This window comes from Ambystoma mexicanum, chromosome 1p (assembly GCF_040938575.1).
Source record: "Ambystoma mexicanum isolate Mex_15411 chromosome 1p, UKY_AmexF1_1, whole genome shotgun sequence".
Classification (NCBI taxonomy): domain Eukaryota; kingdom Metazoa; phylum Chordata; class Amphibia; order Caudata; family Ambystomatidae; genus Ambystoma; species Ambystoma mexicanum.
This window is the reverse complement of record NC_090921.1, coordinates 147,135,059-147,279,237: the sequence shown is the minus strand read 5'-3', so window position 1 is coordinate 147,279,237 and position 144,179 is coordinate 147,135,059. Positions and strand designations below refer to the sequence as shown.

General features: G+C 47.2%; 1 protein-coding gene across 1 annotated transcript; it reads left to right on the top strand.

Annotated features, from left to right (window-relative positions):
• The first annotated feature begins 68,956 nt into the window (after positions 1 to 68,956).
• LOC138567288 (C-type mannose receptor 2-like) lies at positions 68,957 to 143,027 on the top strand. Its single transcript, XM_069645344.1, has 6 exons — positions 68,957 to 69,012; positions 108,209 to 108,348; positions 109,279 to 109,504; positions 136,631 to 136,806; positions 136,998 to 137,178; positions 142,099 to 143,027. The coding sequence occupies exons 1-6, from the start codon at positions 68,976 to 68,978 to the stop codon at positions 142,488 to 142,490; spliced, it is 1,152 nt and encodes a 383-aa protein (XP_069501445.1). The 5' UTR covers positions 68,957 to 68,975; the 3' UTR covers positions 142,491 to 143,027.
• Positions 143,028 to 144,179: the final 1,152 nt, after the last annotated feature.

The window sequence follows — 144,179 nt, the reverse complement described above, 5'->3', positions numbered from 1 at the left end:
CACCATCCTCCGTAAAAGGTGTGCAAAGCATGTTAGGCTTCGCTAACTTTTACCGCAGGTTTATCCCCGAGTTCTCTCGAATAGTCCAGCCCATCACTGCCTTGTTAAAGAAAAACAAACGTTTTGAATGGTCTACCGAGGCGGAACAAGCTTTCCAGGATTTGAAGACTAAATTTATCTCTGCACCAATCTTAAAACACCCTCGCCCCGAACTCCCCTACATCGTGGAAACTGATGCTTCAAGCCTTGCCATGGGGGCAGTTCTATCACAAAAGGACCCGGTAACCAATCAGTTGCATCCCGTGGCATTTTGGTCCCGCAAATTCTCGCCTCCTGAAGTCAATTACACGATTACTGACAAGGAACTTCTGGCTATCAAGTCTGCCTTTAAGGCTTGGCGGCATTATCTGCTGGGGGCCCGACACACCGTTACTGTGATTACGGATCACCGAAACCTGCAATATTTGAAAACCGCAAAAGCCCAATCCTCTAGACAACTCCGTTGGGCATTATTCTTTGCCGAGTTTGACTTCATAATTACCTATCGACCAGGTACAAAGAACGGTAAAGCCGATGCCCTTTCTCGGATGGGAGTGGAAGAACACTTGATCAACCCTAAACCTGTACCAATCATTCCCGAACAAAGAATTCTGGGTGTAATCGCCACAGAATCCATAGAGGAAGTTAAGGATAAAGCCAGGCAACTTGTAACTCCAGCAGATATACAGAATTGGCATCTGCAGGGAAAGGACTTTGCAGTAAAGGACAACTTATTGTATTTCCAAGAACGATTATACCTACCCAGCACAGATTTACAGAAAAAAGTAATCTCTTGTTATCACGACTCTTTAATGGAAGGTCATCCCGGTATAGCCAAGACCTCAGAAAAGATCAAGCGCTACTTCTGGTGGCCGTCTTGGAAAAAAGATATCAGAGACTTTATAATGTCCTGTGGAGTATGCGCCCAAAACAAGAGTCAAAAGGAAAGACCAGCAGGCCTCTTACGCCCTATTGACATCCCACCTCGCCCTTGGCATACGCTTTCTATGGACTTCATCACCGATCTACCTCCATGCTCCGGATACAATACGATTCTAGTAATCGTGGACTTATTCTCCAAGATGGCGCATTTCATTCCGCTCAAAGGCTTGCCAACAGCAGCAACTCTGGCCCGAGAATTTCTCGAAAACATCGTCCGACTGCACGGTTTTCCTTCGGTTCTAATTTCGGATCGAGGTAGTCAATTTATTTCTCATTTTTGGCGAAGTTGCTGTCGGTCGGCTCAAATTGATGTGAGACTATCGACCAGTCACCACCCTCAGACCGACGGACAAACCGAGAGGACCAATCAAACTCTGGAACAGTATTTACGCTGCATGCTGCAACAAACTGAAAAAACTTGGAAAGATATCCTTTGGATAGCCGAGTATGCCTACAATAACTCTGTCCACTCGGGAACTGGGAAAACCCCGTTTTTTCTTTTGTATGGCAGTCACCCTCGAACCTCGGAGTTGGATCCCCTCCAAGATCTTGAAACACCAGCAGTAGACTACCTGCATTCTACAATCACCCAAGCCTTTAAGGAAGCTGTTTCTCACCTTCAAAGGGCTAAAGAACAATACAAGAAAGGAGCAGATCAACATCGGAAGGAAGCCCCTCACTATCAAGTAGGGGATCAAGTCTGGTTATCCACCAAATATCTATCTCTAAAAGGGCCACGCACATTCAACCCAAGATACCTTGGTCCCTATTCCATCACTACCATAGTAAACCCAGTAGCGGTCAAGTTGGACTTGCCCCCGCACATGAAGATACATCCGGTCTTCCACGTCTCTCTATTAAAACCCGTGCAACCTCAAACCCGACTAACCAAATCTCCAAAACCTATCCTAGTGGATGGAGAACTCGAGTTTGAAGTCAAAAGCATTCTGGACTCCAAGATCTCCAAATCTAAACTATTCTACCTAATTGACTGGAAAGGCTACGGCCCCCAAGAGAGATCCTGGGAACCTGCTGAATATGTCCACGCTCCTCGCCTAATCAAAAGATTTCACCGAACATTTCCTGACAAGCCAAAACCCCCGGAGAAGCGCGGTTTGGGAGGGGCCTTGAGGGGGGGTACTGTCATGATCTCTGCTTCCAAAAGGTCAGGGTTTTCCCAACTCCCTTGGAAGCAGATCCATAACCCAGGTTCCGAGTGCCAACCAGTCCCAATTGGGACCTTTTGGACCCAGTCCTGGCGCAAGTGGCACCAGGCTCATAAATATGCCCAGTCCCAGCGCTGGAAGCGCCGGGCTCATAATGCTTGGGTGGACTTACCTGCAGCAGACCATGCTGCTTACTTGCCTGCCAGTTGAGCCTCTGATCCTCTTCTGTTTGGAACTACTTTTCCTGTTGGGTGGGGCTGGAGCCACTCCCTAGATTTAGAACACTGGAACTCTTCTGGAAGGCAGGAACTCTTTTCTTACCAGGAACTCTTTTCTTACTTAGGCGTGGCTGTGGAAGGAGACACCTAAGCACTACAGGAGGCTATTTAAACCACACCCGGTGGATGAATCTTGCTTTGCGTTACTCTGCACTCTCTGCAGCAAGACGCTCATCGTGTCTTCTGCATCCAGTCCTGGGCCTAAGGAAAAAGGCTTACCATCCTGAATCCAGTCTTCAGCAACACCTATAAAGACAAGAAAGAACAGGTTAGCATTCCGGCATCTGAAAGGCAAAGGCTTACCATCCAGAATCCAGTCTTCAGCAACACCTATAAAGACAAGAAAGAACAGGTTAGCATTCCGGCATCGGAAAGGCAAAGGCTTACCAACTCTTTGCACGCTCCGGAGGCCTTCGGCGCTGCATCCGCATCTGAAAGACAAAACAAGGTGCGTTTAAAGACATTGGGGAACTTTAATACTCACGTGCCATTACTCCTTTCCACATCTAATCCAGTGGGTATTCCGGCACCCTGCAGCCGCTCCGAACTCGTACCTGCAAAATAAAAAGACAGTTAGAGTGCATCGTGAAGCAGGCAACAAGCGCTTACTCACGTGCTTCCAGGCGCTTCTATTCATCACACGGGCTCCATCTTCAACTCACTTCAGCCCGTCATCCGCCATCGCCGGAAACCTGCAAAACAAGAGACATCAATACTAAAGACTTTAAAAAGACATTTGGATGACTCGAAACTTACCGTTCGTGCAGTAAACGACGGACAGCAGTCCTCTGAAGTCAAGAGGCCTGCGCTACCTATCCAGTGAAGAAACTGGCTACAGCACCCTGCCCCGAGGCAGATGGAGAGCTCGGCATTCACTTACCTAAGGTGAGAGCGTTAACCTTTGGGGTCTACAGGAGAGCAGAAGAGGAAAGAGATAGGGACACCCCCAATAACCCCAGTTCATTAACCCCATATTTTCTATCTGCAGACATCTTACTCTACACGTCAGGCATACAGTGCACAGAGGTCCAGCCCAAAGAGCCAACCGGGTGCTACACATCACCTTTGAAGATACGGTAGTCGCCCAGTCAAGACCGGCGCCTCTGCGAGAATCAGGTGAGCGTTACATTAGGTGTCTCTCCCGCTTTATCGCCTTGTTGGGCAGGCGCATGTCCACACAGATTCTCACTGAATCAGGCTGCTTGGGCTTCCGGGCAATCACAATAGGAGAGACCCATGGGGTAGGGCCCTCCACTTTTTCGATGATGTCCAGCTTGACAAGGTTATCTAGTTCCTGATCCACCAGGTCTCTGAGGTGGAAGGGCACTCGTCGATGGTTGAGCGCCACCGGCTGGATGGACTCATCTATATGTAGCCGGACAGGTTCACCAGCCATCTGTCCTATGCCCTCAAACAGAGGTGAGTGTTTGCCTAATAACACCTTGATGTTGTCTAGTTACACTGAGTACGCAAAGGTTACGATGCCAAGAGCCTCTGCCGCAGCACAGCACAGTAGGGTGTTCTTACTCACTGGTGTGACGTAGAACCTGGGCCGGATTGTCATCTCGCCATACTTCACATTTGTGACGAATGCACCATCCAATGGGATTGGCTGTTCCCCCTCGAATGTGAAGATGCGCGCCTTCGGTGCAGACAGGCCAGGTGGGGATTGCATAGTATCTTAATGTTCCCTGGACATTACGTTAACTGATGCCCCAGTGTCCACCAGCATCGGTATCGAATCCCCATTCACCAGGACATTACACCTGGGCTGTCGCTTGGAGTTGGATTTCAGGATGCCCACGCTGGACACAAAGAATACATTTTCTTCTTCCTCTTCACCCTCGGGACCATTGCTGTCATCCCCTTGGTCCACCGGAGCCACGTTTGATGATTGCTGTTGGCAGAAGAAGCTCACCCGGACTGGCCCTCTGGGAACAAATGTCGGTGGTACAGCCCTCCACATGTGGGCGTAGTGATCAGCCCCGCCACAACGCCCACATGACTTTCCTATGGCCGGGCACTCCGCCAGATGTCGGAGGTTGAACCCACACTTCAGACATGAGTTGATTACTGATTGCCCTCTTATTCCTTGGGTGCCAGCTGGGCGCCTAGACCCTCGGCCCCTGCCGATGGCACAGATGTCTTCTCCTTTGCTGGGGCGCACTTCTGCCTCTATTCTGTTCGTCCACAACTCAGAAACCTCATGGCACCTCCCCACTTCTGGGATGCAGGGAAGGGTGATGCCCGGCTCCCTCAGGATCTGATGGTGCAACTTGCCAGACACACACCCTTGGATGAGTTGATTTCTTATCATTGTGTCAGGATAATTCAAGCACAGGGGACTGCCAGTCTGCGCAGCCTCCCATAAAAGTGTCTCAGCGTCCTTTTGGCGTGCCGCACCCATGAGGAATCGTTTGTAATCTGCATTTGCCATGGCCAGAAAATGATTGTGGAGAGCATCCTTGGCCGCCGCATACGACCCATTTGCTGGTTGTATGGACAGGAACACCTCATGTACCACAGGGCCAGCACAGTACAGAAGGGTGGTCAACTTACTGTTGTGGTTTGGGCAGTGGTCTTGGTGGCAGTACTGGTGGTGGCGGTTGGCCCACTACTGGAGCGGCCTGCTGTTGGTCAGCGGCTGCAGCTTGTCCTTGGCTCATGATGGCGAGTGCACAGGCAGCCCAGATGCAAGAGAATAATAGGGGCCGCAACTCACCACCACCCCTTTTTGAAGGTAGTCCTTCAGCAGTAGACAGGCACCAGATGTGGCCAATGGCAACCCCACAGTCACAACGTTCCTCAATGTTGCAGAGCAGATGCCAGGCAGTGTAGAGGTCCCACAAATTGAGCAAGGTGGGCCCAGGGTGTACACAAAGCAGCAGGCCTGCCCTGGTTCCACACCCAAAAACAGTGAAAGTGTGCACAATGCACTTCCAAGATGCAGTCACTGTATCCTGTGGTTGTCTACCCAAAGAGTGTCCAAATATTTAGCCTGGATGGCTTACCATTGCTTCGTACGAAGCCACGACCTCCCAGGGCCTATTGATCAAAATGGCCGCGACCGCATGGATCAGCCCCCTCTCCGCGGCATGTTTCGTGAAGTGTGCTTCACAATAGATCGTTTGCGCACACATGAAAGTTACTGCCTTTCCCGGGTGATGATCTGCAGCTTGTCGCCACTGTTAGCTGTCTCTGAGAACTGCCACCCCGTGAGCCCCCCACTCCCTGGACACAGACACACAGATGCAGTGTTGGTAGTGCGGGCTCCCCAGTGGTTCTGATGCCACCGGGAACGCCCCATTTATTTATAGAGGCACGCGACAGAGTGAGACATCACTCTGTCGCGTGCGCGCCCTTAAAGGGCCAGCGCCACAAGCACAGTCCGCCCCACCAGCAGGTATGGGCTTAGCCACAGCACCAGATATGGAGCAAGGGGAGGCGAAAGGGGAGGGATACATGCCAAGGGCGTACCTGTACCAGTTGTCACCCTCCCTACACCCCCCAAACTGACAGACCAGCAGATCCTCTCCATCTATTACCGGACCATGCCCACCATCCTCTCCCACCTGGCATGAATAGAGGATGGCCCAGTGCCACGGTGACAAGAGATGACAAACTGGCTGCCCTCCTGAGGCCCTCCTTGCTCTTCCTGGACCAGGGCAGTGGAGTAACAACAGCCTCCTGGCATGCCACCAGGACTCCCATGCCCCCAACATTGTGTCTCTCAGAAGATTGGCAGCCATCATCTCCTGCTGCGTGAGCTCCAGAGACTGAAGCTTCTGCACGAGGACCCTCCTAATCAACCCACAGGTGGCCAGCAGTGCCCTCACGTTCTTCTACACCCATGCCAGCCCTGCCTCCATGATGGCACACAGGATTTTGTCAACCTGGGAAGCAGCCAGGAGGGATAGAGTAGGTGGGAGGTGTACTGAGGCTGCTTATGCCTCATTGTCACCACCTCACACTACGGCTGTAACAGGAGGACCGATGTGAACCTAGGACATTGGAGATTATAACGAGGGTGGGTGTAATTCGGCATTAAATCAGAGGTGCAGCGCCTCGTTCCCATTATCTTTCATTAGGACCTTCAGCTAATCGTCCAAGAACTTTGTCCTATGGCCCTCAAGCACATGGTCGTCATGGAGTGGGGTGATGAAGCAGCAGGCCACAGGACCTTGCAGCGGAAGCAGGGAGTTGGATTACTGAAGATGCCAGGGCCGGACACAGAAGGGAGAGGAGGACAGAAGGAGACCAGCAGGCCAGGGAAGGTTGACAGCAGCAGGAGCCAAATCATGCATCCAGGAGCAGGGAGCGAGAGTGCGGCATCGGCTAGGGCAGCAGATCAGAGAATACGCAGAAGTGCATGCAGTGTAGCACCGCAGGTGCCGGTGCTCTCATGCTCTCTGGGGACTTCCAGGGGCACTTGTAGACTTATTGTGCCCGTTTCTGGGATCGGGGAGGGGAGGTGACCTTCACAAACAAACAGCCCATCATACCACATACAGGTGGCGACATATAGGCAAACAAGAGGAATTCAGAAATAAGGTGTCCTGATCAGATGAGATACCCTAGCGATAAGCCCAACTCCTTAGGATGTGGCAATCCAGTCCTCCTATCCAATAAAGTGTTTTGCACCTCCAGAGGGAAAACATGCTCAAAGTGCAATAGAAAATGGCACTACAGCAGATTCTGCAAAACACAGACGCACAAAATGATCGAAGCAGTGGACAACTCTTGGGACCGTGAAGGCTTGAATGATGCAGATGTGGTGTCAGCAGCAAATAACCTTCAAGATTGGAAAAGGTCTCAACCGTATTGCAACATGAAGGCTCAGGACTATAAAGTCATAATCAACTTAATTCAAACAAAAACCCACACAACCACCTCTCTCACAGCAAACAGCATAGACTTCATCACACCGCAACAACAAACCATCAACGCATAGATTGCAATAACAGCACGCGGGCACCCGCTTCCATCCTTATGCACTCCCAAGCTCAGCGCATGGTGAAAACCGAACTGAAGCTGGCAACGGCACACCACCTCTCACTTTCCTACGCCCTCTTCACCCACTAACCCACCCCCCACCTTTTTGTTTACAGATCTGCCTGAGTGCCTGGAGACCAACTCTGTTGGTGACGGTGCGCTATATAAACACCTTTAACATTAACATTAACATTGACAACTCAGGCTCTGACTCAACAATATTGCCGATCAGTATTTTGAAAACATCTTTGAATCAGGGCACATTACCTTCACACAAGCCTGGTGTGTGGCCTGGGGCATATGGCGGGAAGGAAACACCCTTCCTGGGCCTTATGACTCCATTAGCGTACAGGAGAGGGTATGCGGCTGAGAAAGGAGCCTTACTAGCGGACTGCCATGAAAAAAGGCTACTCAAAATGGAGGGAGACTCCTGCGTAATGAGCCGGTGAACTCGGTAGAGTGGGAAGATTGGGAGAGCATCCTCAAGAAGATCGAAGATAGCTTTGGGCAAGAAACAGGATGTGTAAAAGGTCACTCACGCTTCATAAAGCTGAAATGCAACACTGTAGCTGTTGGAGACAAGGTGACATCCGTGGCGATCACACGAGATGGTCGTGGACAGGGGTGTTGCTAGGTCTGGAAAAGATCTGGGGCTACACTAATGTCGGGACTGTCAGGACTCGGGGCTAGCTATAGCCTTTTGGTTGTAGCCCCTGAGCTTCTATCCAGGACTACAACCAAAAGACCTGGGGCTATAGCCTCCTCAGTCCCTCCCCTAGCAACACCTCTGGTCGCAAATGACACCATTGAGTGAGATGAAGCCACCGAATGGCTTGACAAATGAGGACTACTATCTCTTTCCGAAAAATATCCAAACCGGTCTTGAGAAAGTGACGCTATTTCACCAAGTCAGATAGGTGCAATGGATACCTCCAGATACATGGGAACTCCAGACACTTGACAGCCTTCGTAACACCAACGGCTGTGTACCAATTATTATCTGCTGCATCTGTGCTTCAAAGAACGACCCACCACTTCTTGTATGACCTAAACAAGGTGACAGACTTAGAAGATTACATGCTTGAATACAGAGAAAGTGTGCAGAGCCATAATCAACAGTTTGACCAAGAATCATGTGCGAAAACAACATCGGCTTGAAACAGCACAAGGTAAAAGGCCAATTCTTCAAGAACAAGTAGATGATCTTAGATACACAACCTCTGGGACCAGCATGAAAACCAAACATGACTTAGGAGCATCATTAATGATGCACCAGAACTAAAAAATAGGGGTCCGCTCAAATCGCTCTAAGGATTGCCGGAATACTACGTCAAGTTTTTCAAAACCATTTCCAAATGGACGGAACAAAGGAGAAGTTTACGGAAGAGGGGTCGACCCTCTGTATGGACTCAGGACATGCAAGTAGCTTGAGAGATATTGAGCAAGCGATATCCAGTGCACCATGCGTAAATCCCTTCGATTCAGAGAGGTGCACCTGCGGCAGTGTTGACGTCAGCACTAATGCCTACGAGCCACCTTTACCCAAACCTTTAAGGCAGAGGAACAGATAGAATCATATTACTTATATACTCTGACCTCCCCCTAGTTGAACTACTCAGTCATCGGAAACGAGATGTTCAGCGGCCTACTTTCGCTCCTACCTGCGATTCGGGGAATGTAAGCTCCTGTCCAATCCAAAACACCTCATACACATTCAGGCAGCAATTCCAGACCGGTCAGATTGGCAGCTAAAATACAGATTCTATCTATCTATCTATCTATCTATCTATCTATCTATCTATCTATCTATCTATCTATCTATCTATCTATCTATCTATCTATCTATCTATCTGAGTTCTTATATTGCGCCACTAACCCGCAGGCCTCAGGGCACTCAGGGCTTCTATTTTTCAAGTTGAGCATTTGCCAGGAAGGAAGAACAAGCGGGCATTCTGCCTGCCGAGGCTCTGCATGAGACTCCATCGAGTAAAGGACTTCCTAGAAAACTGCCCTTGAATCATCTCGCCCAGCTCTGATTTTGAGGCAAAGCCGCAACGGAAGACACCCGAGTCTACGGGGAGCAGGGGCGGCTTCAGAGATCTTGCCTCCTCAGGTGGATTGGGCCTGGTGATCTGAGGCGCAGCCCATCCCCCAACACTTTCAGCAACAGCGAGGCCCGGGCGCGGGGCCGGGTGAGGTCGAGGTCCCAGTGGTGGCTCGGGTGGGCTCGGGTGTCGCCTGGACTGGTGCAGTTGGTCCCGGCCCCGGCCCTGAAGAGTGGACAGCTGCAGCTCCGGGGGAACCGGATCGGCGGGGCTCGCCGCCGGGAGGAGTACAATAACGGGAGGCCCCGAAAATCTGGTGGGAGCCTGGAGGGGGGTTCTGGACTGAGGCAGTGTTTTACCTCCCGTGGTCCCCCATTCGACAGCTCCCAGACGCGGCTTTCCCTCTCCTGCAGGAGGGTGGCCCTGGTGGGCCTCACATGGCGCGACCCAGCTGAGGAGCCCGAGACCCGGTGGAGGAGGACTCTGACAGCCCGCCCGGACCGGGTGACCCCCCCCCCTCGACTATCCACAACAGGAGGCAAAACGACAGGAGCGGAGAGGCCACATAGCGACCTACGAACAGAAGCAGAGAGCGGGCCTGCAGCAGCCAAAGCGCAGGGAGAAGCGGCGGACGGGCTGCGGGCCCTGCTGACCATCCACCGGACAAGTGGAGGGTCTCAGTGGGGCTGCCCAAGACCCGGCGGGTGACGGCCCGGCAGCCTACACAGACCGGGAAAACCCTCCAAACCCCCGCGCAGAGGAGTGGAAGCCTACTGGAAAAAAGGCACAACACGGTGAGGGGAAAACGCAGCCCCACAACAATCAGGACAGAAGAAGCGGAACAGGCACCAAGAGGCCTATAGCTGATGCAGAAAACACTAGCCCAGCCGTGGAAAACAAAGCCAGCAGCAGCCACGGACACCAGGGCTGTAAGGGAGGAATCTCGCCCCTACCCCCTCTCATGATACCAATGGTGGGAGAGCCAACACCAGGAAGTCAGCGGGAACGGCCCATAGGAAGGTGAACAGGAGTGAGTCAAAGACTCGGCAGACACTCCCTTGGAGCCATTCGGGCCCAGGGGGACAGCGGACAACCTCCCGGCAGCAATATAAAAGACAGTAACCCAAGAATAAAAGTGCGAGCAGAGCGATCGCACCCAGCCCCCCCTCTCAACCCCTGCCAGAGGGAGAAAACAGCCAGACCCCTGAGGGCGAACAGACGACCCCAGACTATACAATCAGCCAATACCCACTCCGATTGTCACAGCGTCAGCACAGACCTGGCGGAAAACATAAGATAGGAAAGAAACCAACGATCAGTCTAGATGCCTGGCTCCAGGACGAAAAGCGCACCTCCAAAAGTGAAATGGTCCCCCAAAAACCAAGAAAACCAAATGGCTAGGTGTTGGAGTCGACAGCAACAGCAAGACAAACACACCGCAGCCACCACAATACTCTACGGAAACAATGTCAGATACAACCCCAAGCGCAACAGACCCAGACAAGGAGGACCTGCTGACATGCCTGAAAGGCATGGAGACCTGAATGACAAAGGCATTCCAGACCCAAATTGGTCAGCTAAGGGACGACCTAAAAACCTCACTAGAAGAAGTGCGGAAAGAGATCAATGAGCTGGGAGAGAGAGTGGACACAATGGAAGGTGGACTCACCAACTTATCGGAAGAATCCAAATAAGCCAGCCAGCTGCTGGACCAATTAGCACTGGCTACGAATAACCTTGAACTCCAAGCAGAGGATCTTGAAAACAGATCACGTCGATCCACAATTCGCATTAATGGCCTCTCCGAGTCGGTCCCAGACGGGGATCTACGTGACACGCTACAACAAACCTTCAGCAACATGCTACTAGACACCATGCTGGAGACAATAGGGTTTGACAGGATCCACAGTGTCGGGCCCCGAAGAACAGAACCTGGAGCTCGCCCCAGAGATGTGCTGGTGGCGCTAACATCTTACGCCATGAAGGAAAATATCCTGAAAGCAGCCAGATCTACCCACGATCTGACAATTAACGGGAGCCCGATCCAGCTGTTCCAGGATCTGGCGCTCTCTACCCTACACAAACAACGCCTAATGCGCCCAGTAACGAGAATACTGCGTGACAAACAGATCCCCTACGGCTGGTCGTACCCTTTTGGCCTTACATTTAGTTGGCATGGACGACAGAGGAAAATCAGCACGTGTGACGAGGGCCTTGCACTGATGGGGGTGGAGGAGCACCAAAATCGAGAAGAAAATGGCCGGGTCCATAACAAACAGCCCACCAAGGTCAACCCATGGGAGTGGTCCACAACATGTAGGAGCAGACCCAGGAGAGAACCACACCTTAGAGGACCAATTAATACTTCAGCCCAACGATGATCGCCCAGGACACACTCAAGACTCCTGCCGAAGAAACCTACAACAACACTCTAAAAAGAACACACGCATATTTACAGGCCTGCACAGGCAGAGCTAGGAGGTACCGAATCTTGGAATCCAAATCGAGTCAAGGCTCACTGAGACTGCTCGGAAGTAATGCCCTATACAGTGACCCTAAGCCCCAATTTACATGAGGGGGGAACCTGGGAAATCCTGGTCACAGGGGCCACAAAAGGGGGTGGGAAGGGGAAGAAGGGAGGGGTCGAAGGGAAGGGGACAGAGGGAGCAGAGAAGCGAAAGGCAGAACAAACTATGGCCGAAAGAACCAGAGTAGAATAAAACGGCCCAAAGTAGATGTGGGTGACAGCAAGGCAACCCAGACGAGGACCACATGGGGGGACAATCCTTCACAGATAAAAGATGTCGGAATCTAACGTAATTTCCCTAAACACACAGGGGCTGAACTCCCCGACAAAGCGTAGAGTCATACTGGAAAGGTTAAGAGCTATGAACGCATCAGTCGGGATCCTACAGAAGACCCACCTCTTTCCGAGAGATGAGTAGAGGATGGCCCACCGATCCTTCCCTCAACAATTTTATGCCTCTAGCGGGGCGAAAAAGAGGGGAGTAGCTATCCTGATAGGGCGAGACCTATAATTAAAAAAACTACAACTCTGCAGGGACAGCGGGGGAAGATACCTCGGGGTTAAAGGGACGATAAAGAGCCGAGTGTACACAATCCTAGCCATCTATGCCCCCAACAAAGAGCAGGATGTATTCCTCTCGGACATGCTAAACCAACTGGGCAGCTGGTGCGAGGGCCAATTGATAATAGGCGGGGACTTTAATTGTGTCTTGGACCCAGCGTTAGATAAACCCCCACCCCCCCACAGCAGCGGACCAAAAGAATAGGCAGGGACTAGGGTGTCTCTTTAGAGAGCTGGGGGTCATAGAAACTTGGCAATTCTTCCACGAGGGAATCAAAGAGTACACCCATTACTTGGCAGTTCACCTACGTTATTCCAGGATAGATATGATCCTGGTATTGGCAATGCTAATCCCTCAGATAAGGAAGGTAGAAATAGGGGTGGAATATTGTTTGGACCACGCCCCAGTTATGGTGGGGGCGGACTGGGGCACAGGAGCGCGGAAGCAAAAGCCACCCTGGAAACTAAACAAACTCCTCCTGAAAGACATAGGCCCTCATTACAAGTCAGGCGTTAAGGGTTTAACGGCGCCGTCGGCGCCGTTAACCATTAACGCCTGATTACAAGTGTCCCTTTGCGGGTTGGTGTTTAACGCCTGCTTTTAGCAGGGGTTAAAAATCCAACCTGCAAAGGGACTTTGGAGCTAATTACGGCACCGTAATTTACGGTGCCGTAATTAGCACCTTCCCCATTCCCATTATGCCCTATGGGGGCAAAGATGGGAATGGGGAAGGGCAAATGGTGAATGGGGAATTACCGCCCCACTCACCTTGGAATGAGGCGGTAATTCCGCCATCCACCATGGCGGAATCGTAACCTTATCAGCATGGACCATGGTGCTAGTAGCACCATGGTCCTCCGCCAAGATTGTAATGAGGGCCTAGCGTTAAGAGCCCATATGGAAAGCACCATTAATAATTATTTTAAAGAAAATGATAATGGGTAAGTGAGCTGGGGGGAATATGGGATGCAGAGATGGCAGTGATTAGAGGGGAGTTTATGTCTCAAGCAGCAACATATTACAGGAACAGAGCCCTCGTAACACAACAACTAGAAAAAGAGGTGAAAAAAGTCGAAGCCCAGCATAAGGTCCAGCAAACAAGGAAGTCCCCACGTGAACTCAGGAAGATCCAAGCTCAACTCGAGAACCACATGGCAGAGCGAGTGGCCCAGACACTTTTAAACGCAAAACAGTCCAATTTCACACACGGGGGAAAGGCAAATAGATTCCTTGCTGCTAAACTAAGAAAACGGAAGGCCCAAAACTACATCACACAACTCCATGACAAGCCCCACACAGCGGAACAAAAGAAGTTGGAAGTAGTGTTGTAATTCCACGGGGCCCTCCTATGCAGAGAGAACCTGGATCGGGAGCAACAACTTTCCTATATCCACTCAACCCCCTTGCCACAGATCGCGGAACAAGAAAGGCTAAACCTTGGAAGCCCGATCACAGCACAACAGATCAGCGACGCAATTTCAGCACTACCGACTAGGAAAGCTCCCGTCCCAGACGGATTCAGCAACGTCTACTATAAAACTTTCCGTACGCAACTTTTAGCCCCACTGACAAGGCTCTTCAACAGAATCAGAGAAGAGGGGCTAGTGACGCCAGACATGAGGTGGTCCACGACCATACTTCCTCTTAAACCAGGGAAAGCCCCCCACGAATGCTCCAGCTATCGGCCTATCGCATTACTAAACACTGACACGAAATTATATACAAAAATCTTGGCAACAAGACTGATGAAGGTCCTCCCAAGCATAATCCATGACGACCAAGCAGGGTTTATCTCAGGCCGACACACCCAGGACAATATAAGAATAGCAATAGATGTAATAAATGCAGGGAGACGGACACAACAAGCGATCGCGGTGGCCGCCCTGGACGCAAGACGAGCATTCGACAGCATGGACTGGCATTATCTGGAAATGGTGTTGGAGTGCTACGCTGTGGACCAGAATTTACAAAAATGGTACTAGCAAACTACCAAATCCTGTCGACCAGCTTCACGATCAATCGCCAAAGCACAGAGTATGTTAAAGTTTGCAGAGATACGCGACAAGGATGCCCACTCTCTACACTGATATTCGTGATGGCAATGGGGCCATGCACCATGCGGTTCAGACAAGATGCGGAAATCAGGGGACCAATATTCGGTCAGATGACCCATAAAATCGCACTATATGCCGATGACATCATGCTCTTCATGAGAGACCCAGAAGTAACGATGCCCCGAGCAATGTTACAACTACAAGAATTCCGAGAGGTCTCCGGGTTTGCCATCAACTTCACAAAATTCAAGGCAATGAATATCACGGAGAAAAGGGAAGTGATTAAGAACCTAGAGAAGAACTCCCCTGTGCCATGGGTAAAGGACTCGGAGTATCTGGGGATACGCCTAATGCGCGATCCAAACAAACTACACAAAATAAACATAACCCCCCTATAAAAACAGTTGCAGGAGGATATGCACAGATGGGAAACTCAGGAACTCTTGTGGTTCGCCCGAATCACAGCAGTAAAAATGACTTTCCTCCCCCGACTCCTCTATGTGGTGGGAACCATCCCATTGACTATTACCCCGGCCAAGATCAAAGAACTACAAAACACGATACTCAAGTTCATTTGGCAAGGGAAGATACCAAGGAACCAGAAACGCATTATGCTGCGCCCACCACTTCTTGGAGGCTTAGGAGTACCGGACGTGAACGGATATATACTTGCAGCTCAGCTAGCCCCTATGTTAAGGTGGGCAAACCCCAAAAACCACAAAGGCTGGTGTCAAATCGAGCAAGCGGCTTTGTCAAATCCCCTAAAAGCGTTTATAAACCTGAAAACTGGTGACACAGAGAAAGGGGGCCCACTACTGGAAGCGACCAAATGGTCCCTGCTCAACTGGGACAAAGCCCGGAAAAAGAAGGGTATCTCACCAGGGCTCGGCCCAAACACCTCACTAATGCATAATCCGGACTTCTCACCGGCCCTTCAAGAGATGTTCTGGGAAGGATGGGCAGGAGCAGATAATTGACCCTGCAAGACTTATACAATAACGGCACCCCACTGCATTTCACAGAATGCAGCAGAAATTCGGCCTAGCAGAAAAAGAACGATACAGATACACACAGATTAGGCATTGGATAACTCACCCAACAGTGAAGCAGGCGGGCACAAGGACACCATCAGGCCTGGAACTGAGTCTACATGAGGGACAAACGTCAAAGGGAGTGACCAGATGTTACAAATTACTCTCCAATGCACAACCGGAAGACGTGCTCTCATATAAAGAAAGCTGGAACAAAGACTTAGACGAACCCATAGCCAAGCAAGAATGGAACCAAATCTGGGAACGAGCACATGGTACCTCCAGATGCACTACGATTAAAGAATCGGTATATAAATTATGCTTCAGGTGGTACTTGACCCCCTACCGGATACACAAAATTAACAAGTCCTACTCATCCAACTGTTGGAGGAAATGCGGAGAGAGAGGCGACCTAATCCACACGTGGTGGACATGCCCCAAAGCGAATACATTTTGGAAGGAAATATTAGGCCATATCAAAGACATCACAGGGGTCGAACTATCAATGTCCCCAAAAACTATACTGCTGGGAGTGCCCAAAGAAGGGATATACCCAATGTCAGGGCCCAGAGTCTCCTTAATCAGTCATCTACTATCGGCTGCAAGAATGTCCCTAGCACAGAACTGGAAGAACGAGTCAGGCCCACAAACTGCCTGGTGGTGGATCAAAATCTGGAATGTAATGGCCATTGAGAAGATATACACCCTCAACTCTAGAAAATACCTAAAGTTCCTAACGATATGGTCACCCTTCCATGACCTAGTAAAGGACAGAGAAGCCCATTACTTCAAGCCACGCCTACTCAGGAATTGCACGTTATATGAACCACTACCTTGTAACAACCAAGCGTCAAACGCCTACGAAAATGTTACTCAATTAGATCTCTACATCCCAAGTTTGTGTTTGAACGTTGGAGAAATAGAGGGTATAGCGGGGGGAGGAGGGAGGGAAGGGGGGAAAACCTGAAAACACTCGAAGGTTGGCGGACGAATCTCACCCTGAAGAGCAAGAATGCAGGGGATGCGCAATACCCAGCCAGTCAATAAGGTTCCATCAGTGAATAATGTACCGCTGCATTGTTTTTGTATGCCTTTGAATAATAAATAAAGTTGTTTAAAAAAAACATGCACGGTAACCATGTTACACGGAGGGGAATGCTTAAATCTACACTTATGTGGTTCACTCAGTGCAATATACAGGTCCAAGCAGCGATGGTGCACAAGACTAAACATCTTCCGAAGGCATTTTAAGTGGGTGGCTTTCTGAAAGGAATTTCTCACCACACCTGCAACCATACTGGAAGGTGGCTAACAAGCTTTCCCTGCAACGAGAGTGCCGCAGGTTGGCCTCGGGAATGCCTTGGTATGCAGGCTCATCAGGTACACCTGACCAACACATTAACAAATACAACGTTGAAAAACGTATATCGAGGGCCAGCATGGTCAAGGAGGTGCAAGTAAGAATTACAAACTCCTCAGCATGTGCACAAAGTGGCAAAAGATTACGCACCAGAGCATCACCTATGAATCTAATAACCATGATGGATCAAGCATGAACCAACGTAGGGCTGGTCTTGACAGGCACACTTGACAAAATGAGTGATGATGACAAGTAGGAAATAGGACTCATGGATAACCTCACCATTTCCATTGAGTTGCACTTTGTTGGCAATGGCACAACCTCAACCACCGTTGATGTATTAGAAAGTATCTTTTAGAGTAAAGGATTTTTGGCGGTACCTACCACAGACAATGCTGTCCATTTAACTTCAGAAGAAATGATGCAGTACCTCAAAGGAAAAGGTGTACAAGGTAACTGATTGGCTTCCTTTTGTCATGCCCGCGCCGCTGGCACCCGCATTGGCAACCATCATGGACTACTTGGTACTCATATATCCTCTCAATATTCTTTGAACAACTCCTACTCACGCCTTGGTCTTTAATTTCCATTTGCTCGACTTGGGTGCTTTCTTATTTTATTCAACTAACTACATTTACCACAATGCACCTTGCTACAGTCCTCAAATCCTGGCTATTCTCATTCATCGTTATTGGGACCACAATCCCCAGAAGCCCTAGCGGCCAGTGCTGCTTCCACCTGCTCAGGACCAGAGAGGGTGGAGGCAGATTGTCTTCAGGTGTGCTGCTCCAGGTGCTGTCAATTAGCCTGCCTCAGAACAGGACAGGGCTGTATATAAGCAGCTGCCTGCAGGAGCACAGTGTCTTGCATCTTGAGATCTCCCCGCTCCTGTTTGCCTTGACCCTCTACTTTGTTTGCTGTTCCTGTTGATGCATTTCCCTGTTTTGGATCCAGTGCCGTGCCGGGCTCTCTACTTTGCAGCTGATCACGCGCTGCTACCTTCCAGCCTCTGCCCTTGCCCTGCCGGGCTCTCTACATTGCATCTGATCACGCTCTGCTGCCTTCCAGCCTCCGCCCTTGCCCTGCTGGGCTCTCTACATTGCAGCTGATCCCGCTCTGCTGTTTTCCAGCCCCCGCCTGTGCCCATCGGGGTTTCCTACCTTGCAGCCGATCACGCTCCGCTACTTGCTACCTACCTTTTTCCGCTGGGTTCTCTGCCTGGCAGCCTACTACAGTCCTCTGCAGCCCTCTACATTCAGTGACCCTGCTCCTCTGGGCTCACTCCCTGCTGCCCTGCTCTTCTGGGCTCCCTGCCTTGCAGCCGATCACGCTCCGCTGCCTTCTACCTACAGCCCTTGTCCTCTGGGCTTCCTGCCTTGCAGCCTACTACAGTCCTCTGCAGCCCTCTACAGTTGGCGGCCCTGCTCCTCTGGGCTCACTCCCTGCTGCCCTGCTCTTCTGGGCTCCTTGTCTTGCAGCCTACCCCACTCCGGCGGCCTACAGTCGTTGTCCTCTGGGCTCCCTGCCCTGCAGCCTGAACCTCTTCGCAGCCTACAGCCCTTGTCCTCTGGGCTCCTTCATTGCAACCTGCTCCCTCCGCTGCCTACAGCCCTTGTCCTCTGGGCTCCCTACCTTGCTGCTTGCTACACTCCTCTGCCTTATAGCCTGATTTACACTTAGCTGTCTACAGCCCTGCTCCTCTGGGCTCCCTACCTCGCTGCCCTATTCTTTTGGGCTCTCTGTCTGTTGCCTACTACTAATCTCTCTGTCCTGTTCTTCTGGACTCCCTGCCTTGCAGCCTACTACAGTCCTCCGCAGGCCACTACAGTTTGCCTGTACCTAGGCCCACTCTTGACTGCAAACCTGCTTCCTACTTTGCAGCCCTTCTGTTTTCCTGACTGCTGCTCCCTTGTTCTCTTCCTTGAGTCCTCTGTACTCCGCCTTAGGTTATCTACTTCAGTCTAACTGCCGTTCCTTCATTTCCTTCTGCTAGATTGCTAATTGACTTCCTTTTCCCTGGATATTTCTGTTCTTGTCTTCTTATGTGTCTTATGTAATCCCTTTGTACAGAGCTTGCCCGTTGGTTTCCGGCAGGCAACCTCTGCCCCTTCCTTTGTCACGTTTTCAGTGTTACAGACACCAAATGCTGTTGTTCCCAGTCATGAGCATACAGCACGGGCCTCTGTTATAGCAATCTGTGCAGAAGGCTGGAGTTTCCTAAGGTTCGTGGAACACTCTTTCCCATTTCAGCATACACCCCAAGAGGGAATCCAGTTTGTTTGTACCTTTGTATCTTTTGCCCCTTTTGGCTCCCAGCTACAGTTTCCTACTCTTCTTTCGTGTTGAACTTCCTGCTGTGTGTGCTTATCTGCTACCTTACTTCAGCACAGCCACCCAAAACCCTACCGGGGTGCCCTGTGCCACTCTTGACAGAGTGCCATTCCTGACAGAATGCAAGACCCAAAAGATTCCTGTTCCATAGGCAGGAAAAGCACACACAGACCAAAGATGTCTTCTTTTCGGTTCAAGAAACCTCTACAAAGATCTAAAGTTTTTCTAAGGACAGCAAACAAGAACCCTAGTTTAAAAGACAGACTTGTCTTAGTAAACAAAGGTTTACAAGCACAGTACTACACTCACTGGCTCTCTGACGCTTCTATGCATAACTACTATGACATTTGCAACTATGATCCACAGTCTCTATCTGTAGAAGAACTACAGCAAGATAATGAACTCTTGCAGATTTTGTTAGCCCAAGTGGAAGACACTCATGCGTTTTCTGGCATTTCTTTTGACACTGCTTCAACCAAAGATGTTGCACTCATTGTGGCAAACTCTCAACCAGAGTACGTTATTGCCAAAGTGACATCCTCAAGATCAGCTTGGCAAGCTACACAATCTCCCCAGACTACCGATACCACTCATTTAACAGGACGAGACATTCAGTATCCTGAAGTTAGAGCTGATAGTCCTGGGTACAAAAGACCAATACTGACCATCGGTTGTCCTAATGCTTCCCCTGTAACTACTAACCACGATAACTCTAAGGTCAGTCTTCAGATGGTAACACCTGGCTTTTCTGCTACACCAGATTCCGAAGTTGTAGAACTGGCTAATGGAACATACCAGTTTCAAGAACAGCTCTTGCGTCTTAAAAGACAAACCCAAGACCTCTATGATGAATTTGTCTATCTGCATTATAAGAATCTAGCAAAGGGACACAATTTACCCGACCATCTGACATTATGTCCAACACCCGACATTCTGTCTTTAGAGTTTAACAGATTAAGGCCTGTACTGGTAACACAGAAGAGGATACAGACTTATACAGAGCAGATGGAAGACCTGAACTTGGCATACACATACCAGTTACAGCTTGACACCGCTCATTCACTTACTAGCCACAGTAACTCAGGCTGTCGTTCAGATGGTGAAGAATTGACTCCTCCAGTGGGCCAGATCGCTCACACGGCCATTACGCCAGAAATCAGGTATAATCACCTGACTGAAGATTCCGCTGAGTCAAAGGATTGTTCCGTTCTTGCCCTTGACGTCGGCCCTTTACTCCCACTTACAGCATCTACTGAAGTGACCAGATCTGAGATGTACTCTGCTTCTATGAACATTGGCACTCCTGAAAATGAGTCAGATCCTGAAACATACCCAGTACCTGTCTGGAATCCAACTTTGCCTACTGTCAATACCCCAGATCCATGTATCAACTTGGGCACACAAGACTTTACAGGCCAGCCTTCGGAAGGCTTACCCTTTCCTGGTCCTACATCCACCATGCTACTTGTTACAAGATCTGCAAACCCAATCTCTGCTGCTCCTCCTGCTAGTACTCCTGAATCTACTACTGATGACGCATCTCAAATCATTCCTACTGCAGTCGAAGCACCCCCTTCCTCTCTGCCTGTAAGGACAGTACCTGTTGCAAAGCCAGTTAAAAGCTCTCCTATTAAGGCTACAACTCCGGTAGATCCTGTTGGTGCCTCTGCAGCACCTAAACTACCAGTCATGACGCCATCAGTCTCAGTTGCGTCCCTGTCCGCTTCTGCTCCTGTGACACATATACTTCCAGTTGTTACAGCATCTGAACTTCTTACTGCCATTCCTGGTCTCCCTACAACTCATGGAGTTCCTGCAACATTTGTTACTCCTTAAGTCTCTGTCGCAAATCTTAAGGTTGCCATGGCTGCTTCTGACTATTTGGACGACCGTCCTAGAGCAACCACTTCAGCTGAATCTCTGGTTCCACCTTTCAGCACTGTACCATTGCCAGTCCTAAGGAAGACCACTTCTTTCAAAGCAATATATGCCATGGAGCCTGCAGCACATCTCCATAGTTCCTCAGTTCATGAACGCACTGTTGGGTTTTGGGTCCCTAAGAAGTTGTCTTTTCTGAATTCTACCTCAAAGGTTCGAAACATTGGTAATGTCTCCTCCCTTCAAGACTCTCACCTTGCAGCATTAAACAGTTTTTGGCGCTTCATGATGTGCCTTTTTGGTATAAGACTCTCTCGCGGTGTGACAGGCCTTGGACGTGCTCTTCTTGTTGGTCAGTCTTCAGGGGGCACGGAGAGGGGCATGGAGAGGGGCATACTGTCATGCCCGCGCCGCTGGCACACACATTGGCAACCATCATGGACTACCTGGTACTCATTTATCCTCGCAATACTCTTTGAACAACTCCTATTCACGCCTTGGTCTTTAATTTCCATTTGCTCGACTTGGGTTCTTTCTTATTTTATTCAACTAACTACATTTACCACAATGCACCTTGCTACAGTCCTCAATTCCTGGCTATTCTCATTCATCGTTATTGGGACCACAATCCCCAGAAGCCCTAGCGGCCAGTGCTGCTTCCACCTGCTCAGGACCAGAGAGGGTGGAGGCAGAGTGTCTTCAGGTGTGCTGCTCCAGGTGCTGTCAATTAGCCGGCCTCAGAACGGGGCAGGGCTGTATATAAGTAGCTGCCTGCAGGAGCACAGTGTCTTGCATCTTGAGATCTCCCCGCCCCTGTTTGCCTTAACCCTCTACTTTGTTTGCTGTTCCTGTTGCTGCATTTCCCTGTTTTGGATCCAGTGCCCTGCCGGGCTCTCTACTTTGCAGCTGATCACGCTCTGCTGCCTTCCAGCCTCCGCCCTTGCCCTGCCGGGCTCTCTACATTGCAGCTGATCACGCTCTGCTGCCTTCCAGCCTCCGCCCTTGCCCTGCCGGGCTCTCTACATTGCAGCTGATCCCGCTCTGCTGTTTTCCAGCCCCCGCCTGTGCCCATTGGGGTTTCCTACCTTGCAGCCGATCACGCTCCGCTGCTTGCTACCTACCTTTTTCCGCTGGGTTCTCTGCCTGGCAGCCTACTACAGTCCTCTGCAGCCCTCTACAGTCAGTGGCCTTGCTCCTCTGGGCTCACTCCCTGCTGCCCTGCTCTTCTGGGCTCCCTGCCTTGCAGCAGATCACGCTCCGCTGCCTTCTACCTACAGCCCTTGTCCTCTGGGCTTCCTGCCTTGCAGCCTACTACAGTCCTCTGCAGCCCTCTACAGTCAGTGGCCTTGCTCCTCTGGGCTCACTCCCTGCTGCCCTGCTCTTCTGGGCTCCCTGCCTTGCAGCAGATCACGCTCCGCTGCCTTCTACCTACAGCCCTTGTCCTCTGGGCTTCCTGCCTTGCAGCCTACTACAGTCCTCTGCAGCCCTCTACAGTCGGCGGCCCTGCTCCTCTGGGCTCACTCCCTGCTGCCCTGCTCTTCTGGGCTCCTTGTCTTGCAGCCTGCCTCACTCCGGCTGCCTACAGTCGTTGTCCTCTGGGCTCCCTGCCCTGCAGCCTGCACCTCTTCGCAGCCTACAGCCCTTGTCCTCTGGGCTCCTTCATTGCAGCCTGCTCCCTCCGCTGCCTACAGCCCTTGTCCTCTGGGCTCCCTACCTTGCTGCTTGCTACACTCCTCTGCCTTATAGCCTGATTTACACTTAGCTGTCTAGAGCCCTGCTCCTCTGGGCTCCCTACCTCGCTGCCCTATTCTTTTGGGCTCTCTGTATGTCGCCTACTACTAATCTCTCTGTCCTGTTCTTCTGGACTCCCTGCCTTGCAGCCTACTACAGTCCTCCGCAGTCCACTACAGTTTGCCTGTACCTAGTGCCACTCTTGACTGCAGACCTGCTTCCTACTTTGCAGCCCTTCTGTTTTCCTGATTGCTGCTCCCTTGTTCTCTTCCTTGAGTCCTCTGTACTCCACCTTAGGTTATCTACTTCAGTCTAACTGCCGTTCCTTCATTTCCTTCTGCTAGATTGCTAATTGTTTTCCTTTTCCCTGGATATTTATGTTCTTGTCTTCTTATGTGTCTTATGTAATCCCTTTGTACAGAGCTTGCCCGTTGGTTTCCGGCAGGCAACCTCTGCCCCTTCCCTTGTCGCGTTTTCAGTGTTACAGACACCCACTGCTGTTGTTCCCAGCCATGAGCATACAGCGTGGGCCTCTGTGATAGCAATCTGTGCAGAAGGCTGGAGTTTCCTAAGGTTCGTGGAACACTCTTTCCCATTTCAGCATACACCCCGAGAGGGAATCCAGTTTGTTTGTACCTTTGTATCTTTTGCCCCTTTTGGCTCCCAGCTACAGTTTCCTACTCTTCTTTCTTGTTGAACTTCCTGCTGTGTGTGCTTATCTGCTACCTTACTTCAGCACAGCCACCCAAACCCTACCGGGGTGCCCTGTGGCACTCTTGACAGAGTGCCATTCCTGACACCTATCATCCACAAGCCAGTGGGCAAGTAGAATGCATCACCAGTTATATCAAAGAGAGCTTGAGACTTTCAGCAGCCTCGGGCCTAGAAGGAAAGGAAACTGTGTTAAAGGCTATAGCTGCCCACAGGAGGACTCTTAAGCCTACTAGGGGCATGACACCAGTCACATTAATCATAGGGTTAAGAAACACTTTGTGCTGGAAGATGGGTGCAGGTGGAACATGCAGTCTTACTAGATGAACCAATGGTAATCCTGCTTCCGTGTGGAATTAATCTTTCTTAGACCGAATAATGGACACTCAGGACAATTCACACAAGGAAAATGCAGAGGCAAGATTTCAAGAGGCAAGGATTTCACGCAATCCAAAGCAACGGGAATCCTTTACAGGCGACTCAGATGCGCCCAATCTAGACATGACAGTATCTGAGAAAGAGGAGCCACAATAGCCTCCTACCGTGGTGCAGAAGAGAAGATCACGGGCTCGCCTTGGAAGTAACACAACACAGAGCAACACAGGTTCGATCCCCGGGACCGCGCTTAGAAACCTCTGGGTTTTAAGCACGTTATAAATAACCTATCATATCATACCTACCCAGTTTAGACACTTTGAGCTACATTGATCTTTTTACATGTGTTTATGCCCTCTCTTTGTTCACTCGCATGTTCTCCAGCACCGCAGTAGATGGTTGGGGAGAGTGGACAGTGTGGGTCTACTCTGGAGCACACAAGCCATGCTTTTTGTGAGACATGCAAACCAGATAGAAACCACAACATATTGCAGGTGACAAAACTAGCAACTCTCAATACCATGCCGCAGCTGGGCCTGCCTTGAGGGAATACACTGCTGTTGACTCACTTTGAATACCAGCCAGTGAACATTTGTGAAGAAAATTTTCCATAGCTTCTCTGTTTGCCCTCGGGGACTAGCTCTTGTATGGTGTAGTTAAATACTCTGTGACCGCATAGCAGCAGGTGTATTAAAGGCGATCTACCAACCCCACGGTCAGGAGCAGATACGGGACACCGGAGAGGTGAGCAATAGGAGGCAGCGGGGTGCCTTTAGAAGTGGGGTTGGGGGAAATTGGGGGCTATGCATAGAGTAGGTAGTTTATGCCAGCATTAATTGTGCACATTTTTTTTATTGCATGATTGTTACATAGCAAAGACCACACCCAGAGAGTCGCAAGATTCCTGCACCCATACAGTGAGGGTGTAAATCCCCCATCACCCGCCCTGGAGGGTGCTGAGGCGCAGTTCTAGCGCTTTGGGGGGTGTGTGTAGGTTTGACTGAGCTGTAATCATTTAAATGCTCCTTGCAGTTTGAACCATAGCACAGTGGACCTCCAGACCCTGTATCCTATAAAGAGTGTCGAGCATCCTAAATATTCTACGCAGGTCCAACATTCCAATAGTTCTGCACATGTAGGAGTCATTGAGACATGTGTGCACAATTTTTTGAGAGTCCTGCAATGATAAATGCAATGAGCAATTTTTTCAAACACCCCTTGACCCCTGCTGCAGTTACACCTTGAAATGACACCGCCTCTGATAGTGGAATTCTTACATCCCTTACTCAACTTTTGATATCATATGATTGGTTATTTATAACGTGCTTAATACCCAGAGGTTTCTAAGCACGGACCCGCATTGCCTTGCTTCCAAGGCGAGCGTGTTGCCCCTGAGCTATCCTCCCGAGACCAACAGATCCCCATAATCTTACAATCCTTACACATCTCCCGACTTTGCACATAGACATGTTCTCCATGTTTTTAGTAGCACTTACAACAGTAGCTCACAGCCTTCAGAGACAGGTCACTGCAGTCTCTTTTCACCGCCTTTTCAATAAATGTATAACTCAAGGGCGTGTTACGGATCTTATCAACGATGGCTCCATACATACATATCTAGCCATGCCATCGCCTTCATGCCCATAGTTTCGAGAAGCACAGTGACATGTTCCTCAAAGTCACCTGAACCTAGAGGTTCTATATCCTCCTCGAAAGCACTATCTTTCTCATGCCTAGGAGCGAAACAGTCCCAAGAGGAACAAGGCTTGGAACAGCCCATCCTGTACATGAGCCGAAAGCGCTATCTTTAGGAAAGGAATTACACTGGCGTAGGATGACAGTGCCTGGCAATTAAGTGGGCTGCAGAGGCATGGAAATGCTCCCTCGAAGACTGACCATAGCGCCTCATTTCAGATCAAGCTCCTTCAACATGGTTGGCAAGGAAAACGAACAGTAATCTCAGGATCATGTGCTATTTCTAGTCACATGATGGTGATCTTCCCTCAAATCCTATTTGGGATGCGATGCCATGCACATTTTGCCCCCTTTCCTCCCCTGGCCCCAGAAGTGAAAAACCCCTGCATGATTAAAATCCTGAGCACATCACTGTGTACAACTGAAGTTAATCAGAGCGCAAGAAGCTCCAGCTGTGAAACCGTCAACCAGAAATATTTCACATGACACCATCATCAGTCAGGAGCAGCCTCACCCTATCAAGCCCAAACCACTGGCAACCCTGGCGCAAGAGAGAGAGGAAACTCACAACACCAATGATCATCTAACCAAGACCCGCCGAATGAACTTGGTACTCAACACCTCCCCAACTACAGGCCTGTAGTGTACCTCCAATCTCCAAACCCTGCCCTCAAACCAATCTCCACAGGAGCCAAGAAGACCAGCTGAACCCTAAAAGGCATCTCTTCTGCCTCTTTGAAGACAATTCCAATTCCAATGCAAACGAGAAGCCAAGCAACATGGTCCTTGCCAACAATCAAACAGAACTAAATGAGAGAATTGATACCAACTACAGCACCTTAAGACTCCTCAACAATACAAGCAACAAGCTGCTCGGTGACAGCACAGGTCTACTCTTCATCAAAGAAACCTGGCTAACAGATGGCAACCCATTGCTATTGCACAAGGCTATTCTCTCGGATTATAAGATTACATATGCCAATCACAATAGGAAAGGAGGCAGACACACACCGGTGCATAGCAAATCCATCCACACCGACATACCACCCTCCAGATGTTATACAGGATTGTGAATCTCCCCTAGTACACTTTACTACCTCACATACATCCATGCTCTGCTTTTTGTTAATCAACAGACACCGTTTAAGCAGCCCCTCGTGTTGCCAGACAACTTCGCGTTAGCCAATCCTACGGTTGGCCGCCAATTGCTTAGAGTACTGGAAGAGTTCAAACCGTGGCGGCAGGAAAACAAATCCCTTTCAGGAAACCTGGGCGTCCTCCCGCTTGAGCAATTTGTGTTAGCATCCACGCATGCATCCAAACACACAACTTGAATGGTGCTTTTTCTGCAACAAGAATGTTCCTACTCGGGCACCTCCACCCCCATTACCTCTGGGGCGACCTCCTCACTATTCCTTATGTAGAGGGGTACTCACGTCATGCACCTTATTGGGACACAGGTGTAGGTGTGCACAGAGTATATAAATGTTTCCATGTGTTAATATCCCCACAAAAATATGGCGATACAAAAATATCGCCATATTTTTCCAGCGATATTGAGGCATGGACCCTGTGCAACTCCTGATCTTTTGAATCAGTTGCCCCCACTAGGTCCCATCCCTTTTTAGGGTGGCTAGCAAATTTAATTGAATTTCTGTTTGTGTTCCCTCCTGTGGGCAAAGAGGAGAAAATAGGGCTAAGGTCTCAGATACTACAGCAAAACATTGACATATTTCGATTCAGGATATACCAAATGATCCCACCAGTACCACACACTACCCTATACTATTGTTCGCCAAGCAGGCAATTAAAGGGTCAGTTCCAATCTATAGCCCACGCCATCTCTTTAAAAAAGGATTTATTTTTGAAAGCGCTAGTTGCTTCCACATCTTTACTGAGTTCTCCAGCTTCTAATCTTAGCCAGTCTAACTAAGGACACAGGGCTAAGTTCTGATTGGAAATGTTGAACCGGTGCACCAGCTGGGAGACCGAGTGCAAAACGCCACCAGGATGTTCCCAATTTAGTCTGCCAGCCCTCTTATGATTGTAGTCTGGCCTCTGTCCCATACAAAACAGTAGCCACAAAGTGCTGGTTACATGCCATAACTAAAGGGATACAAAATAAGCCACTATTCCATTTATCAACCATCTTCAAGAAAGCCATAAGTGATACCGCTGTAATGGTCACCCTTTACTGCATTATTTTGATTGACATTCTGGAGTCCTGAACCATACCTACATAAAAGAACTCCTGAACAATTTTAGACCAGCCTCAAGTAGAGACTGACTCTGGACCTTTGTCCAGCAAATGACGTGATCTGGACAAATAGCGTTTTTTTAAATCATGATTCTAAGCAAATTCTTTTCTTCAAAAATCTAAGCCTGGCAAAAATCTGAAAATGCACTAGCCTCTATGTTAGAAATGAGAAACCGTTCCAAACGTTTTAGAAGACATCGAAGAAAGGAACATACCCATGGTTATTTTTCAGGAATTGCAATAAGGTAACACAATCAAAGGCGTCTCTCGCACAGCGTTTGAAGCGAACAGCAGTCGAAGAAAAGGGCAATTTCTGTTTGGACCTGTTCGGACCAGGAGGATCCAGGGCCCGAATCCCTGCTCAGACAGCAGGTAAGCATGCACCAACATGTTTACTCCCCCTGTCCCCACAGGCCATGCCTGCCACCCTGTTCCCCCAGTGATGTTCCCTTGTGCACACTCCCCTTCTTGCCTTCCGTCTTGTGGGCAATGCTGGATTTGACTTTTATGGACTTCATTGACTCATGGTGTGTCACACTTTCTCATGGTGGCCCTGAATCATGCTGTTCCCATCTTCATCTTGTATCCAGGCTTGCAACACTATGTGTTACTACTGACTTCTGCAATTGTATTCGCTCTCCCCTCTTGCATCTCCACTCTTTTTGACTTCTTACTCTCTGTTCTCTCCGCCTCTCCCTTTCTCCCTTTTCCTATCTACTCCCCTCCTCCCCTGACTTTATTCCATGCATTTACTCTATCAGAATTGTCCCTGGACCTAGTATGATAGCAACCTCGTCTGTCTCCTCCCCCTCCTCTTACTTGTTTTTAACCCGTCACCGTCCCACCCCCACCACTACAGCCCTATGTGAAATGTTATCAGGCCTAGTATGATAGTCGCTTGTTTTGTCCCCCCCCCCACCCTTTCTGCACCCCTCTCCCTCACCTTTTGTTTTTCTCCAGCTCTACCTGAAATGTCGTCAGGCCTAGTACGGTAGTCGCCTGTCTGTTTCCCATTTCCTTCCCACTCTCCCCCTCCCTTCTTTATTCTTGTCTTAGCTCTTGCACTATCTGAAATGTCGTCAGGCTGAATACGATAGTTAATTTCACATCCTTACTGTTTATGGCCTGTAAGAATGACATTATATTTTCCCTTGTTCCCTCCCTTGCCTTGAAGCGCTTTGAAACACATTGTGTATAGGCGCTATATAAATAAACTATCATATCATATCAAATACAATGTTCCATCCACGTACATGTTGTTGAAGATGTTCTTCAGCAGACTTGGTGTTTGGCAATACGCTGCCCTTGTGGGACACATCAGCTACGGCAGACGCATAGAAGAGGTAAACTAAGATGGAAAAAATAAAAAGTTCAATTCAGAACAATGTGACAAGACGTTCACAAATTCAACATCACCGAATAAGCCAAATGAGGTTCCAAGACGTGGTGGTACAAATATATCAATTAGCGCAATGTTTCGCTGCGTATCCGACAGATACGCTGCATGTCGTTATCCTTGGAGGAGTGAATGGGGAATGCGATCAATTCCGTTCTTAGTGAACTGTATCTTATTGCACACAGGCTGGTCACTGGACGCTTGATTCTACCTTCTGATCTAACTGTGTAATTTATGAAGTTAGATAGTTCCTGACATTCTGAATGGTGTTTTGATATTGATATATACTTGATGTAATGAGCAGTGAATCGAAATCATTGGGCCTCATTACGGGTTTGGCAGTAGCCGTGCCCTTATTAAGGGCACGGCTACCGCCAAACTCGCTACTGGCCCCAGCACCCGCGAATGGGCCATTACCGGCCCATAACGAGATAAATTGGCCGGTAATTGCCCATTCGCAGGTGCCGGTATAGCCGGCCTCCCGATCCCCATTCTGCCCCATAGGGTAGAATGGCGGTCAGGGGCATGGTTGCACCGGCACTGCCGGTGCAATCACGAGTTCTGCTCGCGGGTGCCGGTCTGCAAGGCTCGCAGTCCGGCACGCAGAACTCGTAATGTGGCGGAGAGGTAACGGCGCCGGTAGCACTACCGGCGCCGTTGTTGCCTTTCCGCCACATTCATAATGAGGTCCATTGTATGTTTTTAGTGCTCTCTTGCTTCTGTTCTATGATTATGTACATACTGGGTATTAGATCAAAATTGATTAGCAGAGTTTCCAAATTAAAATGCAGTGCGTTATCAAACCAACTTAAGAAAGTTCATGCAACTATTTTCAATGTCACAGAAACCTTTTCGTATCCTACTCCCTCTTCACCCGATTAACCCCCCTCCACCTTCTTGTTTGCAGATCCGCCTGAGCGCTTGGGGACCAAATCCGTTGGTGACGGTGCGCGGTACAAATACCTTTAACATTAACATCCACGACTTAAAATGAACGATATAGTTTGTGTTCTTCTTAAATAAGAGATTAGGGCTAGAAGTATGTTTAAAATGTAAAGGTTAGCTGCAGAACAGGTCATAACAAGCCCATCAAGAACATTTAATAACAAAGTGAATGAGGCCAGTTTTCGCTGGTATGGATCGACGCAGTTATGTGCAGCTGGTGTGGCACAGGACAGCGTCCTTCATGTGTGTACTGTTGTGAGGGAGAGATCTTTAAAGCTCTCACGTCAGGGAGCTCACAATGATAAGAAAACTCAAAGAGGATGACTAAGTCGGGCTAAATGGCAAGATCAGATGGACCGGATGGTCATTGCCTGCCACTGCTGTCAACTGATTTGATTATATAATATACATAATCAGACAGTGATATGGAGGCCAGGTGTTGCCATTGGTCTGTGATGGGAAAACTGTCTGGAACTGTTGATCCTTACTTTGCATATATATCTTATCTTGCTTAGAGTGAAAGAGCCATTCAGGGGCTGGCCTAGAGCCTTGTGAAAATTCCCTCAACATATGTTTTGTTTTGTGCTCATCGCCTTACAGAGACACATTGCTACCTGGTTTTTCGCTTTAGCGCCTCTTCAGTTGTTGGTGCACAACAAACCTTATTTATTTTTATTTTAGACCCTTGTCTCGAGCCCAGTGGTAATCCCTTTACATATTCCTTAAAGCAAGGCATCACACCAACCCAGGCCGCAGCATCTTGATTTTCTTCTCTGGGTATGCCGCTTATGTCAGACATCCCAATGACCACAGCTTGCTCCACCACGCCAGCCTTAACAGCCCGATCTTCCTGCTTGCACACACCATCTGTACTCCACTTGGTCCTTTGCTATGACATATGCAATCGCCTGTACCCTCTTGAGGGGAAATTCCTTGAAATGGTTGTTAGTATTCCTACATTTCCGGTCCAAACATAACTTCCCACTCATCTCCTTTTCCATCAATGCATCCACCAGTGACGGAAGCAGCTTCTGCTGGAAGGGGCGGGGCGTGGGACGTGATGGGGTCACCTCCATTCTATGTGATTCAAGGTTAGTGGCAACTGGTGACTATTTTAATTGGTGCTGCGTTTATTTTTCTGCTGAATTCAGGCATGCGGTTGACTATAGCGAGGGAGCTCAAACCAACTAGAGGATTTTGGGGTGGTTTACCACAGAAACCTTTTGAAATAAAGGGTTGAAATGTGGCATTTTACAGAACATATTTTGCACGAAATTGCCAGGTCCGTGGAGGCGGAACAGGACTAGTTGCAGAACTCTCGGGGGCCCGGGAGGCTGAGACCCTCCTTCCCTAAACGATAAACCCCCATGGCACATAATCCACACAGGGGAGTCAATCCCCTAAAGCGGGTGTGCTACTAGACACAGCTCCTTGGATAACAGAAACGGGTACTGGTGCTTTGAGGGGATAGAATAGGGGAATATTAGGAACTACATATAAATTGGTCATAGAAATCATATAGGGAAGGGTGGGTGCTCACCATGAGTGGGATGTAGTTTGCTGGAGTCTAGAACTGAAGCTCGAATGACTTGGATGAAGGCTGAAGGAATTGAGAACCTGATTAAAAATGACAAATCTCAATACTTAGCTAAATATCTGTGAGACTGAACCCTGATGAAGGATTCTGGCATGGGGGTAAACTGCAAGAACAACGTGTGTTATGTTGTTCTTCTCCTGAAGTACTACCGTCTAGGCTGCCAAGAATGCCGAAAGTGTACCACAATTCTCCAATTCAGGCCTCGAGGGCCAGAATACTGACGAAGTTTCAGGATATCCTTCATTAATATTCATGAGAAGAAATGTGCATACATTTAGAATCATGGTATGCAAATTTAGTTCATGAATATTAATGATGGCTATTCTGAAAATCTGACATGGATCCGCACCGAGGCCTGGAGTTGGACAACCCTGAATTAGAGGAAAGGACCTCCACGTGACACAGAAGCTGCCTTGCATGTTCCTGAGGAAGGGACCCACACATTGGTCTATCCCTGCTCATCGCACACAGATCTGGAGTAGCATCGAGGGCCAGCCAGCCTCCAGGGCTGTCGGAAAGCAGTAAGGAACTGTTTGAAGAGGTGAGTGGGGTGTTGGAAAAGCAGTGACCTTGATCACATCCTAACAGCATGCCCCATCCCAACGCTTCCACCGCGGAAAGGAACAGAAACACACCCCAGGACCAGTCCAAGGCTATATCCTATGGATGTTTTTGATACCAGCTTGGGAGCAGACACCTGGTCAAAAGGAATCCAAGATCTCTCCTCTCCTCAACACCATATCCCTTCCAGTGAATCAGATACTACAATTTCTGAAAAAACGGGAAACTACCACTGAGTGTACTTCATATTCATCTTGTGGAACCACTGGTGGCAACCCCTCTTCTAGAGACCTGGGGTACAACTTAGCCTCCATTACAGGTTTAAGAAGGGAACCATGGAATACAGGGTGCATCTTGTAGCAAGAGAGCAAGGTTAATTGTATTGCAACAGGGATGATGATACAGAAAATGACAAAAGAACCTATGAAACAGGGCTTGAACTCCATGGCGCATGAAGGTAATGTGTTATGAACCGTGGACAACCTCACCTTGTCAGGGGCCTAGTATTGGGTTGGCAGAAAGACAGGCTTGACCCTGAGTATCTGTAGGTGTTTCTTGGCAGCACTAATTCCTTTTTGTAATTGGTGTAGGAAGTCAGTAGCAGTTGGCACGAGGCTGGAAGGGGTAGACACCGGGATGGAATACAGGTGTAGACCGTGATTTCAATGGAATGGCTTATACAGGATAGATGTGTGGAAATAGTAGTTATATGCGAATTCTGCAAGAGATAGGAGTTGCGGCCAACACTTCTCTTGTTCAGTGATGCAACAACATAAATACTGTCCTACAGTTTAATTCGCCCTTTCACTTTGGCTGTCACTTTGTGGGTGATAGGCGGATGAGAAGTTTAGTTGAATTCCCAGGGCTTTGCTGAATTCTTTCCAAAACACTGACACAAATTGTGAACCTCAATCAGTAATCACCATTTCTGGAAGACCATGTAATCTGAATACATAGTGATGGAAGACTTGGGCAGCTTGGGTGCCGAAATTATTTTTTCATAGCATATGAAATGGGCATCTTTGAGAAAGCATCCACCACTGTGAGAATCACTGTGTTGCCGTTTTCTGGAGGGAAATAAGTGATGAAATCCATAGAACACACTAATCAGGGTGTATTAGGGTAGGCAGTGGATGGAGACTTCCCATAGGTTTCCTGCGGATTGTCTTGCCTTCAGCGCCTATTCCACATCCATGAATATAATCGGCCACGTCCTGCCTTATAGTGTTCCCCAAAGCATAGTGTTGTACTTTTTCTAAGGTTTTTCTGAATCTAAAATGACCAGCTCTGGGTAGGTCATGGCACCCTTTCAGCATGGTATGTTGGCTTTCTCTAGTGGGTAACCATATTTTATTCTGGTGCAATAGTTTATATATTTTATTTATTTATTGCATTTATAACAGCGCCCAAATCCCTCAGGTATCATGGTGCTCGTTACAGAAAGAGCAAAGAGGCAGTTTATGAAGTGCAAGACAAGTACAGGTGGTATAATATACAAGGTCAGTGTGGGAGCGCAATCTGGCAAAGCTGCGCGTCAAGCTGAAGCCCGGGTAAGATTGCAAGTTCAGTGGGATTGAAAGATGTCAAAATCGAAATAGTTTGGTTAAATGCAAAGCACAGCGCAAAGCCGAGAAATGTCAAATCAAGTGGTTACAGGTAGCTAAGATGCAAAACACAGCACTGGGCTGAGAAATGTAAATCCGGTAGTTACAGGTAGGTAAAATGCAAAACACCACACAGGGCTGAGAAATGTCAATCCAGTGGTTACAGGTAGGTAAAATGCAAGACATAGTACAGGGCTGGGAAGTGACAAACAGTGGTAACAGGTAAGTAAAAATCAAAACACATCATTTGGCTGAGAAAAGTCAAACCAGAGGTAACAGCTCACCACTTGTTACTGGGCAACTTGTGTGTGCAGACAAGACATTAATCGCAAATAGAAGCAATGGAGGGGGCAGTGTTTCCTCAGCAAGGTGCGTAGTCAGAATCAGTGTTACAATAAAGAAAAGATCAGATGCAGCACACGGCTGCGTGCAAGGTCAGAAATCAGTGGTTACACTGTGTAAGGTTCGGAAACAGCACACATAAGGGGTCCGAGACGAAAGTATTCCGGTGCAGCGCAGGGGTATTCGCAGAGCGACAGCCAGCCCGCAAGGGAGTAGATGCAGGGTTGTAGCGCTTTAGTGTCAGTCTCATTTGTGTTAGTAGAGAATTTTAGGCTATTTCAGCAGTGATCGTCATTTTAGCATTTGGCATTTTAGTATTTCGTCATCTGTGTTAACACTATATTTAGCTTTTTACGTGTGACTGGCATGCTTTTTACGTGTGACTGGCACAGTATCTGTTGGTTTCCACTTTGGCATCTCGTTTAATTTCCTAGTCTTGAAACGGATCGTGCAGAAACCCTAACGGAGATTGGAAACCACAATCCCCAGAAGGCTTGGAAGTTCTCGCGCCACCTAAATTTGAAAATCAGGCGCGAGAGCGCTGGCATGAGAACCCAAGTGGTCGGTGGCGGTCTGTGAAGGATGGTGAAGGCGCGGAAGGTGGTACGTTATTTTTAATACTCTCTCTTAGATTTTTTTGCAAATCAGCACACGGGTATTTCAGAGGTACTAGAAGCAATTAAGGCCGCGAGGGCCTGGCTGGATAATAATAGCCACATACTCACGTCGCAAGGTAGGATTTCAACGAGCAACCGGAAAATCGATGCCACACCCCATCTGGGACATTCAACAAAGCTAGCTCCCTGCCAGCACTCGTGATCCGGGGCTTGGATCATTCTTGTGAGGTTGCTTTCAAGGCCCACAAGGAGCACGAGCCAGGTACACAGGAAATTGAATTTGATATGTCGCAGGAGGAGGATCATTTTGTGGGAGAGCAAACCCACACCTCCACACAGCAACCAGCTAGGCATAATAACATGGGAACCACAAATGACACGCTAGGAGGTGAGTCTGCGCTGACCGCCCTTAGTAATAATCCTAGGGACAACGTTAAGCAACCCACGCGCTCACTTAAGACTATGCTGCTAAATACCAGGTCTCTTATTAAGCATCCTGTGGAAGTAACTAACAACACATATACAGGAACAGAATCTAGATCCCTGTGCACAGAAATGTGGAGCCATATCCCATTCGGTCCCTCTTTTGGTATGGCTATTCCGGAGGGTTACAGCATTTTGCGGCAAGATAGAAAGGAGGGCGGGGGTGTGGGGTGTTGTATTGATTTTCAAATCAGACTTAAAGATTTGGGAAGCGAAGGAGGAAGATATACCAGCCTCTGAACTAATGCTGGTGAAAATAGGCACGAGTGCCGAAATAACCCTTAATGTATTACTGCTATATTGAGCACCAACAGCAGGGCCTGATTTTCCTGACCAGTTGCGCAATCGCATCCTACCGCTGCTCAAACCAAATTCAAAATTGATAATACTGGGTGATCTTAATCTTCACTATTGGCTGGGTAATGTTTCAGATGCCACAGTGGGAGGCCGCTTTGAGCACCGTGGGGTTTCGCCAAGTGGTCACAGCCCCCACGCATATAAAGGGCCATACATTGGATTGGGTTGCTGCCCACAATGTGAACAACTCTGCCATTGAAGTCACGGCCATGTCCCTGGTCAGATCAGTCATGTACCTACTTCCAGATCAATAATACATGTTTCAATAAAAAAACTATTATGGCAGGGTACGACATTTTAAGAAACTAACTTCTGACATACTAAAGCTGAAAGTACTCACTCCCCGCAATACCAATAAAACTCAGAATAAAGGACACATCCCAGTAGGGAATGAGACCACGAGAGGTGATTGCGAGTTGTCAGAGATTTATATAAAATTCAGCATCCAAAGAACTCTGCTGCCTTGAGAGCGCTCTGGCAAGCAATAAAATCCAATGGGGGTTATTACGAGTCGGGCGGTAGGGGATACCGGGCACCGGTAAGGAGACCGGTGCCGGTAATCCCCTACCGCCCGATTCCGAGGTCCCTTAACGCGAACCGCAAGGGACGTGTGGTCGGACCACAAGTCCCTTACGGGTCCCTTTAGGGGACCAGGCCGCTAATTACGGGCCTGCCATTAGCAGGCCCGTAAATAGCCCCTTCCCCCTTCCCATTGAGCCCTGTGGGGGCTCAAATGGGAATGGGGAATGGTTGGTGCAATGGGGACTTACTGGTCCCGCCAGGGTCAGACTAGACCGGTAAGTCCCCATTGCACCACACCGGACTCGGTCCCATTATTGGTGGTAGTCATGGCGCAGCGCCATGACTACCACCAATCTCGGAATGAGGCCGAATATGTTTTTAAAAGAGGTTATAGCGTCATCAATGACGATTTGCATACAACCAGCAAGTTACAATGTCATTGGTTAGAAGGGAGGTTCACATATAGTTCTTTAGAGGCTGGCTCCACGGGATTGGCTGGTGACTTGGCGGGAGGTTGGACATCATGTGATTCAGCTGGCCCGGTCCATGCGAGGTGAAAGTTAGGTTAGGTCGGATAGGGGGCTGGGCCTCACTAGCTAATCTATACACTTATTGTAGACATGCAATAAACAATGAGCATCAATATACTTTTAAATAAATCTTAGAGGCTTATAAGTTGCACATACATAACTGCATCATCTCACATTGGGTCATGCTTAAGGAGAAGGGTGTGGGGGTCTTGCCTTCTGTGATAACCTGGGGACTGGGCTGGTCTGGCAAATCAGGGCGAGGCAGGGATTGGGGTGACACATGTTACTTCAAGACAGGATATATTGTGACAGGGCTCTGGGTTTATTGGGGCCACTCTAGGGTGGTCAGCACAGTGGGGGCACACTTCTGTTACATCAAGAGAATACCTTAGGAGGGCACAGGGTTACACAAGCAGTCATTTTCCAAACGAGAGAATGAGGGGGCAAGAGCAGGTTTGTGGAGATGGATGAGCTACAAGTCATGGTTCGGGCCGGTTCACACACAGGACAGTCATCTCAGGGGAAGAATGATACGATACATAGTTTTAATTGTTACAGTTAGCTTCAGCGCATCCCTGAGAAAGGGACTTGGGGCGCGCAGAAAAAGTGAGGGTGGTTGGTACTCGCTGGGCGCGGCTCTGCAGAGGGGAGACGAGACTTCGTATTGCAGAATTGCGGCCCAGTCCAAAGATGGAGTCGAGGGCACACTGTGATGCTGGAAATGCATTGGAGGGACAGGGCCTCCCTGTCCTTGTCCTGTAGTCCTTTTTTCATTTGTGTTCTGTATTATTTTCTGCCCAGGAGTCCATGCGGGACTCCTGGCAGTGCAGCTCTTCCTGTTTTTGGTTTGGTGTACAGACCCATGCTATACCCTTATGGCACCCATGGGTGGTGGTACAACCCTGTGCCCCTAGTGTATGTTTTTGGGCACCTGTGGGTGGCCCTCAGAGCAGGGTATGGGCTGGTGGCAGCTCCATGCTGAATTTGACAGGTGCTCTGGGTGTCCTCCATTTTGGGATACCCAGGCCCTGCCATTGGAATCAGTTGATTCCTGATAGGAAACAAGATGGCCCCTGTGGCCTCTTGCTTTCTATTGCCTGTTACCTTGTTTTCCCAAAGTCCTGGGAAGCCCTGACTCTGTCCCTTCCCCCTGACTGGCTGTTGGGTGGAAGTGCCATATATGATGGTGTTGTGAAGGCCCGGCCAGACTAGCTGGAGCCTTCCCTGTGACTGTATGTTGTGGGTACCTCCTGTGGGTGGGACCTGGGTGAATGGAGTGTGTGACCAATATGCACTTCTTGTTGTGGTTGTCTGGTTTCTGGTATGAGAGACAAAGACTGAGACAGCCCTGCCTGAAACTGGCCTGAATGCAGTGTGTAGTGTTGAATGGCTGGGTACTTGTCCCAATCCACATTCCTTGTTGTGAGTGTCTGAGAGGGAGGAGGATGGCCTGAATGCACTGTGTGCCTGATTGGCTGACTGACTGCATGAATGCCCTTCTGTATGATTGGCTGCTGAGTGTGACCCAGCAGTGTGGATGAGAGACAGAATAGTATATCTGGGGACCTCTCACCACTGGAAATTGTTCAGAAGCGTTCAGAAGCTGTGTCTACACGTTAAGAGTAACTGGAACTGCTGATCCTCGATGTCCAGCTGGAAGAAGAAGACTTGCTGTTGCATTTGCTTCGACCGATCTGAAAGCTGCTGAATCCGTCGAAGACTGGTCCGAGAGAGGACCTGGTAAGGCGCCCTCTTCCCGTGCTCCGAGGGACCTTCGCCGAAGCTCCCTGGAAGTCATGCCCTCGAAAAGCTGCCGACGGGAGACGGGGACCGCTGATGAGATCGAAGTGAAGCACCCGGACTTCGCCGCCGTCGAAGTCCATTGCCGTCTGTCAAGAATGGCACTCTGTCAAGAGTGGCACAGGGTACCCAGGTAGGTTTTGGGTGGCTGTGCTGAAGTAAGGTAGCAGATAAGCACACACAGCAGGAAGTTCAACAAGAAAGAAGAAGAGTAGGAAACTGTAGCTGTGAGCCAAAAGGGGCAAAAGATACAAAGGTACAAACAAACTGGATTCCCTCTTGGGGTGTATGCTGAAATGGGAAAGAGTGTTCCACGAACCTTAGGAAACTCCAGCCTTCTGGACAGATTGCTATCACAGAGGCCCACGCTGTATGCTCATGGCTGGGAACAACAGCAGTGGGTGTCTGTAACACTGAAAACGGGACAAGGGAAGGGGCAGAGGTTGCCTGCCGGAAACCAACAGGCAAGCTCTGTACAAAGGGATTACATAAGACACATGAGAAGACAAGAACAGATATATCCAGCGAAAAGGAAGTCAATGAGCAATCTAGCAGAAGGAAATGAAGGAAAGGCAGTTAGACTGAAGTAGATAACCTAAGGTGGAGTACAGGGGACTCTAGGAAGAGAACAAGGGAGCAGCAGTCAGGAAAACAGAAGGGCTGCAAAGTAGGAAGCAGGTCTGCAGTCAAGAGTGACACTAGGTGCAGGCAAACTGTAGTGGGCTGCGGAGGCCTGTAGTAGGCTGCAAGGCAGGGAGTCCAGAAGAACAGGACAGAGAGAGATTAGTAGTAGGCGACAGACGGAGAGCCCAAAAGAATAGGGCCGCGAGGTAGGGAACTCAAAAGAGCAGGGCCGTAGGTAGCTAAGTGTAATACAGGCTGCAAGGCAGAGGAGTGTAGCAAGCCGCAAGGCAAGGAGCCCAGAGGACAAGGGCTGTAGGCAGCAGAGGGAGACAGGCTGCAAGGAAGGAGCCCAGAGGACAAGGGCTGTAGGCAGTGGAGGGAGACAGGCTGCAAGGAAGGAGCCCAGAGGACACGGGCTGTAGGCAGCGGAGGGAGCGGGCTGCAAGGAAGGAGCCCGGAGGACAAGGGCTGTAGGCAGCGAAGAGGTGCAGGCTGCAAGGTAGGGGGCCCAGAGGACAAGGGCTTGGAGACAGCAGAGTGTTGCAAGCTGCAAGGTAGGGAGCCCAGAGGACAAGGGCAGTAGGCAGCCGGAGTGAGGCAGGCTGTAGGCAGGGAGCCCAGAGGACAAGGACTGTAGGCAGCCGGAGTGAGGCAGGCTGCAGGGCAGGGAGTCCAGAGGACAAGGACTGTAGGCAGCCGGAGGGAGGCAGGCTGCAGGGCTGGGAGCCCAGAGGACAAGGACTGTAGGCAGCCGGAGTGAGGCAGGCTGCAGAGCAGGGAGCCCAGAGGACAAGGGCTGTAGGTAGAAGGCAGCGGAGCGAGATCGGCTGCAAGGCAGGGAGCCCGGAAAGGGCACTGGATCAAAACAGGATAATGCAGCAACAGGAACAGCATACAATGTAGCAGGTCAAGGCAAACAGGAGCGGGGAGATCTCAAGATGCAAGACACTGTGCTCCTGCAGGCAGCTGCTTATATACAGCCCTGCCCTGTTCTGAGGGAGGCTAATTGACAGCAGCTGTAGCAGCACACCTGAAGACAATCTGCCTCCTCCCTCTCTGGTGCTGAGCAGGTGGAAGCAGCACTGGGCGCTAGAGCTTCTGGGGATTGTGGTCCCAATAACGATGAATGAGAATAGCCAGGAATTGAGGACTGCAGCCAGGTGCATTATGGTAAATGTAGTTAATTGAATAAAATAAGAAAGAACCAAAGTTGAGCAAATGGAAATAAAAGACCAAGGCGTGAAACAGAGTTGTTCAAGGAGTATTAGGAGGATAAATGAGTACCAAGTAGTCCATGGTGGTTGCCAATGCGTGCGCCAGCGGCGCGGGCATGACAGTATGCCCCTCTCCAAGCCCCTCTCCAGGCCCCCTGAAGACTGACCAACAAGAAGAGCACGTCCAAGGCCTGTTACACCGCGAGAGAGTCTTATACCAAAAAGGCACATCATGAAGCACCAAAAACTGTTTAATGCTGCAAGGTGAGAGTCTTGAAGGGAGGAGACATTACCAATGTTTTGAACCTTTGAGGTATAATTCAGAAAAGACAACTTCTTAGGGACCAAAAACCCAACAGTGCGTTCATGAACTGAGGAACTGTGGAGATGTGCTGCAGACTCCATGGCATATATTGCTTTGAAAGAAGTGGTCTTCCTTAGGACTGGCAATGGTACAGTGCTGAAAGGTGGAACCAGAGATTGAGCTGAATTGGTTGCTCTAGGACGGTCGTCCAAATAGTCAGAAGCAGCAGTGGCAACATGAAGATTTGCGACAGAGACTTCAGGATTAACAAATGTTGCCGGAACACCATGAGTTGCCGGAAGATCAGGAATGGCAGTAGGAAGTTCAGATGCTGTAACAGCTGGAAGTATAGGTGTCACAGGAGCACCAGCCGACAGGGACGCAACTGAGACTGATGGCGTCGTGACTGGTAGTTTAGGTGCTACAGAGGCACCAACCGGATCTACCGGAGCTGTAGCCTTAATAGGAGAACTTTTAACTTGCTTTGCAACAGGTACTGTCCTTGCAGGCAGAGAGGAATGGGGTGCTTCGACTGCAGTAGGAGTGATCTGAGATGAAGCATCAGTAGCAGATTCAGGAGTACTAGCAGGGGGAACAGCAGAGATTGGGCTAGCAGATCTTGTAACAAGTAGCATGGTGGATGTAGGACCAGGAAAGGGTAAGCCTTCCGAAGGCTGGCCTGCAAAGTCTTGTGGGCCCAAGTTGATACATGGATCTGGGGTATTGACAGTAGGCAAAGTTGGATTCCAGACAGGTACTGGGTATGTTTCAGTATCTGACTCATGGTCAGGAGTGCCAATGTTCATAGAAGCAGAGTACATCTCAGATCTGGTCACTTCAGTAGAGGCTGTAAGTGGGAGTAAAGGACTGACATCAAGGGCAAGAATGGAACAATCCATTGACTCAGCGGAATGTCCAGTCAGATGATTACACTTGATCTTTGGTGTAATGGCCGTGTGAGCGATCTGGCCCACTGGAGGAGTCCATTCTTCACTATCTGAACGACAGCCTGTGTTACTGTGGCTAGTAAGTGAATGAGCGGTGTCAACCTTTAACTGGTATGTATATGCCACGTTCAGGTCTTCCAACTGCTCTGTATAAGTCTGTATCCTCTTCTGTGTTACCAGTGCAGGCCTTAATCTGTTAAACTCAAAAGACAGAATGTCGGGTGTTGGACATAGTGTCAGATGGTCTGGTAAATTGTGACCCTTAGCTAGATTCTTATAATGCAGATAGACGAATTCATCATAGAGGTCTTCGGTTTGTCTTTTAAGGCTTAAGAGTTTTTCTTGTAACAGGTATGTTCCATTAGCCTGTTCTACAGCTTCAGAATCTGGTGCAGCAGAAAATTCGGGTGTTGCAATAGGAAGACTGACCTTAGAGTTATCGTGGTTAGTAGTTACAGGGGAAGCATTAAGGCAACCGATGGTCAGTATTGGTCCTTTGTACCCAGGACCAGCTGCTCTAACTTCAGGATACTGAATGTCTTGTCCTATTAAATGAGTGGTATCGGTAGTCTGGGGAGGTTGTGTAGCTTGCCAAGCTGATCTTGAGGATGTCACTTTGGCAATAACGTACTCTGGTTGAGAGTTTGCCACAATGAGTGCAACATCTTTGGTTGAAGCAGTGTCAAAAGTAATGCCAGAAAGCGCATGAGTGTTATACACTGGTTGGGCTAACAAAATCTGCAAGAATTCGTTATCTTGCTGTAGTTCTTCTTCAGATAGAGACTGTGGATCATAGTTGCAAATGTCATAGTAGTTATACATAGAAGGGTCAGAGAGCCAGTGCGTGTAGTACTGTGCTTGTAAACCTTTGTTTACTAGGGCGAGTCTGTCCTTTAAACTAGGGTTTTTGTTTGCTGTCCTTGGGAAAACTTTAGATTTTTGTAGAGGTTTCTTGAACCGAAAAGAAGGCATCTTTGGTCTGTGTGTGCCTTTCCTGCCTATGGAACAAGAATCTTTTGGGTCTTGCATTCTGTCAAGAATGGCACTCTGTCAAGAGTGGCACAGGGTACCCAGGTAGGTTTTGGGTGGCTGTGCTGAAGTAAGGTAGCAGATAAGCACACACAGCAGGACGTTCAACAAGAAAGAAGAGTAGGAAACTGTAGCTGTGAGCCAAAAGGGGCAAAAGATACAAAGGTACAAACAAACTGGATTCCCTCTTGGGGTGTATGCTGAAATGGGAAAGAGTGTTCCACGAACCTTAGGAAACTCCAGCCTTCTGCACAGATTGCTATCACAGAGGCCCACGCTGTATGCTCATGGCTGGGAACAACAGCAGTGGGTGTCTGTAACACTGAAAACGGGACAAGGGAAGGGGCAGAGGTTGCCTGCCGGAAACCAACAGGCAAGCTCTGTACAAAGGGATTATATAAGACACATGAGAAGACAAGAACAGATATATCCAGCGAAAAAGGAAGTCAATGAGCAATCTAGCAGAAGGAAATGAAGGAAAGGCAGTTAGACTGAAGTAGATAACCTAAGGTGGAGTACAGGGGACTCTAGGAAGAGAACAAGGGAGCAGCAGTCAGGAATACAGAAGGGCTGCAAAGTAGGAAGCAGGTCTGCAGTCAAGAGTGGCACTAGGGGCAGGCAAACTGTAGTGGACTGCGGAGGTCTGTAGTAGGCTGCAAGGCAGGGAGTCCAGAAGAACAGGATAGAGAGAGATTAGTAGTAGGCGACAGACAGAGAGCCCAAAAGAATAGGGCCGCGAGGTAGGGAGATCAAAGGAGCAGGGCAGTAGGTAGCTAAGTGTAATACAGGCTGTAAGGCAGAGGAGTGTAGCAAGCTGCAAGGCAGGGAGCCCAGAGGACAAGGGCTGTAGGCAGTGGAGGGAGACAGGCTGCAAGGAAGGAGCCCAGAGGACAAGGGCTGTAGGCAGCGGAGGGAGACAGGCTGCAAGGAAGGAGCCCAGAGGACACGGGCTGTAGGCAGCGGAGGGAGCAGGCTGCAAGGAAGGAGCCCGGAGGACAAGGGCCGTAGGCAGCGAAGAGGTGCAGGCTGCAAGGTAGGGGGCCCAGAGGACAAGGGCTTGGAGACAGCAGAGTGTTGCAAGCTGCAAGGTAGGGAGCCCAGAGGACAAGGGCAGTAGGGCAGGCTGTAGGCAGGGAGCCCAGAGGACAAGGACTGTAGGCAGCCGGAGTGAGGCAGGCTGCAGGGCAGGGAGTCCAGAGGACAAGGACTGTAGGCAGCCAGAGTGAGGCAGGCTGCAGGGCTGGGAGCCCAGAGGACAAGGACTGTAGGTAGAAGGCAGCGGAGCGAGATCGGCTGCAAGGCAGGGAGCCCGGAAAGGGCACTGGATCAAAACTGGATAATGCAGCAACAGGAACAGCATACAATGTAGCAGGTCAAGGAAAACAGGAGCGGGGAGATCTCAAGATGCAAGACACTGTGCTCCTGCAGGCAGCTGCTTATATACAGCCCTGCCCTGTTCTGAGGCAGGCTAATTGACAGCAGCTGTAGCAACACACCTGAAGACAATCTGCCTCCTCCCTCTCTGGTGCTGAGCCGGTGGAAGCAGCACTGGCTGCTAGGGCTTCTGGGGATTGTGGTCCCAATAACGATGAATGAGAATAGCCAGGAATTGAGAACTGCAGCCAGGTGCATTATGGTAAATGTAGTTAATTGAATAAAATAAGAAAGAACCAAAGTTGAGCAAATGGAAATAAAAGACCAAGGCGTGAAACAGAGTTGTTCAAGGAGTATTAGGAGGATAAATGAGTACCAAGTAGTCCATGGTGGTTGCCAATGCGTGCGCCAGCGGCGCGGGCATGACACCGTCGACCAGGGTTCGCAGGTTTGTGTTACCGCTGGAGGCCCGTCGAAGTTGTGTTGACCAGATGCGCGGACCGCTTGACACCTTGCCGCCGACGACTGGAGCCGCCCGCTCCTTTGCCTAAGAACATTGAATGGAAGGACTCCCTTGTCCGCACCGTCGACCACTTTATCCCGCCGGAGAAAGTCGAGGACGACCAACGCGCCGTGGAGAATCCGCCGGTGGGTTTCCCGCCACCTCACGACCACAAAGACTTCGACGACTCGATGCCCTTGCTGGGCCACAGTTCTTTACACTCTTTGCGGTCCAGAACTATCGTCACCGAGGTGCCCCACACACCTCTTCCTTTCAGGACGCCAACGCTCTGTCGTCGAAGCTGCCGACACCATCGACACCACTACCCTGTTCACCGTCGGACGTTCGACGACCGGTGACTCCTGCTTTAAAGGGAGGGCACTCAAGAACGGTCGTCGATTCCCCGACGCCGAACGCCAAGTTCGCCTTCCTCAACGCCTCTCGACGATCTGTGACTCCTGCTTTAAAGGGGGTCACTCAAGAAGGATCTGTCGACGCCTCTTCGAAGAACTCTACTCCACCAGGTACATTGGGGGGGTAAAAACATTATAGGAGGGAATAAGACTATTGAACAATATACGGACTGGGCTTGTGCTATATATCCTATTTTAGAGGTTGCCCAGGTGGGGGGATCTCCACACAGAACTGTGGGGGGATCTCCACACAGAACTGTAGTTAAGTAGCTGACTCAGTACTCTGCCTATTGTTTCAACCATCTTGCTTTCCTTCCTCTCTATTGCTGGTTTCCTCTTTATTGATCTGTGTGTCATTTTTTCATTGCTATGGATGCACTTTAATGAGATCTAATAATATTGGTGGTACCACTTTAGAATTGTAGATGTTTACCATTGTTGATTTTCCTGAGCACAAAGTGAGTTATTGTGACAGTGTACATACCTTTGAATATTAATTATATAAAGACTGTGTTTTCAGTAATACAGTGTGTGGACATTCCTTTGTGGGGGCTTGGGGACTACACTGTACTTAAGAACCAGCCCGCATCACCTCCCGAGAAGCTAGGCCTTGATTGCTCGTCCATTGCTACCATAATAGAGAATCTTGGCTGGGGTCTTCTGTGCCTCTCCTCTACCATATAGAGAGCAGAAGTACAGACACCGCCCTCCAGTCTTTACACACACAAGATGGAGTCCAAGTGTGTCTTGCAATAGCCCCACCTCTGCTCCAACCGAGGTCTTATTCCTCATGGAAGCAGAAGGGCGAATGAGGCGTCCCCCACTAGTGCAAGAGCAAGAGGTTCATTTCCTGTAGAATGCATGGGGGGGCTAATTTGCTGCTTCCTTCCTTACAAATTCTTGGGCCTCCACCCTGTCTGCAGAAATTATGGAGATGGAGACATTGCAAGAGATGACCATGTCTTTTCTCACTTCCTTTAAGGAAATCTCAGAAACCTTAGCGCCACTAAAGAGAAAATGGGGGTTTGAAAAAGGCAAGAATAATAGGTGGTTTAATGCAGATATTCTACAGCTTAAAACAAGGAAAACAAAATACTTCTACGCATGGAGGAAGAGGCAGGACACCCCAAGCCTGGAAGTGTATAAAGAAGCTGCTAGGATTTATATAAATGCAATCCTACTGTCTAAAAAAAGACACGTTCAATGATAGAATATCAAAGGCTACTTCAGATAGTAGATAATCATTCAAGATCTTAAGAGAACAGGAATGACCCAAGGGACCCAAGGAACCACTATTGAAAGATAAGGCATGGTGCTCATCAATCCAGGAGGCCATGATGAATAAATTAGAGAAAATAGAAAAGTAATTGAGGCAAAAAAGTACCTTTAATAAATCATTAGAAAGAGACCACAAGGATATCATTAGTAAATTCAGCATACACCCAGAATTTAAATTCTCCCCTATTACAGATGTGGAGCTGGCAAAGGTCATCAGGCAGCTAAAAACCACCAGCTGCAAGTTGGACCCTTGCTACGCCCTGATCATTGAAGAGTGTGCATCCACGCTAATACTGGCACTCACTAAATATGTGAATACTTCATTTGCAAACAATCAGGTGCCAGAAGGGCTAAAGAAAGCATGGATAACACCCCTTCTCAAAAAGCCAGATTGTGCACACGGACACCAACAAACTATCGGCAAACTATAAACACTCCTTACTTTTAAAGATTCTTGATAGGGTGGACTATAATCAAATCTCATCACACCCGAATAGCCATCAGATTCTGGATAAGTATCAATCAGGCTTCAGACAATATCATGGGACTGAGACGGCCCTCCTTGACTAAGCTGTTGGAATCCATAGACATTGGTCAAGCCTCGCTGCTAATGATTCTCTATCTTTCTACAGCCTTCGATTTGGTAGATCATTCCATCAGGATCACCAGGTTAAAGGATGTCGCCTCATTTTTAGAACAAGCTGCTCAGTGGGTCGCATCCTTTCTGAATGAAAGCCAGGGTAGTGTAGCCAGTGTGGTAGCAGAGGCTGAACCGGTTTATTCAGCCTACGGTGTACTGAATAACCTGCACCACGTCAATATATAACATCTTCATGGTTCCCTTTTTTGACATATTAGAGCATAAAGGCATCACATTCGCTAATTACGCAACACTGTGTCATACCACTAACAGGGTTACATAGCACAGACAACTTCAGATCAATAAGGTATATGACTTCATCCAGACTTGGATGGTACAGGCCTAAAACTGAATAATGAAAAAACTGAACTCATGGTGGTGGGAACGAACAAGATATTGGCTAAGTTAGGACCCTTGTTTAATAGTTTTAACATCACAGACTGTAAAATAGAAGTTCAAAAGAAAGTCAAAACCTTTGGCATAACATTAAATCAGAATCTAAACATGAAATCTCAAGTGAGTAACCTGGTCTCCTCATCCACCTACTATCTAAAGCTATTAGCTCACCTCCGGCCTTTCAACTCACAAAACAATGCAGATACAATAGCCAGAGCCATAATTGGCTAAAAGATCGACTACTGTTGCAGTCTAATTTTCGGGGCGCCACAATCCGAGATCAATCGTCTGCAGGTGATTCCGAACAGTGCAGTCAGGGTAGTGAAGGGCCTTAAATGGAGAGGTCATGTGTCTGACGATAGGCGCGGCATACATTGGCTTCCAGTGAAGGCAAGGGTTCAGTTTAGACTGCCACTGATCATCCACAAATGCTGTATGGGGCCCATGCCAATCTACTTGATGGAAGGGGTAGTAGAGAACAGAACAGAGCCAGAGGACCTTGAGATCGAAGAACTCCCACCTACTGAGAGCACAGCGATGCAAATCCAGCAAAGCTCTCAAGGGAGCATTTAGCATAGCGGCTCATGTGGCATGGAATGCTCTCCCCCTGGGCTTAAGAAAGGCCAAGTCGACAGAGATCTTTAAAAAGAAACTGAAATCACTCTTTTATTAGTCAACTGAAGTAGCCAAGAGATATCTGTGTCACATTGGAACACAAACTGAGACTCTCTGTCCTGTGCTCTGAGCGCGTTAGAAATTCAAAGTAAAGTAAACTAAAGGTTGTGTCTAAGTGGGAATCAGAGGGTGCTAGGGAAGCACGGCTACGCATTGTGGAGTGTCTGAAGGACTGGAGAACTTATTACCTCTATGGGATCGCCATCCATGGCAGACAGGGAAAGACAGGGGCTGCAGCCTTGATAACAGGAAGCCTTGATGTTATCTTAGCTGAGGAAGTATTCAAAATAGCCTTCTTCATGGCGCGGGGCATACATATTTCTCAGATCCTCCTTGAAAGCGAGATGAATAGGACATGTAGCGGTTATAGTCTTTTCAAGTGGAACAAAAGGAAGCCCCTCCATTTCATTCTCTTCTTCTGTGAAAGCTCTGGAAAGAGCACACGCCTTGGTATTCTGATTTCCAGGCTTAAACGTAACTAGGAAATCAAATCTTGAAAAGAAGTGGATCCATCTATTTTGTCACTGATTCATCGGACGGTGTTGAGGAATCCTATATTGCAGTGATCCGTATATACTGTGATAGTATGACGAGCCCCTTATAAAAGATGTCTCCAATTGAGGAATGACTCTTTTATGGCTAGGAGTTCTTTTTAAAATATGCTATCATGTTTTTCAGCTTCCGTGAATAGTATGCTACTGGATGGGAGCTATTGGTCACTGGATCTTTTTGAATCAATAGGGCCTCAAGTGCATTATTCAAATATCTGTTTCCAGAATACAGAGAAGGTCCAGATCTAGTGATTTGAGGACTGAGGCCGTGGTAAATTTGGTCTTTAAGGTGTTCCATATCCCTGGTCCAATCATAAGGGACTCCCTTTTTCAAGAGTTTTGGTAAGAGGTGATAAAACCTTGGAGTAGTCTCGGATAAATCTTTTCTAGAAATTTGAGAATTCCACGACTAGTTGTAATTTTTTGATATTTTTGGGCCATTCTAGGATAGCTAAGATTTTTCAAGGATCCATTTCTATTCCCCAAGGGGTTCATATGTAGCCCAAATAGGTGACTCTATTGGCATGAAATTCACATTTAGAGGCCTTAGCATACAAACGGTTTGCTTGTAGCCCATTAAGGACTTCTCACACATGGGTTACATGGACCCCATAAGAGTGAGAATAAATGAGAATTTCATCTAAGCAGATGACTACATAAACGTAAAAAATATCTCTGGCCGTTACACAACCCAAATGGCATCCGTAGATATTCAAAATGCCCGAACTTTATTTCAGAATGCCGTTTTCCAGTCTTCATCTTCAGCCATTCGTATGAAGTTGTAGGCCCCTTTCAAGTCCAATCTTGTGTAATTCCGGCTGTCTGTAGCTTGATCCAGAAGATGTTATCTCTGTCTTAGAGGGAGGATTTATGTCTAGCTCTAATATTTGATCACAAAAATTTTCCGCAGTTCCGTTTGCTTCCGCTTTCTCGGGAGGATAGCTCAGCGGCAACGTGCTTGCCTTGGAAGCAAGACGACATGGAGCAACACGGGTTCGATCCCCGGGACCGCGCTTAGAAACCTCTGGGTATTAAGCGTGTTATAAATAACCAATCGTATCATATCATATCACCTGATTCTTAGAGAGCTCCGCCTCTTTCCTCTTACGGGTCGGTTCAGGTGTCACCCCCCAATGGGTCTTATACACTAAGAGTCCCATCACATCACCTCTTTTTATCTTTATTGGGGTGGCCAAAAGGTTCGATGGAACAGATGTAATCTGCTGTCTACTGGATGGGTAGGGTAGTATTTTGCTCCATTTCTTCCGGTCACTTCCTCCAGGTGGCATGACATAAATGGCAACATGCAAGGGGAGGTCTTTCCTTAGGTGTGAATGTATCAGGGCTTTATCTCACCCAGGAATGAAATAAACCTGAGGGCAATAAAGACTATAGTTGTTCCCCTCTGCTGCTTTTCTTGCTGGAGCAATGGCCTGGGGAGTTAAGAGATGGAAGGCAACCTTCTTGAAATGTTATGAGCAATTATTTTCCACTTGACCTTGTAGCTGTAGGCTACCAAAGTGTAACTGGTCATTTTCTGTGTCACGTCATAACACACACTATTAGAGAAAAGGACCCTTGTCCCTTTAATCGATTGGTGGGTCTCAAAGACTACTTAATCCATTTTACCTCTTGGGTGGGTCCCCCAGTTGTGTCAACTAGGCCGTATTCTATTCCTGACACCATATGTGAGGGATCAGAAGGAAGATGCGGACACCGTGATGACATTTCTCTTGCTCAAGAATCTTTATTGAAGAAATAAAAAGGAGCCAGGGGTGAAAAATGCATCACTAACCCTAAATCTACGAGGGGTTTCCCTGCCTCAACAAAACTAACTGAGACAGTCTTCCGGATGTCAAAAATAATGTCCACTGTTCTGTGTCCAAAATCTTTTCTAATCCTCACACTCAAATACTACAAAAACAACTGCAAGAAAAAATGAAAAGTCTCCTTCGACTGCTTTCTTGCAGCCTTCCTCAATTTCCGTGACTAAAGTTCCAATATGGAAAGTAAAATGTCCAAAAAGTGTTTCAAAAAAAAGTTACACAAAGTCAAAAGCACAATTCTCTTGTTTGTTGGTTCACACACTATTCGGGAAGTGATTTTCTTCCCTCTGAAGTGGATCTTATTTATTTATTCATTTATTTATTTATTTCCAGAGCGTTGGAACAAAAGCCCAGAGGCATGGGAGCGCTAAGACAAACATGCAAAGCAAAACATGTAAAGCAGTAAATCAGGAGGGAGAGCCAGTGGGAGGTAAGGCAAGGCAGAGTTAATTCTCCATTCAAATAGGAAGGTTTTCAAGTTGCATTTGAAACTGGAAAGACTAGGGCATAGCCTCAGGTTGAGCGGAAGGATATTCCATAGGCCTGGGGTCGAAAATGGAAAACATCAATTTTTTCACCCTGTGCAAATTTCTCCTTGGGTACATGGAGTAAACCAGTGTTGTTGGATCTAAGGCTGCGTCTATTCGGTAGCCACTTAAGTTGAGCTGCCAGGTAGGATGGACTCTTGCCATGCAGGCAGGAGTGTGAAATGCAAATAGTACGAAACATGACTCTCTTTGCTATGGGACGCCAGTGTAACGCTCTCCGAACTGTTGACACATGATCAGTTTTACCCAGACCTACGACAACGCACACTGCATTGTTCTGAACAACTTGTAAACGGTTTAGTTCACCTTTTCCAGCGCCCAGCAAAGTACTGGCACAATAGTCCAAGCGGCTCTAAATGATAGCCCTAGCTAAGGTAACACAGCTGGCAGCATCAAGGTACGGTCTGAGTTGTGCCAGTAGTTTGATGCAATACGTTGTGTTTGACACTGAGCAGCTGAAGTGGGCCCTCATAGAGAGCTCTTGATCAATGGTAACACCCAAGGGTTTCACTATCTTGAGGGTAGGGAGAAGATTAGAGATTTGGAAGGGGGAGTAGGCTTGATCTAGATGACGCAGCTTAGGGCCAGTGCCCAGGATTATGGTCTCTGTTTTAGAGTTGTTCAGGGCAAGGCCATTAAGCAACATCCAGAGATGGATTTGGTTGTACGTGGCTTTGATGTTATCACCTGAAAGTGGAAAGAGACCCCGAGTATCATCAGCATAGTTAGCATAACAGGCACAATCAGAATCAAGTTGATCAAAAAGTGTGGGCATAAATATATTGAAACGGGCAGGAGATAGGCCCGAGCCCTGAGGCACGCCGCACTTTAGGGCCAATCCTTCTGACATAGCATTCTTATGGAAAACCTTGGCAGCCCTGTCTGACAGAATTGAAAGTACCCAGCTGACTGCCTGCTTAGAGAAAAGGACCCTCTCTAGCAGTCTGCTGGCTAACATGCATTGATCTACCAAATCAAACGCGGCCGTCAGGTCTAGGAGCATCAGCAATGATGTTTTACCCTTATCCATATATTGTAGAATGTTTGTCTTAAGGTCCAGCAGGGTGGACTCAGTGCTGTGCACACTCCGAAAACCTGATTGTCTCTGGCCTACTATGCTATGTGCACTTACAATGCCAGGGGGGACAATCCACATACTCTGGTCTTTCCCCAGGTTTGTGAACAATGAACAATTGCTTATATCACGTGTTGTTATCTTTGGTAGACTTGGTTTATACTCTTACCAAGGACTGCCGATGTCATTTCAGAAAATCAGTGGGACAAGGAACAAACACGCTGTTCCTGAGGTCGGGTAGGTTTTCTCCCCTACCCACACCAGCGTTTTGTTTGTGCGTATTTATTTCTTATTTGGAAGCCTGGCCGAGTTTTTCTCTGTTGCAGAATTGGTTTAATTCTATAGACCAGCCTATGTTGAATGTGGTGTAGCGTCTCTTGGGGCTTATTTTATGTGCCGCTACTTTCAACCCCTTGATTAATAGTTCCACCCAGCTATGTTAAGGGTAGTGGTCTGCTTCCCGACTCTGCACGTTCCTTTACCTCCCGGCACCACCAGCATACCCTATACCACTCTTGGCAGAGCGGGGTGCTTCTCTGCGGTCTCTGTACTTCTTGGGAGCTTTCGCCTTCCTCTCTGCGGCTCCCTGACATGGTCTTTGAAGTCCTTCGAAGTCTCTCCCCCTGGAGCCTGTGTTACGACCTTTTCTCCAGTGCAGCAGGAAAATGGTACCTGGTTTATATTTTTGGATGTGTTCTGTGTTCAAATAGTGCACTTGCCGCTCTCTGCAAAGTGTGGGCCTATTCTGCCTCCAAACCTGCCTGTGCTCGAACGCCGGCGTGCACAGCCGACTGCAAAGCCTGGTCTGGTGGAACTCTCTTTCTGCAACGTAGGAACGCCGCCCGCATTCCAGCAACAACGTGTCTCACTTTCCCTGGTTACAGGCTGATTGCAAGTCGTTTGGTTTCCTTCTCTTCTGCTTCTTCTTTTCTTATTCACCTACAACAACTTCTCCATTCCCCACCACTGCCGCTATTTCTCTACTTGCAACTGCTACGACCTCGACCACTGCTACAACTATTGCTACTTCTTCCTCCTCTTTTCTCTACTCCCTTTTTTTATGCGCAGAGTGTCTCTGGCAACTGGACAACAACTAGAACATTCCGTATGGGGCCTCATCGTCCCGTTACCTCTTGAGTCAGGACCAACCTTTCTTTGCTGCAGGGTCGGACTGGGCCAAGAAATAGGCCTGGTCACCCAAAAAGAAGAGGCCCACCCCTCGCCTCAAAAAGGTGGCCCACTGTTATGGTAATACATGCACAGGTCTCCTTAGAACCTTGTGCATGTAGATTCCATTTGAGAGTGCCTCGCCAGTTGAGGCTTCCACTGCAGCCACCTGGGGGCCTCAAATAAAGCTCTTCTCTTCTCCCATACTTTGTGCCTCTTTATTACATATGGCGACGAGGCAATGTACCCCGAGGCCCCCGGGAGCGTATTAGGTCACCTGATTGGGTGCAGCCCCCCCCCCTTTTTTTGCTGCCGCCGACTTCTGCTGCCAGCGCCTGCAGCGGCCTGCCTGTCAGCTGTGGACAGCCAAGAGAGGCCTCGACATCACCTTTCAGTTCTCCACTGTAAAGGGTGCCGCTCCACCCCGCTGGGAGTTTACAGCGGCGCACATTGCACTCCTGCCCTACTCCAAAAGTGCTTCAGACAGCAGGAGCTGTCCATCTATCAGGTCAGAGGAGGGGGGAGGACGAAGTGAAACTTACACTTTCCTTTCATTTGGCATTTTATGTGTAAAACGGACAAAATGAAACGTACGCTTTCCTTTTATTGGCATTCTTTTGTGTAAAACCCTCACTGCTGCCCTGAGCAGAACCCTGCATCATTTTCAAAAGCTGCTAGCTGTTGCCCAGCAACACACACACAGCATTAGCAGTCTTCATTCTCTCAATGGCTACTCTGACTTTCCGGGACTAATCACTCACTATCTTGGTCCATCGTGACATCACAACTGAACATTCCATCAGGTCTTCCCTGAACCAGCCAACCTGTGCTCCCAGCCCACTGTGAGGTCACAATCTGTACTAAGGACCATCCATACACTGAAGCCTAAAGACTCTGCAGTACAGATACACCTGGGCATTCTCTGAATCGGGTCCCACCCTGCCATGCCATGCAAGCAATTCTATAAAGACTGTATCTCAGCGCCTCCTTGCTAACTGCCAACAGTACTGAAAACCTCTGCCTACACTACAGCAACTGGTGCCACTCAACTCCATTCCTCACCACTTACAACCTAGAATCAGGCACACCACCATGCAGGGCGTTCCGCCTCCCACCAAGTTTCTTCCATGCCCTGGGAGCCCAACCTGCCCATGGGAACAATGGATCGATGGATTCCACGTCTACCTCAGAGCCATTGGGGGCAGCAAATTCAATGATGACCTCAAGGAGGCGACCCTCTTGAACTGTATAGGGGCAGAAGCACTGAGACTTTTCAGGACCCTTCCCGAACCCGGCAACATAGGAGGAGATGGCAACCGCAAGTTTGACATAGCATTGGCCAAACTCACCAGTCATTTTGGCAACAAGACCAACGTAGTACTGGAAAGATACAGGTTCTTTTCCAGAAAGCAGCTCAAAGGCGAGTCTATTGATTCATACATAGCGTCCCTCAGGGCGCTTATGTCAACCTGCAGTTTCACAGGTGTCTGTGATGAGTATTTGAGAGACCAATTGGTGCTGAATGTGGCTGATCCACGCATCCAACAAAAATTGTGGCAAACCAAAAATCCCACCCTGGACCAAGCCACGGAGATAGCAAGGAGCATGGAATTGGGAGATCGATGCATGAGGGAAAGACGTGACCACACGACCAGTGTGGAAATCAAATGTGTCAGCCCTGAGTCCGAGCCTTACGAGCCTCTAGTAGCAGCAGTAAGAAAGGCTCCGCCATCAAGGGGTTCGAAATTTGGGTCAAGCAGAGCGAGGCCATACAACTCCCAGAATCCAACGCGCTGCCAGAGGTGCGGATGGTACAAGCATGCAAATCCTGACAAAGAATGCCCCGCCATCGCTGTGGAGTGTTATAAGTGCAGCCAGATTGGACACTTTGCCAAAGTCTGCAAGAACACACGGGGAAAGACAACCAGATATGGCAATCTCACCAGGCGACCTTTCATCAGACCGTCCTCTGTGAGAGTAATCGAAAGCAACCAAGAGCACAATGACATGTTATCTATCAGTCCAATGCAACAAAAGGTACACATACTCACTGTAACATCCCAACAACAGAGCAACGGTCCCTGGGTCAAAATGCAAATCAACGGCATATCATTACCTGTAATGGTAGACACTGGCTCCCCCTACACCATCGTGGATCTCAAGACCTTTTTGAGTGTACTCTCTGGCAAGATACATGACCTGCGAAGCACTTGTGTAAGAGCTACCGGTTATGGAAAAACGCCCATCGAGATAATGGGATATGTGTGGGTGAACCTCAAGTTCCATGACAGAGAAACATATTGCAAACTCTTTGTAGCCAAAGATGGCTCCTCCGTTGTGGGATGGGAAGAACAAGCCGCTCTTCGAGTAAGAATACACCCTGGAGAAGAAATCCCCGTGCTGAGTGTGCTCAATAATGATATGGACATCAAATCTAATTTAGCAAAACAATTCCCCAAGGTGTTCTGCGACAAGATTGGACTCCTAAAAGGTTTCCAACACAGAATAATCCTCAAAAGAGGTGCTGTCCCAGTGGCCCACCGAGTCCGCAGTATTCCCTTTGGAACAAAAGAGGCGTTGAAGAAAGAACTTAAGCGCCTCTGCGATGAAAATATCATACAGCCCATCGAAAGTTCAGAATGGCTTGCCCCAATTGTCTTAGTAAAAAAAACGGACGATTCCATAAGAATGTGCGTCGACTTGAGAGACCTAAACAAAAACATATGGGTTGACAGACACCCACTTCCCAATATATCTGAACTCCTATCGACCATGAAACCTGCAAAATACTTTACAACTCTGGACCTCTCCTCAGCCTATCACCAGATTGCTTTGGAAGAGAGCTCAAAGAACCTAACATCTTTTGTCACACCTCTTGGTGCATTCATGTTTAACCGAATGCCATTCGGACTCGCTTCAGCCGCAGCAGTCTTCCAGAGACTCATGTCACATCTATTTGGAGGACTTGATGGCATACACTGCTTCCAAGATGATATCCTCATATCAGCCAGTACAGAAGAAGAGCACAAAGCAAAACTTGTGGGTGTCCTACAAGTCATACAAAAAAGTGGGCTCACACTCAAATTAGAGAAATGCAACATAAAGTGCGACCGAGTTTCATACCTGGGCCATTCCATTGACACCAACGGCATCAGCCCCAGGAGGAAACTCATGGACACCATAATGAATATCGCCGAGCCTCAAAATAAAGACCAATTAAGGAGTTTCCTCGGGATGACAGAATACTACTCCAAGTTTATAAGCAACTATGCTGATAAGACCAAAAATATGAGAAACATCTTGAAGAAGGCAACCAAATTCATATGGTCCACTGAATGCAAGAACGAATTCGAAGAAATCAAATTTCAAATTAACCAAGCCCCAGCCTTAGGAATGTTCGATTGTAAAGCTAAAACCATCATATCCGTAGATGCAAGTAAAACCGGACTGGGTGGTGTCCTAGAACAGCAACAAGATAAGGACATCGTGACGATTGCATTCGCATCGAGAGTACTGAGGGGAGCCGAACTAAACTATTCCACCATTGAGAGAGAAGCTCTGGGTCTGAGGTGGATTCTTCAGCATTTCAGGAACCTAATTTGGGGCTTACCCGTCATACTGAAAACAGACCATAAACCTCTAGTAAATGTCCTTCAGTCCAAAACTCCTCACCTTATATCACCGAGAATAAGACGTTGGTTCCTCGACATCATGCAATACAACCTCCAACTATGCTATATTCCTGGTCCACAAAACCAAGTAGCAGATTGTCTTTCCAGATTATCGACCAACATCGACACTGAGATTGCATCTCCAGATGAGGACATCATAGCTGTCGTAAACCCTGCCATCTCGAGAGATGAATGGAAAATTAATGCCAATACTGATCCGGAACAGCGAGAAGTCAGGGAAGCGATAGCTAATGACTGGGTGGAAACGGGAGAAGCTTTAACAACCTTCATTCCCTTCAAGGAAGAATTATCGATGGACGATGAGCATATCTTCAGAGGCGATCGAGTAATCCCACCCACCCAACTCAGAAAAAAAGTACTCCAACTGGCACACGAAGGTCACCTAGGAAGAAGCTTGACGAAAAACAAGTTGAGAAACAACTATTGGTGGCCAGGAATGTGGAAAGAAGCAGAAGAACTGGTCAAAAATTGCTCCACGTGTGCCATGAGTGACAAGTCCAAGATCTTAAGAAAGACCCCCTTACAGCCTATTGAACCTCCCAAACATGTGTGGTCTAAACTGGCAATCGACATCATGGGTCCATTCGAGAACCTCAAAACAGTCAAAGTATATATCATAGTACTTGTTGATTACACCTCTAAATGGACAGAATGGGGAATATCTGAGGACAATGTGACCTCAAAGAAAGTCATAGATTTCCTGACAGAGATCTTCAGCAGGGAGGGAGACCCCAAGGAATTGGTTTCGGACAACGGGTCTCAGTTCATATCTATGGAATTTGCTGATTTCCTCAAGAAAAGGTCCATCAGCCACATAACAACATCTTTGTACCATCCAATTTTCAACAGACTTGTGGAACGCATGAACAGGCTCGTGAAGAGCGTAGTCCAACTGGCCACGGCCAACAACCTCCCGTGGAGAGAAACCCTCAAAGAAGCTTTGCATGCGTATAGAACTACCCCACACACCACCACGAACATAGAGCCCTTCACCCTCATGCGAGGTAGGGTTGCAACTAACCGAACTAGACCGGCGTGGATGTTCTTATACACGGGTGAAGCAAGGGTGAACATGGATCTACTTCAAAAGACAGTAAGAGAAAAACAAGCAAAATACAAAAGACAATACGACTCCAGACATGGAGTAAAAGAGATGATGGTTCGTGAAGGAGACTGGGTACCTGTCAAAGAACCGAAGAAAACTCTCAAGGGTGAATCCATCTTCAGACCTCCACAGAGAGTTGTGAGTTGTCATGGGAAGTCTGTCATCCTCGATGATGGAAAGAGATGGTCTGGAGATTATCTCATAAAAGTAACAAAAGACATCCAAGAGACCAGCATATCTAAGGACAACAGTCCTGACAAACCATCACAACACACCTCACATTCCCCAAGAGAATCCCTCTGTGAACATGTGGACAATGACAGACCTCACTCCATGCATCAAGGAGTCCCCACTGGAAGAATGTCCAGAAGGAACCGCAAAATCATCCAAAACTTCAACAATGACTATGTTTATTACTAATGTACCCCAGCTTACCCATCTTCCCTCTGCCTCTCCCACTTGACACCCTTTTTTTTCCCTTTCACTTTCCCGCTTTTCCCCCACCTGTTTTTCCTTTTTCTTTTGCCTCACGTGGGGGAGATGTTATGGTAATACATGCACAGGTCTCCTTAGAACCTTGTGCATGTAGATTCCATTTGAGAGTGCCTCGCCAGTTGATGCTTCCACTGCAGCCACCTGGGGGCCTCAAATAAAGCTCTTCTCTTCTCCCATACTTTGTGCCTCTTTATTTCACCCACCCCTCGCCTCACGACCCTTGACCTCTGATGTCATCACCGGAAGTGGTGTCATTTGACCCCGCCCCAAAGTGACATCCCGGGAAGTGATGAAACACAACCTTTCACCTCCTGACAAAACAGGAAGTGGCATCAAATAGCATTGTTCCTAAGTACACTAAATTACTGTGAATCCAAGCAGACTTCAAAGGCCAAATGATAAAATGGTATGGGATATCACTTACGCTTAAGCTCTTTTATATAGAACAAATACGCATACAATATCACCCACCCTGTGCTGGTACTCATTTATCGAACTAAGAAGGATGAAAGGCTTTTTGGAAAAAAGAAATAATAATAATTATTTGAAAAAATATATTTTTTGTAACTTTTTTTTCTTCCAAACTAGCCCAGGCATGGCCAGAAACCGGCCCCAACTCCCTAGGGACGATTTCGGCCCGGCCATACATCGCCGGATGTGTTTCATAAGTGTTTTGTGTAGGGGAAGTGGACAAAATATTCTGGATGGGTCATTTTCCCAACATTGGTGTCCAGTTTGTTTGACAACGCAAATGGGTGATACCTTTAGGCTCATCATAGCGGTCAGCCCTTCACAGTCAATTAATTTTTTTAATACTACTTTCATTCTCATCATGGGGTGAGTGGTTGTCCACAGGGGTGGACTGGGAACCAAAAGAGGCCCCTGGAAATAATGTTCATAGTGGCCCCATAGTACACATTTTCAGCAATCCCAACCTTTTTCCTATGTGAATAAAATAGGACACCATACAAAAGAGGCTCAGGGTGCAGAGGCCTAATGGGAAATCTCCAGAGTTCTCTATAGGCCATTCCACCCCTGGTTTTCCAGGATTAGGTAAGGAATTTTCTGGTGTGGTGGGGCAGGGGGGTGTTTGCTGGTGGGTGCACTGTAACCAATTGCATATTGTTTTCACGTGTCATGTTTGCAAACTACTGCTTTTGTAAATGTGTATGTTGTATGTCTTTGTGTGTGGGGTGGGGGTGCTTTTATTTGTTTCCTCTTTGCCCTTTAATACGGGCGTTTCATTGTGCCTGCTGCCAGGAAAAGCATCATTCCATGAGCTCTGCGCAGGGCCAGCATCAAACGTTGATGGTTCCTTTTCTTGTGCGTAGTTGGATGTGCGTAGTATGCACGCGCTTGTGGTCCCCCCTCATGCCGGATTCTGAGACTTGGCTTGTGTTTGCACTTGTACCTTTGTCTACTTCTTATTTCTTCTTGTAGTTTGGGAGGCTCCTGTGTTCTACGCCTTGCAGCGGTCTCAGTCCCTCGACAATTGCCGACTTTCCGTCTTCGCTGGTACCAATGCAGCCATCGGTGGGTTTTCCAAGGAATTGAACAGGAGAACACAGCAGTTCAGTGTGAATTTTATTTTGTCAATACGTTCAATTAGTCTGTGGCCGCAGTGTGCTCATTTCTCTTTGGCCCCCACCATTTTTCGCATTGCTTGCATTCCACAGTGTATGCCATTTGCATGCCAACTTGCTGATGCTTGGCTATGAAATGGCTGAAGCACCAGCTGGGCCTTCGCTCTCGCTTACGTTTGCTAGCCTGCTGCTGTTGCCGGGGGAGCTGTGCGTGCAACAAAAGTAAAAGCAAAATGGATGCATTTAAGTATATGCCCATTAAATTTTCGTTTTTATGCACCGATGCATTTCTTTTGTTGAAATCCTGTCAGACTATGTTTAAAGTCTGCCGCAGAGTGATCTGTGTTGGAGCCGGAACCAAAGCTGTAGCCATTAGCAGACAGGCATGCTCCCCTCAGTGAGAAGACAGCTCTAGGTAAGTATTGAAGGGGGTGTGGAGCCATGCAGTGTCACTTTGGCCCGCATGCCATAGCAGGCTGGGCCTCGTGTGCCCAGCCTACCCCTTTTCCCATGGCCCTGTTTCCCATAATCTGCCTTGCACAAACCACCTGACTGCTCACTCTGCTGCTTTTCCTTCTTCTCTGCTCCTCGGCATGGCAGCTCCCCTGCACCCATCCCAACTTTCAATGTTGGTCCTGTCTCATCTCTGCTGCACACCACCCGCCTGACCCTGTGCCGCCTGCATTCCCCGCCACTCCTCCCCTGTGTGTTTTTCCCATGCTCTTTCTCCGCTCTTATCCGATATGGCCATCACTTTGAACACACAGGCAGACACTTTGAGTACAACGTTTTATGGTAAAGCTGTTTATAGAAGGGGAGAGCGCTTTTGCAGAGGTTCCCGTGTTTGCTCCATGGGTGGCTGCTGTGCTTATTGATGGCCTTCCCTGATGGGGGGGCTTGCTTTGTTTCACCTTCGCTGTTGGCGGGGAGAGTAAGGATGTGGCCCCTGGGTTGATGGAGGCCCTCCTCATTGGAATTTTAGTATTACTGCTATGGGACGATTGCGTACACATGTACCACATATGCAGTGAGGATATGAATTTTCACACTGTATGACACTGCGGGCTTTAGGTAAAGAAAAAGAGGTACGGGTGCCCCTCTGTGAGAATAAACACGGCTTAATGACCTGTTCTATGGGATGGTGCCCACTCGAGTGTCTGCAGCCACATTTTAGCTCACTGTACCTTTAGACGAAGACAAGCTTGTGCTCTGCCACTGCAAAATACACAGATTGACAAGACACCATGTGCTTGTTTACTTTACTACTTTTCCCTCATTATGGGCCTTTGATTGCTTTTTAAAACTTTTTTGGTGTGTAACTTAAGTTGCTTTAGGTAACGTAACATTACTTGTTCCATGCCTGTGACCCGCCAGCTCGCTGCACATTAGATGGGATGCATTTATCAAAGAAAGTTAACACTTAGGGCCCGATTTATGGAATTTATTGCTCAGAAAATAGGGTACTTGCACCCAATCTTTGCCCAATCTGCATGCACAACCCCATTTGTCGATTCACAGAATCAGATGCGCAGCACTTTTCCTGGTCTTGCGTGGATTTCACGCTGGCCTGGCACGCCTGTACGAGCCGTCGAGGGCCTTGCATGAAGCTCCAAGCAGAGGGTGGGCGTGGCCTGCACAGAGTACTTGGAAGGGGGCGAAACACAAGAAATTGGGACTAACTTGTGAAGAAGTGGGCGTTCCAGTGGACGGCCTGCAGGCAGTCCCTCAAACGGCCACTATTGTATGGCAAGAGACATATTCATGGAATCGATCGCGCAACGTCTCAGCTGGGAAATACCCACGCAAGTCCTACATAGGATCTGCCACTCAAAGGCTGGCGTAAGTAAACTTTTGCGTAGGATTTTCAGCACGCATGTGGAATTGCATGTCGTATTTCGGGGTGCGTGTACTCAATCAGGGTTCTGATGTAATGTAGGGGTGCACGTATGCTGTGTAGCAGGGTACAGGAACATTTTACGTAGGTTTGCACCCACATTTCCAGAGTCATTGGCGAGTTATGATTTTTCATACGGATGTTGTCAGGGTGCTGGATAGCGTTACGGGGGACCCCGCACATGCGCCTCGTGTCACAAGCCTGCTTACGAGGGACTCCACGCACTGTTTGAAGGGTGCATGTATTCGCACCTGGGGGACCGCGCAAAGGTAGCTGATCTGGCAGTTTCCTGCTTTGTGTGTGGGCGTCTAGAGGGCGTTTGAGCTGTAACTTGCGAATATGGTTACTTTGAACGAACAATTCCATGAATACACATTGCGTGCATTTTTTCTTTCTGCATGCAGGCTTGCACAGTGTCCTTCTCGGTGCGCGACCCTTGCATGATTTCTGCGCGAAATTCCAATATCGGCCCCCAAGTTACTATGTTTTAACTTTTCCTTGATGAATACAGCACAAAAGCTGAGGGTGTGCTGGCAGTGTCCCTGCCATGTGCTAGCATGGTACCAGCTAGGAGGCCGCCACACTTTAAATATCTAACAAATTGCCATAGACTCGTGGGGGCTGGGGGAGGGGAGGGTTGTGAGCTGATAGCTAGTGCCTCAGCTGAGGGAGCTTTTGGACATGTTTGCTTTACGGAGCGGATGGCTGCCTGCCTGACTAGAGTCTTTTGAGCCCCAAGGTGGTCAAGTGTACATACAGCATATTTGCATCTAGATAAATGTGTGACGATGTTGGTACCCATTTATCTTCCTGTGAAGGATGAAAGGCTGAGTTGGTCTTGCCACGATGAAAACCTGCAGCCTGTATATCACACACAGATAGCAGCAATGAGCGCTCAACCCACTGACCTATTTTACAAGCTATGGTACAGAATAAAGTAGAAGAAAGATGACCGCGTCTGAAGCCTATTGACCTGTGTTCCACTGCTGGGGCACTAGAAAGAGAAGCACCAGCGGCAGGTTCTGTGCAATTGTGAGCAGAGGGCGTCCATTTAGTCGATCCCCCAAGTGAAGCTTATTGGCAGGGCTATGTTATTCCCCTACAGCGGGACATACGTTATCCAGAAATGATTGGGTCCTGTAAATCTTAACACACCACCCTCAACTCCTGCTGTGACGACACAGTCCAACTCACAGCTCCCACAACATAGTGCCAAAACATTGAGACATTTGAGATGACCGGCGGATGTTTATTCATATGCCACCGGACATCTCCACATGTTTCCCATGAGAACGCAACCGATCATGATACTACAAGAGCCTTTAACTGTTAACAAGTTATGGACTTAATGTTGCAGCCTAGGAACTCTTTGAGCCGCATGCCAGGCTCAAAGTGATTTAGAAAGTGGAATTATGGCTTCTCCTCAGTCACGCAGTGTGATTTTGGAGTAACTGGGCAACAGTCACTCTACCAAGCAAGCTATCCGCCTGATTAAGAAACTGGGATTATGGCTTCCCCTCGATCACACAGTGTGATTTTGGGGTAGGCCGCAGCAGCTTGTTGTTGGGGAGGGATGTCAATGTGTCCCTATTCCCGATATACAAATATAAAACTAACCAAGGGTGGAAAGCAGAGTTGTACTGTCGATTATGAGGATGGAGCAAGTGGGCTCCTGAACAGAGAAAGGAAATGAAAACATCCACACTTCAGAAACACATTTTTTAATAGTTTTTTTTTTTAAATAAAGGTGTGTATAGATCCTCCCAGGTCTAAATACAGAGCTCTAGTGCAAACACGTCTGCGGCTGCCGGGGCAGCCCATGCTTGTATCTCGCAGCAAGACTCATGGAGCGGTGGGTTTCCTGCAGCCTCTCCCAATCACAGGCAAAAACACAACTGACTGCTGCAAGCAGCACCCGGCTGCCTGTTAGAGTGCGTCCTTTGGCAGTGTCAGGCTGCCTGTTAGAGTGCGTCCTTTGGCAGTCTTAGGCTGCCTGTTAGAGTGCGTCCTTTGGCAGTCTCAGGCTGCCTGTTAGAGTGCATCCTTTGGCAGTATCAGGTTGCCTGTTAGAGTGTGTCCTTTGGCAGCACCCAGCTGCCTGTTAGAGTGCGTCCTTTGGCAGTCTCAGGCTGCCTGTTAGAGTGCATCCTTTGACAGTCTCAGGCTGCCTATTAGAGTGCGTCCTTTGACAGTCTCTGGCTGCCTGTTAGAGTGCGTCCTTTGACAGTCTCAGGCTGCCTGTTAGAGTGCGTCCTTTGACAGTCTCTGGCTGCCTGTTAGAGTGCGTCCTTTGACAGTCTCAGGCTGCCTGTTAGAGTGCGTCCTTTGGCAGTATCAGGCTGCCTGTTAGAGTGCATCCTTTGGCAGTCTCAGGCTGCCTGTTAAGGTGCGTCCTTTGGCAGTCTCAGGCTGCCTGTTAGAGTGCGTCCTTTGGCAGTCTCAGGCTGCCTGTTAGAGTGAGTTCTTTGGTAGTCTCAGGCTTCCTGTTAGAGTATGTCCTTTGGCAGTCTCAGGCTGCCTGTTAGAGTGCGCCTGTTAGAGTGCGTCCTTTGGCAGTCTCAGGCTACCTGTTAGAGTGCGTCCTTTGGCAGTATCAGGCTGCCTGTTAGAGTGCGTCCTTTGGCAGTCTCAGGCTGTCTGTTAGAGTGCGTCCTTTGGCAGTCTCAGGCTGCCTGTTACAGTGCGTCCTTTGGCAGTCTCAGGCTGCCTGTAAGAGTGCATCCGTTGGCAGTCCCAGGCTGCCTGTTAGAGTGCGTCCTTTGGCAGTATCAGGCTGCCTGTTAGAGTGCGTCGTTTGGCAGTCTCAGGCTGCCTGTTAGAGTGCGTCCTTTGGCAGTCTCAGGCTGCCTGTTACAGTGCGTCCTTTGGCAGTCTCAGGCTGCCTGTTCGAGTGCGTCCTTTGGCAGTCTCAGGCTGCCTGTTCGAGTGCGTCCTTTGGCAGTCTCAGGCTGCCTGTTCGAGTGCGTCCTTTGGCAGTCTCAGGCTGCGAGTGCGTCCTTTGGCAGTCTCAGGCTGCGAGTGCGTCCTTTGGCAGTCTCAGGCTGCCTGTTAGAGTGTGTCCTTTGGCAGTCTCAGGCTGCCTGTTACAGTGCGTCCTTTGGCAGTCTCAGGCTGCCTGTTAGAGTGTGTCCTTTGGCAGTCTCAGGCTGCCTGTTAGAGTGCGTCCTTTGGCAGTCTCAGGCTGCCTGTTAGAGTGCGTCCTTTGGCAGTCTCAGGCTGCGAGTGCGTCCTTTGGCAGTCTCAGGCTGCCTGTTAGAGTGCGTCCTTTGGCAGTCTCATGTAGTCTCGGGTCTGCTCTTGGTGAAGCAGGAAGTAGTGCACACCATTGTGCAGGGACTCTGAGCAGAACGAAGCTGTGCACCCCAGACCCGTGACCCCACTGAAGCGCTTCACACACAGTGAGGCAATACACACATGGCGTCTTATGGTGACATACATGGGAGTGAAGCAGTGCATTCTGGGATATATGGCGCTGTGTGTGGGAAGGAGGGAGACCTCGGAAATACATTCGGTCTCCTGCTTATAGTACTCAAGGCTTTACCGTTTTAAAGCATGTTCATATTACTTTTTTGCACTGTAAACTAAACTGTTCTTCACATATATTGCCAATAAAATGTTTTATCTTAAAACCACATTCGACTCCAATCATCTTTACAAATACTATATAAATAGTAGCCGAAATATAATAAATACAGATAAAAACACCTACGAACGCCAAAACTATTGGCATTGCCAAAGCTTGTTGATGATATGATATTTATAATGCGCTTAATACCCAGAGGATTCTAAGCGAGGACCCGGGAATTGAACCGGTGCTGTTCAGTGTTGTTTTGCTGTCGATGCAAGCACGTTGCCCCTGAGCTATCGGCCCGAGACTTTTAAGTCACTCTCCCTGCATTCCATGCCTCCCCCCCTGCTCTCAGATCATTAGGTGTGTTTGCCTATGGAAAGTTCAGCTGCTGCTCTATCAGCAGTTTTTAAGCACAGGCGGTGGTCCCTATCCCTTAGTTGAAATGGAGGGCTATAGATTTCCTTTTGGGTGATTGCTTTTCTCCAAGACATGGGGTCATGCTCAGTTAATAAGGTCTCTGATGAGTGTCACAGGTGGCTTCAGTTATGTCTGAACTCGAAATGATGTTTCAGGGGGTTTTAGTGACAATATGCCAAAATAGTGCATATCTCTCTCTCTCTCTCTTGTACTATTCTCTTGTGTAGTCACCTTCTTACCTGCACTCGCATCCACCACCTCACCACACTCCTCAGCACTCCACTTCACATTACTTCACTCCACCTGGTCTCTCGGTCCACCTTCACACCTCCCGACTCCACCAGAGCACATTTCACTCTGCAACTCCTCTGAGTCTTTTATACCTGTGACTTCCTGCTTTCTCCCTTTCCTATCCCCTCCATTGGCTCCTGCTCCCACCTGACTCTAGTAGCCAATCTCCTACTCTTTCCTTTGTGTTGGGACATCGTTTGGAACAGTTTAAAAGGCTCTATTCAGCCAATCCCCTTCTTCCTTCATGGCGCGTTGACCAGTCTTTGCTTTTTGGACACGCAGTCTTTGTTTGGCGTTCTGTCTCTGCTGAGCTTCAGTGAGTAATTTCCTTGCTTTTTGGGGGGCTGTCATAGGTGCCAGAGTCCCCGCTGTTATATCTTGGACGGCAGTTTCTTCCCATGGTTGGTTGTGGTTCTTGAATGCTGCCAGGCCTCCTGGACCCTGTAGTCCTGCAACAAAGCAAAAGGGAGACGACAAGGCATTGTGTGATTGTAAGTGGCAGCACTGAGGGCAACACAAAAGACACAATGAGGAGGTCCAGTGACTGTGCCCCTCTCAACACCCTCGCCATGCCTCTGGGGTAACATCAGCTCTAGCATACGCCCTGGTAGGTCATCTACCCCAGGTTGGGAGGTGTCCTGTACCCTTAAGTAGGGTCAAGCCCCTGACCCTGTCACACGAGGAAGAGGGAACGTATAGGTTGGAAACGTAGCTCTTCCTGCAGGTGAAGACCCATGTGGGCGCTGTGTGGGCCTGTAATGCTGTCAAAGGGCAGCCAACCGCTCTCGGTGTGCTGGTAGACACCTTGCATATGATGGCTACTGCAAAGTTATCAAAACTAATTTGCACACGGGGTAGGGTCATTAGCCAATCAGGTGGCTAGAGTGGCATGCAACAGTATACATTCTCCGGCCATTGTTCCAGCCACCCAAGGCTCTTCTCTGGGTGGCGCCATTATTTTTAATGTGGGGGGGCAACATAGTGCCTCTTCTTGTTCCCTGCCCACCCCTCAACCCCATCAAACCAAACAAAACCTCTTCCTCCCTCCACACTTTCCTGCAGGACCGTAGATTTGAGCTTCGGGCCGCCGCAACCTCCCGCTCCAGCCACTGCCATAGAAATGTAAAAGGGACTGGCCATCTTTCTTTTCTTTCTCTCTTGAGGGGAAAAAGGAAAGCCATTTGCAGCCCGGATGAACTTTGGGATGCGAATGGCTTTCATGCCCCGGGGTTTACGGGGTAGCAGACATGGCCGGTAACAGCCCACATCCCTCCACCATGTCTCGGGCTGGCGGGCTGTTACCGGCCATGTCCTCCCCCCTGCCGGGGCGTTAAAGCCATATTCCAGAGCATAAGGGTTGACATCGGCTTTGGGCTCCTCCTCCCTCAAATATGGTGCAGTGAAGTCCGATTAAACAGTTTGATGGTCGATCAGCTAGAATTTTGATTCTGAAAATGCAAAATCCAAAGGAGTCAAAAGAAAAATTGCAAATCGACGTCAGAAATCACTGAACGGAAGCATAGTTCATTCTGCTGGTTGGTGGAATTTAGGAATTTTCAACTAACAAAGTGAAGTTTAAGGTGGACAATTGGAAGTTAGATTCAGGATGTGTGAAATTTTGACTCATGCTGTTACTGAAAGATCTTCTCAGGAATGTTTGGTTTGGTTTGGTTCATGGAAATAATCAATTTCTGAGTTAGTGTCTGTAAGTTAGGGTGACATTTTTGTTTTCCTCTGATATTTACCTTTAATATGAATTTGCACTCTGAAACATGTTTATATTTTATTTATGTGCGAAAGATGAGACATTTTACAAACTGACCGAACTGAAAGTGAGACCCGAAGGTTAGGCAATGTTAACATAACCGTCACTCTTTGGCATACTTGCCAACCCTACAGATTTAGGCAGTAGGCTACTGCATTTTAAGCAGTCCTACCGCCTACAGATTTCAGTGCCAGACCCTACTGCTTTTTACAGTGGCAGGTAATTTATGTGACTCTAAGGCAGGCTGCAGGACATAGCACGCAGCACATTAGTCTGTCTGTACAGTGGGCTGGTAGGTGATTACTTTGATTGGACTCAGACCAATCCAGTGACCTGACAGCTGCGTGACTCTGTCCTGCACTCTGGCCGGGACAGGCCTCAGGTGAACCACCAGTGAAAGCAAGTGGCAGAGCGTGCCAATATCACACAGCATCTGCCTACCAGACTGAGAGGGGTATCAGTTTCCATGCCATTCAGTGTTCCACTTGCAATAAATATGTACTGCCCGGGCTGTTACTACAGAGCAGTGGCAAACGTTACCTACCAGCTCTGTGTGATTACCTTCTGTGAATGTTAACTTACCATTCAGAATTATACATTTTTAACATTTGAACATCTTTCCATGTTGTGCTGTTTGATGGGTTGTGTATTTTAGAATGCTTCAATGGGGCCAACAATGTATGTTTTGTAGTTTCCTTTGAATTATGCAAATTATTATTTTTGAAACTTGAAAATTCCTACATCTTTTTGGTTACGGAATGTTGGCAACTATGCTTTGGTGAGGGGGAATATTTCCTGAGCAGTTAAACTTCCTGTCACATGACACTCCTGTTTCTTTCCACTTCCCCCATCAGTTTCTCTGTGATTGGCTATGGGGCCAGCCGTTCAACTGCTCGCATGCTGTGTGGGTAAGTCAATTTCTATGTTATTTAAAACCAATGAAGTTGACTATGGGAAAGGCTGTGGTTTTTGACTCTTTCAGAAGGAAAGGGTTCTTTAGTTTGCTGTTGTTGTCGAGGGTGTCACAGACTGCAATTAGTAGAGAGATTCTCCAATATGGGAGTGGTGAATAATCACGCCTGGCCAGTGTAGAGTGCAAAATTATATCATTGTATGCTACATGGGTTTAGGAAGCACACCTCTATCATTTACATGACTTTGTGGTGATTTTTAATTTATTTTATAAAGCTGAACAATTGTAATTGTTTATTTATAAAGTGCTTAATACAAAGAGTTTTCTAAGCACGGACCCAGGAATCGAACCCATGTTGCACTGGGTCTGTCTTGCATCAAAGGTGACTGTGTTGCCTATGAGCTATCCTTCAGAGACTTACAATGGTAGCCGGTACAAAATAGTTAATACAAATAAAAACTAAAAGGAAGAACAATTACATCGGAAAAGAAAGCAGATGAGCCTTGAGAGATGAGCAGAAAATGGAAAGGGTAGAGGAAGAGCGAACGGAAAGAGGTAGAGAGCTCCAGTGTTTGGACGTGTGTAGGGAGGAGTAGAAGCGAGATTGCTCACTATGAGGTTTGGGGACAGATCGGAGGAGCAGAGATTGAGAACGTAAGGATCAGGAAGTAACATAGAATGAGATGAAGGAGGAAAGATCATATACGGTGCAAGACCATGCGCAGCTTTGTAGACCATGCGTAGAAAGGTAAAGAGTAGGCCATGAAATTGACTGCAGGGAAGTAGAAAGAGTAGAGTGGGGAGAGAGAAGAAAGAGCGTATGAACAGAGGAGTTGAAAATAGAGCGGATTGGGGCAAGTCTAGAGGCTGGTAGACCAAGCAAGAGGGCTGAACAAGAATCAAGACATGGAAAAACCCTGGAAATAAGAATTTAGGGGCATTGAAGGTTAGAAAAGGACGGGCCGGCACGCGCGAGCAATGTTAGAGATGTGGGGGGAGAACAAAAGAAAATAACACTTAGAATATGAGCATGCGGGGAATTGACAATCCAGGAAAAGGAACAGGAGAAGGAATAGTGTTGGAAGGAAAGCAGAGAATTTCAATTTTGGAGGAATTAAGGTGGAGGCAAGGAGAACGTATCCAAGAATGGATGGAAAATAGGCAGGCAGTGATCTTCGCATGGATTGAGTCAGAGTAGGAGGACAGGTGTGCTGGGCATTTGCAGGTGTATGGTGGCAGAGCTCAATCTCGCCTGCTGGAAATGTGTGTTTCTGTTGTGCACATGATGTTCGAAGTGCACTAGGAGAAGGACTATATGACTGTTGCTCAATCTGGCGAATATGCGCATGTATCTATTGCAAGTACTCAGGGCCGGTTTAGGCGTGGGTGATCTGGGCAGCCGCCTGACGCGCCAAATTAGCCCCCACCACACCAGTTCAGGGGGAGACTTTCAAGGGCTTCCCCGAGCTGGCATGGTGTGTGAAGGCACAGCAGGCGCCCTATTGTAAGTAAATACACCCCACGCTTGTGCTGGCACCAGGCGCTCCAGCATGAGATCGGGCGCATTTCATTACAATAGGGTGCTGATGATTTACCATCGGTGCCTCATAGCAGTGATTAAGTCCTTGCTCCAGTGCAGGAGCGGGGCAGTTTTCATTACAATAGGGCGCTGATGCTTTACCATCGGTGCCTCATTGCAGTGATTACGTCCCTTCTCCAGCGTAGGAGCGAGGTGGTTTTCATTACAATAGGGTGCTGATGCTTTACCATCGGTGCCTCATTGCAGTGATTATGTCCCTTCTCCAGCGCAGGAGCGAGGCGGTTTTCATTACAATAGGGCTCTGATGATTTACCATCGGTGCCTCGTTGCAGTGATTAAGTCCCTGCTCCAGCGCAGGAGCGGGGCAGTTTTCATTACAATAGGGCGCTGATGCTTTACCATCGGTGCCTCATTGCAGTGATTACGTCCCTTCTCCAGCGCAGGAGCGAGGTGGTTTTCATTACAATAGGGCGCTGATGCTTTACCATCAGCGCCCGATTGCTGTGATTAACTACCTGCTCCACCACGGGAGCATGGAGTGACCCCATCTGCCAAAGAAGACAAATGTAGTGCCCTCTTACCCTCCCCAGGCCCTGCCCATTTGCAAGGAGATTACATATAAACAGAAAGGAGTGTCACTGTACAGGTAGCAAGATGATAATCCTAAAGTGTGGGACCATTTCTGTTAGGTCGACAGAAATGGGCATTAGATATAATTCCTGCTTTGTGGTCCAGACTCTGGAAGCTGAGTAAAGTGCCCTGTAAATGTTCCTAGCTTATAGAGCACCCGATGTACCAATATGCCCTGCCTGGCTCATCGAATCGACCCTGGGGGCTAGCGGCCTTCCTGAGCCAGTGGATCATGGGCCCGGGGTCATGACTACTTTGTAGATGACACATGCAATCTTGAACAGTACCCTCGCCTGGAGAGGAAGCTAATGTAGTTCGCGTAGGATGGTGGTGACTGGTGATTCGGTCACATTTCTGTGCACGCGTAATAAGATATGCTGCAGCGTGGTGGACTGCTTTTAGGGGAGTCAAGTAAGTGGCTGGGAGCCATGTCCGGAGGGCATTTCTCCCATCGATGTGTGAGACCGCAAGGGCTGCACTATGGTCTGGAAGTCCTGTTGAGTATACTTAAATACAAACAACGCAAATGATTTGAAACAGGGATAGAAAAGCCAGACTAGTATTTGTTAATCTTAAACTGTGAGTGCAGCTTTATTTTTGAGGAGTAAAGATGAACATAGCATCTCTATATCACAGGCAAGTGATGGAAATTCTGGATAGACAAGACAAACTGAAAGAGGCACTGGTGTAACGGGGGCCCACGCAGCCCCAGGTCTAGAGGGGGTCCCCAGTTCACCTTCAATCCGGCGCTACAATAGCACCATGGTCCATGCCGGAGTCCGCCATGGCGGAATGGGGAATTACCACCCCATTCCGAGGTTGGTGGGGCGGTAATTCCCCATGCCGCCATGGCCCTTCCCCATTCCCATTTTTGCCCCATAGGGCTCAATGGGAATGGGGAAGGCGCTAATTACGGTACTGCAAATTGCGGTACCATAATAAACACCAAGGTCCCTTTGCGGGTCTCTACTTTAACGGCTGGTGAAACCAGCCGTTAAGGTCGGGTCCTGCAAAGGGACCTCGTAATTAGGCACTAGGTGTTTAACGGCGCCGCAGCCTTTTACAGCACCATTAAACACTTAGCGCCAGGGTCGTAATGAGGCCAGTCAGGGTGAGGGCTGAGCCGAGGCCGAGTGCAGCTGGCGCAGGAATGAAACTCTCCGGTACTGGCACACTCACTGTGCATGTCAGAGGGGAAGTAGACTCCCTGCTTCCTGTCTGTGTGTTGCGCCTGAGCCAGAGGCCGGGAAGGAAGGAGCATCGCTCGTGTGGACCAGGTAAGGAAAGAATCATTTTTTTAAATACATGTATATGTGCCAGTGCGTGTATGCTGTGATTGTGTATTTAATGTAATGGATGTATGTATTAATGCATGTTTAATCCTTGTGTCCATGTGAATGGTGCACGTATGTATGGGTGGTGATTGTGCCTGTCGTGTGATTGAGAATGCAGTGCGTGAATTAATGTTTTGGGTGCTCATGTGGAGAATGCAGTGTGAGTGAATGTGAACGGTGTATGGGTGAGTGACAGGTGCGTGAATGAATATGAATGTTACTGAATATTCTGGGTGGGTGGGTGCCCATGTCTGCGTGTAGAATGCAGTGTGAGTGATGATGAGACAGGGTGCATAGGTGATTGACAGGTTAGTGAATGTGTATGAATGTGAACATGAATGTTACGGGTGGGTGCATGTGTGGGGAATGCAGTGTGAGTGGATGGGAGAGACAGTGTGTGGGTGAGTGAATGGGTATGAATGCGATTACGTGTGTGTGTGTGTGTGTGTAAATGCCCTGGGTGGATGCTTGTGTAGAATGCAGTGTGAGTGAATGTGAGAGAAGGTGTATGAGTAAGTGACTGGTAGGTGAGTGGGAATGAATGTGATTGTGGGTGCATGTTTGGAGCATGCAGTGTGAATGTTCAGGGGGCATGTGTGAGTGAATGTGTATTGGGTGAGTGACTGGTGAATGAATGGGTATGAATGAGATTATGTGTGCAAGTCACTTGGGGATCTGGGGAGCACTGTTGACATTTTCTAAGCTACATGCCATGTTTTACTGTCATTTATGGGCAAAGACAACTTGATGTGTGTTATTATGTGGTGAGACTGGCATTTTGGTGCAGCCAATCTAGTCATTGCGTATTGTGGATGACATTTCAGGGCATCTATGATAAAGCAAGCATGGTATGCGTTATTGCAGGGCTAAACTACCATTTTGGTGCAGCCAGCCTAATTATTTCTTACTGTGGCATTACATTTTTTACTGAGCATCTATGATAAAGCAAGCTGATAAGTGTAATTCCATGTCTAGACTGGCCGACATTGGACCCAGCTTGGACATGTTTTCTTATTCTGTGATGGCATTTTTAATGTCAATGCCAACAGGAGTATGTTTTTACATGGAGTAACCGGCATATACTGGCAAAGCCAGCTTGGACATGTTTTCTTATAGTATCATTACTGGTATTTTCCACAAACCAAATATGAGTATGTTCTTATACGGGAATACTGGCATATTGTGGTGCAGCCAGCATGAAAATATATGGGCACAGCAAGCATGAAAGGTTTTTTTTATACCGCATATATTGTGGAGAAAGGCAGAAAAATACTTTGGGAAATGTTCCTGTACACTGTGGTGAATTGCATCTATTGGATTTTTTCATGAGTTACCCAGCGCAACCAATTGCACGCTGCCTTGCATTTTACCCCACATTTCACAACAGGTGTGGTGTATAATTAACCATTTTAACCCATTATTTAAAAAAGGTTCTCAAGGGTGACCGCCTAGCACCCCCAGAGCCATTCTTCGATAGTTGGGTTTCCCTCACTACCCGCGCTCTCCCTTGAATACTTGTGGCAAATATTTACCCCCCCTCCAATAAGAAAATTCATCAGCCACCACTGGTGGCTAGTACATTTGTGTGCCAGAGGCCAGGCACTGCTCCCTTGTTTCTACACTAGGTGAAAGTTTTAAGCTTTGGTCAAAAAACATGCATTTTGCAACTAGCGCAGATCGCGCGTCCCCTTGCAGCAGCATGATCATCATGGACAATGTGCGCACGCATGGTGGTCCAGGCCGGTCTGGAGTGTGGCACGTCCCAAGCTTTATTTAGGAGCTGTGTGTGAAAGGGGCCTCAGCATGACTTCCAGGGGGGCTCCCAAAGTGTGTGTTACGCCACTAGAATTACAGGCAGATATTGGAGAGGAATATGGCATATAGACCCCAGAAAGGAAGGAGACACAATTTATAGAATTCAGGAACAAAATGAGACATATATAAGAAACACCATTCCTCTGTGTTTAATAATCTGTATTTCACTCGCTGAAAATGTCCCAAATAGCAGGCAAAATTATCCGATGTACAAAAGCAGCTGTAAGGAAGGACATTTACAACATATGCTTTTCTCATGTCTGGTAACAAGGATAAGTGGCATGTGTCCTGAAGAAGGTAAATGTATTCATCAAAATGAATATAAGGTTAACTCCAAACCAGTCGAAGGGCTGCTATTTTATATGATAATTGTAAGAAAAATGCAAATAAAGAGATTATGGATAGCTGAAGAGCTCCCAAAACAAGAAAGATAGTTGATCTACAAAGATATGCCCTGGAAAATCCAGATATGGCAAAATGTCTTGGATCGAGATGACGCACACACACGCACGCTTGCATGAACCACCGCACATGCACCAAGGTTAAGCTGGATTTCAGTAATCTGGCCTGATGGACAGATTTTAAGAGGCCACCCTAGTTATAGTGAACAGGGAACTCTGAGATGTTAGCCAAAACTAGGGCTGTACCGAATAGCATATTTAGTATTCGGCCAAATACCAAATAGTTTGTCAACTATTCAGCCGAAGCCGAATATGAAGCGAATAGTTGCTTTATTTAATAAATCATGTTCCAAACTTCAAAAAACACACTTATTAAAAAACAAATAAAGCACCATTTTAAATGCATTCTATACCTTTATTTCTCTTCACTGTAATTAATGTAGCATCTTTATTTAAAGTATAAAAGCCAGAAATAAAGCAGATTTAACCAAAAAGAAGGGACCAAATGTACATTGTTGCAGTTGATGCGGTCATGTTTCAAAACTTCTTTGCAGCTCACATAGAAATGTATAAAATGGTTCATGTCGGCTCATGCAGGACACAAGTCAAGAGCCAATCTGAAATGTGTGAACTCCATCTCACAACTATTCATCCCACCCAAAAAAATGCTGCTCACTTTTCACTTATCCTAGCCACTTTTTTCACCAATACACAAACAAACATATGCAACTTATAATTCCTGATAAAATATCAGATAATGTTAAACTCAGGACTCAAGTCCTTAAAAAAAGAAAAGGGGGGACTATGACGCAATGGGAAGTGACATGACAGGGACTGAAAGTATCTATGCACATTTCTTTAAATTTGTTTTTTCCAACTGGAAAAGGTGCACATTACATATAAACATTCACCAAAAGAAAGATGTTCCTGTAATGTTGCAGGCTAAGTATAAAAGATGAGCACCTTTTTTGTCTAGGAATCTGTAACAAAACATGCCCTAAAGAGCAGATTACAATATAAAATATTTTTCAGCTGTGTTATAGCAATTTGTCTGGTCTAATTCTATTCAGTTTTGCAAACTGAAGTCTATATTTTCCTTATTGAGTTCTTGTTGTATTGTATTCAAATGAGAATGTCAAAGTATTCTGCAAGAGCCGAATAGCAAGAAACTATTCGGCGGGAGCCAAATAGCTTTTTTTCAGCCGGAATCCGGCCGAATACTTACTCGAAGCCGAAGTTCGTTACACCCCTAGACAAAACCCAATTAAGCTAAATGTGGAGAGCAGTCAAGGCTATTCTCAGGAGAGTGTGAGTGGGGTCAGAGGTCCACAATCAGTCCACACAGTGAAGCACACAATAATTCAATTTAAACAGGTAAGTATAAAATTACAGTTATTTATTCTAGGCCTTGTACACACACTGAAAAATGAAACTAACAGATGATAGCATCGCACAGTATTCAATACTAAACATATATACATTCACCATAGGTTCTTAAAATGCACTTAAATGAAACATTCAACATAAAAGGTAAGTAAAATAATGCAGTAAAGAATAGACCCAGTTCCCAATTGAATTCCCTAATTTAAGCAGTCCAATCCCTAAGAGGAATCGGGCCTTGTTCCCAAAATGTCACAGGAGCCACAATGCTTCCGCCCAGGATGGAATCTCTGAGGTGAAGTTCTAATTTACTTATGTTGGCAACAGTTCAAAGAAAATATTCAACAATGGTACTAGGGTAAGTAATTGTGTTCTTATCTTTCAGAAAATACTACCCAGGCTCAACAACCAAAAGGCAGTTGAATGGAAGATTAGGAGACCCATGGACTTGGTCCCAATGTTATCCTACGGAGGATGGGTGGGGCAGTAGGAGGGGACAGATGAACTGCGTTTACTAACCCCTGTGACTCCAATTTTCCCAGATGTCTTTGTGGGTCTGCTGGGGGACACTGGAGTTGGATGTCCTGCCCTTGGATCCAGTGAGAGGTGCCCAGGAGCTGCGGGTGTAAGGATTCTTCCGGTCAGGTACAACAGCAAGATGCAACCCCTGGCGATGAAGATATGCAAGATTCATCACTGCAGGACAATTCAGGATGGCGAAGGCGAGTTCCAGCAACGGGCTCAGCACACAGGCAACCACAGGCATCCTTCCAGTCGCAGTTGCAGATGTCACCCTAGGACAGGATCCCTTGATGCTGGGACGCTGACATTATGTGGGAAAGTGAAGTACTACCAAAGTTCCACTGTCACCGCGGAACAGTGATGGTTCTGTTGAGATAGCGCACAAGAGAGCAGGTGAGTCCACTGGGTGGTCCAGGGAAACTTCCGAAGGCTTGCAACGTCTGGATCATTGAGAAGGCTAAGAAACTGGTTCAATGGCTGAAGCACCGCTTAGGGCCTTCGAATAGCAGGTAGTCACACAGGGCTTCCCCGGCCCAGATGCAGGAAGGGATGGCAGGCATCTTCAGGAGTGTTCTTCTGATCTTCAGTCGGCTTTTCTTCTACGATGGATTCTTGGCTCCAACGCTAATCTGAAGAAATGGCTGCTCTGATTCAAAATTCAGGCTCGATCAGTGCGTCCCTGCCTGGAAATGTTGCAGAAAATATTGGGGCACACATGCCATCAAAAAAGGGGGCCCTACCAAATGAGTGGGATAAATTAGTGTGCCACAAAGGTTGTCCCCCCCAAATTTCCACCCATGGGCTGGGAGCAAGAACAAGGCCACCAATGGTAAGGATCTAAATCATTGAAACAGCCAGTGGTTGTGCAATCAGGGACAGCTACTGGTTTCACTCATGACCCATACTTAAACGTTGTAGCACCAAGGTTGTGGAATGGACCTCACCAGTCCCTCCCCCTTCCTGGGCCACGCACACACAAAGGCATCACTAACCCACAACATGTTGTGACTGGGAGGTTGCATGTGCTACCAAAGAGCGCGCATTGAAAAGCAGGCCTTTATAAAAAGTTTGGGCCGACTTGACAAGTAACCTGATGGTCTCTATAAAAGAGAAGCCTTCAGGAAATTAAGTATTAGTAGGAGCAAGTTTCACTAGTTGTGCACAGGAGAATACATTAGGTAGAGAAGTAACAGTCTCCCTCCTATGGAAGTCACCGGCCATAGCCCGGATGGGCCCAGGCGGGCTTGCCCGCTGCGCCTGCCCGCTGTATCCCCATTACACTGCATCGTAAGATGCTATGGCAATGTTAAGAAAATCACAAACTATATGGCTATACGTCTGAGTTCTTTGACATTTAGCAGGGCACGCATCAAGGATGCCCTCAATCACCTTTACTGTTTGATATATTCAAAGAACCTTTAGCTATTGCACTTAGGATGCATCCAGACATAAAAGGCATTTCATTTAGAAATTGTACCTCGAAGGTGCTCGTCTATGCTGATGACCTTCTGGTGTTGATCTCAGACCCGGAGTGCTCCTTTTGGGCGTTAATGTCTTCTTTGCGTTTGTTTGGCAGAATATCGGATTACAAGGTTAATGTCTCTAAGACTTTAATCTTTCCAATCTCGTCTTCGTGCCACAGAGGCTTGTTTGATGTAGGGCGTGATGTGTAGGCTGCCACTGGTTTTAAGTATCTGGGTATCCAGATTTCCAGAGATACCAATGCACTTCTCATGCATAATGTTAGGCGTAAACTTGCAGAAATAGATGGTCTGTGTCAGAAGTGGGAAAGATTGGAATTTGACTCTTTGGGGTAAGATTACTGCGATAAAGAGGTCTCTGTTTCCAGAGCTGCTCTGTGTTCAGCATACTCCCCCTTCCTCTTTTAGGTAAAATAGTTACAGAGATGTATACATTTTTCATCAGGTTTCTCTCGGGTGAGGGGGGCAGGTCAAAGATCCCGATGGATGTTCTCCAGAAACCAGTGCGTTTGGGAGTCTTTGGTTATCCCAGGGGGCGAGGCAATATCACGCTGCCTTAATGCGACTTATGCTGCACTACTTGCTTCTATCAGGAAATATTGACTGTTCAAACTGTATCCTCACCGAGAAGAAGTCGGTTTCCCCGACTCCAATTGATTCTCTGCTTTATATATAGAAAAAAGCCTTCCGATTAGATCGACTCTGCCATTTATTAGGCATGTTATTTGTGTTTGGAAAAAGAGTAATGAGGTTCGGGGGGATAAATGTTTGCTTTGTCGGGTCTCTTGTCTCTGGAAGAACCTGGCTGTACAAGCTGATAATTGTACCCTTTTCCTGGGTCATGTGGCAAAAGGCTGGCATTTGGAAGCTTTCTCAAGTTCATGATGGTCAAAATATGCTTAGCTTTGAGTTCTTGTGCTTTAAGTGTAAGCTGAGGCAAGCTGAGCATCGCCACTATCAGATGTGTCAGAAACCTGAGGGTGCTCTACCTTGTAGACCCCAGGGATCCTTTGTTCAGGTGGCTAGGGGAGGACCATCATGGTTGGATCCCAACCCAAGGGACGGACAAGCAAGGGAGGATCATGTGGACTGTGGGAGAAACGACCTTGTGCAAGACATGGCATCCCCCCTTTCCAATATACCCCTACCCGACATCCGCTGAATCTTTATGGGACTTTCCCATCAAAATCCCATCTACCCCCCCTTGTCTTGACAATACATTACATGATTGTTGCATAATTGCTAGGGGACACTACATCTCCCATAATGCTCCTTGTCTATCTAACTATCCTAGAATTCCCCTGCAGCACACTGTGCTACACAGAGAATCTACAATCCAAAGAACTGTCCCTTTAAGACTAATTTCCCATCAGAGGAAAGAACAGGCATGTCACAAAGATAGGTTAATTAAAGGTCAGGCCCCCTTCCCTCTAATTCCACATATGCAGCCTATTAACCTGATGCAGGTGTATAAAGGGAGGAGACTTAAACTCAGCAGAGGGAACTGTGAGCGAGACACAGCACAGCTAAAGGGAGGCTGCGTAGCTGAGAACAGCAGGTGATCCCTAAGTGCGGACACTCTGAGAGGAAGGAGAAGAAGGCGAGACACTGAAGGGAGCCGTGAGATGCAGAGAGGCCCAGGACATACTGGAAGAGAGGCTCAAGCTGGCGTGCTGAGGAACAGGAGTTTCCTGTAGCATCTGCAAGGCAAGAGAAGGAGGCGTTTGGGAGAGACCTCCTTTCTCCCCCTTATTGCTGCTGTGTCTTCTTGTTCTTCTGTGGGACAAGGGCTGTCCCAGGAGGGTTCCAGGGGCAGAAGAGGACCCTTGTGAGGCCGGGAAGCCATGACGTATCCAGTGAAACAGGCTGGAGGCTTCCGCGATGCTGCCGGTGAGTTTCGTAGTGTGTTACCCAGGCTGAGAAAATAACCGCAAACTAACAACTCATTGTTCAAGGTAATATTAGTTGCGAGAGACAATTGAACGAAAGTCTGAATGAAAAGATTTGAAGTGGTCAACGTGGCCAGTAAAGGGAATTGGACGGTTTCGAAAGTCTTCAACTACAAGGGATACATTTCACATTGTCTCGATTGATCGCATGGAAGGCAAAGTGTGAGAACAATGCGGTTGAACGTTAAGAAGGAAAGTTGTGTCACAAAGTAACAGTAAAAGACTAAAACGTCTGATGCACTACAAGCATTTGTGAAACTACGCAAAGGGGCAAGATAATTGAATCATAGTGAAAGAAAGCTCCATTGAACGCCGAACGAGTTAAAAGAGAAAACCAAAACACTTTGAAGCCAAAGTCAAATAAAAGGAATTAAGATAAATATTCATGACGCAAGAGCATTGCAAAAGGTGTTATGGAACTTGTTGTATAACGAATGATGAACTGCATCACACATGGTGAAAAGCCTTATGGAACTTGCAGTTTAATGAGTAAGAAAAGTGAGTTGCCTACGGTGAAAGGCATTAAGGGACTTGCAGTGCAGTAAACTGTAAACTCTTACAACGCTGAAGGAATCAACTCTTCCTGCAAACTGTGTTGCTCGTGACTATAAAAGGTTGGTGTTGAGAAACTGACAAGGTGCCCATAGTGTTTGGAGAAGCTTAGTATTGAGAAACCGACAAAGCACCCATGGTGTGAGGCATTGTGGAACTTGTGGTGTGTTGAGAAGCTGACAAAGAAGGCACCAGGTTGCGTGACCTGTCATGGGTGGACCATGCAATCTCACAACTGCGCCCAGACCCAGGTGAGCCTAAAGATGGGGAAGGGAACCCCAGAAAGCCAAGCAAAGGAAGGTGAAAGATAGAACAAAGGCTGTGTTTGAAATCACGGGAACGAAAAACCTAAAAAGGATATGGTGAGACATTTGTTTTGTGACTTTCAGAAACCAAGCAGGAAGCTTTAAGTTGATACATCAAACTGTACTCTGTGAAGGTACTGTGAGACTGATACAAGGAACTGTAAATATCCCTCAGAGTTCTAAACTTGGGGCACGCAGCAGTGTAAGAAAACTCCTAGAAGAACTACTATTTTGCGACATTTGTTTAAGTTTAATCATTCCAGCACCTCGTTAGTATTTAGTGGATAGTACAGGATAGGTTGTGACACAGACTGCATTTACTTGGGACCCTTAGACACATACTGGCCTTAGAAGCATCAGTTGAGGGATGTCCCCTCTTAGAGGTAAGGCAAGTTAGGCATTACTCCCATCCTGATATTGTGAATAAAGGTTTTCTAACGAAATCTGTGTCTGTTTCTAATTACTGGTACCATGTCTGCCTCACAGGTGCCAAGGGATGTCTTTAATGTGTTATTCTCTCCCACTAATGCAAGCTTTCAAGGGTTACCCATGATTTAGCAATTGTCTGGAAGTATGCCACTCTCTACCTCATTGCTTTACAAGCTTCTTGCCCCCTCTGGATCCAGCTTAGCCTCACAACATGGTAGTAATAATTGGGGCTCCGACATTGGCTATAATATGGAATGGGACCGGCTATGTGCAGGCACAGCTAGGTATAAGATTGATTTAGATCTCTGTTATACACAACAGAGGATGACCTATTACATATGTTGGTGTCCATGGAGGATGTGGTCCTGCAAACTCGCCCAAGAAGACACTTTACACATGTTTTGTATTGCCGAAAGGTTTGACCGTTTTGGGATGAAATCCTTCAGCACATGGACCTGGTGTTGGGTCTCTCCCTCTCCTGTAAACCGCTTATCTGTGTGCTTGGTCTGTTACCTCCCACTATTCATTTGCCTGCTATCTAATTCTTTTGGGTGTACAGGTCTCTCTTAATGGCTAAAAGGCACATTCCGAGGTTATGGAAGAGTGATGTGCGTCCTACTGTGAATGATTGGCTGCATAGTTTGATGCTTCTCTGCAATCGAATGTGAGAGTTTTTCCAATTCAAACAACTACTGAGTAGATATGATGATATTCGCGACAGTTTTAACTATTTGTATTGTTGATATGTTCTTCCACTGCCCCCTTTTCTTGTCCTTCTTTTCCTTTCTCTTTCCTTTCTCTCTTTCTCTTCTTAAGGTGATGTTGCGTTGCTCTTACTTCATGCGGTTTATGTTTGTGTTGAATAATTCTGTATTTTAATAATTTGTTTTCATTGATTAAAAATAAAAAAACATACTAAAGAAATCACAAAAGGCAAAATGGAAACATAGTTTACCAGTACTCAAGGATTCATCAGTTTCCCCATATCAAATTAGCAAAACGACATAGCAAGTTACGCTGAAGGCTTCACTTCCCTTCAGAAAGTCAGAACAGGTTACAAAACAAGGCTAAAAGAAAGGAGGTCCATAGAGACTATAGAGGGAAGTTGCTTAAAGAGAAATCTTTCCTAACAACTGTAATGAATCTGAGAATGTCCTCACTCCTTTCCCTGGGATGGCCCACTCCCTATGGGTCCCGGGGACGGCAGCCGCTACCTGATCCTGACCCTGGGGTCAGATTTATGAGAGAGGATGACCTGGGGGGAGTGTTAGGCAGAATCATATGCAGTAGCCTTTGGGAACACCACACAATTAAGACTATAAGTGTACGTACAATTTCACCTTGGTACAAGCCTGTACTACACAGTAAAGTGGTAGCGATGGCTGAGCAGCCAGACTTATCTCAAGAGTAAAGTGAGCAGTACAAGAAGTTACACAAAGGACAGCAATTACTATGGTTCAAACAAATACTGATTCAAGGTTTCTGAGTAAAGGAATAAACATTTATTTACACCATCACTTATAAAACAGTTCACTATCATAAAGCAGAAAATGACAGTCTTAATATACTACAAGCGTGAACTCTGCAGTGCGGCTTTGAATTCAGCGTGTAGCTGGCTTTGTACTTTCCTGACGAACGTAACGAAGGAGGACGTCCTGTCGTGTAACACAGGAAGCTGCCTGGAGGCAGTTGCCATTGGCTTGGTGTGGTGTGACACACCCCCTCTCACCCCACCCACACAGCATATCTACCCAAGGTGCAGCGCACCTGCGCGCGCACCTCGAAGGCCAGCAAAGGACTGTTTACTGTAGGAAATCGCGCATGCGTGAACTCTGCAGTGCGGCTTTGAATTCAACGTGTAGCTGGCTTTGCACTTTCCTGACGAACGAAACGAAGGAGGACGTCCTACCGTGTAACACAGGAAGCTGCCTGGAGGTGATTTATGTGTGTCTGTAACGGACTGCCTGCACAGAGCTTGTCAGTTAATGGTCAATTAATGGACTACCTGTTTACAAGCTGCTAGTGAATCTATAATTAGCTTAAAAAGGTTTTTTCTTTTTTTTAGGCAGTTGCCATTGGCTTGGTGTGGTGTGACACACCCCCTCTCACCCCACCCACACACCATATCTACCCAAGGTGCAGCGCACCTGCGCGCGCTCCTCGAAGGACAGCAAAGGACTGTTTACTGTTGGAAATCGCTGCATGCGTGAACTCTGCAGTGCAGCTTTGAATTCAGCGTGTAGCTGGCTTTGTACTTTCCTGACGAACGAAACGAAGGAAGACGTCCTGCCGTGTAAAACAGGAAGCTGCCTGGAGGTGATTTATGTGTGTCTGTAATGGACTGCCTGCATAGAGCTTGTCAGTTAATGGTCAATTAATGGACTGCCTGTTTACAAGCTGCTAGTGAATCTATAACTAGCTTAAAAAAGTTTTTTTCTTTTTCTTAGGCAGTTGCCATTAGCTTGGTGTGGTGTGACACACCCCCTCTCACCCCACCCACACCACCCACACACCATATCTACCCAAGGTGCAGCGCACCTGCGCGCGCACCTCGAAGGACAGCAAAGGACTGTTTACTGTTCACTGTTAGCAGTTAGCAGTCAGCTATACTACGCTAGCTATTTTTCATGAGGGCATCTTCATATTGAACATAGAATGAGGCTAGCACGGAAAAAAGGTAATTTCTGACTATGGTTGTTAAAAGATTGTGCCTTTGAAAAAAGAAAAGTGTAATAATGAAAAGTAAGAAATCCAAACTTCCAACTGTTATGAAAGACCCACAGGAGGATTCTTTTTTTTTTGCTGTGCTTTCCACGCGCAGAGCTAGTTTAGCTCGGGCAGCGGCCCTGCCACTCCCCCCGCAACAACAGTCTGATGAAGAAGAAGAATTAATAGCATGTGCCATTAATTGTTCAAATAATTTGATAATAAGTGAGGATAAGGGGATTGAAGGGTTACAATCGAATGGCAACTCGCAATCCTTGTTTGCTGAAGATCTGACTGACCTACCGCAAAAAGAGGTTTTGAAAGGCTTGTGGACAGAATTAGCCAACACACAAGGGGAATCTGGAACAATTGAACAGCTGTATGACGACACCCCCTGTGTATTTAGAACAGATGACTTAGACACTTTTCAACCTAATGATACTTCTGTTTCAGTAGTTTCTAATGGAATAGACTCTAATAATTAATTACTTTTGGATAAAACAGACAATACTGATATTTGCACATTGATGGGGATTTTTAACCGCTTATTATTGCAAATTAACATATCTGTCCAGCAGGTACCTGCTAAGTTTAACGAAATTCTATCTAAATCAGCAGTAAAACCTGCAGTAAAACCATCAACCTGTAAAAAGCCACATGATACTCCTGTGAATCTGGGAAAAATATCCATACCCGTAGCTATTGTAATAGAAGATTTGCAGAAACAGGATAACCCCATTGAAATAAACCTGGCAGGGTCCAAGACATCGGTACTGGTGAATGAACATAGCTCACCTCCAAATGGTGATAAACTAGGAGGAGAAGTAAATCAAAATAAATCAAAAAAAGAAAAAAAAAGCTAATACAGATGCAAACAAAAATAAATAAAAAAATCTATCTAAGACATCGGGTAAATATGTAAGAGATGTCAATTTTAAAAATATGATAGAAACTGAACGGCAAGACTTGACAGGTCCTGACAAGACGAAACACATGAAGAAACATATAGACACTGAAGAGGCCATAAACGCAAGTGGTGTCATATGTGACGAGTCTAGATCTAATCAGCACCCGTTACAGGAAGGATATCATGATGCAGAAAACACCATCTCTGAAACTATGAAAAAGAAAACTGAATCTTTAGACATTGCATCACAGCTGACCTTGTTAAAAACCAGTATGGCTGACATCTTTGAAATGTCTAAAGCCAATTCCATGATGCCAATAGCGATGTCGAAATCTAAAAACCCCATAGCTAAGACTGATGAGATTTCGGTAGGTAACATAGTGGGCCCAATCACAATTTTTGAAGACAATAATGATAGACAGACGTCACATTCGAATACAAGCCTTAGGACTAAACCATATACCCCGACCACACCTGCTACCTCAGGGCTTATGCAGCAGCGAAAAAATGAACATGACCAGCTTTGCTTAAAACAAAGCACTAGTAATGATAGAACTACTGTTGATAATTCCTTGATGCGAAATGATATGCGAACTTCGGATAGTGAAATTTTGAAAGCACTATTAGAAGATATCAGCAACAATCCGGAGCCCAGCACTAATGAGCCCCTTAACAGGAAAGGTGAAAATGGGGCGGAATATGAAAGGGCACATAATCAACACGCTATTACTAAGATAGTAAGAAATATTTTAGAAGAACAAAAATATAACAAGGAAAATAAAAAAAGGTCATCTGAACATACAAATCCTTATTTAGAAGAGAGAAATACACAGAAATCTTATGAAAACTACAAAGCTGACAATGACTTTTTGGATCTGAAAAATCCAGCTAGGGCCGAACTGCCAAGTCTAATACTCACTACGTTATTTCCTGAGGGTAGAAAGATAACCTTGAAACGTTCCTATATCATGTCTTTATTTGCGACGATCCCTGCACTTGAGATAATATCCCCCGCGGAAATTGTATTGGTAGATTGTATTCATAGAAAAAGATTTGACTATGTTCAATTGGTAATTCCATCAGCGCTAGTTAGAATGTTGTTGCTAAAAGAAGCCGAAACTTTGCAATGTAAAGGTTTTGACATCTACCAATACATTTGTCCTGACTTTAAGCAAGGTAGCAATCATTTTAATCATGGTCGAGAAATACATTCTAACTCAGAAATAACAAAAGCGTCTGAAACGGCTGACGCATGCTCTGATAAGGTGGAATTGAGAGGCTTGACCCTTGCTTTAAAAAATGCAATTGAATCTTTGAAGTCTTTGGTAGGCCACTTTAGCGAAAATGGTAAAGCCTCAATAGCATCCTGGAATTCGAGAGGTCACTCTCAGTTGTTGTATAATACAGAAGTAACGGATTATTTGTGTAATTTTGATATGGTTTTTATTCAAGAAACTTGGGCAATGACGCAACTGTCTTGGGAGAACTATTATACTTGGCAGCTACCCGCTGTAAAAGGCGAAAAAGGAAGACCAGTGGGTGGCCTGCTCACTGCTTGTAAATTTACATTGGATCCGGTAAACATAAATGTATGGGCAGACCTAGAGGTTTTCTTAGCAGTTACTTGTAACATCAGATTAGGAGACACCCGTGTTAATGTATGTATCATTAATATTTACTGGAACCCTCTTAAATACACTGAAACTCAACTGTTGAAAGAAATTAACTTTGTAACAAATAAAATTGATGTATGGAGGGAATCCATGTCAAACAACTTTGTGCTAATAGCTGGGGACCTAAATACTGATTGTAATCTTAATAGGGCTGAGATTGATGAGTTGTTATGGGACATAGATTCTGCTGATAACAAATCAAGACCCATGTCGACTAGTAACAAACGGAGAGGTGCGATTTGGATGAATTTTTTGGAAATTATGGGGTTAACCAAAACACATAATGATAAACATACATGGCACGCTAGGGGTTATGGTTCGATAGTAGATTACCTTTTTGTAACTTATGGTTTGGAACGTTTTATGTCACAATTAACAGTGGTAGAAATGCCTACAAGTGACCATAACTTACTTTCAATAGAAATTCCACATACTGAAAATTTTGAAAATTACGCAAGCTATGATGAAGAAATACTTACTAATATAACAGGCACTAGGATAGATGGTCTTATACCAAAACTAAAAAATTCACTTCCGCATTGTATAAAGATTGGGGACACACGTCGATTGAAGATAAAGTAAAAAATATGTTCTCAACTTGCTTTACTCATCTTATAAATGCGATTACACAGAAAATATGTATAAGCAAAGTAAGTAACACTAAGAAAAAAGCTCATATGCATGTTTTTGACAACCAGACTTTAGTCAAGAAAAAAGAGCTGAGACAAGAAATTTGTAAACTAAAAAATTGAATTGATTCAATATCAAAGAAAAACAACAAGATTAAAACATTAAAACAAGCATATAAAAACTGGCTATTTGCTCGAAAAGTGAATAGAGATCAAGCTGACGGCGAAAAGAAAATTCTTGCAGTAATTAAGAGCAAGGATACTTCTAACTTTTGGCTGTTGTTAAATGAGATCTTTTTTACGCAAATCAGCGAAGATATGTGGAAAAAACACTTTATAGCATTATATGAGGTATCTCGCGCTGAAAAACTATTGAAAACGAACATTACACAAAAAAATGAAATGGTTAAATGGGATCTGGAAATCTCCTCAACCTATATATCTAAGATGATTGGGAAAGCTACAAAGTCTGGTGCCCCCGGGCCAAATAATTTATCGAGTTTGATAATGAAAACTGATATTCACCTGTGGGAAAAATCTTACATATACTGTTCACTGACATAATTGTTAACAAACTAATTCCAGAATCATGGAGGCTTGCTATTGTGATTCCAATATACAAGAAGGGCCCTAGGTCTGCTCCTGAAAGCTATAGGCCTATTGCAATATCTGACCCTGATTACAAGATCTTTACGTCTATTATATTAAAGGATTTGGATGACTGGATTAACAGCTATAAGGCCCTTGATATTAAACAAATTGGTTTTAGGAAAAAGTTGGCCACAGATTGTGGTGGTCTTGTTCTGAAAAGTTTGCAATCTAAGGCTCTGAAAAAACAAGGCTCTACAATCTTTGTGGCAGCTATGGATCTTTTTAAAGCATTCGACCTGGTGGATCGATACACTTTATGGGAAATTTTAAGGGACCTATTGATCCCTGCACAACTCCTTGAAATGATTATAGAGTTATACTTTAATACTAAAATCAAAATCAGACTTAATTTAGAAGGGAAGCTATCTTCCGAACAGCTAATTCCGAATGGTCTGAGACAAGGTTGTAAACTGGCTGCCACGTTATTCAACCCTTATGTTTGTAAAGCTGGTAACGAAATGAAAGGTAAAGGACTGATAGCACCCAAATTAGGTGGTATTCCCATAGAATGGTTAGCTTATGCTGATGATTTTTTACTTTTGGATTGTACTAAGGTTGGTCTGCAGAGACTGATAAAAGCTTTTGTACTTTTTATCTCCAGTATTCGTTTAAAAATCAATGCGGACAAAACAACTATTATGTGCCTAGGTAAGACTTGTAAAAATCAATCACGGTTATCTTGGTTTTGTCAAGGGAAAAAAATCACCTGCCAAAAGTCTTTTAAATATTTAGGATACCATTTTTCAGGTAATGGCTCTGTGGCGATTGTGAAAAGACAGTTAAGAACGAAAGCTGACATGATTCTAAGACAGATGTGTAAATTTGATGTAAAATTTGGGAGATTTACTGCGATACCACTAAAACAATTTTATGCGATGTCATGTATTCCTAAATTGGTATATTGTCTGGAAATCTATGAGCTGGAAAATACTGACTTGATGAAATAATTAGGAAGTATAATCTGGAAAGGGGTTTTATATTTCATTCCTAAGAATATACCGATTGAAGTAATCAGATATGAATTTGGTTTGCAATCATTGAGATCCATTATTGTTTGCAAGAAAATGCTATTATGGAGAAAATGTTCATTGACCAATACTAATTCACTATATACGTTAGCTGGAAAAGACTCAACTAATGTTTTTAGCATGAAATTGAAAGAATACATTGAAGAAATACTGGGGAATGCAGGTATATCATCAGTGATGCTAGCAAACAATCCTCTCAAAGTAAAAAACATTTTGAAATGTAATGACTGGCAACAGACTCTTGACGCAGTGGCGCAATCTAAAACTGTGAGTCAAGCATACTCGAGCTGGAAGTTTAAACCCTGATTGGAGTGCTACTTGGAATAATATCCGTCACGAAATTTCAGAAACTCTTTTATGAGATTTCGCTTTGATATTCTTAAAACAAATCATGTCTTAAAAAGATGGAATATGCTAAAAGATGAGTGGAGTTGGTGTAAGTACTGTAAAGAAGAAGGGTTGGAAGAAACTCTGCTGCATCTTATTTTGTAATGTCCAGCATTATTGAAAGAACGAATACGATACTTTGAGCAATTTATAAGACACTTATACTGTGTAGATACGGAATTGTTATGGTTTCAGATTCGACAAAATAATTTAACGGTCTTGAAATTAAGAATTATTGCCCTTTTAAAGAATTTATGTGCACTCTCATGAAATGTTAAACTATGAAATTTTAAACTCTTAAATCAGGAAACTAAGTTTTTAGAAATTTTTGATGATAACGTAATGTTGTTGATCTTAAAATGTCAGTTTATGTCGTATTTATTGTGTTTTTTTCTATTATCACGTGATTTCTTTTTTGTAAAGGTTTAAACAAACCATATAAAAATAAATAAATAAATATACTACAATAACACCCAATCAATTCTGGACAAGTTAAGCTCAATATTAAGTGTGAGCAAAATGGCACTCCAGCAATTTAAAAGGGAGAAAAGACAAGGTTATCACAAATCAACAACATCAACAAGTTATAGGCAGGGCAATCTATAAAAGGCTACTACAACTAGAATTCAAGTCAATAGACCTGGGCCAATGTTAATGGTTCAGAATCTTTGCAGAGGATCACACAGTTCAGAGTAGTTCGCGGTTAAGTCTTTGCCAATAGTTCAAAACAAAGTTGGTCGAAGGAAAAGTTATTTAAAGGAGAAGAGAAGGACAAGCCTTCGGAGAGGCAAAAGATTGCAAGCACTTTCACTGCGGTCAGACGGAAAGAACGACCAGTTTTGCACAGTACCTTAAAAGAAGAAGAATGCTGTAGCTTAGGCAGTTGTTCCTGGCAGTTCCTGCAGGCTCACGGTTCCTGAAGCTTCAGTCGTGGTGACAAGAAGGAGGATGGCTGGAGGGTCCTGCACTGCCCAGGGAAGAAGCCAGCAGCGGAGCAAAAAATCGAATAAAAGGTGCCCTCCTTAAAACCCAAACTGGTTCTCTTCCCACTGGCTATCCGATCTACTGCAGCGACGCACAGCAAATTCGACCAGGAAGAGGACCGGTGTCGGGCGTTTGGTGAGCTGGTTGTTCCCACCAAGTTCAAGGGGAGAAGATTCCTTGCAGATCGCCTCTGTCGTCGAAGTTTCAGGAAATTCTGACCTGCAGCAGGGCTTCACCGGGTGTCCAGTAGTTGCAGCAGTCGTCTTCCTTCAGCTCCTCGTTGGTTCTCTCGTTCCAGTGGCGACTCTGCCTTCCAGTCCCAGAGACTGGCTTTTTATGCACCAAATCCCCCATTTACACAGCCTGGCTGTCAATCATACAGCAGAGTGGCTGTCCTGGCAGGACAGCCACCTAGCTAATCAAACAAGAGTGCGACTTGGGTCTCCAAGGAGACCCTGTGCAGGGGGCCTCAAACCCCTCCCTCACATCCTGCCCACTCAGACACTCAGGCACCTAACGAGGGCTTCTGAGCAGAAGCTCGCCAAAGGACGGCGAACAAAGGAACCAAACCTGGTTTTGCGCACAGAGTAAAACACTAGAAAGACCTTTACTAAAAGATATGGCAAAAGAACTTGACCGGAACCAATTTAAAATAAACGTGGATTACCGGGTTTAGTTCGAGGCTACCACTATAGCCTCTAACGGTACTGAGGCTATTTTCATATTCCGCAGTAGAATAAAAATGGTAGATACCACTGCCACCAGCCAAATCTCAGAGAAAGGGGAACAAAATAATGTTCCATGAGAATGAGACAAAAGGGGATAACTATTAACCCCTCCAGTACTCTATTGGAAAATAGGGTGTACTGGGTCTGTAAATTTAAAAAGACTAGTAAAGTCAATGGTAACTTTACATGTTCTGGGAGACAGTAGCCAGTCCCAGAAAATGGAGTTTAAAGTGGGAAGTCTGAAAGGACAACCCTGTGTCACTGCACTAAAGGTGCTGTGTGACACACAGGAAAAAGATGATGCCTATGGAGTGGGTGAGACTCCATAGTCCATGAGCACAAAAATGTACAACACACAGCAAAACACATGTAAGAGTGGAAAAAAAGGCTCACACTCTAGGTAAAAAAAATTAAACCATAGAAATCCAGCAAAGCTGCTGAGGGACTCAAAAGGTAAGGGAAATTAGCCATTCTGGAAATTTCTCCCTAACAAGGAGGTGACACAGTGAAAGCTGATGGTATCAGTGGAGGTAATCACATACCCTCCTTCCTCCTTAGAGTGTGCTTCCTCAGTCACCCATGCCTTAATGGCATAATGTTTCCCACCTCTATGTAAAGTTGGTGTATAATCTCCAAACTCCCACAAGGGAGAATATGCGGGCTACTGAGACAAGGAAGAGGCAGGCCGTAGTGAGGATCAATCTCCAGGCAACTCAGTATCCATTTCCTCCGAGTGATCGGAAACCTAACTTGCCCTCCAAAAGTACTGAAAATACTTCTTCATATTCTGCATACAAGTCATCAAACTTGCCATTTAAAACTACTGACAACACCTTCCAAGACTCCCGCCTACAGCTTATCAAAAACTGATTTCCCTTCTTCTAAGATAAAAGTACTGCTACGAGGAAGCTGAACCGAGTTATGAAGATCAGTGAAGGACCAGAACGTAGCTGTACTCCCGTAGTTGCGAGCGCATATTGGCCAGTGGGAACATTCAAACAGCAAAGCTAGCTAACAGGAAGGAGCTAGCTGGAGAGGTTGAGTCCTCTCGGTGCTGGCCGGGGGACTGTTGGGCGAATTGGAGGTCAATGGAGCCATCCGACTCATGGGAGAAACTGAAGGAGGCAGACTGTAGAGATCCGTACACCACGGGAACGCCAAAGGAAGAAGGACATCCTCCTGGTATGCAGCTGTACCAAAGAGCAGGCTCTGCACTGGTGTATCCCAGGGGAGCGCGGAATAGGCAAGCGAGAGCCGGGCACGGGCAGGAACCACAAAGCAGAGGCTGCGAGCCAGAAAAAAGGAAGCAGGACACCAAGAACCCACTTCAGGTTAATTGTGGGAGAAGATGTTCTTGTACAGCAAACCGGTGAGTCAATCCAAGTAACGAGGGAACACTATGGAATTTTTGCAATGGGACCGAAACCGAACGTAAATGAAGCAAATGAGAAGGAACGAAAAGTGTGATATTTCTTAAAGAAACAGAGCAGAATAAGTTTAAGAAACTATCACGTTTGCAATTGTGTTCACTACGCATATGAGAAATCCCTGGCAGGAGAGTATACCAGGCATTGCAAGTCATAAGTGTTTGTATATGATATAAAAAAGTGTTTGCATGTGAGACAATTCTGGCAGTAGAGTATACCGGGTAAAAACAAATTGGACAAACAATAAAATACACTGCATGAGAAAATCCTGCTAAGGATAAATCAGAAAGTAAACAAAGACTGTGATTGTGATATATCAAGGAATAAGAAGAAACCTGGAACGACAGAATCAGACTGTCAGCCAAGCTACTTTGTATATTAAATATATTTGATCTAAAGGAACTTAAGGAACCAGTATAAAAACTGAGTGAGGAGAAATCCAGTGGAAGGGAACCACGCTCTGAAATTGGGAACTTTATCCTCCTGGAAAGTTTGTGATGGAATTAAGCATGTTCCTTTTTAAACATTTGTACACCTTCCAAGGCCAAACACATTTCCCTTTTCACCTTATAGATGATTTTTAGAATGTGAGCATCCAAATAGTACTTTGGACACAGGACAGTTTGCTTTGGACATCTTGACAAAGGACCAACCCCTTAGTTTTGTTTTAGGCAGGGAAAATACCTCTTAGAGCAAGGACAGAGAGGCATTTTCCACACCCATTTTCATTCGATAAAAGTATATGGTCAAAACCATGAATCACCTGTGTCCATGGTTCATTCCTGACCCTTCACACAGCACAACCGATAGGTAGTGGAGAACGAGGGAGCAAGGTTAGTCCATGACGAGGCAGAGGTATTTTGTTATTTTCCTCCAGGCCACACAAGGGTGTTCTTTCAACTTTTCTCTGCCAATGGATTTAAAGCGTTTCTTTAACATTTATCCTCTCTTCCACATTTAAAGCTCAAACTTCACAATCATGGTTTGGATAACACCTTGTACGGAAACATCCCTGATAGGACACCGGATATAAGACAAATAGGCAAATAATGAAAAAGCACGATGATAGGATGACTGCTTACAAGTTCAGGTTACTGTCGGTCAGTAAATGTAAGGGATAAAAAACCTGATGTGAAACCCAATTCTTCATAATCACTTCCCGCCGCCTCACCAGGTAGAGTCCTGCTCACTGAGCAACAGGTAAGTCCAGGCCACTGGGCCTGTACCTCTGCCAAAAGCCCCCTACCCTTAACCTTAATTTTACCCCAACGCCCTGCCCTTAATTTTAATTAATAGATTCCCACCTCTTTGTCCTTATTTTGATCTTTTACGACTTGTCTACCCTTAAACTTTAATTATTTCCTACCCCTCAGCCCTTTTATTAATGTGTGGTGATGTTCCTACCCTTAATTTTAATCAATGAACCCCTTATCCTGTAACTTTATGGAATGTAACCTTTAATAAATAATTAATTAATCAAATTAAAAAAACACTCCCGCTTCCCATCTCCATTCTGAGACACCCGCCCAAGCCCCAACCCATTATTGGTGTTGCAGTGGGTCATGATTTTAATTAACCCGGCACCCTGCCCTTTATTTCAACCCCTTGCCTTAATTTTAATTATGTAATTCCAACCTCTTTGTTCTTAATTTTAATTCTTTAATTCAGCCACCTCTGCCCTTATTTTAGTTCCGACCCCTGGGCCCTTACTTTTTATTCCAGCCCCTCTTCCCTTTAGTTAGTACCGACCCCCTACCTTTAATTTGAATCAATTAACCCGTTATGCCATAACTTTAATGAATTTAACTCTTAAAAATATGAAGAGAAAAAGAAAGAAGGCCCCACTCCGCTTCCTGTCCCAACCCTGAGACCATCCACCCAACCCCTGATTGGTGATGCTGGGAGTCACATGACACAACTAGTACTCTTACTGAATCCCGTAAGGCAGCCTTGCCCGGGCAGCCGGCAACAGGCAGTGGGTAAGTGAGATTCCTGTTTGCTTGGTGCCCCGCCTTGCAGCCCTCGCTACCCAGGGGACTACTGAAAAGAAGGTCTAAGGGACATCACAATATAATTTGAACCAATTTGGTTCCCACTGCTTTTTATATTTAGCCACACTAGCATTGTGGCTAGTGTGGCTAAAATTACTTAATTCTGCTTTTTAATTTAACCACACTATTATTTTAATGATTTAGTTAACACTGCTTTTGAATTTACCCGCACTAGAAGTTTGCTGATTTGGCGGCCATTTCTTTTGAATTTATCCACACTAGAACTATGCTCATTTGTCGTCCGGTACGTTTGACTTTGGCCACGATAGAATTGTATGTATTTAGTTTTTTAGATTTAGTTTAGATGCATGCCTCTACAAACTATACACCTGGACCAAAGAACACACGGGTCCATGCAGAATGAAGAACTGATGGTAAAACTACTAAACACCGAAAGATCACCCAAAACCAACTAACACCCCCTTCTCTTTTCCACACCCTCCCACCTCTCATGTACTACACACGCCCAGACGGCTAGTGAAACAACCCACCAAAAACACGCCAACCGCGCACCACTCTCTTATCTTACTACAAACCCAATACCTGCAGGCAACAAACAACTCAGAGACTGGACGCCACTCTCCCTGACACAGCAAGGCCAGTGCTCATAATAAGGCACACCTGGAAAGCCCACATGCCCAGATGCCACTACCTCCTGGTTCTGCACGCATCAACAGATGAGCACAGCCTCTATCCTATCCCTCTTTCCCTCACTGGCCAACCCGACCCACTGTTCTTACAACGATACCTGAGTGCTTGGAGACCATGCAAAGGCGCGCTGTGCGCGGTACAAAGCAACATAATATAAATAACCAAAACACATTTGGCTTTTTAGGTCTCAGTTTCCTCGTGACTTCCTAGCCGAGTGCAGAAACTGACTAAGCAGATGCTGTAAACAGCCTGGGGTAGGACAGGGGACAGAAGAAAACACAAGGGCCTGTGGTGTACAATTGATAGATGTTGTATCGATCATAGCAGTGGTGAAAGAGCAAGAGTTTGTAATTTACGTAGAAAAGAAAGGAGAGTCTGAGGGTGGCAGCAAGAAGGTCAATTCTGGTTCCTTCAGATCTTCAGGCCTGTGTTTGATAGCATTCTGGTAATATGTGATTGCACATTAGCATGTGCGGGAGAGTGTCTGGCCAATCAGGTGTCTGGGAAAAAGGACAGAATCCAACAGTACCTAACACTGTTCACTAGGCTACTCAAGTTTTTCCCCTGGGTTTTCGCTCTATTTCTCCCTGCTTCAGCCAGCCGTCGGGCCCCGCTGGTAGAATGGATTCTAAATTCTGCTCTGATGAACAGATGTTTGGGAGGCTACCCTTGTTAGTGAAACGGAACACTTCTGCTAGGTTATCCAGGACAATTCAAGGTAGCTTGGAGATCAGTCAAGGCTAAGTCTCAGGAGTAGTGGGGGTGATCTGAGGTCTTGGGTGAGCACCCACAGTAGGACGACAAGAATTACCGCCAGACAGTAGTTTATCAAAGACACACCATTTATTAGGCCCAGACGAAACACTAAGTGAATAATGAAGAACACAGAAATATCACTACATAAACACACACTTTGTAAAATATATGTACAGACACTTTTTGGCCAATGCGGTAAAGTGCAGTATCCCACCAAAACCTGTCGGTAGGGAAAGCAGACAAACTTTAATACATTGGCCAACTCCAGAGGTGAATATCCCTAACTATGAAGATTGGAGCCTTGCGCTCATTATCAGGCTTGTGCATAAAAGCGCTCTGTGATGCGTAAAGCTTACAATTAACAATATTTAGTGGGAAGGAAAAGTTAGCAAGAGATTCTGGAGTGTGGAAATTCGGTTCCGCGAGTGAGTGGAGGATCTACTGCAGAGAACAAAGCTGTCCCCAAATTTCCTATGGCTTTGGGAAGCAAGAGCCACCCAAGCCAAGGCAAGGACCACAAGAGATCCTTTGTGTGTAAAAACGGGTTGGATGAACTAGGGGCCAGTGGTAAGTGGTATGATTACTCACCGCCTTTAGCTCACTCCGGGCCTAAACTTGGCAGTCTTGGAGAGGGTCGCCTGGAGTACGTAATCCCCTCCTTGGTTAAACTCCAAAGTACACAGGCGCTCCGAGGTCCAGATGCGGGTCCAGTTTGCAACTGGAGCTGGATCTCTCGTCACGAAGGCAGGACAAAGACAGTGCCAATGCAGCTGGTCTCAGGACACTTGAAGACACAAAGCAGGGCTATACCGGTACAACAGCGGGTTCAGGGTGCCAAATCTTCTCTGCGCGGTTCTGGATAGTCCTTGGATCTGCTTTGCTTCTCTAGATGCTTACTTGGCTTCGTGTATAGGTCAATTCGGACCTATGGGTGATCGGCAGGTCTGCACTTAGGTCCCCTCTTCATATCCCAAAGTCCAGTGAGTGCTCACACACAGCTGCCAATGAGATCTTCCCCACTCATGCACCCCAGCAGTGGTCCAATCAGGAATCACTATGGCACTCATGCTCTCGTGCACACCAGACATACTGTCACCAGTAGTGTGGATTATTATTTATTATTATTTGAAAATGTATAAAGCGCAGAACTAAGGCCCAAGGGCATCTAGGCGCTAGACCAGACCAAGATTGGGACCAGACAGTCCCAGCCCAACTCCTCGGTGCCCATGCACGTGACATGCATTAGCCTGTGAAAATCACTGCCTTTCGCGGGTGAATTCACCCGCAAAGAAGGACTCCCCGGATCACAAAGACTAGGAGGAAGGCCAACTGAATAAATGGCCTCGTGGCACAGCCATGACGGGCTCTAGCCACAGTCATGAGCCAAACGCGGTAAGTGCGGTAGGGCTAGGTGAAGAAATGTAAAAACACATAATAAAGCTTCTGCTGCCACAAGTCTACTTTTAGGCACATTCTCCAGTTACCAAAAAATCCTTAAAGGGGTGCCTGGGTCCCTAAAACGCAAAGACCATGGTGCGTGGTACAGTAAATTACTTTACACACAGAAATACGGTTGCCAAAAGTGGCAACATAGTCATAAGACTAAGAGAAACAGCATTTCTCAGTACTGACTGTCTGAAGGAGAAGTCACTTTCCCCAAAACAATGAGTGAAAGCCCAGTGGAGTGCAGCTGAAGGCTGTGTTTCACTAGCGGAAAGTCAGGACAGGAGACTGAAACAAAAAGAAAAGTTGGGGGGTTCACAAATATAGGGGTCAAATAACAGTAAGTGAAATTTTACCTAACACCCGCCCCCAAACCAACTATCCACACATCATTCCCTCAGCCCTGATTGGAGTACCGCTCCTTTCATCCCCCGCCTCCAGCTTGTATTCCATCTTCATAGCAAAAATGGAAATAGAAATGGATCTATGTCCTTTGGCTGTTCCCTGTGGTGGCCAGGTTGGTTTGCAGGTTTTCTTAGGGTAAGTGAGCATGCATGAAATTCACAGGATGAGTTGTTGATGTGTGCCCCTGTTCTATGGAAATTGTTCACAGCTTGTATTAACACAAACACTATTCCTATGTCACGGCGACATGCCAAAATAGTCCCCATATACAAAATGGTGGGAGAGATCAACTGGCTAATTATTGCCTGATCTCGCTTCTCGACAACACTGGCAAGATCTTTGCCAAAGTGATTCTGAACTTCTTCCAGGAGTGGGTTGATGATCATAAAATCCTTCACACCCTCCAGGCGGGCTTTTAAAAAGGCAAGGGCACAGTCAACCAACGCTTCTGCCTATTCGTGCTAGTGGAGAAATACACCATCTTTGAGGAGGGCCAAATTGTACGCCATCTTTGTAGATCTAAAGACCTTTGATGGAGTACCACAGGACCAACTTTGGCAGTTCCTAAAGAGAAGAAAAAGGCCAAGTAGTTTGATATCGATTGTGCAATCCCTCTATATTGAGAAAGAGCTGTGGTCTGTCATGGGCTGGCTGGGGAGGTTACACTCCAATTCAGTGTCACCAAAGGGGTGAGGCAGGGGTGTGTCCTCGCCCCCCCCCCTTTTGTTCTGCGTTTATATTGAGTAGGTCATCACAGCTTTACTGCTGGACTGTTTAGACCTTCCCAAGTTAGGCACCGGGAGATATCCAGCTCTTTTTTTCCTCGGATGACGCAGTGTTGTTTTCTACCACACTGCAGGGCATTAGAGTGGCCCTGGCGTCATTTGTGGAAAAATGTGAGGACTTAAAACTCACCCTAACTATCGGCAAAACTAAGTCCATGGTGTTTCAGCCACAATTTGCAAAACAATAGAGTCTAGAGCAAGTCACATTGTATGATTACTTGGAGATCAGGCTTCACGAGAATGGGCTTGCGATCTCTCAAGTAGATAAAGCGCGTTAGTCTTGAAAAACATAGTGGTTGGATGCAGAGTTTTGTCAGTCGTTATGGTAGCCACAGAAAGAACTGTACAGGAAACAGGCACTCACATCTGCCTCCTATTAAGTAGAAATGTGGGGCTATGTGGATGCACATGGCTTAGAAAAAGTGGAAAATACATTCCTGAAGAGCAGATTTATGCGAATAGTACCAAAATGTCAATTCAAAGTTGCGACTATTTCATTACCGCGCCTTTGTGCGGTAATGAAATGCCATCCCCCACTACACAGACGGCACAGGCCAACATTGACAGTTCCAACCAAGTCCAGCACCTTCCAACACCCACAACTCTATCTGGGTGCGGCGCAGGCCAATGTCCACAATCCCAACCAAGTGTGGCACCTGCTAACATTCACAATTGTATCCGGTCTCGACAGTATGATAGCAGCAATGCCACATACTGCAGCAGTATTTCACGGTGGGGCGTCAAGTATTGGACATGGCATTTAACCGGTACTGTTTTTCACTCAAGCTAGGTTTTGGAGAGCCATGGTCCTAGAAATGCTGGAACGGGCGAACATTATTTGAGAAAGGTTTTTACTAGTTTCCATTAACTTCTAGCGAAGGATTAGGATTTTACCCTTCTCAGTGGTTTGTTTTGTAATGTATACTGCTCCGTGGTTGCCTCATTTGTTGCTGTTGTTCTCAGCTGGGCAGCAGGTGTGGGTCAATGGGAGGTGGTTTTGTTGGCAGTATGAAGATGCAGGGTCGATGATTTGTAGGTTGGAGGTCCAGTTTCGGGAAGCGCTTGGCACCAAAAGCTACCCCGCCCCTTCGGTTGGTGTACCGTGGTTCTTCAGGAGTGTGCCCTTCTCAGTGGTTTGTTTTGTAATGTATACTGCTCCGTGGTTGCCTCATTTGTTGCTGTTGTTCTCAGCTGGGCAGCAGGTGTGGGTCTATGGGAGGTGGTTTTCCTGGCAGTATGAAGATGCAGGGTCGATGATTTGTAGGTCCGAGGTCCAGTTTCGGCAAGCGATTGGCACCAAAAGCTATCCCTCACCTTCGGTTGGTGTACCGTGGTTCTTCAGGAGAGTGCCCTTCTCAGTGGTTTGTTTTGTAATGTATACTGCTCCGTGGTTGCCTCATTTGTTGCTGTTGTTCTCAGCTGGGCAGCAGGTGTGGGTCTATGGGAGGTGGTTTTCCTGGCAGTATGAAGATGCAGGGTCGATGATTTGTAGGTCCGAGGTCCAGTTTCGGCAAGCGATTGGCACCAAAAGCTACCCCGCCCCTTCGGTTGGTGTACCGTGGTTCTTCAGGAGAGTGCCCTTCTCAGTGGTTTGTTTTGTAATGTATACTGCTCCGTGGTTGCCTCATTTGTTGCTGTTGTTCTCAGCTGGGCAGCAGGTGTGGGTCAATGGGAGGTGGTTTTGTTGGCAGTATGAAGATGCAGGGTCGATGATTTGTAGGTTGGAGGTCCAGTTTCGGGAAGCGCTTGGCGCCAAAAGCTATCCCTCACCTTCGGTTGGTGTACCGTGGTTCTTCAGGAGAGTGCCCTTCTCTGTGGTTTGTTTTGTAATGTATACTGCTCCGTGGTTGCCTCATTTGTTGCTGTTGTTCTCAGCTGGGCAGCAGATGTGGGTCTATGGGAGGTGGTTTTCCTGTCAGTATGAAGATGCAGGGTCGATGATTTGTAGGTCCGAGGTCCAGTTTCGGCAAGCGATTGGCACCAAAAGCTACCCCGCCCCTTCGGTTGGTGTACCGTGGTTCTTCAGGAGAGTGCCCTTCTCAGTGGTTTGTTTTGTAATGTATACTGCTCCGTGGTTGCCTCATTTGTTGCTGTTGTTCTCAGCTGGGCAGCAGGTGTGGGTCAATGGGAGGTGGTTTTGTTGGCAGTATGAAGATGCAGGGTCGATGATTTGTAGGTTGGAGGTCCAGTTTCGGGAAGCGCTTGGCGCCAAAAGCTATCCCTCACCTTCGGTTGGTGTACCGTGGTTCTTCAGGAGAGTGCCCTTCTCAGTGGTTTGTTTTGTAATGTATACTGCTCCGTGGTTGCCTCATTTGTTGCTGTTGTTCTCAGCTGGGCAGCAGGTGTGGGTCTATGGGAGGTGGTTTTCCTGGCAGTATGAAGATGCAGGGTCGATGATTTGTAGGTCCGAGGTCCAGTTTCGGCAAGCGATTGGCACCAAAAGCTACCCCGCCCCTTCGGTTGGTGTACCGAGGTTCTTCAGGATTGTGCCCTTCTCTGTGGTTTGTTTTGTTATGTATACTGCTCCGTGGTTGCCTCATTTGTTGCTGTTGTTCTCAGCTGGGCAGCAGGTGTGGGTCAATGGGAGGTGGTTTTGTTGGCAGTATGAAGATGCAGGGTCGATGATTTGTAGGTTGGAGGTCCAGTTTCGGGAAGCGCTTGGCGCCAAAAGCTATCCCTCACCTTCGGTTGGTGTACCGAGGTTCTTCAGGATTGTACCCTTCTCTGTGGTTTGTTTTGTTATGTATACTGCTCCGTGGTTGCCTCATTTGTTGCTGTTGTTCTCAGCTGGGCAGCAGATGTGGGTCTATGGGAGGTGGTTTTCCTGTCAGTATGAAGATGCAGGGTCGATGATTTGTAGGTCCGAGGTCCAGTTTCGGCAAGCGATTGGCACCAAAAGCTACCCCGCCCCTTCGGTTGGTGTACCGAGGTTCTTCAGGATTGTGCCCTTCTCTGTGGTTTGTTTTGTTATGTATACTGCTCCGTGGTTGCCTCATTTGTTGCTGTTGTTCTCAGCTGGGCAGCAGGTGTGGGTCAATGGGAGGTGGTTTTGTTGGCAGTATGAAGATGCAGGGTCGATGATTTGTAGGTTGGAGGTCCAGTTTCGGGAAGCGCTTGGCGCCAAAAGCTATCCCTCACCTTCGGTTGGTGTACCGTGGTTCTTCAGGAGAGTGCCCTTCTCTGTGGTTTGTTTTGTAATGTATACTGCTCCGTGGTTGCCTCATTTGTTGCTGTTGTTCTCAGCTGGGCAGCAGATGTGGGTCTATGGGAGGTGGTTTTCCTGTCAGTATGAAGATGCAGGGTCGATGATTTGTAGGTCCGAGGTCCAGTTTCGGCAAGCGATTGGCACCAAAAGCTACCCCGCCCCTTCGATTGGTGTACCGTGGTTCTTCAGGAGAGTGCCCTTCTCTGTGGTTTGTTTTGTTATGTATACTGCTCCGTGGTTGCCTCATTTGTTGCTGTTGTTCTCAGCTGGGCAGCAGGTGTGGGTCTATGGGAGGTGGTTTTCCTGGCAGTATGAAGATGCAGGGTCGATGATTTGTAGGTCCGAGGTCCAGTTTCGGGAAGCGCTTAGCACCAAAAGCTACCCCGCCCCTTCGGTTGGTGTACCGTGGTTCTTCAGGAGTGTGCCCTTCTCTGTGGTTTGTTTTGTTATGTATACTGCTCCGTGGTTGCCTCATTTGTTGCTGTTGTTCTCAGCTGGACAGCAGGTGTGGGTCAATGGGAGGTGGTTTTGTTGGCAGTATGAAGATGCAGGGTTGATGATTTGTAGGTTGGAGGTCTAGTTTCGGGAAGTGCGTGGTGCCAAAAGCTACCCCGCCCCTTCGGTTGGTGTACCGTGGTTCTTCAGGAGAGTGCCCTTCTCTGTGGTTTGTTTTGTTATGTATACTGCTCCGTGGTTGCCTCATTCGTTGCTGTTGTTCTCAGCTGGGCAGCAGGTGTGGGTCTATGGGAGGTGGTTTTCCTGGCAGTATGAAGATGCAGGGTCGATGATTTGTAGGTCCGAGGTCCAGTTTCGGGAAGCGCTTAGCACCAAAAGCTACCCCGCCCCTTCGGTTGGTGTACCGTGGTTCTTCAGGAGTGTGCCCTTCTCTGTGGTTTGTTTTGTTATGTATACTGCTCCGTGGTTGCCTCATTTGTTGCTGTTGTTCTCAGCTGGGCAGCAGATGTGGGTCTATGGGAGGTGGTTTTCCTGTCAGTATGAAGATGCAGGGTCGATGATTTGTAGGTCCGAGGTCCAGTTTCGGCAAGCGATTGGCACCAAAAGCTACCCCGCCCCTTCGGTTGGTGTACCGTGGTTCTTCAGGAGAGTGCCCTTCTCTGTGGTTTGTTTTGTTATGTATACTGCTCCGTGGTTGCCTCATTTGTTGCTGTTGTTCTCAGCTGGGCAGCAGGTGTGGGTCAATGGGAGGTGGTTTTGTTGGCAGTATGAAGATGCAGGGTCGATGATTTGTAGGTTGGAGGTCCAGTTTCGGGAAGCGCTTGGCGCCAAAAGCTATCCCTCACCTTCGGTTGGTGTACCGAGGTTCTTCAGGATTGTGCCCTTCTCTGTGGTTTGTTTTGTAATGTACACTGCTCCGTGGTTGCCTCATTTGTTGCTGTTGTTCTCAGCTGGGCAGCAGATGTGGGTCTATGGGAGGTGGTTTTCCTGTCAGTATGAAGATGCAGGGTCGATGATTTGTAGGTCCGAGGTCCAGTTTCGGCAAGCGATTGGCACCAAAAGCTACCCCGCCCCTTCGGTTGGTGTACCGTGGTTCTTCAGGAGAGTGCCCTTCTCTGTGGTTTGTTTTGTTATGTATACTGCTCCGTGGTTGCCTCATTTGTTGCTGTTGTTCTCAGCTGGGCAGCAGGTGTGGGTCTATGGGAGGTGGTTTTCCTGGCAGTATGAAGATGCAGGGTCGATGATTTGTAGGTCCGAGGTCCAGTTTCGGGAAGCGCTTAGCACCAAAAGCTACCCCGCCCCTTCGGTTGGTGTACCGTGGCTCTTCAGGAGTGTGCCCTTCTCTGTGGTTTGTTTTGTTATGTATACTGCTCCGTGGTTGCCTCATTTGTTGCTGTTGTTCTCAGCTGGACAGCAGGTGTGGGTCAATGGGAGGTGGTTTTGTTGGCAGTATGAAGATGCAGGGTTGATGATTTGTAGGTTGGAGGTCTAGTTTCGGGAAGTGCGTGGTGCCAAAAGCTACCCCGCCCCTTCGGTTGGTGTACCGTGGTTCTTCAGGAGAGTGCCCTTCTCTGTGGTTTGTTTTGTTATGTATACTGCTCCGTGGTTGCCTCATTCGTTGCTGTTGTTCTCAGCTGGGCAGCAGGTGTGGGTCTATGGGAGGTGGTTTTCCTGGCAGTATGAAGATGCAGGGTCGATGATTTGTAGGTCCGAGGTCCAGTTTCGGGAAGCGCTTAGCACCAAAAGCTACCCCGCCCCTTCGGTTGGTGTACCGTGGTTCTTCAGGAGTGTGCCCTTCTCTGTGGTTTGTTTTGTTATGTATACTGCTCCGTGGTTGCCTCATTTGTTGCTGTTGTTCTCAGCTGGGCAGCAGGTGTGGGTCAATGGGAGGTGGTTTTGTTGGCAGTATGAAGATGCAGGGTTGATGATTTGTAGGTTGGAGGTCTAGTTTCGGGAAGTGCTTGGTGCCAAAAGCTATCCCTCACCTTCGGTTGGTGTACCGAGGTTCTTCAGGATTGTGCCCTTCTCTGTGGTTTGTTTTGTAATGTATACTGCTCCGTGGTTGCCTCATTCGTTGCTGTTGTTCTCAGCTGGGCAGCAGGTGTGGGTCTATGGGAGGTGGTTTTCCTGGCAGTATGAAGATGCAGGGTCGATGATTTGTAGGTCCGAGGTCCAGTTTCGGGAAGCGCTTAGCACCAAAAGCTACCCCGCCCCTTCGGTTGGTGTACCGTGCTTCTTCAGGAGTGTGCCCTTCTCTGTGGTTTGTTTTGTTATGTATACTGCTCCGTGGTTGCCTCATTTGTTGCTGTTGTTCTCAGCTGGGCAGCAGGTGTGGGTCAATGGGAGGTGGTTTTGTTGGCAGTATGAAGATGCAGGGTTGATGATTTGTAGGTTGGAGGTCTAGTTTCGGGAAGTGCTTGGTGCCAAAAGCTATCCCTCACCTTCGGTTGGTGTACCGAGGTTCTTCAGGATTGTGCCCTTCTCTGTGGTTTGTTTTGTTATGTATACTGCTCCGTGGTTGCCTCATTTGTTGCTGTTGTTCTCAGCTGGGCAGCAGGTGTGGGTCTATGGGAGGTGGTTTTCCTGGCAGTATGAAGATGCAGGCTCGATGATTTGTAGGTCGGAGGTCCAGTTTCGGAAGTGCTTGACACCAAAAGCTATCCCTCATCTTTGGTTGGTGTACCGAGGTTCTTCAGGATTGTGCCCTTCTCTGTGGTTTGTTTTGTTATGTATACTGCTCCGTGATGCCTCATTTGTTGCTGTTGTTCTCAGCTGGGCAGCAGGTGTGGGTCTATGGGAGGTGGTTTTCCTGGCAGTATGAAGATGCAGGCTCGATGATTTGTAGGTCGGAGGTCCAGTTTCGGAAGTGCTTGACACCAAAAGCTATCCCTCATCTTTGGTTGGTGTACCGAGGTTCTTCAGGATTGTACCCTTCTCTGTGGTTTGTTTTGTTATGTATACTGCTCCGTGGTTGCCTCATTTGTTGCTGTTCTCAGCTGGGCAGCAGGTATGGGCCTATTGAGAGGTGGTTCCTGGCAGTACGGAGATGCGGGGTTGATGGTCTCCTTAGGAAGGGCCACCAGAGGGGCTGTTAGGGTGGATGGGATGGTACCTCAGCATTAGGAGAGTGCAGAGTGGGAGCCGGGCACCAGTAACTTGTGAGGGGCCGCTGGATGGGCCAGGATTCTGGGGTACTCCCCACATAATTTTCTCAAAGAGGATTGATACTGTATGACCTACCATCTTTGTGTGTGTGTGACAGGTGCTGGTTGAGGGGGTATTTGCAGTTTCCGCAGGGGGTTATCCTCATTTAAGTTTGCCGATTTGGGTACAGGGACAAAATGGCAATGATTTCCTTTTCAGGGCGGATTGTACTGGAGGTTTGCTGTGGATATTTCTGGGAGGAAATGGGGGTGCAAATTGTGCAATTTTACGGAATGTGTATCGGGCAACGCCGGACAAATAGAATAGCGGCCTGTTTCAAGCAACAAGGTCATGGTCTGGAACGAGAGTCCCAAGGCTAAGCCTTGACAGTGGGTAGTCTGAGCCATTGTCGTGGGTAGTTGGGTTTGTGGGATTCATGCAGCATATTGAAAATAGTTGGGACACTGGCTGGAATAAGGTTCCCAAATCTAGGCATTGGCGGCATATTGGATTTGCACATCTGGTGCGGTGAGTCAGGTTATGAGACTCATTTATCCAGTGCGGTTAACAATAGCGACGGGAAGCGCACAAACAGAGGATACAATCAGTGGGTAAGGGGTGGGAGTAGAGGCCTGGCTGGAGCAGGCTCTCTCCTTCTACATATAGTAGGCAGTCGCTAGCGGGTGAGACCATCCATTCACAGGGAAGGAGTGCGTGCACAGGGGTGGGGTTGGCCTTTCGCATGTGGTCATCAGTTGTCTTTCATTCTCAATAGGGAGCGATCACAAGAGGTTGCAATGCTGAGTGCCGGGTGTATGTGGTCATGGCCTTAGGTGGGGGCCTCTACATTAGATAGGTGCCCCCTGGCAGCAATCCCCATTCTGGAGCTACATTGGTGTGGGGGTCCCAACGCGAGCAGGCTCTGGAGGGCTTCGGGCAGCCGGGTTCTGCAGGGCAATGGACGCGGACTGGTGGTCTGTGGTCTTCCCAGGTACGGTTTCACAGGGGGTTGTGAGAGATGCTTGCCCCTGGCAGCAGTCTTGGCGTCCAGGGCCGTTTGTGGGCAAGGTCCCACAGAGAGGCATCAGGGCAGTTAGGATCTGTGGGGGCTGGGAGATCGTGGTCCGGGGGTGCTGGACTGAGGCCGAGGGTCAGCGGGCTATCCTAGGTATCTTTCGCAGGAAGTGTGGCTGGGGTGCTCACCTTTTCGGCCGGGCATTAGCCCGTGCTGAGTGACAAGTGTTTCAGTTGTGCGTGTGGTGGAGGATTGCCCTGTGGCGGCAGTCCTGGTGTCTGGAGCCATTTGTGTGCAAGGTCCCGCTGTGAGCAGCGATGGGGGCCTTTGACGCAGTTAGGGTCTGCGGGGGCCGGGAGATCAAGATCTGGGAGTGCTGGACGCAGGCTGAGGATCTGTGGGATCCCTGGGTATCATTGCTCATGGGGTGTGCCACGTGACGGGCCACACCTTTCGGATGGGCATGGGCCCAGGCTAAGTAACAGGCGCTCCATTGTCATGTCTTGGGAAATGTTGTTGTGATAGAGGTTTCTCCCTTGGCGGAAGTCCTGGCGTCCAAAGCCAACTGTTTGTGTGGGTCCCACATCGAGCAGGGCTGGGGGGCTTTAGACAGGGAGGTTCTGTGGGGGACGGGACCCGGGGGTGCTGGACACAGGCAGAGGGTCTGTGGGCTCCGTGGGTATCGTTCTGAGAGGGTGTTGCGGGTGAAGTGAGCTCCCTTCACTTGGGATGTGCCCATAATAATGGACAAGTGTGCCCGTCGTTGGTTCGTGAGGGGGGGCTCACGTGATGGAAGATTGCCTCCCGTCTCCCAGGTGGCAGCTCTGTTGTCTGTCGCCATATGTCAGGATAGCCGGTCCAACCTCCAGTAGGGCTGGGGGGACTTCAGGCCGATGGTGGTGGAGGGGGGGCAGACATTAAGGATCAGGTGGCCACGGGTTGCAGGCTGGGATCAGTAGACGCCTGGGTATCGGTTGAGGGTTGGGGTCCACTCCCCAGTGCTAAGAATAGAGGGGACTAATGTAGGAGGAGGTTGAATGGAATTATGAACAGATTGGGCTCTCTCGCGGGCCGGAAGAACGGTCTCGCTAGGCCTGTGTTGGGCGTGTCAGGACAGTCAGGGGGTTATGGCACCCGCGAGGGCGCCCATCTCCAGTGTTGGCTAGGTTTTGGTGTGGGCTGGTCTAGCATCCAATATGTTTAATTTGTCTTGTTTCATATACCTAGAAGGGACAGTGGATTGGCCGGTAGGCCAGCGGTACTGTGGCGGTAGGTTGAGGATCATTTTATTGAGCTGAGCTATGAGCTTAACCATTTGTGTCACTGATAGCACGGGAAGGGAAATGTAGGGCTTAATGCAGGTTATGGTCCTAGGTTAGGAGCGGTGAGGTGTCAGGCCAGGGGCTCATAGAACGGTCCTCACTGGCCCGTGCAAGGGGAGAGGTCTGCTCGGTTTAGGGGGTCAGAGATTTCCTTCAGGCCCATCCCAGAGCATGGGAGGGGGATGGCCACTGCCACCTCGCCACGCTTAAGTACGTAATGATGACATCAATGATGATAGATTGATGACATAACAATGACATAATTGATGACGTAATAGTTGATGGTGTCATGGTCCGTCGCATTTTGATGATGTAAGATGTGTAATAATAAATGCAGCCTAATGTCTTCCAAGGAATATTTGTGCCTGGTGTCCCTCGATGGCACTGCTGACTTCGCCGCTCACATTTCTCGTCCTTCTCCAATTTCATAGTAACTTGTTTTAACCCATTTTCCGTTCACAATCCTCTAATGCCGCTTTCTATCTCTCTCCACCTTGCAGCTCTCTGTGCCACCGGGGCCCATGCAGCGAGAGAGTATTTCTACATACAGACTCACAAATCATGGACCGAGGCCCGCAAATTCTGCCGCGCGAACTACAAAGAACTTGCATTCATGAGCAACAACGCAGAGTTCAATGCAGTGAGTGAAGCACTACAGTCTGATACTAAGGGAGTGAAGCTCTTATTTATTTTATATATGTATTGGGTTGGTTTTGGATTATAAATATTATAAGGGGATTGGGTGGAGGGTTGCAGGGGTTTTTGGATTGGGTGAGGGGTTGCGGGGGGGTTCCCCCTGCATATATGTCCTAATTGACCTTCTAAATTAGGTCAATTCTCCCGAGGTCAATTGTGAAAAGGTCAATTAGTATACAACCGTCGGAACATAAATCAGGGACAAGCAAGCGTGGAGACATTCATGTCAGCATGTCAGAGGTAGGGCACAGCGTCTGCCCTGCATTAGTGATGGTCACTAGGGCTGCTGTAGGAACATAAATCAGGGACATGCAAGAGTGGAGAGTTTGATGTCATTATGGCATATTCTTTCTTTGACAGAATATGGTGCTGTAAAGAAAAGTGTTGTTCCACCAAAGAACATCACTTTTCTTATTTTACACGCACCTCAGAATCTGGCCTGAAGTGCTAACAAGACGTGCTCTTTGCGGTTGGCAAAATATCACTCCCAAAGAGACTTGTAGGGTGTTTTCCCAACTGTTGTCAAGGTTGGCTAAGTGTGCCTACCATTATCCACCAACAATGGATCAATATTCACACCAAGGGAATGCCTTGCACAAGTCCACTTCCAAATATAGTCACTTTTCTCCGCTCTCTCTAGATTTAGCTTTAATCCATTTATCGAATTATCATTTTTATTCCGTGGACAAGCAAGGCTTAGTTGATTACATTTTTGATTAAACAAACCCATGGACAATTAAGTCAGGATAACGTGTATTCTTACATACATGTGACTAGTGAATTGTCAACGCCTTAATCCACGTTGTCAAAACCGTGCTTGGATGTCTACGATTCTGTGTCAGTCAAGCTGTTTTTGTGTCTCCCTGGTGGCCAGGTGAAAAACAAGATATCGCAATGGCCGACGACCGCTTGGATAGGTCTATACCGGTGTAATGTAACACAGTGGCTTTGGAGCAATGGCATCGACGACGATTTCCGCCGTTGGTATCAAATGCCAGACGACAACATAGATAGATCATGCGCCAAGATGGAAGCAGGGGACGGATCGACATGGAATGAAGACCGCTGCCACGAACAACGCAACTTTATCTGCTACCAAGGTAGGATGCACCATCCTCACAGAAAGAACAAGCAGCGGCAAAGCCAATCGGTCTGCTTTTTTTTAAATACTGAAAAGCGTCTCTGTTGAGACGGATGGTGTATTTTGTGATTTGTTTAGTCAGATTATTTTTTTTTAAGTAGAGCAGGTGCAACGAGTGATCTGTGTCTGTTGCTTGGAGTGTGTGCCATGGGCACGATGAAGAGATATACTCAACCATCAATGCGTGTTATTTATTTTGTATAGAGAAGTTGTTGTGCCCTTGCTGTGAGAGTACTAATTGTCTGATACTTGTTTAAAGGCAGGAGTGTTCATGTTAAGTGCGCGATGCACCCATACCTGCATACATTGGAAAATGAAAAAATGTGGTTGTTCCCAAAGAGACTTTGGGAACTCCCGTCCCCTGCACACTATCGAGTATCTGTAAATACAGATCAATAACTAAAGAAGATTTTAGATACTTATTTTGCATATTATTTTGCATATTATTTCAAGCGAGATTTAGCATTCAGTTATTCATAGCAAACAGTTTTCATGGTACAAACACCATTTTCATTGAGCATGTAAAGAATATTATGAAGAAACAAAGATTCTGATGAATATCGTTTTCTTTATTGTACATAGTACATGATGGTGCCCAACGCGTTTCGAGTAAAACAACTCTTCTTCAGGGGCAATGGCACAGTTTTTCAAATTTTCTATAGAAATGAATAAAGAGGACATAGATCATATTTTTAGCCCGTTACATAAATTCATAGCACTTCTGTCTGTTATTACACTCACAACAGATGGTGATTGGTTAAAACAAATCATAACGACTTTAGAAAATGTTGTTGGGATACAAATGTCGATTTTCAAGGGAATACTTGAACAACACATTGTAATAGTACTAGCTTACACCGTCTTATTATGTATGTCACTCCGATTATAACCATATTGTCAAATAAAGCCTTAGCTACAGTCTCCAGGAAGGTTTAGGGATAATGCACGTATGTGGAACCATTAGATTTTAAACAACTAGTGATGCTAATTCTCCAAGGTAGAGTGGTTTATAAGAAAAAATACTTTCTAGTCGGGGGGTTCAAATTGTCCTATATTCTAAAGAATAATAACAACTAAATTGGTTAGAACACCAGATCAGGGTAGAGGAAAGGAAAGGAAAGAAAGAACTTAGATGTCGTAAAGTAATCGAAATTGCATTGGATGCAAAGTATTTCTGGCGGCTGTCTTCCGATTGGGAAAGCTGCAGAGAATGCTCAATGGCTTCAGATAGCTGTGAACTAAGAAGCAAGTGGTAGAGGTGAGTGTCTAAAAAGGCCTGAGGACCATGGGTCGAAAGTTCGGTAGTAAGAGGTAGAGGCGTACTTACGTCTATCTGTAAAAAGGAGCTTCACGGTAGGGCACATCTGCCAAGCTGGAGCTGCGACTGTACCGTTGCAAGTCTCTTTTATACTGGCAGCCTAGGATATTGTTCGAGTCATGCGCAGCAATCCGATGGAATGCGCATGTGTAAGTTCGCATCGTCATGCTTGTTGACGTTGCTGCGTGATGTGCGTCAGGCGAATTACGTCACAGTCACGTCTTGCGTGAAAAAATGAAATGTAAACAAATAAGTGTCCACCGCGGGCGTGCGCAAGCTCAATGGAGAGTTTACAAGTGAAATCGAATACAAAATAGAATTAAAGAACCTGAAGGCAAACTAACACATAATGCTCGCCGCTAAGGGGAGCTCTCAATAGAGGGGTATTCCTGATAAGAGTATTCATGAGAGAAAGACCGGGTGTGCTCGGAATAGAGAAAATGTCAAGGAAGTCCAAGACAGCGAAACTATGTTGTCATGTCGTGGAGACTAGCAAAGGGTGTCCGATTAGTAGTCAAGGATTGCGTAATGTCAAGGGGTATACATCTGTATCAATACGTACATATGACGATTTACATATTAATGTAAAACAGGCAACGTTGAAAAAGCACAACACCAGGCATTAGTATCAAAAGAAGTTGAGTGGGTGGTCACATATCTCCTGTTCCCAATTGGATGCACATTCTTAAAATTCGAACAAGAGGTAGAGGCTGAAACATTGCAAAATGAAAAACCCAGACATCATGCCCCGCCCAAAAGTTTTCAAGGCCACACCCACACGTTGGAATATATTTAAGTTTAGGTTATGTCAAAGGTACTTATATAGCGCACCGTCACCAATGGAATTGGACCCCAGGCGCTCTGGCGGATCTGTAAATGAGAAGGTGGAAAGGGTTAGTAAGGTGAAGAGGGAGTAGGATAGTGAGAGGAGTGGTGTTCTGTTGGCAGCTTCAACTCGGTGGACACCAGGGGCTGAGCTTTGGTGCAAGTATTGGATTGGCATCAGTTCGCGTGTGCTGTTGTTGCAGCTTATGGTTTGCAGTGTGGTGAAGTGTGTGCAGCTTGCTGTGCGAGAGATGGTTGTGTGAGTTTTTCAGTGATATAAGTATTCGGAGAGTTTGAGCTTATGTTCTTAGTGGGTTATATGAGATTTAACATGCTGGCCTACATAGTTCCGTCTAAGTGTGGCACATGCCAACACTCACAAACCGATTTTCAAGGGAATACTTGAACAACACATTGTAATAGTACTAGCTTACACCGTCTTATTATGTATGTCACTCCGATTATAACCATATTGTCAAATAAAGCCTTAGCTACAGTCTCCAGGAAAGTTTAGGGATAATGCACGTATGTGGAACCATTAGATTTTAAACAACTAGTGATGCTAATTCTCCAAGGTAGAGTGGTTTATAAGAAAAAATACTTTCTAGTCGGGGGGTTCAAATTGTCCTATATTCTAAAGAATAATAACAACTAAATTGGTTAGAACACCAGATCAGGGTAGAGGAAAGGAAAGGAAAGAAAGAACTTAGATGTCGTAAAGTAATCGAAATTGCATTGGATGCAAAGTATTTCTGGCGGCTGTCTTCCGATTGGGAAAGCTGCAGAGAATGCTCAATGGCCTCAGATAGCTGTGAACTAAGAAGCAAGTGGTAGAGGTGAGTGTCTAAAAAGGCCTGAGGACCATGGGTCGAAAGTTCGGTAGTAAGAGGTAGAGGCGTACTTACGTCTATCTGTAAAAAGGAGCTTCACGGTAGGGCACATCTGCCAAGCTGGAGCTGCGACTGTACCGTTGCAAGTCTCTTTTATACTGGCAGCCTAGGATATTGTTCGAGTCATGCGCAGCAATCCGATGGAATGCGCATGTGTAAGTTCGCATCGTCATGCTTGTTGACGTTGCTGCGTGATGTGCGTCAGGCGAATTACGTCACAGTCACGTCTTGCGTGAAAAAATGAAATGTAAACAAATAAGTGTCCACCGCCGGCGTGCGCAAGCTCAATGGAGAGTTTACAAGTGAAATCGAATACAAAATAGAATTAAAGAACCTGAAGGCAAACTAACACATAATGCTCGCCGCTAAGGGGAGCTCTCAATAGAGGGGTATTCCTGATAAGAGTATTCATGAGAGAAAGACCGGGTGTGCTCGGAATAGAGAAAATGTCAAGGAAGTCCAAGACAGCGAAACTATGTTGTCATGTCGTGGAGACTAGCAAAGGGTGTCCGATTAGTAGTCAAGGATTGCGTAATGTCAAGGGGTATACATCTGTATCAATACGTACATATGACGATTTACATATTAATGTAAAACAGGCAACGTTGAAAAAGCACAACACCAGGCATTAGTATCAAAAGAAGTTGAGTGGGTGGTCACATATCTCCTGTTCCCAATTGGATGCACATTCTTAAAATTCGAACAAGAGGTAGAGGCTGAAACATTGCAAAATGAAAAACCCAGACATCATGCCCCGCCCAAAAGTTTTCAAGGCCACACCCACACGTTGGAATATATTTAAGTTTAGGTTATGTCAAAGGTACTTATATAGCGCACCGTCACCAATGGAATTGGACCCCAGGCGCTCTGGCGGATCTGTAAATGAGAAGGTGGAAAGGGTTAGTAAGGTGAAGAGGGAGTAGGATAGTGAGAGGAGTGGTGTTCTGTTGGCAGCTTCAACTCGGTGGACACCGGGGGCTGAGTTTTGGTGCAAGTATTGGATTGGCATCAGTTCGCGTGTGCTGTTGTTGCAGCTTATGGTTTGCAGTGTGGTGAAGTGTGTGCAGCTTGCTGTGCGAGAGATGGTTGTGTGAGTTTTTCAGTGATATAAGTATTCGGAGAGTTTGAGCTTATGTTCTTAGTGGGTTATATGAGATTTAACATGCTGGCCTACATAGTTCCGTCTAAGTGTGGCACATGTCAACACTCACAAACCCATCCAGATACGGCGCATGCTAATGTTCAAAAGGTACTCCAGCCGTGACACTTGTTAACATTGATTAGTATGTTAATGCAATGCAAGACAACATTTTCAATACTGTCATGGAGAGATTTGGGTTGGTGGTCACAAACCATTCTAAGTATGCATGGGCTAAGTCTATGGCAGTCTATGTTATGGAAATGTAAGGTACAGTGGCGGGGGCTTTCTGATGTAGAGTTATTGCTCTACACCCCAACCATGTCACACTTACAGTTTTTGTTGGTGTCTAGTAACTGCTGGCTTCTCAGGCTTCCCCTCCAGACACTCTCTGGAGCCGCCTCCGTTGGAGCCGCCCTTTGCCCTGGGGCCCTTAGCCAAAGGGGCTACCGGGCAGAGGGCTGCCATGGGAAGGTCACTTAATAGGAATGAACTGGCCAATTACGGTTCAGGGGCGGGCTGAGAGGTGGGAAGGGGGGCAGGGAAGATGGAAGAGCAGGGGAGAAAGGGGGTGCAAAGGCCATGCTGAGGGGGCATCACATGGCGAGATGGGCTCAGAAAGAGGCTCAGTAGCCTTTCAAAGTGAAATTATCTCACCTGCAGCGCCAGGGAGGCAGATGGCATTCAGGGAAGAGCACCTTAGGCACCAGGCCAGGCGAACACGCTAAGGAGGAACAAACCAGGCATGGAGGCGGGATGGGAGGCGGGTTGGAGGTGGAGACTGGGGAGGGCATTGAGGGCACAATCATGGGCCTGGGACTTTGGAACTATGTGTTTAATAAACTCACAGGATTGTAATAAGCACAAATCTAATATATATTCAATTTTGAACGTGATTGTAAACTGAGTGCATTATCAACATGATAATGAAAACTTACGAACACAACACACTAGCTTTTTTTATCCCAATGTGGCATAACACGTGTTCGCCATTGTTGAGGCCCTAATGTGTGCCCTTCATTGAGGCCGTAATGTGTGCCCTCCATTACAGTTAACTCGCTGTGAAGGCAAACATGAGTGCATTTCGGGGAGACGGTGGGAGGGACAGCAAAGAAACGTTTACTCCCGTCAGACGTGATGCTAAGAAGCACTGAAGGACACAGCGTTACCTGCTGGTATTGCATGGCAGGAAAGGCATCAAAGCACACAAATTTGGTGGAGACACAGGGAGGGCCGGAACCCAGAGACTCCATGCTCTTCCCCGGAGACCCAGCTAAGTACGTAAAAACCTGGAGTCTAAGGGTTAAACCTGGAGCTTAGGCCGGTATGGATACGCCTCTGGTGATGGGTTAGAGAGCATGAGAGGAATTGAGCTGTAACAAGATGTAACGCAGCTCCGGCAGTTGCCCTTGCCTGAGCACTGCAGTCCCTCGGGCAGCTGGCGTCAGCTGCACTTTTATTTATTTATTTTTTTAAAGTGCTCACACAGCCGGGGGCATTGAGGCCCTGTTACAGGAATATGTCTTAGTTGCATATTTATAACACGCTTAATACCCAGAGGTTTCTAAGCACATACCCAGGGATCAAACCTGTGTTGCTTCGTGTCATCTTGTTTCCAAGGCGAGCACATTGTCGCTGAGCTATCCTCCTGGGACCGGAACACTTGATTCTGTCCCCCGAGGGAATACTGGGCGCTAATTGAACTGAGCTGAGGCGCTGCTTCTCAGACCCCACCGCCCCCCTACAAACACACATCGCTTTGGCTACTCCCATCCACGCACAAAGTGGGGGACCGAGAGGTCCCAGTCACTCTTTGGTGAATGGATGGCACTACGTTGAGTTACTTTGCTGAAAATGTTGATCAGGACATGACATGTGAATGAAAGGGGCCCCTGCCAAATGAGGGGTACTATCAAAATGGTGTGCCACGAATGTTGGGGGCACAAACACCCTTGTCCCCCCTAAAATTACGCCCATAGCTGCCAGTCCTACACTTCCAGTGATGAACAGTGACATTCATTTTGTAAAGGTAGTAGTGTGCTTGTTATGAATGACTGTGATGTTTGTTTTAGAACGGAGTAGAACATTTGTATGTGGGACCAGTGACGTAAATGCCAACCCCGCACCCTCTGAAATGTTGCCATATGTTGACTTGACCAAGCTGATCTAGAGAGCCATGGTAGGACACGGACAATAAACCGTGCTGCGGCTGCACAGTTAACACAGGCCTGGCAATTACTAATGTAAAGCGTTTCACTGTTAATACCTGCATTCTATGCACCCATTTTTAATTGTGATGGGGTGTTAGAACTTGCATGTCAGGGGAGCGATTGGAAGGAGACAGCTCATTATCACAGCAGTGCGCAAGTGGGTGCTTTCAGAGTTCAAGGAGAGAGTTAACTGCTTGTAACATTGAAGCTGCACTAGAATAGTCCCATTAGAATGTGTACAGAAGTTAGAGGCCCCGAAGCAAGTACGTTTGCCCCTCCCCAACAGACTCTGAAATGAGCCCTTCACCTAACATTTAAAGGTTTAGCCACCCCCCTTCTGACATTTTAGCCTAGTTGCACTCCTTTGGTGAAGAGGTTAGTACATTTGCGATGAGAACGATGGCATTTGTTTTGTGAAGAGAAATAGTGCATTTGCCAAGAGGATCAGTGATATTCTTTTTTTTTAAGACGAGCCGTTCATCTGGCTGACGGAAGGTGATGCTTGTTTTGTGTAGACGAGTGGTGGGTTTGAAAAGGGATATATGATATGATAAGTCATTTATAACCCATCTGTACCCAAGTGCTTAGACAAGGGAGGGAAGACAGAGGGAGGACAAAACAATGATCTTACTAGAACTTGTGTCATTCAGATCGCACAAGTGCGGGAAGGGGAGAAGTGCCATGGGGGAGGGAGAGTGCAAGTAGCTTGTAAGCACTTCGGTTGGTGGGTCATAAGTGCAGAGAGTCAGGGGACTGTAGGGTTAAAGATACAGTCCCTTAAGTGGTTGGGAGGCCCAGAGGCAGTGCAAGGGCAACTGGTCGTGCAGGAGCCTGGTACTGTAAGTTCAATGGTTGGCCAGGTAACCAGAGTTCGCAGCAGACAGGGACATCCGCAAGGGAGCGGGCGAGAGAAAGCCGAAGCGAAAAGGAAGGTCTTGAGTTGCTTCCGGACCATTAGATGGTCCTGCTCAAGTTTGAGAGAGACAGGGAGGCTGTTCCAGAGAGATGCCCCAGCCAAAGAGAGAGATTTACCTCCCCACTCTCTGCATGGAGAAGCGTCTGACCCTCAGAGAATTGGAGGTGGATGAACGGAGGGCTTGTGAGGGAAAGTGCCTAGTAAGAGAGATTTGGATATAGTGAGGCCCCCGGCCCCAGAAAGCCTTGTGGACAATGCAGAGGGTCCTGAACTTGATCCTTGCAGCCACAGGGAGCCAGTGGAGAGATTCAGGACTGGAGAGATACGATGCCTGGGCTTGAGGCCAAGGACAAGTCTTGCAGTCCTCTTCTGGATAAGTTGCAAAGGGCGTAGAGTAGAGGCAGGAAGATTTAGAAAGAGGCTGTTACAATAGTCCAGCCTATACAGGATCAGAGCTCTGGAGACAGTGAACTTCTGGGGGAAAGTGAGACAAGGAAGAATACCTCTGAGGAGGTGCATCTGATAGTTTGACTTAGAGACATCAGAGATGTAAGGAGAGAAGGAGAGGGTGGAGTCAAAGATGACACCAAGGTTCTTAGCCTCACAGGAAGGAGCAGGAAGAGGGCCCAAGGATGGTGGCCAGAGTGAGAGAGGGAGAGCGTGAGAAGGCTTCCCAATGAGAAGGATCTCAGTCTTATTGGCATTAAGGTAGATATCGTTGGAGGTGCACCAATCCTGAATCCTGGATAGACAGTCAGGAATGAGCGAAAGAGGAGAGGAGGCTGAGGGGAGCCTGAAGGAGAGATGAGTGCCCTCTGCATAACACTGAAAGTTAGAGGAGAAGGTTGAGATAAGGTGGGCCAAAGGGGCCAAGTAGACATTGAAAAGCCATGGTGAGAGGCTAGAGCCCCAGTGAACACCACATGTAGAGAGAGAGGTGGTGGAGAGAAAAAACCCAAGTTGGACATGTGAGGGTCGGTCCAGGAGGAAGGTGGACAACCACTCCAGGGCCTGATCCATGGTGTCCAGGTTCTCATGGAGTCGATTGATCAGGATGGCATGATTGACTGTGTCAAAAGCAGAGGAAAGGTCAAGGAGGATGAGGACAGAAGGAAGGCTTGAATCGAGATCAGTGAGCAGATCTTCACGAGTGTTCAGCAGAGCAGTTTCCAGAGTAAGCTGGGAGATAGCTAGATTTTCCAGGAGTTTGCCCAGAAAAGGAGTGATAGAGATCGGGTGATAGTTTGCCACACAGGTAGGATTAGCAGAGGGTTTTTTGAGGAGGGGGTGCATAAGGGAGAGCTTGAGGAGAGAGGGGAAGTTCCAGTGGCAAAAGAGTGATTGCAGAAATCGGTCATGGCTGGAGCGAGGGTGACAAAGTGGTCCTTGATGGTTGCCGAGGAGCAGGGGAGCACCTGTTTGGACCACACTTTCATAGATCAGACTTGTCTCGAAACCTTGTCAGGTGTAGTCGGAGAGAAAGAGGAGAAAGGAAGAGGAGAGGGAGATGCAGCCAGATGGGGGCTGAGAGAGGTACAGGGAGAGGAAGAGGAGAGAGAGGACAGGGTGTCCTGAGCTTTAGTGGTGAAGTGAGAGGCCAGAGCCGTCCAGAGGGCCTGTGAGGAAACAGGAGAGATGAAGAGTGCAGAAGGATTGGCCAGCTTCTTGCAGATTTTAAACAGTTTGGCCATATTGTTAGAGGCCGCAGAGATGCAGGCTTGGATGTGGGCTCTCTTCTTGGACAGGGCAGAGAGTCTGTATTACCTTTGGAGTAGGCAGCAAGCCATTTTGTCAGAGGATGCGCCCGATGCCCCCCACTTTCTCTCAGCCACCCTACACTTGCATTTCAGGGTGGCGAGGTCGGAGCCATACCAAGAGTTGCACTTGGAGATAGGCTTCAGACAGATTCTCATGACAGTGTGAGTCAACCGCAGACGTGGGAGGAGCAGAGAAAGTAGCAGCAAAGGCATCCACTGACACACGCTTCATGGGCCGAATGACAGAGAAGGTAGGTGGCAGTGCTGGGGTGGGCTTAGCCTGGGGGACAGAGAGTGTCAGTTGAAAGGAGAGCAGAAAGTGGTTAGTCCAAAAGAGAGGAGTGATGCAAGGGTTTGCGAGGGAGATGTCTGACGAGATGAGAACATCCGAGGTATGCCCGGCAGAGTGTGTTGGCACAGAGGGTAGAATGTAGAGAGTGTCGTAAAGATTGCGGAAGACCCCTGAGGAGGGATTAGAAGCATCTAGATGGATGTTGAGGTCCCAGAGGAGGAGAAGTTGAGAGGTAGAGGCACGGAGAGAAGAGGAGAGGTCAGCCCACTCTAAGAGGAAGAGGGAAACTTGGCCTGGTGGCCTGTAGATGGTGGCCACAGTCAGAGAGAGGCCACGGGAGATAGAGAACCTGCAGACCAGGCACTCAAAGGAGGAGTAGGTTTGCGTAGGAATGACAGAAGCAAGGAGCCACTCCGGAAAGATCAGAGCTACTCCACCTCCGGGACAGTTGGTTCTGGGTTCGGAGAGGATCTTGTAGCCATCCGGGAGGAGAGTGTCAAAATTGGTGACAGAGATGGCTGTTAAGCATGTCTCGGTGAGAGCGAGGACAACCGGGTCAAGTTCTTCAAGGAGGTGGCAAATGTCAGAGGAGTGTTTGACAGCAGACGGGAGTTGAGAATAGCGACATGGAGCAGGTCGCCACATTTGAAAGACTTCAGTGGGTGGGTACAGGCTTGAGGTACGCCCTGCCAAGAGGACCTCCCACCGAGTGTCACCATTAATGGGAGAGGAGGAAAAAGGAGATAGACCAGAGACCATATGAGGGGTCCATAGGTCTGGAGAGGGAACAACAAAGAGGATGTCGGTAAGCATCTGTCTGGAGGAAGCACTGATATAGGTATCAGCGATAGGAAGACCTGTGTTGGAGACCAGGATGTCCCTCTTTAACTTCTTCCTTCCCAACTTAGTGAGAGGTATAGGTTAGGAGATAGAGTAGCAGTTGGAGAAGAGAGGGGAGATGGAAAGCACCATGCAGGGTGCGAGGAGGAAGTAGGAGAGAGCGAAAGAGAGATGAGAGTTGCCAAGCATGTGTTGCTACACGCAGGATGCGCACAGCTGGGAACACACAGAATGGGCAGAAAGGTACACTCAACAGTACAAACGGTGCCCCCAGCAGGGTGGGGTCCTAGAGAGTGGAAGAGAGTCTAATGGGACACAGTTCACAGAACAACAGTAACCAAGAAGAAGGGGGACATAGAGAGAAGGAGGGAGCCTGGTGGGACACAGATCACAGTACAACAGTAACCACTGTTGAGGAGAGGACCGAGAAAGTGGGTGAGAGCCTAAGGGACACAGATCACAGTACAATAGTAGCAACAAATGAGGGGACCTAGAAAAGGGACACAAATCACAAAGTAGGGCTGACCACTAAAGGGGAGAGCCTAGGGTAACCTTGCACCTTACAAGGGTGCTTAGAGTCGATTTTGTATATTCCTCAGCCTGTGGTGGTATTGTGTAATTATTTCACCATGGGCCCTGTGATTTTGTATAGACCTCTGCATTTTCAGTTTGAATTCACATGTTCTTGTAGATGTTTGTACTGCTGTTATTTGACCCTAAACCCTTTTGTGCACCATACATTGCTTGGGTACCTAAATGTGAGTACAGGCTCATGCATCCTTGCCTCGCTATATCACGTTCTTGGCAGGTGTTGCTGTTGGTCCAGCAGGAAGTTGATCAGAGTCACTGTAGGGTGGCGTTAGACCAGTTGTCTAGTGGGCGTGTCCCCTTCAACAATGACTAGGCCAGAAGCATGTGACAAAATGATTCATTCAGTTCGGTCACCCAAGACATTCAGAAGGACCAAACATAAGGTGACAATGGAAGTAAGTTGCTAAATACCACTACGAAAAACACTGCTGCCTCCTGTTTCTACATTTAGCCTGCCAGGGAGGAGAAACTGAGAGGCAACAATGTCCTTGAACAGGCTGGAAGGCTGCCGTCAAATGATCTATCTCAATTATAAGGTATGACCTCTCACTCAAGTTCTACCCATACCTGTCAGCTACGGATAATGGGTCCTCAAGTCTTGCAGCGCTATCATCCCTGATTCACCCATCAGATTATACCTGTACCTGTAAGGGATACAAATCACATCCTACTGCCCCTGCCACATAGGCATGGCCTTCTCTCGGTTCACCTACCAAGTTCTTCTAGAGGCTATGACTGTTGGCATCCAGACATGTGATAGATGGCATGCCCCAATAAGCCTTTTCTGTCCACGCTGACACATCATTCCACCGTTCCTGTAGCCCTCCCCACTTTTGTTGCCACTGAGAAGATTGACCTGTTCCCCTGTTGCCGGGGTACAACTCATTCATGCCATCTGTGGCAGTGTTTAATTAGCCTCTACTAGCACTAGCCCAGAGTCCAACAAATCCAGTCATCAAAAGCAGTGTTCACTCCATGCTCTCGGAAATTCATAGAAAAAGTATTTCCTATGTGTCTAATCAAAATGGGAGTTGTTTACATAGTCCTCAAGACCATTCCATAGTCGGGGGTCTCGAACAGGACCAGGAGACTCCTGCACTATCTCACTTATGCTACTCTTGATAAAGACATCACTAACTTTCATTGCATACTGCACAGGCATGGCTAGTATCTGTAAAATTCCAGTCAGAGCCTTTTAGACCATTGATAGATGCACTAATCGACTTTAAGGACATGTTCCCATGGTCCTGCCCTGTAATTCCTAATGACTAACTTTGTTGCACTTACAATTCTCCAAATCTACCTTGGAAAGATAGCCCAGTTATCACAACACTTTAGGACATATACGCCTCCTCCCTTTTGCAAAAGCATGGTCCCCCTAGGAGAACTGGCCAACACCTGTGGTATAAAAAAATATGATTCCCCTACTGCATCGCTTCCTTCCCTTTGTTTGTGACATGTTTTTCATGCTTTCCCTCCCTCTAATGTAGCCCCTGTTTACTGGCCCTAACCCAAGCTAGGGAGCATCCAGTCCTGGATTAGGTCAGGGACAGTTCCCAAGGAAACCACCCCCACCGCCTTTTACTTTCCCTAGGATTCCCTAGCACCAACTGACTGTGGACCACCTACGTCAGCTCACCCTTCTTTGCAGGGGTCTCAGGGACCCTTAAGGTGAGTCTGGCACAACATACGCCCTACCTTAACTCAGGTACCACCCACATGGAGTGTGAGGCAGAGGATGGAATTTGTGGGTGGTCCCATTATGTTGGGTGGCCTCAGGAAGGATGCCACATTGTACTGCTACCTCACGCCAGGGTACCTCACCTCTACCTCCTTCATCTACTTAAGATCTTAATATCTTCTCCAGCATTTGATCTTTCATAGATTCACATGCTGTGAATATTCCCTATCGTCAGGCTGGAAAGCCTTGGTTAGTTTTTTATTCCCCTTGCCCTAGGCAAGAAGAACCTACATTGTGTAGCCTAACAGCATTGTTATGGGTGTTTTCGGTCTCCATCAATGGGACCTCGAGTAACCCTAGACTAGACCCCCCTCTTCCTCTTGCCCTCAGATTCTGACCCTGTGGTACCAAATGTCCCTGGGGTACGAGAGGTTTTACCGTACGGGGTGGATTGAGGGAGCATGTGAATCTATGAAAGATACCAATGCTGGACAACAGGAGTTCCAGGTAAGAAACGTTCTCCTTCTCCAGCATTCGATCTGTCATAGAGTCAAATGCTGCAAATAGACTATGTGGCAGTATACTGCAGACCCTGGAGGTCCATACAGGGCAGAAACCTGCACCTGCATACCTTATAGCAAATCCATAGGATCATACGTTACTGGAACAGGCGCTGTAGGACTGCTCTCCCTGTCCGCACATGCTGCTTCTCCAGGCAGTAGTGCCTCATGAAAGTATGCAGCACTGACCAGGTGGTCGCTTGGAAGATGTCTGTGACAGGGACTCCCGACCACCATGCCACTAAAGCTGCTGTAACTCTCGTTGAATGTGTATGGGGGGAGTCTGGAGGGGCTTTCCCCACTGACTTGTGGCAGAAGACAATAGCCGATGAGATCCACCTTGCTATGCTTTGTTTGGGTAGAGCCTTTATTCATCGGGCCATACACTATGGAAAATTGTGCTGACTTTTTGAAGGACTGTGTCCTGTCAATGTAGTATTTTAACGCTTGCTTGAGGTTGAGCGGGTGTAATGCCACCTCTGCCGTTGTTGAGGGCTTGTCAAAGAAAGCTGACAAACATATTGTGGAATTTTTGTGAAAATCCGTGGGCACTTTGGGAATGAATCGCAGATTTGTTATGAGAAGTACCCTATCCTTTTGGAACTTCAAGTATGGCTAGTTGGTTACGGGGGCTTGCAGCTCCGACATCTGACGTAATAGCCACCAGGAAGGCGGCCTTCCAGGACAAGTATCCCAGAGGTGCATAGGCAATAGGTTCAAACGGTTTCTGCATGAGCCCAGAGAGCACGGTGTTGAGGCTCCATTCTGGTGATATCCGTCTTACTGGTAGAAAATATATGAAAAGGCCTTTAAGAAAATGCTTTACAAGTCTGCGTCTGTAGAGGAAGACGTCTTTCTCCCACCTGGTGTACCTTGAGATGCCTGCCAAGTGAACTTTAATGGAGTTGTGGGCAAGGCCTTGTTTAGCTAGGCCTAGCAGGTATGGCAGTAACTCCTCTGGCGTCACCCAGAATGGGTTCAGTCCTTCCTGGTGTTGTTGGTGTTGGGTCTTGCACCACTTGCAGAATTGCTTCCACTTTAGGTGGTATGATTTGCTGGCGGGAGCTCTTGCCGACGCTAGGACCTGTCCGTACTCTTGAGATATGTTCAGGCTTCCGAACTCATGAAGTCAGGAGTCACGTCATCGGGCGCGGTGATTGAAGGCCTTGGTGCAGAATTTTCTCTTTGCCTTGTGTTATGGTGTCTGGTCTATTGTTGAGTCTGATGGGTTTGTTCCCTGGACTGTTGGACCACATCAGAGTACTAGGTCTGGTGAGGCCAGTCCGGTACAATTAAACTCAACTTGCAGAGTGCCGCTTGATCGACTGTATCGTTCTGCGCAGGATCAGGAACGGCGGGAATGCATATACAAAGAGGCCATCCCATGGAAAAGCAAACGCTTTTCCCATTGAGCCCTTTTTGTTGTGGATCATGGCGAATAGCTCTACTGTTGGCTGACCCAAGCATTGGAACAGTGTTTGCCAGGTTGAGGAGTCAAGCTCCCATTCGTGGTTTTGGGACACTTGCCTGCTGAGGCTATACGGCATCTGATTCTGTATCCCCGGCAGGTGGAATACCTGAATGCTGATCCCAAGTGCCATGTCAATTGAGTTTACTTGGACAATGTCCTGGATCGCGTTCCTCCCTGCTTTCACAGATAATACATTGTGGTAGTGTTTTCTGTGAGGACTTTGATCATTTGGTTCTGTAGTATCGGGAGGAAAGATTTGAGTGCCAACCGAACCGCTCTGAGCACGAGCACATTTACATGTAGGGATGACTCCTGGGGCGTCCATAGCCCCTTGGCATGCAGCTGGTCCACGTGAGCACCCCAGCTCTGGAGGGAGGCATCAGTAACCAGTGTTTTGTCGGGTGTGGATCCTGAAACGCTTTCCCCTTGCAGACATTGGCTTTGTTTGCCCACCACTGAATCTGTGGGTGCAGCTTGAAAGGGATACGCATCTTGCCCCCCATGATCCGGTGGTCGTCGTCCAGTTTGCTGCCAGGATCTCTTGTAGTGGTCTTATATAAAGTCTGCTGTGAGGGACCAGTGTTATGCAAGACGCCACTGTCCCAAGTAGTTGCATGCATTAACTCACTGTTTTTACTTTGCTTGGCGTGAAAGTCTTTAGCAGGGACGCAAGGGTATTAACTCTGTCGCTGGAGGGTTGCACCCTTGTTTCCTGCGTGGAGAATTCCACCCCCAGGAATATGAGCCACCTGGATGGCCGCAAGAAGGATCACTTGTAGTTGATGGCGAAGCCCAATGTTTGTAATAGCCCCACTGTTGCTGCTATAGAAGACAGTGCTCCCTGCCTGAATGGGGATCGCACCAGCCAGTCCTCTAAATAAGGATACATGTGGTGTCCCTGTTTGTGCAGGCTGGCTGCCACTGGTGCAAGGCACTTTGTGAAGGTGCGCGGAGCAGACTTCAGGTGGAATGGCAGGATCTTGAACTGGTAGTTCGATTTTCCGACCACAAACCATAGGTATTTCCAGTACCCTGGGTGGATGGGTGCGTGAAAGTAGGCGTCCTGGAGTTCCAGGTAGGCAAGGTGGTCGAGGTGCTGCATTACTTCTATGACCTGCTGTAATGTGATCGTAGTAAACTTTTTGCGCTTTATACATTTGTTCAACCTCCTTCGGTCTAAAATGGGCCTACATTTTCTGTCCAGGTTGCGGATGACGAAGTACCGGAAGTACACTCCCTTTCCCCTTTGGTACCTGGGGACTCTTTCAATGGCCCTTTTTTGCAGCATGAGCTGCACTTGTTGTAGGAGCGCAGTTTTGCGTGCCTGTGGTTGGTGGTTTGGAGGTGTGGGAGGGGGTGTTTGTTTGAACTCCAGTAGGTTCTGGTATACTACCACATCCAGCACCTATTTGTCCTTTGTTATTTCTCTCCAGCCTCAAGTGAACCTGGAGATCCTTCCTCCCAAGGTGCCATGGGATGGATTGTCACTGTTGGGTCTTACCCTGAGGTCCCCTTTGGGATCCGGGGGGCTGCTTGCAGCGCTGATTTTGTCAAAAGTCTTTTGATTTTTGGTACCCCTGGTAAGCTCTCTTTTACCCGTGGGAGTAATATGCGGAGCCTCTTGAGTATTGACGTCCCTTGTTGGATGAGGACGTGGATGTTCTGCTGGCTGCTCCCCTGAACTGACAAAAAGGACAACGGTTCTGCAGGGATGTTAATGACCTGACTGTGTCGGTGTCTCTCTTAATTGTTTTTAGAGCTTTGTCGATCTTGGGTCTGAACAGCTCATCACCCTCAAAGGGCATGTCCACCACTTTATGGTAGACATCTGGCCAGAAATCCGTACATCGAAGCCACACTTGTCTTCGTAGGACCACTCTGTTGGCCACTTGTTTAAAACATGTTTCCGCCAGGTCCACTGCCATGTAAATACCCAGGATGGAGGATTGTTCTCCTTCTTTCAGGATTGTCTTTGCCTCCTTATGCTTCTCCTCTCCTCTGGGAGATGCTCCAGGATTGGTGCACATTTATCCCACACCTCTCTATCATGCCTGGCCATGATGGCATAAGAGTTGGCTGCTTTAACTGTTGTAGATCCAATCGCTAAGACCTTCTTACCAAAAGCGTCATGCTTCCATGCTTCATTGTCCGATGGTATAGCACATTTTTGCTTTTCGGGAGATGGCTGGGAAGTGAGGCATTTTGGTGCATTTTCAGATGGGTTGTACTTTTCTTTTCAAGACAGCCTTTCACCGTTTGAATCGTGAATGATTGCTTCATTGTTTTAAGTCTCTCCTGCCAGACATGGTTGGGGATGGGAATTTAAACCACTGCTTTTCCCGTCTTAACCATATGGTCAAATAAAAAGTATTCCTTCTCATCCTCAGAGGCAAAGAGGCCAAAGTCCTTGCACGCCCCCATGACTGCAGAATAGAATGTTGTCAGGGGGAAATGGCTTTGCTGACTCCTCGACCTAGGGAACCTCCTAGTGAGAATCTGTGTCCTAATCATCATACCTTCTCAGAGTGGTTGATGAGGATGTGGTGTCGTGGGTTTCATCCTCATCCGTATCTGTTAGTTGCCCTTCTTCCGGCACTGATCGGTCTGTGGTGAAACGGTATGGCTCCTTTTGCGTAATGGATAGGTTAGTGTTGGTAACCCGCTCCTGCCCCTGCCTATTGGTCAAAGTGCAGGGGATGTTGGGGGGGGAGGAGAAATTGACCTGGATTGCGAGTGCCCCCTAAAGGACCTTGTGATCTTCCCTGCGATGTGGCCCTGTATCTGGAAGGGGAGGACCTTGCTGATCTTCCCCGCAAAGTAGACCCGGGTCTGACCGGAAATTGTTGTGGTACCTGTGGTACCGCTGGCTGTGGTGGTGGTAAAACCGGCATCCCGGTCCCATTAGAGCTGCATCAATCTAGGCGATGACCCTCTGCAGGGAAGACAGAACCTGCAAGGATAGTAGGGCCTGTTGGTTGGTTAACAGCGCCCTTACCTCTCTTTGCTGAATTTGTAGGTGGGTGGGATCTGTGGGTGGACCTAGGCCTGCCTCTGCTTGTGGCTGTGAAACTGTTAGGTCCCCTTCCTGAATATGACTCCCTGGCGTTGCTAGCCTAGATGAGCCTCCTCCTATGATATCACTGACTGTTCCAAGTGTGACTTTTGATTCTGAGCCTCGAAGCCGGTATCCACCTTGTACTGTAGTATCTCCTCTGGTATTAACTCAGAGTACTGGATCGGGGAGACCTGGATGTTGTCTCGTCCGGTTGTGGAGGCTGCACCTCCTGAGGAAGTTCCCGTCAACCCGTCAATGGGGCTGCCGTCGACAGAGTTGTCATTGATTGTATCGGCGTCGGGCCCTGCTTCCATGGTTTCTTTGGACCAGGAGTTGGGTCTATCCCTGCTGCCTAGGTTGCAGGCCAGGGTGACAGGACCGTGCCCGTGTGATCTTTGTCCATGGCCTTCCTCGTCCATGAGTCGAATGTAAGTTGATGAACTGGTTTAGTGGAGTGTTGTGGATGAGCTGGACTTTTGGAGCAATGTGGACGAGGCTGATTTGTGTAGCGTTGTGGACGAGCCAGATTTGTGAGATGTGATCGACGAGGTAGTTCGATGTGATGTCGTCAAAGGGTCAGGCGCCTGATGTTTTGTTGCCGTTGATGTCGAGGGGCTGACTTTGCCTGACGTTTGCTGCTCTTAGTCTGTGAACGTGGTCGGCAAATGCTTGTGCACCTTCCACGCCATGACAGCTTCCGCTCAGCTGTGTTTCAGTGCTTTCGGAGTGGTCGACCACAAGGTACTTGTGCCGCTGGATGTGCGCAGAGGGTGATTTTTGGGCAATCCCTCTGTTGAAGAGGCCACACCCTCTCTCACTGACCTCGATTTATGCATGTGCTCTCGTACTTCCATTGGTTTGTCACCTTCTGCTGCCAACTTCCGCACCGGTGATGACTGGCGTTCTGCGGGCGACAACAGCCCGTCCAGCCCCTTCGGTTTTTCGGCTGCCGCTGATGGCTCGCAGCTTTGTGCGAACCTGTGCTTGGTCGTCTTCACTGGCTGTTCTTCCAACCTGGCCCTTTCCTTTGACTGCAGTCATTTCCCCGCAGGAGCAGCCATGCTCTTGGTCGACTCGACGTCGGAAGGGTATTCGGAGTAGTTACCCTTTTTGAGCCAGCAGACTAGCCTTCTGTTTCTATCATTGAGAGTCTTGGAGCTAAAACCTCGACAGATAGTGCAGCTTTCAACAGTGTGATTGGGATAAAGGCAGTATATGCAGCCTGAGTGCTTATCTCCCTCTTATACATCTTCACAAGTGGCAGAGGGCTTAAAAAGGGGTCTTCTTTTGTCCTGCAGCCCCAGAAAAATGCAAATGTGGGCCAGTTTGATAAGTTACTCCACCAAGCGGGTAGTTGTTTTGGCCAGTGTTACTGAATAAATATTCTTTAAAAGGCACAATTTGCATCCCATTTTATCAAAAGACTTTGGGTGCTACTCAAAAGGTCTGTCACAAAAGGAATGAATTGCTATTTGCAACTGTGGGCCACTTTGTCATTGGTGCCCTAGACAATTTTATGCCCCAGTCTGACCCTCCCCACACTCACTGCATAGCCTGCACTCTTTTGATTGTCCTGGGAGGCATGCATGGGGGTCATCCTTGCTGACCGCCGCACCCACAGCACATTTTGCTTTTCTGGGTGGGCCCTGTTGTCTGGGGTGCCCACCCGTACTTACCAATGCACCCGTGGCATTGCCCCAATCTTCATAGCAAATCCGATAGCATGGGGGCTGCCCGACAGCACAGCTGCTCCTGCAGCTCGTCTGCAGGCGGGGTCCCCGTTGACATGGAGATGCCACCACACTCACTGCCGCGCTCCCACAGCCATTTTCATTTCAGGCGGCTTCCATGTGACAACAGGGTTGCTGCTGCTTTTACCGCAGGGTGCAACCACATCTTTGTAGGGGCTTCTGGCCTGCCTCCTCTGCAATGACACAAGGGGTGGGCCGCTGGCCTTTACCCAGGCTGCTCCGCTTGGGTCCACCATACTCACTGCGGAGCCCACGCTCTTTTCATTGTCCTGGGTGACCCCCTGCGCACAAGAGGTTCCACTCGCTGTCACTGCCACACCCGCTGCACTTTTTGCTCTTCTGTGTGGGCCCCATTGTCTAGTAGGCCCTGTTGTCTGGAGGGCCCATCTGCGCTCACAGTCACAACCGCAGCATTGTCCCAATCTTCAAGCGACCCTTTTAGCACAGGGACTGACCCACATCACTGCAGTGCATACAGCTGACATTTTGTCTTGTGGCAGCGTCCTTGTTGTCATGTGGACTTCAGGTCCGCCCCCTCAGCAATGACGTGCGAGACTCAGGGGGCGGACTGCTGGCCTTCACCAGTCAACTCTGCTGGGCGGTACGAGGCTTTCCTTCACCCAGGCTGCCCAACGGAGCAGCCTGAAACTTCCTCCTTCCTTTGCCTCACGCCGGCCATCTTTATGGTATTTTCTTCATGGATCCACCCTCCAGGGTGGACCAGGCTTTTCAGCTCTTCACCTCCCAGGCTGCACCTGGTAAACACAGCTCGGGGGGACTTTTATGAAGGGCCTGCCACTCTGGCCATGAGGCGGGCCTTCAGGGCACAAAGCCAGGCAGCCTGGTCTGGGTCGACTCCTACATGTGACCCAGGATGGGATATTCTTTTTTAGGCCAAGGCAGCACTCTGCTTGTTGCCTGGGCCCTTGATACTGATGGGCACGTCTGGTCTGGGCCCCAGGCGGGCCAATCAGCTGCCATGGGATGGTCGAGCTGCCCATGTCATAAGTAGCACAGCCCCCTGGTTTAGTCTCTGGGGGGCTCCCCCCACGTGTCGCCAGATAACATTTAATAGATTTAGGACCTGGAGGCCTACAAAGGGAGTCACTCTCAAGGGTAAGCCTTTTTGCTTTTCTCTTCTCCCTTTTATTTTTTTTGTTCCTTTCTTTTCTAACAGTCTTTTTCTTCCAAATGTTCTCAGGATTTTCTCCGCTGTCCGGCCCATTCTTGGGCAGGGGAGTTCTGTTCTTATGTACTTTTATTTTTCTTCCTTTATTATGCTATCCAACTAGCCCCATGGTGGGCTGGACGGTTTAGCCCAACTCACATACACAGCACACACATAAATAAAACACACTACACATTAAATAGAAAAACATTTATTACCCACGCAGGCCCTACCAGCCGAGCCCCGTGGGGCCACGAGCTATGCTTACCTGCCCTATACTCATTTTCTTTTCTCCAGCATACCAAGCGATGGGTGGATACAACAGTAAGAAACTCCAGAGACAAATCCAGGCGCTCTGAGACTATGACACTGGTAATTTGGCACAATATAAAAGTCTGTTTACATAACATTATACAATGTATATATATTGTCTTCATTTTGTGTAGTCCAGTCTGAAATGCTTTGGTGACCTCTGAAGACCTACTGTGTACTTTGGAAAACTGCATAAATAAATAGCTTTCAATCACAGTGGGTGTTATACAACCAGTATCTTGTTTGTATAATTTGTAGCCATAATACAGTTATTAGTACAACCACATTTTGTATCGTCAGTGTCTCCTATGTCTTAACCTATTGCCACCATGTCTAATCAATGATACATAATTTCTTCAGTGCATTTCAAAGCCAACAAACTCCCTTGTGAACAAGCAGGGTCACCGGGAGGCCCTGAGGACCCTCCTGTGAGGGGCTTCAAATTGTAGATCCCCATTGATGTCCCATGCCTTGTGTGCATGTTCACCCAAAAGCCCTTCTTACACTGCCAATTTCCTCTTGGGCTTCAACTAGTGTTCTAAAGAGAAGGCCAGTCTTATTTAATTGAATAAAATGTATTTGATTGTTTAAAGCGCTGACCTAACTCCAGACCAGTGGAGCGCTGTACAGAGTGTGGGTAGCTGGCGTTTGGGCTGGCGTCTTTTAACAGTATTGCAGGACTGTGAGGTCTATTTGTCGGTATGTGCATCCATTTGAATTAGTCCTTGGTCAGGTGTTATTGAAAGAACCATGTTTTGAGAGATTTGCGAAATTGGAGAATTGTGGGGGCATTCCAAGCCGACACCGGGCTCAAGTTCTAGAGGGTGGGTGCATGACAAGAGAAGGATTGTTTGCAGGTCCTCTCTTTGCGGACAAGTTGTGATTCAAGTCGGTTGGTCGATTTGCTGCTTGATGAGCGTGTGCTTCGCCACCAGGTACGTTGGTGTGCTACTCGTGACTGCTTTGTAGATGATACATGCAGTCTTGAACAGTATCCTGGATTGGATTGGAAGGCAATGTAGTTTGTGTAGGATGTGGGTAATTCGGTACAATTTCCATGCTCTCGTAAAAAAATATACTGCAGAAAGGTGAACTGTTTTAGGGGAGCCAATTGAGCAGCTGAGAGCCCTGTCAGAAGAGAATTTCTGCCATTGATGTGCGAGACCAGAAGGGCCTGCACTGTGGTCCGTAACTCCTCCAGCGGGATGAAGGGTTTGATTTTTCGAAGGGTAGAGGTTTTGAGCCATGCTATCTGGGCCGCCTTGGCTATGTATTTCTGGAAAGACTGATTGCTGTCAATGGCAAAGCCTATGGATTTTGCTGAATCAGAGAGTTGTGGAGCAAATCCTTCTAGGGGCATATCATTAAGCCTTTGTTCAACAAGTTGTTTTTTAGCGGTCAGACGGATGAGGGCAAATTCAGTCTTAGCGGTCGGACTGAATGATGGCTAGGTAATCGCGGAGAAAAATGATGTCCTGCACACTATTTACTCATGTACAAATGAATATTGTCTGCGTATTGGTGGATGGCTTTATTGGAATCTTTGAGGAGAGTGCCTAGAGGCTCCATCTAAAGGTTAAAAAGGATTGGTGAGAGGATGGAGTTTTGAGAGACTCTGCAGGAGACCTTGCGTCGGTTAGCATGCAACGAGTTCATCTGGACAGCCTGGTGTCTGCCTGAGAGGTGGGAGGTAAGCCAAATCTGGACATTGCCAGAGAATCCCACCGTGTCAGTAAGGAGGGTTAGAAGGATGTGGTGGTCGATGGTGTTTAATGTAGCTGAGATGTCAAGGAGGACGAGGAGTCATGAGCCATGCTTACCCATTATTTGGAGAGCATCATCCACCACCTGGATGGTGGATGTCTCGATGGTACACTTTGGGCAGAAACCTGACTGAAAGTCATTTAGGAGGTGGAGTGGTTTGATTCTGGTGAGTAGTTGTGTAAGAACTACTTTTTTTTCAAGATTTTGCCAATAAATGGTCTGTTCGTAATGGGCCTGTAGTTGGCCAGGTCATCTGGATCTAGGGTTGTTTTTTTCAAATGTGGTTATTTGAAGCCAGTCTTGAGGGTGTCCGGGAAGTATGCTACTGCGAGGGAGGCATTGATGATGCTGAGGAGCGCACTGAGCGCCGGGCCGGTCATTGTTTAATGATAGAGGCCGGAGTTATAACGTCAGAGTAAGAAGTAGGTTTGAGGGAGACAATCATTATTAGGAGATGTGAGGGAAAGAGAGGAGAGGATTCGGTCTAGATGGGCAGTGTGCATGCTGGGTTGCAGGGCATGCTAATGCTGTGAGAGGTTGGTTCTATGGTCTCTCGTATTTTTTCTATTTATTCAATAAAAATGTGTTGATTCTGTTGCATTTTTCCTGAGTTGCTGGTACCTCAGGGTCGTGTGAGGGTTTGGTGCAATGATTTACGACTTCAAATAGGGCTTTGCTCCTGTTAGAGGCTGCCACAATGATGGTGGAGTAGTAAGCAGCTTTGGCCTCGGGAATCAGAATCATACAGTTTGCATGCAGAGATTTGAGGTTGGTAAGATCTCTCGAGTTATGGTTTTTGCACCACCATTTCTTTGGGGCTCTGATTGAGTGTTTGTTGGAGGCTAGCTCGCGAGTGTGCCATTGGGCTGATGGTTTGGTCTTAGCCCGGCTGGATATTAGGGGGACATGAGTGTCCAGCAATTTCATAGCAAAGTTGTGGAATAATTCCAGCAGGCACGAGGCATTCCCTGGCTCTTCTGGGTATCTTTAACATATAGCTCTACTCCCGAAACTCCCTCCCTGCCATGCAGACACCTCCTTGCTTAAAAGGAGATCTCAGAACAGTGAATGCTGAAAGGGACTGTCTTTCGCTAAACGTTACAGAGCTGAGTTAGTGCAAAGCCTGCGGTAGGGGGAGGGCCGGAATGCCAGCAGAGCTAGGCAAGTATTAATCCCAAGTCCAGACAGAAAGTGATCAAGCGAGTTCCAAAACTTCCATGTGTTAATATCCCCGCAAAAATATCGCCATACAAAAATATCGCCATATTTTTGCAGCGATATTAAAGCATGGAACCTCGGTGGGACACCCCCGCAACCTCTGTATTATTTTAAAGGGAGTGGGGGACACCCCCGCAATCCCCACCCCCAAAAACCCCAAATATTATCCCCAATGAAAATATCACCTATGGCCGTTCCTGACGACCATATATACAGCGATATTTTTATTGGGGATAATATTACGTGATACTGTTCCAAATGTGGGTCTGTGTGCCTGTTCTGCTGGGGGTGTGGCAGGATGAATTGTTTAATTACATTTACTTCTTGGCATTATGGCCCTTTAGATGGTATAAGGGATATTTAAAAGCATCATTTAATGTGTATGTGTTACCCGTCACATTAGGCCACAACTCAAGTGACTTGGTGGAAGTTCATGCATCAGGATGATTAGTTAGACGTTTTTTTTCCCAGATCAGCCAATTGGGTTATTTCATCTGGAGCAGAAAGGGAGCGACAGGGAGAGTGTTATTCAGTTGGCAGGGCCTCGGTGATCACTCCATCACCCATGGGTGTTATCAGGACCCACGGGCAATGCTGGGTCATAGAGGCCTCCGCACATAGCTTTTAGCAGAGTATTCCGATAGTTTACCATATGCCAAACTAAGGCCAACGCAGAAAAGCAGGAGACAGGGTGATATAACAAGACTGGAGAACACCTGTGGGCTGGAAATAGGTAGGAGCCGGGATGGAGTATGTGCCAGGGTTCTAAGGGAGCTTGCAGTGCAAGGGCAAAGGCAAAAGGCAACATAACAGGTAAATTATGAATGAGCAGACAGGACAAGCCACCATGGAAGAACTAATGATTTTCTGGGTGCATGAGTGTGACTAAATCATACTGCAGCCATTTGCTCACAGAGCAATACCCAACATCTCTAAGGTTGTTTTTGTGTGCGCTAGGCGCTATAAAAGCCCTACTCATTAGCACCCGGTGTCGCGGCACAGCCAATCAGGTTGCACAGAATGTGGGCTGAAGCCTCTGATCTCAGCCCGCGTTCCACGGAACCCGCAGGCTGCCTCTCCTGCCTTGCAGTGCCATCCCCCCCTTCAACCTCCCCCTTCTCTTCATTTTTTTTGTAATCTATTAATAACCCTCCATCCCTGCCCCACTTACTTGATTGTTGCTGCGGTGGCACCTGCTGCCATTTCAGCAGCTTCAGTTCATCTTGCCGCCATGGTAATGGAAGAGAAGCTCTGTACCTGAGTCCCGCCTTCTACAACCATGGCGGCCATTTTGGTAAAGTATTTTCATTCTTTGAATGGGACGTGTGCGGTATCCTGTTCAATGAATGAAAATACATATTTTTTTTTAGCAGCCGCTTTGTAACCCCGGCTGCTAATGGCATTATGCACCCGTTCCATGAGCAACACTGGGGGGTAACGGCCTGGTGGCCCAAGTTAACGGCCAGACCGAAGCTAGGGTGGTTAATTATCCCCGGGTGTTGCCCATGGAACGGGTGCATAACACCACAGTAGAACCCTTGCTAAAAGATAGGCAGCTCACTGAAACAAATACCAATCACAAGAGAGAATGCATTGAAAAGTGTCAAGACGCATGAGACAGGTAACATGGGATATATGTCAGGGTTATAAGGAAAAGCTGGATTGGATCTTGGAGACATTGACTGGGACCAGGGAAACTAAATGTGAAGATGTTTGTTTGTTTAATATTTATTAAGCGCGCCAGACCCGAAGATATCAGGGCGCAGGAAGTAAGAAGTCATACGTTTTGGTACACAGGTTACATTGCTTACAAAAGTATCCAAAAAAAACATCTAATCGAGCAGTTATACATTATATGTACATAAAGTAAACAGTAGTAAATAAATACAGATAGACTATATATGGCAAGATGTACAGTTATTTACTGGTATGGTCGGGTTCTGCAGTTTTATTTAAACCTCATTCTCTAGGAGCCGCATAATCAGATTTTGCCTAAATTTAGTAAAGGTTGTGTCCATTCTAAGTGTGGTAGGTAGTGAGTGCCACAGTTGAGCTGCTTTGACTGGGAAGTTGGTGCCCCCAATAGTGGATAGTTTAAAACAAGGCACCTGAAGGCAGTTGGAATTCATTAGTGTCGTGGGTCTAGTAGATGATTTCCTAGAAAATCTTTCTATGAGATATTGCTGTGCTTATTGTTTAGGCATTTTTGGATAAGGGATGCTGTTTTTAGTCTGATTTTCTGATGTGTGGATAGCCACTTGTACTTCCTTCTAGTGTCAGAAATATGTTCTTTCCTAGAGATACTGAGTACGGCTCTAAGGGCGTAATTTTGGAGTATCTGTATTTTGTTAATACTGTATTTGTTTGCTCCAATGTTTAGGGTGTTGCAGTAATCTAGTTTTTAAATAATGAGGTCTCTGGCTAGGATCATACAGCTGTTGGATGAGAGGAAGTGTTTGCCAGCTCTAATTAATTTGCAAGTATATGCTGTAGAGGAGGCTAGAGTGTTTACCTGTTTAGTGAATGTTACGCTGGAATCTAAGTAAAAACCTAAAGTTTTTACTTCCTTGGCGACCTTAATGAGATTCCCATCGATAATGAATGATGAGTATTCCGTGCCAAGTCTAGTGAGAAGTGATGGGGATCCCAGGATGAAAAGCTCTGTTTTGTCATCGTTCAGACAGAGGCCATGCATGGCCCTCCATGCCTGAACGATACTGTAAATTCTATTCACCAATGCTAAATCCGTGCTATAGTCCCCAGTAAATGGTAGGAGGATCTGGGTATCGTCTGCATAATTAGTGTAGGTGATACCCAAATGTGAAGCTGTAAATGTAGAAGAGTGGAATGCAAAGGCCTTTCACGCTATGACAGAACATGCAGGAAACATATTTATACAGCAGAGATATCCCATTCTTGACCTAACACTAACAAGCTGGGAACCTTACACTGAAATAAGGGTATTCAAAACAGCAAAGGAAACGCACAATGCTATCACAAAACCTAGACAATGGAGCAACAGTCTTCATAATAGCAACAGACAAAAGAATCTTTTGCAATGCTTACAAACTGGAATCATAAACACAATACAGAAGAAAAGGCCAGGGGGGAGCAGTGGCAGGTCTACAACACACAAGAAATCTGCATGGGTTTTGGGTTGGTAACTGGGTGGTTGCAAGCCAGACCTCAAGCGGAAACAGTGATGTGCAAGCCATGTATTCTGACATCCTTACCCAGGCAATATGTGGTGTTGAGCTAAGGAGATTTGCACTGTCAGGGATATGTTCCCACCATCTTGGCTGAAGTGAAATTGTTTCCCGCTCTGCAGATGCAAATGAGAGCCAAGGACCCTATGAGTTTCCTTCTTCGTGTGAAGCATATGTCTACCCACAGAGGTTCACCGTTGCAACCACCACCAAATCCACAACAACTACAGCCAGAACTACAACCAGAACTACAACTCTGCAAACCAATCCTGCCTCACAAACTACAAAGCTTGACACGGTGAGATAGTTCCAGCAGGACCGATAGAGGCTTTAATGTATTCATCTTTTTATGGTCGATAGAAGTGAGCTCACTGAATTCCACACTAAGACTTTTGCTTAAGCACCATGTGATATTTCAGTTCATGGAGTGCAGTGCATAGAATGTTAATATATTAACAAATAACCCAGAATGTGTATGAATTGTTGCAGACTACGAGCACTCGTCCACCTACGTCAATGTCTATTGGTGACCCCGCATCCCGTACAGCGACCTCTCTGGGAACCACTGGCCATTCACCGTGGACCAATACCAGCACATCTCTTCCTTCAAAAGCGGCTCAGGGGTCCTCACCTCAGTCTGCATGGGCAATGGCATTGACAACTGCAGCAGGTGAGGAAACTTCCATAGCCTGTACACACTCATTATACCAATACTCATCTGCCCACACATGGTTGGCCTCCCAGCTGCATATGCCTTACCTCAACTTCTACCTCTCCATCACTTTATTTCTTCTGTATTGCCTCTGTGTTGGGGGCAGAGCAGACAGTGGTGTGCATCAAATGTATAGGAAACTGGCTAAGAATTGAGGAGCAGTGGCAAAGGCAGACTTAGACACATCCGGGCCCTTTTCCGTCCAGCTCCACAGGCATGCGTTGAACCAAGTGTATTGTAGTTTATTGCAGGATTGAAGCTGAGATTTTTTCTGATGCGAAGATTTACATGTCAGTTCCATGGATGTAGTCGACTACAGTAGAACAGACTCCCCTTGATCTTATTTGATCAAATAATTCTGAAATCGGCTGACATCTCCTTCCTTTTGGTGAACATGGGTTTGTACCAGAACATTTTGGAGACTCCTTTGTGCGTTGCAGCTTAAACAGAAGACTGGCACAATGGGAGACTCTTCACTGGAGGTGAGTGTGTCATCGTGTAGTGAAAACACTTATGCAGCTGATTGGATTGTAGAGTCTAGAAAGACAAAATCAAATTAGTGTCTAAGGGGATAAATCTCAAATCCAATTAATACAATCATTTTAAAAGGTCATTAAATGACCTACCACCAATATAGATGACCGTGCGCAAAAATGACACCAAAGTCTTAAAAATACACAAATAGTTTTTAATCATTGTTCAGATTATAAAAAGTTCCCATTCACTAGGTTGACAATGGAACAGAAACAAAACTCCATGTATGTCACAGAAAAAGAGTGCATCAGCAAAGTGAATCAAAATCGAACCAAAATAGAAAATTAAGAATGCAATCAATTTAAACAACATAACAAGAAACAAATAAAAAAAGCAAAAATCTATGAATCCAGAATTAAGAAGCATAATTTAGGGCAACATAATGACAGACATAAGATAAATCAAACAAAAGGTAACAATGGCGTGTACACACAAAAAAGCTTGAGAAAAACCTCTACTAGTTTGGATTGAACACATTTTTGTTTTTTGGTTACTTTTTTCAGGGCTGTTGACTAGTTTCAAATTAATGCACTATCGCTATATGAGAGCGTCTTCATCAGGACTATAATACCTATCTGACATAAGAAAAACAGAGACCCAGCAATTAAGAGTAATACTGAGCAAATGCAGTTATATTTTGTGGCTATAATAATTATAATACAAAGACACTTCCAATTATTGCATTTTTAATCCGTTTACTTTTCTCATCAGGAATGTAATTTCTCCAGGTTTCCCACCGCCACCTGGAGGGAAAGAATAAGTCACACCAAATTAATGCAACTGTGACTTTCATTATGAGAAACAGATTTGTTGGCCACAAATATTTGTAAAAAATCAGAACATTCCTCACCACTGGCTTTGTATTCACCAGCGAACCAGCTGTGAACTTCAGCGTGTTTAGTGTCTATTCTCAGGACACTATGCAAAATACATTGCCCTTTCTACCCACCCCCACAACATAAGACCCTCACTTGGCATCCTACCTCTCGACCAGTATGCATTATATACATTCATGGAGTAACACCTTAAATTATATGCCCATGTGAATGTGACTTTCCCCACAGATAGTTAAAGAACATATGGCTCAGAATCACATAATGCAGGAAGCGTGAAAGGTGGGGATTTGAACCCTGTCGCCCCGATTCCACAGTTTCCAATTTAGAAAGGCGGGGAGATTTCATCTTCTCCTATTCCATTTACAATGTTAGAACTGACAAAATGCTTTCTGCAAGGTTGTTATTCGAGGGCTAAACTAGTACACTGCTCAATAAATCTGGCTTTCAATGCACCATTGGATCTAGAAGAGGGGAGCATCTTAATCGTCTGTATCTGCAGGCGAAACATCTGGAAGTACACACACTTGTACCGACTAAGATTATAATGAACACTTATTACTGTAAGTATAATCTTAGTCTGTACAATTGTGTTTACCTTTAAAGTACACTTACTAAAGAAACCAGAAAAAATATGAGACGTCTTAATTGGAAAATGTGATCACTTTATCAGAAAAATGAAGTTGAGCTATTACCATGGTCTGCCTAACAGGTGGAGACAAAAAGAAAATCCAAATTTGAAAGACCTTTTTTACTGTTAGAAGAGAAGTGAAGGTGTTTCTCTTCAATACAGTGAAACATGTTTTTCAAACGGCCCATGTTAAGGGAGTGAAAATGTCTCTGATAGACCCTCTCTAATCACCATACACAAGTAACAGATGAAAGGGTTAGAAGTGTGTGGTAGTGGCAGCAACCGCTTTGCAGAATCCATTTCCACCATCACACTGAAGGTGAAAATGCCAGGAACAAACTGTAAACAACACCTTTTTCACTCCCACTGGTGGAGGCGGTATTTCTGAAAAGATTCTGGAACGAGTCGGGGGCAGATCTCTCTCCTCGGCTGGCGCCTCCCTCTGGAACAGCCTCCTTCCCTCTCTGAAAATTTAGCAGAACCATCTCCGGTTCCAGAAGCCTCTCAAGAACTTACTCTTTGCTTCTGTCTTCTCTCTTCCTCTCCCCTGCTGATACCCTGTCTGTTACTGCACTGGTCACATGGCTACCCTCTGAACTTCGGGCCCAGGTCCCTGCCAGCTCAGATGCACACCTGCACTGCCTCCTGGCAGCCCGTGCACTTGGGTCTGTATCTGCAACCCTACAGTCCCTTTACCTGCACTTATCAGACACTTGTTGTCCGCACAGAACCCTTCCACTGCCACCTGCTGGCCGTACTAGTTTTTGATTATGTGTCCTGCACTTGCTCCTCGTCCTCCCCTTCCCCAGGCACTTTTCTCCTCCGCTCTCGCCTGCACTCGCACAATCTCAATGTCACTAGGTCTAGTAAGAGCGTTGTCTTTGTCCTTCCTTTGTTTCTGCTCCCTTGCCTCGTCGCGCCTTGAAACACTGTGGATAGGCGTGTTATAAATGTCATATCATATCATTCGGGAGATATTCCAGAAACAGCATCTCCGCCAGTGGTAAGTGCTGAATTGGGCAGATTTTCAGAGATACTACATGGAGAGGTGGTAACATTCTCCAGCGGTTTATACCATTTAAAATAATCCACCCAACTCTGAGTGACTAGTGCGTAGTCTACTAAAAATGATTAACTTATGTTACATCTTTCTATGTGTTTTTAACTGTGCCAAAATGTGAGTACTATAAACAATTCAAGCACTATTTCTTTAGCCACCATATAGTAACATCCATGGGTGCCGTTCAGGGTACTATTAACAAGTGACCAAGAAATGCACCAGGGCATTGAGGGCCCCTTCTTACAGAATGAAACCGATGACAAACTCTAATGAGATATGGACCCTTAGTTCCTTGGCAAGCAGGAGTCATGATAAGCTGCAGGTGATTGTAACAGGCCAATGGTGTATAGGGTACAGTGGTGCCAGCAGTATGACCCAGGGTCACAGAAACGTATGTAAACCTGTACCTCAGCGCTGTGCGGGATGAACATGCACCTGCAGCTTATGAACTTCTCCAGCTCACTCACTGTGGAGGCCCATGTAGGGGTGGGGGGGTACTCAGGCACATCTGCAACATCACTGAAATCAAGACTGATGCAAAACCCCATCTGCACACTCTGTGCCTTTGAGGCTGATGGAATTCTGATTTTGTCTACTACATTATTTTTTATTTTTATTTGACAAATTGCAGGTCTGGCCTAGGGAGCAACAGTCTAGCCAGCATGGGGAAACATGTCCCCCTTACCATCCTTCACAGCTCTGCGCCTGCCCCTGCCCTCTCATTCACAGCTAACACCTGCTTTCCCCTGTGATGTGCGTGATTGCCCTGCCTCTCCCGTGCACGTGATGTGCATGATTGCCCTGCCTCTCCAGTGCATGCCACTGGATTTTAGCGCACAGTAAGTGGCCCGTATTCCTCCTTTTGACCTCTCCTGCCCCTGCTGGTCCATCTCCATGCCAACTCACCATCTTTCCTCTTCGCTTCTGTCCATGGCCTTCAACCACACTCAACCTACGACCTCAGTTCTCCTGCTGCCACTGCACCGGACAACATCCAGTCCTTCCATCAATCCATGCTCTTGCGGCCATCTCCTACTTTTCCCTCCTCCGCCTTCTCCTCCAGCTGGACACATAACAATTAATAGGTGTTCATTTTTTGCTTTTCTTTCCCCATTTATGATGGTATTAAAGCCTGCATTGGTCGAGTGTAACAGGTGTTAATGGGCAATAATTCCTCATGGAATACCCTTGGCTTTGTCTTGGACCTTAACTCGGGAGAGGGCTGATAACCATTAAAGACTGCTAAGGTGGGCTGGAATGCATCTGCTGTTTGATGCCGCTCACTTATTGTCTATACTGTAATAGATTGGAGAATTGAAATGTTACCATGGGTTGTAACCATTAGTGATCAAAGAATCCCCCTGAAGAATGTTCCAGACTATCAGGAACAGAAACATGTTGTGGCATAAAACTGTGTAAAGGAGACTTTTCTTCCTTTTTTTGGACAATTGTTTACACTGGGTGTGGTGGTGGTTTCATACAAAGAATTTCATATGAAATGCATAGGTGGTTGTACCATATTAGGAGTCATATATGGTTGATAAAAAACTTTTTTAATATGTAAAATTAGAAAAATGAAAAAAGTATTCTATAATTGATGTCTCCGAATGAAGATGTTATTACATATTTAAAAAATGATTTCTGATGCACTTTAAATAATAGATTGTGCCTGTTCTCTGGTGGGAGCCTTTCCCCAGTTTGCTTATACTATAATGGAATAACCCATTCTATTTACTTTCACTGTTTGTATCAAAGCTTTCTACTTGGATCTCCCTATTCTTTGAGTATAATGCACTGATTCACCGTTTCTCTTCTTTCAGGGAATTGCTCATCGTGCAGTCTGCACCTTATCCCGGAGCGGATGTCGTGGAGTGAGGCACGCAAACATTGCATCTCTGTGTACACTGACCTCGCCAGCATCCCTGTGGCTGAGGTCCAGTGGAGAGTCTCCAGGCTGCTGCTTGCCACCGATACTGCCTCTGGAGTCTGGATTGGACTGCGACGGAGCCGGGTCTGGGGACATTGGTACTGGGTCAATGAAGATCCATCTGACTTTAACTACTGGGGCAAGGGGGAGCTGAGTAATCCCCTGTCGGGAAGATGTGCCATGGTCTCCAGAATGCCGGGGAGGAATTATACCTGGCAGAACGAATGCTGCGGGGTCAGACTCCCCTCCATCTGTTACTCCAAAATGAACCACCCAGGGCTTTGAGGGTATAAAGACGGGGTGGGGCATATTGGGGAAACTTCATGGGACGGTGCAATGAGAGAATTGGCTAGAGGGAGGTTATCTTCAGGAGGCTCCTTCAAATGGTGGTAAATTCACAGACTTCTGGCTCTTTACTCTTTGTTCTGTGCGGCATCTTAGCTCACTAGGCAGATGATAAACCCACTGACAGCCTTGGTGAACATAGTGCCTGGCCATATACCATCCCATCCGGTATTCCATTCCTGAAACTGCACACTGAATCCATCCTTAGCGCTAAACCTGTCGTAGGCAGTTCACTACCTGGTCATTCAACTAGGTAGTGCTCCAGATAAGATTCGGAAGTGTATTTTACTCCCTATTTTTTAAAGTTGGGAGTAGAAAAAGCTTCAAGGGAGTAAAAATGTAATTCCAATTCTCAATAGGAGCATTTTATAAGCGAGTACAAATGGTTGAACTGGAAAACAGAAATGTTTTTGTAATAATGATTTCTTGCATCTAGCTATGTGTGCACATTAAAAGATACATGTTTACTTCTTCCGATCAGGCCGTGGTAATAGTAGTTTCTTTCTGTGTAACTACATGCACTACTGCTCCAAACATATCCATGGGCCTGTGTGGGTGAAAGCAGGGGCGCAATGTTCCATGTGTCTTATTGCTTACTTGTTGGGAGTATTTTTACTTCCTATTTTTATTTTTGGGGAGTATTTGCCTATTTGTAGGGAGTACAAGTGGCCAATTACACCTCTTATCTGTAGGGCTGCAACTAGGTGCAGTGGATGGCTGACCTACACCTTTTCTGGCAATTAACTTCTGGGTTGTAGTGAAGGTGTAGCCTGTGCCCTGCTCCCTTGCCCACCAATACATACAAGAATACCTTCTGTGCCGCAGAACGTAACGATTATTTGGGACCGAATAATTCTGGAGTGTTCACTATTTATTGCATAATATATATCATACATACCAGAACTTTATACTTTACAATGCATAAATATGAAATGTGGAAAGATTCCCTGGCTTCCAGGCAGGAGAATGTCATGCACCACATCTCAACATCAACATTCTTATAAGACCAGCTGCGTTCATCAACCTAGGCTGTATTATCAAAGAGCAACTGGGATCTCTCTGCTTGCCCCATCACAGAAGGCAGGCCCACACCCCTCTACCAGGACTGGCCTTGCCCTTGCCCTCTCTGGGATTCAGACCTCTGCATCTAGCATAGCTCTCAACCTTCCAGAGATAATGATGGTCTTGTGGTCTTGTGGCATTAAAAGGCGGGCCCTGTTGATCATTCCAGTAAAAACAAAGAAGTGGAGGAACATGTTGGGGGCCCATGGAGGGAACCCTGTGATCTTTCCCCTAAAATGAGGATAACATGAGCATCACTTGATAACTATCGTCTGGGCGAGGATGGGAGCTGAAATGTTCCCCATTCCCCACTTCCAAGAATGTCCAGGATGCGCCTCTCACTGGGGCTGCACATCCCACTCTTCACCTGATGGGGTGGGAATAGAGTTAGGGGTATGCTGGGCTCGCAAAGACTCATCTATGACCCCTGCCCCCTTCACACGCGGGTGTCTCCCCCTGATGCAGGACCTGTCTGTGAGTGGGCACATCCTTAAAGCAGTGCCCTTCTTTGGATCAGACTTTGATGAAGCTATTGCCAGGACTGGGGTCTGCACGTGGCACCACATC

What these genes read in the sequence shown, in the direction of transcription:
- LOC138567288 (XM_069645344.1), top strand. Translation starts at nt 68,976, where the DNA reads ATGGGGCCAGCCGTTCAACTGCTCGCATGCTGTGTGG. An exon ending in ACAACGCAGAGTTCAATGCA is followed by an intron (nt 108,349 to 109,278) that starts GTGAGTGAAGCA and finishes CCTGGTGGCCAG; the next exon opens with GTGAAAAACAAGATATCGCA. An exon ending in AAACTACAAAGCTTGACACG is followed by an intron (nt 136,807 to 136,997) that starts GTGAGATAGTTC and finishes GAATTGTTGCAG; the next exon opens with ACTACGAGCACTCGTCCACC.